The sequence below is a fragment of the Vigna unguiculata genome, chromosome 3 (genome assembly GCF_004118075.2).
Source record: "Vigna unguiculata cultivar IT97K-499-35 chromosome 3, ASM411807v1, whole genome shotgun sequence".
NCBI classification, from domain to species: domain Eukaryota; kingdom Viridiplantae; phylum Streptophyta; class Magnoliopsida; order Fabales; family Fabaceae; genus Vigna; species Vigna unguiculata.
The window spans coordinates 34182825-34313611 of record NC_040281.1 but is presented as its reverse complement, the minus strand read 5'-3'; the positions used below and the strand labels follow the sequence as shown (position 1 = coordinate 34313611).

Sequence of the window (130787 nt, the reverse complement as noted above, 5' to 3'; positions counted from 1 at the left end):
CGATTACGAAAGTTATAAATAGTATTTTACTTGATTAAATTCATAATTAAATAATGGAATAATTGTCGTTTAATTTCATTTTCTCACATTTGAGGGAAAGAAATAAAAAATTTAAATAGAATATAAGGAAACTAGTTCTGTATGGCATCTCATTGTATTTGGTACATGATAAAATTTCACTCCCTTTTATTTATTTTTCGGTATTTAATCTTATAACAGATTCAATTGAAGGTTGATAATGCATTTCTCTTTACATTTTAGGGGTATTTTTGAAATTTTAAAGTATATAAATTGAAAATAAGTTATAGAGTATGACGTCTTAGTGGTAAAAAGAGTATATTTCAGCATATAATATTTATTTCTTTTAAATAATAGATGAAAGTTGTGTTGTATTTTATTTGAATTGCAATCATATTTTAGAGAAATGATTTAAATATTTTCTAAATAATTAAAAATTGTATTTAAAAAATGTATTTATTCTAATATTTAAATAAATAATTAATGTGAGTGTGGATTGAGAAATCCTAGAAAATTATATTTTAGAAGTGATAGATGTTTAAAAATAGTGAGACTCGATTATTTTAATACTAAAAGATTTTAATATAAATAGAATCATTATAAAAAAGTTTTATTATTTTAAAACACATTATCTCTCTATAAACATTTTTTTAGAGTTCTCTAACTTCTCTCTATAAGTTTTGTCTCTCTAGTCATCTAATTGAAGAATCAACGAGACCGTAGGATTGAATATCTCGACAAGCTCTTCAAGTTGGACCGATTAGTTTCTATGACCATGTAAGTTAAGTTTACGCTCTCTTTTTGGTCTTTTTCTGTTTTCTATTACATGTGTGCTCTCTTTCGCTTGCATGTGTCGGTTTAATCATTAGTATGAGTCTATGCTGATCTGTTATCATAACGGTATGTCTTTATCGTTCTTGTGATGTTTCTTTGTGTAGATAGAGCATCTTGTGAAGTTAGAAGCGTTTGACATTTATAGAGTAGCCTAAGCAAGATAACATGTAAGGGAAGCTAATTTTAAGCTTGTGTTGAACTGAGTAATCTCTAATTTGTAAAATTCTCGTTGGATTGTTGGTGTTCTGAATTGATATAATTTTGATTGATTGTTTTAGGTGTGATTCTTGATTTCTATGTTGTTGCTTGAATTGGTAGTAATTGAGAATTTTAGGATCTGAGCCATTGATCAAATTGGTATCAACTCCATGGTTTAAAGACTATTTTAAAACAATATTTAAAGGAGAAGTACCAATTTGAGCTATGAAATGACTTTAGATTGCAAAAAACTTCAAAATTGATGTTGCTAATATCTGATACAACGTTAAGCCTCACGTGGTAGTGTTGAGTGCTCGTTTTTACGAATCGATTGGCAGTGAGCGCTGACAAGGTGACACTGAGTGCTGATTTTTATGAATCGATTAGCGTTGGGCACCACTTTTTGGCGTTGAGCACTACCTAGTTTTTAACACTATGTCTTATTAGTAAAACGAAGATTCCCGCTTCGTTAACCATCAAATTAAGCTGAAATTTTTTGAAAGCTGATCTTAGACACGTGAATCTTTATTTTGACCGGTGGTATCTTTGTTTTGAAGTTTGTGGTTAGAGAAATGGTTTTCACCGTTTGGATTTATTTCATGCATAGTGCCAATTGCTCTATTTTCCTGTTTTTGCTATTTTGGTTACTTTGGATGTTATGTGTATACTTGAATTGGATTCTATAGTCCTTATTGCTATGAATTGAGATAAAAATGTTATTGTGGGTATATAACATGATAATTGGTATGAAATGTTGTGTGAGCATGCAAAGTTATGATATTTAAAGAATTTCAAGGAGAAATTCTATGTGGAGGTTTTAGTGTATGCCTCGGCATAATGATTCCTTATTGGTTGGAATCATGAAACTCTAATAACCATTCACACTCAAATAGAGTGGAATGAGTTATGTCATGAAGAGTAGTAGGAGGTTTTAGTCACTGGACTTGAATAGGTCCTAGGCGCGAAGGGGATTTACCTTGTTGATGGTTGGGTGATAACCCCTTTAGGCCAAATTGGGAACCATTCGTAGGTGCAGGCATCCAGGGGATCTGATGTCAGATGCATGTATCCGGATAATTGAGTTTAGTGTCAACTGCTTGGGTGATTATATATATATATATATATATATATATATATATATATATATATATATATATATATATATATATATATATATATATATATATATATATATATATATATATCAGAGTTATGTTTTATAATATGTTTGTAAGTATTTGGCATGATTTAAATATAAATATGTATGATTATCTCTTTTGTACATTAGCTTATCCTTCTTATTTCTATGTTGTTTGTCTTTCTTTTGCGATGATCACCTGTTGGGTGGGAGTAGATGTGGTTGTAGTGTCAGAGACACCACTAGAGGATGAGGAGTCATATTTTAGGTTGGTGGAAGGTCTTAATGGGAAGCCATTATAAGTTGTTAGTTTGTGTATAGAGCTATAATTGTTGGCTTTTTAGTTGGTTTGTATAATTGATATATTTATATAGTCTTATCTTTTGTAAGACTATATTAATTAGGAGTGAGCAAAATTATTTACCCTGACCGAACCCGTGAAACCCGAAACAAACAAAATGAATTTGGATGGTTGTTTCTAGATTCAGATTGAAATCAAACAATACGGATAAATACGATTCCAAACGGTCGGGTTCAGATACTAGATTAATTTTTCGTGGATATTTGACCCAACCAAATCATTTGCTTTTCTTATAACAAAATTAAAGGTTGAGATGCAATTGTAAATCATTAGATATTTATCATCATAGCTCTTTCATTTTCGCTTCTTCTCGTTTTTGTACAAACCAAACCTTTATCTTAAGGGCAGTTCCCCCATCTTCAATGGAAACCACTATGTTATGTGGAGATCGCATCTTCAAGTTTGGTTCCATGTCTCATGCGATTCTGCACGGTGAATAATTGTGTGAGTGTGAATGGATCAACTCCCACCTATGTCGTAAGCAACAAATATGTTTTGATATATGTTGTAGGCAATAAATCTACTTCGATCTGACATCATCAATGGAAACCGCTCTATTATGTGTGTAACATCTCGACCGAATATTACGTATTTAAATAATAAAATAAAGAAATAAATAATATAACTTCATTTATTATAACTTATGTTCCCAAAACGCGGAAAAATTAAAACCATATAGTAGTAATAAATAATTTCAAAACCTCTACTATAATTGAAATATAAAAATCCATAATAAAATCAAGTTTAATAATATAAAAAATTACAATTGTTCCAAAACATAATAAAAACTCTGATAAAAAAATTTCTCCCAATACTAGCCCAGCTCCGTCTCTAGGCCTCACTAGATCCACCTGCAATATCATTTGCTCCCGTGTACCGCGTACACGATCATTGCCAAACACAAGCAGATAGGGTGAGCTAACAAATTCCACATATATATAAATATTGCACAACTATATATATCACACAAACACACCAAAGGAATCTATTCCTTTGATCCCATACCACATGGCCACTACCATAATAATCGTGTTCTACCTCTTATAGCGATTACCTCAAGATGTCTTGTTGCCATACCTATCGGCCACAACCGATAGAGCACGTGCAGGAAACCATGCTACGGATCATATACCGTAACACCAGGTGGAGTTCCCATATACAAACATAGTTTGTAATGTCCCAAGACTACTAAACTCGTCAGCTAATTACTGAGGAGGGCAATCTTTCTGGACCCATCTATACTAGCCACAACCAACACACTCACACCAACAACACTCACCAACCCGAGCCACAACTCAAGAGTTCCTCGTGTTCATCCGCTATCCCGAGCCACAACTCAAGGGACGTCATTCCGGGCCACAACCCAGAGAATGCCACGTGCTTAACCCCTATCCCGAGCCACAACTAAAGGAATACGTTCTGAGCCACAACTCAAGGAACACCAGCAAACCGACCTTTAAGGCATCACTAAAGCTTTGTAGATCACGCACATCAAGAATAAAAACACCAATACTGCTGCAGTAAAATCACCTAGCGGGGACACGTACCACTGGGCGCTGCGCGCTTCCAGACTGCATGGAGGGTGTGATGGGTCGAACCTGATGGTATCGCGCAGCGGAATGTTTATGCGTTTGAACAAAAACCAAGAGGAGGGTGAATTGGGTTCTTAATAAATTGTTCTTTTAAACTTTTCCCTTTTAATATTAAAGATCAATAAAATAAAGAGAGTAGAGAAGAGAAAATTGCACAAAGTATTTATACTAGTTCAGATCAAAAGATCCTACGTCCAGTTGTTGATCTCTAAAAAACGAGATTAACTCAATCACTAAAATAAACCAAACTTACAATCAATGATAAGAAAGATTAGGGTTTAGAAAACACCTCTCTTGAATCACACAAGAGATGAATCCCTTGAAATCCACAAGGGATAAAAACACCTTCCTTGAATCACACAAGGAATGAAAACCTCATTTGAATCACACAAAGGATGATCGACTTCTCCTAGCAACAGCAGCAACACTCAATCACTCAAGATCTCACTTGATTAAAGTTATCGCTCTACTCACACTAGGTTTTCAAAGCCTTCCCATAGAGAGTTCTCAAGTACTCGAACTTCTCTAACTCTTGTATATTTTTACAATGGAAGCCTACCACTCTATTTATAGAAGCCTATTTAGAAATTAGGTTAAGAATATGAAAGGTTAAGTCACAACTGCCATAGATAATCAATTATCATAAGTGATAATCGATTATTCCAGAGCAGTTTCTGAAAAACATTGTTTCGCATTGATAATCGATTATTCTCTGAAATAATCGATTATTTCAGAGCAGTTTCTGAAAAATTTAAAAGAAAACTTATGATAATCGATTATCATAAGTGATAATCGATTATCACAGTGCGTTTTGTAAAAATAAGACTTTCTCTCAGTGCTCTGTTGTTTGGGTTCTGCCTTTTGACTCTTGACCTACTATTTTAACTATCTTAAATAATGTACACATATTACAAGACTTTAAACAACTAAACTCTTAAGTCTTCAATTAATCTCTTGAATCAAAGCATTCTTTTAAGTCTTCAACATTTTTCCATGCATCATCATCAAGTATTCTATACTTCTTCATAAGTCATCATCATCATCAAAACTCCTTTTTGGAGGAAGATGTTCATCTTCTTCTTTTTGTCAACAAAACCTTTGCGCACATTAAATAATTGAATTTTAGGAATTTAATATTATTTTTGCACTTAAGAAGTGATATTAGTTGCATTATATATGTTTGGATAATCTTAAGTTTAATAATGCAACTAGAATTTAATTTAAGTCCTTAAAAGTGTAAATAATGAATATTTTAATTCATAAATTAAGTCCCAAAATAAGAATTTTGGAGAGATAGTTCAGGTACTAAATACACCCCCAATTCTCATGTTTACACCCCTCTTTTTCAATTGGATTATCTATTTCTGAAAAAGGATGTTTTTGGAGCTAACTGCACCCCCTTGTTTTGAGGTTTACACCCTTTCTGTAAATGGACTTTCAATTTCTGTTCTGAACCCCTAATGTCACTTAAACTCTAGTCCACCAGATTTCGCCACGTGGCAATCCTCCACTTACTAAATTAATCAATGACAGTTTGTCACATCATCAATCCTCAACTAACTCAAATCACCAATCAATGTTTGCCACGTCATCGTCTCCTTCCCAACACAAACCTTAACCCTAGTCTCCTTCTCTCTCTTCCGCACCAACCCACTCCGTAGATGCCACCTCCATTACCGCCACGACCTCGTCCGGCCACCCCTGCACACGTCGGAAAGTAGTCGCCCGTCGCGCCCTCGTCAGAAATTGCAGTCACCGCTGCTGCACCGTTGGAGTTCGCGAGTTCGCATCATCTTCTTTGAGCATCTTGCAGCCACCACCACGCCATGACTACCCCCACAGGGACAACGACCACCGTCTTCTCCGATGCCCCTTGCTGCCACCAACATGCACCATGCTCGAACCTGCGACTCCCACACCATCGTGAACCACCATTGCGTCTTCTTCATCACGAAGCCACCACCAGCGCGCGCACGCCAGAATCGCAGCCCCTCCATCTTCGCATCACGCCGGAATCACCGCACCTGCACCATTCTCGCACACGTCAAGACCAAACACTGTTGCTCCATGTCTGCTCGTGAGATCTGCAGTGACCAACCCAAAGCTCCGTTGCGTTGCCTTCGCCACCATCATCTTCGTTCAGCATATTGTCGGAACCACCATTGCAACGGCACTCTCGGGACCTGCAGCAGCCGCGACCACTCACGGAACCACCACCAAACCTTCGTTGATCTCCTTCACCGTGAGGGAAACCCGATTCTGTGATGCAACGCAAAGGCTCAACCATTCGCAGACCTCTGATCTGCGGCCATAAGCACCACCATTGCAACTAGGATGCATGCCTCGTGCCGTCCGTACCGCAACAATGGCGAAACGCGCCTCCGAACACGTCCTCCATCGGAAAATAGTGGCCAGCCTCGGATCTGCGAAACACACCTTGCGACAACCCTCACGGCAGCCAAACCCTAATTGCGGAAAGGAATTCTGATTTGGGAGAGAGACTATTCTGACACATGACAGCCTCTCGTTGGACAGTCAACGAGTCAGCACTGGTCAACCAGTCAACTCTGGGCAAAGATTTGGTCAACCGTGGTCCAACAGGCTATTTTACACTATATTTGTTTACACTATATCTGGCAGGTGGTTTATAGGAACCCTAAATTGCCTAAAAGAGGAAAGAATCGTCTGGCGACAGTTCATCACCGACTAAACAATTTCTGGAAATTTCCCAGAACCACAACTTTAATTAGAATACAACAATTCATACATACCCTACTTAGCATGCCAATCGAATTTAAAATAAAGGTAACACGTAAGGTTACTCTATTTAGCATGGCAATCAGAATTAAACGTAAAATTAACGTGTAAAGCTCCCCTAGCCTAGATTCCTTTGCTAAAAATGGAGATTATTGGGAGTTCCTCTTTGATCACTCCCCAATTTTTAGTGGCTGTTTTCCAACCTCCCTGCCCATTGTCAACTAGGGTTTCTCTACCCTTTCACCTTCATGCCAAACTAATTTTAACAAAAAGAAATTAAATTTGTATCTATCAAGGATCAAACTCATACCCACATCAATCAAACTTAAAATAATCAACGCATGAAATTACTTTATTTAGCATGCCAATTGAATTTAAAATAAAGGTAACACGTAAGGTTACTCTATTTAGCATGACAATTAAAATTAAACGTACAATTAACGCGTAAAGCTCCCATAACCTGGATTCCTTTGCTAAAAATGGAGATTATTGGGAGTTCCTCTTTGATCACTCTCCAATTTTTAGTGGTTGTTTTCCAACCTCCCTACCCATTGTCAACTAGGGTTTCTCTACCCTTTCGCCTTCATGCCAAACTAATTTTAGCAAAAAGAAATTAAATTTGTATCTATCAAGGTTGATCACTCTCCAATTTTTAGTGGCTGTTTTCCAACCTCCCTGCCCATTGTCAACTAGGGTTTCTCTACCCTTTCACCTTCATGCCAAACTAATTTTAGCAAAAAGAAATTAAATTTGTATCTATCAAGGTTTGAACCCATACCCACACCAATGTTAATTCCCTACACAACCATTCAACCAATTCATGTTTCATAATATTTAATATAATTCTATGATTATATTATCACTCAACATGATCAAGCATATTATTAAAAATAATAATAAATTAAATAACACACAATTGACATACATAAGACTCAAACCAAAGTTCTCTCATATAATTAAGTACTCTCAACCACTTGAGCTAGTAATTTTCCACATTATATAAATAAATAATTAAGTCCTTAAAGGCTCCCACTCCCTGTATTTATTTATTTATTTATTAATTATTTAATTTTCACGGGTCTTACAATGTGGAGTCGTGTCTTCTAGATATGCTCTGATCTGTGTTGTTGGTGACAGATCTACTCTGATCTATGTCATAGGTGACGAATCTGCTCCTATTTGTGTCGCATGTGTCGGATCTTGTAGGCGACGACGCGATAACGGTTTGCACAATGATGGTGAGGAGCAAGGATGATGGAGAAATTGGAAAAAACCCTACTGAAATTTGTTTGTCTCATATTTCTCGGATACACCCGCATCCATTCACATTTATATGAATTCGGAATGACCCGAACCCGCCTTACCCGAAGACATACACGGTCGGGTATGGGTTTTAAAATATTACAATCAGATTATGGTGGATTGTGGTTGATTGACCTTGTTGGACCCGAATCCGGCCTAACTCGATCACCCCTAATATTAATATACTTTATATACTAATTATCTATTTTAAATACTAAAGTAACACATTCTATTTTATTAATTTTAAGATGTTAAAATTGATATGTTACATAAATTTTATAAAAGTTTTATAGTAAAAAATAACAATCAATCTCAAGTACATCAAAAACTTTGTGATTGCATCGCAATGACAATCAATCACCATCACATTAGCTAATCGAGTAAATAAGTTTAACTTATACGAAAAATAAAGTATGAACTAACCTATTAGTTTATTAAAGATTTTTTTTACTCTGCTTTATCGTTTTCAAAAGTTTAATTTGACCGATTAACCTATCTCAAAATATATTTCACCTTTATCTCAAAATATATTATATAGAGGGATTTTTCTTCTTTGTATTCATATATATATATATATATATATATATATATATATATATATATATGTTTATTATTTAAATAAAAGTTGATTTAAATTAAAATATTTATTTTATTAATTTTACCATTTAAATAATTATTTTTGTTTTTTAATTTAACTACTTTTTTATCTAACCATTTTTTTAAATTTACTTATTTCTTTAATTATAAAACTACAATAAAATGAATAAAAACTATTTACAAATAAAATTATAAAAAATATTTATATTAACAATAAAATATAAAAAATATTTTTTATTATCAACAGAAAGTAAACATCTATACATACATATACTTTTATAGTATTACTAACACAAATATACTATGAATAAATAAGATGAAAGAATCACAGCGCCGATCTTTATAAAACATAAATTTAATAAGTTATAATAAAATTTATTTTCTCAGTAATATAATCCTTTATCTTCAACATTTATTTTGCTTATCATATGAGATTTTTAATTTATAAAAATATTACATATCCAATTATAATATGTTAATTTTCATTATATGTCAAAAATACTACATATCTAATTATAGCATGTTAATTTTCATTATATTTAAATAAATAAACAGAAGTATTTTCTTTTATAAACTCAAACGTAATTTATTTAATTAAATATGTTTTAAAAAAAGTCAAAGCCTAACCATGAGCCTTAGAAAATATCTATTCCCTCTTGTACTTCTAACGTGTTAATTCCTGTACTTCTAATTAATTATTTGGTTATGCTGTTAATGAAAATTTAGTATTACTACTATTTGGAGAGTGGAACTTAAATTACAGAGTTGGTGTCATTGCCGTAGAAAGAGGATCTTGGAGGGGTAAACTTTAGTTAGACGCTTGCGAAGCAAACCCTATGCTAGGTAAAAAAAAAAAAAAAGCAAAGGTGGGCTAAATTTTTGGACAATTTGTCATTTGTATGCTCAAACTTCGTATTCTTTCGTCCCTTTTTAGTACGGTATAAGGCTTTGTTTTTAAATTTAAAAATAAAAAATTTAATAATTTTTTTACTTTAATAAATATATATATTTTATTTCTACATTCCAATATATATATATATATATATATTAATTAAAAAATATACAAAAAAAACATTATATAAAAGTCATCTTCACCCGATATTCTTATTGCTATCTTTCTAATATAACCTGTTTGCGTATGAAATATGATAGTAAACAAAATTCAATGACCTTTCTAAATCTAATCAGAGTTATTATTATTAACTTGTTTATATGAAATAGTTCACAACATGTTAGACTATGAGTTGAAAAAAACATATAATAAGTGAAAATTGTTAGATTATGCATAATAAATATTAATTATAAAAGAGCAATAAATCTTAATTTTTTTAGCAATTCTCAATATTTTAAAGAATGGACTTTGGAAGTATACTTGGTTGTTAGAAACATTAGATGAAAGATTGATACTTGATCTTCCAACTGTATAGTAATGTAATTGTATAGTATATGAATGTCCTCGATTGATTTTCTCTTCTAGTGGGAGGAAGAGAAAGAACAAGAATAAAATACATATTGTGTTCACATATGTGGGGACAATGATCCTTTATGTAACTTCTCTCAATTACTTCCTTAATCTCAATATTTCTAATTTGGCCTCTTCATGAATTTAAAATATTGCTTATGGCCCATAGTAAATATTTCATGATATATCTTAGTCATAGATTAATTAATTAGATCATTTTAATACTTTGGCTAATAATATAATGATCCTAACACATTTAATTATTTATTATATATATATATATATGTATGTATGACCCAAATTGCTAACACTATACATATATGTATATATATATATATATATATATATATATATATATATATATATATATATATATATGTATATATATATATATATATGTATATATATATATATATACATATATATATATATATATATATATATATATTATATTCCTATAAATAATTATAAATGTGTTAAATTGACCTCAAAATTGTCATTATGTAAAGTCCACTATTTTATTCTGCCCTAATTTAAAGTGGCTGCCCCAAAAGAGTTGGGCCTAGGGCTGGTCCATAAGGAGTCAAAGACCCTAAACCAGCTAACACATTCTCATTCTCTGCACTTTTCAGAAACCAGTCACCCTTATTCTCTCCTAGAACAGCAGCCGTGCTCTACTAGGGTTTAACCCCAATCTTGGTACAATGAGCTCAATCTCGTTTCTTACTCTGTGTAAGTATTCTACAACTCACAACCTTTCTTTCCAAGTGTATTATCGTATTTTCCAGTTAGGGTTTCGTAGTAAACTCATTTTAAACTCATTTCCGCTATTTTTCCAGCTCCGAATCTGTTCTTAGAGCTACATGTGCTCCACAGTTTGGGTGTCGAAGTTTTTGACTTGCATTTTCCAGGTAAGGGAAGTTAGGGTTCACTTGTTTAGTTCATTTTCTGCTCACTTTGCTGCTATTGTATGATTTTATGGTTTGTATGCTACTGTGAGTTCATGAAAATGCCTTTTGAGCCGTTGGGATTGCGTTTCTGTGACTATTGCACGAGAGAACAATGATGAGAGCTGGTTTTCTCGCCTAAGCGAGCGTGTCTCGCCTAGGCGAGATTAATAGAGGCTTGCCTAGGCCCTTTTACACAAGTTGTCACTCAGGCGACCAACCCTTGTTTTGAGTGAGGGAATGTCTCGCTTAGGCGAGGGGGTCTCACCTAAGCGAGAAAGTGTAGAAGGCCACTGTTTCTATTTATCGAGCTCTCACCTAGGCGAAAGGAGCTCGCCTGAGTGAGAGTCCCTCTCGCCTGAGCGAGACCTTTCTGCCTGAGCGAGGAGTTGGGCGAGAGTGCGTCCTCATTTTAATATCTCTATGTTCTTGGATGTTTGGCATATGTTTGATTGGATTATTATATTAAAGCATGAGATGGGTGAATATGCATGAGTAAAGATGGTTCATGGGTGGCGAATGATGAGTTTGGCATGATCTTATTATGGAATATTGATGAATGGTTAGTTATATATGTGATCATGGATTGGGTATGAGCATGAAAGATATATTGATTAATGGAATATGTTGTTGGTATGGTTAAGACGTAATCCCACAATAGTTTCGTGGTGGTGCCTCAGTTGGTCAGGACGTAATTCCATGACCCTTGTGAGTGGGAGTTCATGGTGGTGCCCCATCTATATAATTTAGTAAGGATTCAAGGTAAGGTTGCATCCTGACACTCTAAAGAGTTAGTTAGTCTCACATAGAGCGTATTGACTCTAGTGGTGAGAGTAGCAGGAGGTCTAAAACTCATTAAGGGCTAACCTTGTGTGTGGGGGATGAAACATTGTATCATTTAGCTTGGTAGAGCAGCTCAGTAGAGCAGGGAAGTCCACCACAAGTGCAAGCATCCGCTGAATCCGACTAATTATATGTATCCGGATCAGTCATGTCTGAGTCTTAGTGTATTGTTTGCAAGTCATAACATGATTGGTTGGCTTATGCATCTTGAACTATAAAATTATATGTAACAGTATGATAAATAATTTTTTGCTCTAGCTTACCCTTTTATTTGTTGTATGTTCTATTTGTGTGGTTTTCTCTTTTTGCGATGATCATCAACTTATTGATGTGAGCAGATGCGAGAAATCCTCGTGGTCAACAGGGAAATGGTAACTCCGCTGCATAGCCTGCTTGGGCTAGATTGCTTTTGCTTTGGGTTTTTCTTTTAGGGCTACGACCCATGTATTGTCTTGCCTCTAGGCTTCATTTCGAATTACTGTTGATTTTTACTATACTTTTCTATTGGCATCGTGGTGTGCCTTAATCCTTTCTTATTCCTTTGGAATAACTGTAGGAGTAACGTTTATACTCCAGGACCGTACTTATTATTTTATCATGTGTGACATTTCCTTTAATTAGTGTTATTAATTAAATGGGGTGTTACACATTATATGCCTTGAGCATACTCAAAAGATTTCGTCCATTGATTATGACTGCATATAAAACTAAAACAATTTTAATTGCATTAACCGCTACTAAACCTGATAATGATCACTAATGCTGACAGAACCAAATGACATGGACTCATCATAAAATCTAGCAAAATCTGAGTCAGAATACCCAATGATCTCTAACTTATCTAACCTCCTATATGTGAGCATATAATCTCTTATTCTCTGTAAATACCACATAAGTCTTTTGGTTGTTTTTCAATGATCCATTCTTGGATTAATATCTGCCTAATACCCTAACTATGTATGCTATATCCAGACACATACATACATGGGCATTTCCTGAATTTCTTGAATTTTCAAATTTCCTTTTAGGCATTGATTGAGACTAAACTTGTCTCCCTAAGAACTTGAAGTATCCCCATATTTGCATTCCTGCAGGCCAAACCTTTTAAGCACCTTTTCAACATAACTCCTTTATGATAATCCTAGAATACCTCAAGATCAATCTCAGTGTATTTGAATTCCTGATACAAAGAAGGCATCACCCAAATTTTTCATTTCAAAATTTCTGGATAGAAATTGATGAAGGATTGACACCAACCAAGGATGGAGGCATATGCTTAAGAAGACTAAGCATGTTTAGAAAGGAAGTTCACTAATCCTTCATCCCTTTCATTTGTGTTTGTTATTTTTGATTCCCTAAGTTGACTTAGTTGAATCAACTTTAGTTGACTTGTTGACCTTTGACTAGGTTTGACTTGTTGACTATAGTTGACTTGACTTAAGCCAACATGCTAATCTATGTTTATTTGCTTTATAGGTTAATTAGGAGTAAGAAAGCAATGCTAGGTGGCGCATGGTGATTGGGGAGCATAAATGATGTGGAAGAGAGAGTAAAGCAAAGGCATAAAGCATAAAGTAAAAGGCATGAAGCAAGTGTACCTATGTACCTTTGGTCTCCTTTGTTTTTAGCACACTTTGGCCACTTTTTGGAGACATATGAGACACATTCTTTGTCTCCTTTTGTGCTAGAACGAAATTAGCCTTGCACACACCATAGTTTGCTCTTTTGTCTCTCATTTTTGTAACCTTATTTGACCTAGTTTCTAGAAGCTAGGGTTAGGTTTTTGTAGAGACATCCTTAGGTATCTTTATTTGCTTAGAGGCCCCTAAACTCTTCTATATAAGGGGTGCTCCTAGACATGTAAAAGGGTTGAAGATTTTGAAGTAAAAACACTCTTGTGTCTCAACCATTTGTGAGAGTTTCCTCCCTTGGGAGTGAATACTTTTAAGCCTTATCTTGCATAGCAAGTGGCGGCACACATCCACTCATCTTCAAGGTTGCCATGGCTTCTAGCCTAGCCTTGTAGTGGCGTGCTTCTCACATTTTTACCATATCTTTCCTTTCCATTTTATGTTTTCTTCTTCCTTTAATTGTTCTTGGTTTTCTATGGTTTATGTGCTTTCCATTTCCTTTTTGTTTTGAATCAATCCATCATCTTCTTCTCTTGAGCTTTGAGAAAGGAACCTTCACATCTAGATAGCTTGCTATCTTAATGTCCAGTGGGGATTTCACTTAGCTTTCTTAATCAACTCACACCATATTCAATAATCTTAAAAGGAAACAACATAATCCTTCATCATTTGGTATCTAGAGCCTAGGTTATCTTGAATATGGTGTTTTTCATGTTCTAACCTTGTCTTGTTGTAGCTATCTTGGTATGGTTCAAATCCACTTCCATGACACACAAAAACAGTGCTGGCAGAAAACTTGACGATTTGAAAACATTAAACTGCACCATCTCAGCGGTCCAAAAATTACGTTTTTGGTGTCAAAAGAAAGCTCTATGAGTCTAGTTTCCAGAAAAAAAAGAACCAATGCATTTGGAGTTCTATGGAGAAAGTTTTGATCAAATTAGTGAGCAAAGGTCAGATCTGCCAAGAATACGTGAATCAGGTTTTGTTGTGGCAGTTTGGCTACGGTTTTTGCACCTTTTTAAGCTCCTAAATGTGGTTGGATAACATGTATTTGGATGCTTAGTCTTTGAGCCTCAAATGCATGAGTTTAAATGCATGATAGCTACATGTTTGTGTCTTTGTGTATGTCATGTTGAGTCTTTAAATGTGTCTAACTTTTTCTTAAGTCTCTTGTCATATGCTTCTTTGAGTTTTCTTGTTCTTGTTTCTAAGTTTTTGAACTATTGCATGAGATCTATGCCTTGTGTTGTTGTATGCTCCTTGAAATTGATTTTGACCTAATTTTAAGGAACTAAGTGTTCAAGACACCCTAAAAACATCCTTCTCATCATTTTAAGTACCTAGTTTTGAAAAGAAAAAGTGTTTTCAAGACCAAAAACAGTTTGGTCGAGAGCTTTTACAATGCTTGGTGAATCCATTTGACCATTTTTACTAGGTGTTATGCTACCAAATTTTATACTTGGATTTTGGGTGATATTGGCAAATTAGTTCCATGTTTTGACTTGGTTATGATCTTTCATGGTGTATGCATGATTTGAGGTATAATCTTGGCTTGTTCAAATGCTTTCCATAGAGTCCTTAAAAATGCTTTTCATTGTTTTAGTCTTGTTAAAAGTTTTGTCTCAAACTTTTCTTCTTTAGAGTTTAGCTTTCCTTGTTTTTGTGCTTTTCTTGCTTGTCACTAGGTGTTCTTTGTTTTGTCTTAGTAGTTTTCTTTTCTTGAAACTCTTGGGATGTTGTGGCCGAATCACTTGTATTGCATTTGAAAGGTTTTGAACAAGTTTTTAAAAGTGTTTGCTTCACTCCTTTGGTGGATTTTGAGTGCTAGCCTTGCCTTGTTACTTTGGGAGAGTGATCTAGACACTTGGGTTACATTTTGGGTTGGATTTGGTCTCGGTTTTCATGTTTTCTAACCTCTAATCCATTTATTTTGTCTCGGATTTGAGTGTTTTTGTTGTAGGAATCATGGCAAGTTCATCAAATGCACCTACACCAAACAAAAACAATACATTAATGAGATTGCTTCGGGATTTGGAGTTGTCTAGGATGGAGGCCTTTGAACAATTGAGAAAAGACAAGGAGCAAAGTGACCTAAGAATCCAAGAGCACATTCAAAGGCTTGAAGCTAGGGAGAAAGAAAGAGATCCTAGAAAAAAAGGGCATTCTAGGCGTAACACATCACAAGAGAAGCAAACTCCAAAGATTCCTAAGTTCTATGGTGGAAGTGATCCCAAAATCTTCCTTGATTGGGAAGCTAAAGTTGATCAAATTTTCAATGAAAATCATGTAAAGGATCAAGCACAAGTTGATCTAGTAGTTTTAGGATTTTTGGAGTATGCCAATACTTGGTGGCATAAAGTTTGTAAGAATTATGACCAAGGGCCACCCGCGGCTTCTTGGATGGACATTAAAACTCTTATGTGCGCTAGATTTGTTCCTCCCTCCTATAGGAAGGAACTTCTTTTGAAGCTCCAAAGGCTTCACCAAGGTTCTATGAGTGTGAGTGAGTACTTTAAAGAATTAGAGTCTCAAATGCGTAGGGTTGAAATAAAAGAAACTAACAAAGAGAAATAAAAAGATTTATGAGTGGTCTTAGGAGAGACATACAAGACCAAGTAGAGTTGTATGAGTACTCCACTCTTGAAAATGTTTTCACACTTGCCCTTGGGATTGAAATTCAATTGAAAAGAAAAAGAAGGGCAAAGAAGAGTTACTCACCCAACCACTACTTTAGTCACTCATGGAAGGGAAAGGATAAAAAGAAACATGATATGTTCCCTTCTAACTCTCATCAAAAACCACCAAGTAAAGGTAAGTCACCAAGTGATCACATTCACCATTTCACTTCTCAAAGATCAAGTTCCATTAAATGTTTTAAATGTTTGGGTTATAATCACATTGCTTTAAATTGCCCAACCAAAAGCACCATGATCTTAAAGAAGAGTAATGATGTTGAAAGTGAACACTCATCTCCCCATTCTCTTTCAAAAGAATCTTCTTCCTCTAGTAAAACTAAAATTTTTGAGAAAGACCCTATGTTATTAAGGCGCATGATAGGTCAAGATCAAAGTGAGCTTGAGCCAACTCAAAGAGAAAACATTTTTCAATCTAGATGCAAAATTAACAAATGGGTTTGCTCTCTAATTATTGATGGAGGAAGTAGTACCAATGTAGCTAGCACAAGGTTGGTGGAAAAGCTTAGCTTAGAGACCATTCCTCATGCTAGGCCCTACAAGCTTGCTTGGATAAGTAAAGAGGGAGAAATAGATGTCAATAAACAAGTCCTAATTAACTTCTCTATAGGAAGCTACAAAGATGAGGTTTTATGTGATGTTGTTCCCATGGAAGTCACACATATCTTACTAGGTAGGTCATGGCAATTTGATAAACAAACTTTACATGATGGTCATACCAACCAATACATTTTCTTTATAAATGGGAAAAAGACCATTTTACAACCTCTATCACCTCAAGAAGTTAATAAGGATAGAAATATAATAAGAAAAGATAAAGAAGAAAAAAAGGGGCAAGCTTTCACTAAGGTGTTACTTGCCCACAAAAATTTTTTTCTAAAGCAAGATGTGCATCACCCTTCCTTCTCTTCCCAAGCCAAAAAGGAAGGCCCAAAGCACAAGCAAGAGAGGAAGAGTACCCTAGAAAGTAAAGATGGCCTAACCAAAGCTAAGGGTAATATCCTTAGAAATGATGGAACAAAAGCTCAAAAAAAGGAGACACAAATCCTCCCCCAAACCAAGTCAAGCTCCATCTACAAAAGCTTAAAGAATTTGTGGTTAAATTCTCTCCAAGGAGGGGAGGATGATGAAGGATTGACACCAACCAAGGATGGAGGCACATGCTTAAGAAGACTAAGCATGTTTAGAAAGAAAGTTCACTAATCCTTCATCCCTTTCATTTGTGTTTGTTATTTTTCATTCCCTAAGTTGACTTAGTTGAATCAACTTTAGTTGACTTGTTGACCTTTGACTAGGTTTGACCTGTTAACTATAGTTGACTTGACTTAAGCCAACATGCTAATCTATGTTTATTTGCTTTGTAGGTTAATTAGGAGTAAGAAAGCAATGCTAGGTGGTGCATGGTGATTGGGGAGCATAAATGATGTGGAGGAGAGAGTAAAGCAAAGGCATAAAGCATAAAGTAAAAGGCATGAAGCAAGTGTACCTATGTACCATTGGTCTCCTTTGTTTTTAGCACTCTTTGGCCACTTTTTGGAGACATATGAGACACATTCTTTGTCTCCTTTTGTGCTAGAACGAAATTAGCCTTGCACACACCATAGCTAGCTCTTTTGTCTCTCATTTTTTGTAACCTTATTTGACCTAGTTTCTAGAAGCTAGGGTTAGGTTTTTGTAGAGACATCCTTAGGTATCTTTTATTTGCTTAGAGGCCCCTAAACTCTTCTATATAAGGGGTGCTCCTAGACATGTAAAAAGGTTGAAGATTTTGAAGTAAAAACACTCTTGTGTCTCAACCATTTGTGAGAGTTTCCTCCCTTGGGAGTGAATACTTTTAAGCCTTATCTTGCATAGCAAGTGGCGGCACACATCCACTCATCTTCAAGGTTGCCATGGCTTCTAGCCTAGCCTTGTAGTGGCGTGCTTCTCACATTTTTACCATATCTTTCCTTTCCATTTTATGTTTTCTTCTTCCTTTAATTGTTCTTGGTTTTCTATGGTTTATGTGCTTTCCATTTCCTTTTTGTTTTGAATCAATCCATCATCTTCTTCTCTTGAGCTTTGAGAAAGGAACCTTCACATCTAGATAGCTTGCTATCTTAATGTCCAGTGGGGATTTCACTTAGCTTTCTTAATCAACTCACACCATATTCAATAATCTTAAAAAGAAACAACATAATCCTTCATCAGAAATCTATTGGTTTCATGCAACATGTCTATACTATTTGTGACAAGCAGTATGCCATCAACATACAAGACCAGGAAAATGTACTTGCTCCACCGAATTTGTGATACACACAATCATAAACAACATTCATCTCAAAGCCAAATGAGAGAATCACTTGATGAAAGTTGTGGTACCATTGACGAGAGATGTGTGTTTTAGTCCATACATGGGTGGCTCAAGAAGCATAGGTTCTTGAGGATCTTGAGTTTTTTGTAGTAGATGTAACATATCGGTCGGATATTAATAATTTTAATAAAATAAAATAGAAAATATAAATAAAACCTCATTTGTTATGTTGTCTTTTCCCAAAACGCGGGAAAATTAAAAGCATACATTAATAGTATAATAATAATAATTGTAGATAAACACCAAAATCGATCATAAAACCAGATGATAAAAACTAAAATGAGCAGAAAGCGTAAAATCCCAAAGCTGCTCCGCTTCGATCTATGCCTCATTAGAACCACCTGCAACATCATTTGCTCTCGTGCAACACATTACACGATCATCGCAAAACACAAGCAGATAGGGTGAGCTAATTATATAAAAAATTATATATACATTACAGATATATAAGCACACACACATAAAAGAAACTCTATTCTTTGATTCCATACCACATGGCCACCACCATGTTATCCATGCTCTCCGTTTTTAGATGAATACCTCAAGATGCCCTTGCTGCCATACCTACAAGCTGTTAGTTTTGAAATGCTTGAAATGCCAAGAAGGTAGGGGGTTGAATTGGCTAGTTAAAAATTTAGACTATCTTTGAAAGCTAAAAATCACCTTTAATTGAATCAATTAGATCACCAAGTTAGGATGCAAAAGCTACTGGACAGTATACTTTCAATCGGTCAAAAACAGAGTTAATCGATTGATTTTACTAAACAGATTTTGTTCTGGTATAATCAACCGATTGAAATAGAAAAACAGTCGACTAAAATACTGGAAAAAATACAGAAATGCAGATTCGAGTTTTAAACCAAGAACAATGTACAAGAATGATCAAGACAGGTTCTAATTGATTATGTAAGCATGCTCAATGCTGCAGATGTCATGAAAACATACTAGAACACGAAAAAGATGATTTAAACTCAAGTTCTTTAAACTTTAAATGATTATGCAAGAGAGAAGGGTTAGAGAAAAGATTGGATCACAAGATTTTTATACTAGTTCACTCAAACCTGAGCTACATCTAGTTTGTCAAGGCAACCTGAGTCTGACTTTGCACTATTTCAAAAGATTAACAAAGTATTCACTCTTAAACTTTCAAAATAAGCAAAAACCACAAACAAGACTCTTAAATCATACAAGAATTACACCAGCATAGCAAGAACCCTCTTGCACACCTAGAAAACCACTAGGCACACACAAGGCTTGAGAAAGATCAAACCTCAGTGGAAACACAACCCAACCTACCACAAACAACCTTCTCCAAGCTTCAAACACAAGCCAAAAGCTCTAAGAATTGATCCAAGATCAATCTTCAACAACTACAATCTGAATGATCACAAAAGAGAGAGTTTTTCCAAGTTTCCAGAACAATTTCACGCTAAAAAATGGTCAAGTAACCTCTCTTTTGAAAATCACAGCTCTTATAGTCAAATTATTACGAAATTCAACAAGTTGATTTGCAAATCAATCGGTTGATTTCACTTGACTTAAGTGTAATCAGTCGATTAAAGAATAAATCAACTGATTGAATAAGTCACATTTTAAGACTACTGCAGCCAACCTTTTAACCTATTGAAAAACCATTCAACAGATTAAAAGAGACATTTTAACCTGTTGAAAAACCATTCAACAGATTAAAAAACACAACAAAGACCAAATACATCAAATTAATGCTACAAGGTCTACAATGTGAATTACAAATATCAAATACACTTTCTTAATGATGTATCCATGTGGAGAGCACACGTTCCAGCCTTGATCAACATGAATACCATACTCCTATTAATTTAATCAGCCACATCAATTTTTATATAGTCATCCCAATTTTATTCTTCCTCATCAAAATAATGCCCCTTGTACCCTTATCATTTGATACCATACCTCTTTCAAATTCAATTCCAAGCTAAGCCTAGTCATAGTATCTCCAATTACAGCAACCTATAACTCTTATCAGAACAAAATTCAAATCTTATTTTCTCACTACTCCAATTACCCCTTCCAATAAACCCCATGCAATCCATCATCACATCAACCCTTAACCATATGATTCACTTATAGCCTTCATGCATGCAACTTTTATAGGTTACTCAATCCTAGGTCCCATTCTATGGTCAATTACCACATGTAATACACAAACAGATCCCACAACGAACCCTATAGACCTAACCCCTTGCTGCCCACACAATGCACAAGAAAGGGCCTTCTGCATTGGTCGAGCGCCTGATGATAGTTTAGGAGTCGTGCCAAGCGGTGCGTAGAATTTTGGAGATTTCCATAAATCTCTTGCACATGCGCAATCCCAAAACTATTGACCTTTCATTTCCATACATACATGAGTCACCTTTGAAGGCTCACTCATCAGTTTTTGGGAATTTTCCAAAAAAGCAGAAATCCTAACGTTTGCAGAAAAAAAGCATACACAAATCACATCATACATCAAGTAGTTTATCAATTTACACAAAGATTATGAGGTTCAACTCCCCTAATTTGGGTTTCCTTGCACAAGTGTGCAAATTTCCTAGAGTCCTTGATCTACTTCTCTCACTTTTCACACACTCATTATGTTTGTAACATCCCGTCAGGATATTACTGATTTAAATATATAAAACAAATAAAAATATAATACCGCCACATTTATGAATAACCTCATTTCCCAAAAATGACAGAAATTTAAAATTTATTAAATGATCGAATAAAGTTTATAACATCCACTACAAAAACCAAAATAACAATGTTATAATTTCACCCATCAGGGTTTACAACAGTTTCCAAAAGCAACTAAAGGAAATGTAAGAAGTTTTCCCAGAAGAACCCCACTCCGCGACTAAGCCTCACCGGCTCCACCTGCATCAACATTCTCTGCTCCCGTGTACCGCGTACACGATCATCGCCAAACACAAGTAGATAGGGTGAGCTTATGAAAACAACATATATCATAACAGATATCAAATAACCAATTAAACAGATGTAAACTCCACAAGTATCAAGGTACCATCTCTTAATCAATTCTCTAACGTCTGGCTACAACCAGACCATTCGGGTTCTACCTCTTCTAGTGATTACCTCAAGGTAATTTGCTGCCAAACCTATCGGCCACAACCGACAGAGCACGTGCGGGAACCAATGCCGCGGATCATACACCGTAACGCCAGGTGGAGTTCCCAATTACGAACATAGTCCGTAATGTCCCAAGACTACCAAACTCGTCAGCCAACAACTGAGGAGGGCAATCTAGCTGGACCCATCCGTATTGGCCACAACCAGCACACTCACACCGGCAACACTCGCCAACCCGAGCTCAACTCAAGGGTTCCTCGTGTCCATCCGCCATCCCGAGTTCAACTCGAGGGATGCCATTCCGAGCTCAACTCTAGGAATGTACGTGTTTAACCCCTATCCCGAGCTCAACTCAAGGGATACGTTCCGAGCTCAACTCAAGAAACCCAACAATCTTACCTTTAAAGCCCCACCAAAAGCCTTGTAGAACACCCTACAAAGTCCAATAACTAGGACTTACAACAGCCAAATCAATCGCCTAGCGGGCGACACGTACCGCTAGGCGCCATCCGCTTCCAAACCGCCTGGCAGGGGACACGTACCGCCAGGCGCCAAGCGCCTAAAAATCCTCATCAGTTGAAAACAACGCCTGGCGGAACAGTTCACACCGCTAGGCGCATCCACGCTCAGTCCTCACAAAATACAACATAACCGCCTGGTGTAACTCCATCCACTGCCAGGCGGACTCGTACCAGACCTCGCGGACATTGTGGCTCTCGCCGGGTGGTCTACCAGTCCCTGCCAGGCGCCATCTCAGTGGTGCTACTGTACTGGTTTTCCTTACAACCCTGCACCAATTGAACTAATAACTAACCCTCACGGATTAAGCTATTTTCTCCAATTTATGGTATTGCCTACTCAATGACTAACTTGCTATCCAATTCCCTACTGTTCATTCATTTCTAACCACACACGGTATGACTTGGTTTCTCTCATATTCTACCTTATTCAGCACTACCACATTACAATGATTTCCACCTTGCTAATTACTTAACTTTAGTTCTAGTCGTTGTAGCCACTCTTGATTCATTCCCATTTCTTCTACTAATCTGAAGTTACATTCCCTCACAACAATTGTTCCAGTCTTTAATACCCTTGTACCTACCTCATTCCAAGCCACATTCCCTATTATGACGTAATAATAGCAAGACCTGTACTTACTAATACTCTTATTCCCCAAGCTACTCTCACCCATCTCTAATTCATGCTCAAGAACCTCCCCATCAATCTTTCCCAAGTCTTGCAACTCCAATCTTCTACTACCAATTAGTTTGAAACTGGACTTAAGCTAGACCATGTCGCCCTAAACACGCAGCAGTACCACCACTGCGCTGGCGCCTGGCGGCAAGCCTCGTGCCGCCAGGCGGTGCTTACTCTTCTGGTAATTTGCCAGAACCACCATACCCACAACTCCATCCATTCCTCATTCTCGCAAATATACACTATTCACCCCAATGAATTTCCAATGTCCACGATTCAGTTTACACACCCATCCATTAGCCAATTCTCCAAAGCCTTTTTACACACCTGTAAGCCTCCCGACAACAAAACTCCATTTATCTAACACTAAACCACCTTGTCACTGTTCCATCGAATTCCACTCTTAATCACACTCAAAATCACAACATTTTCACACCAGATCATCTCCTAAGATCCACCCCTTGCTTTCCCTCCGAACAACTCACGCCAAAACGCACAGGAAAACCCAAAACGAATACCGAACCCGCATCGCCTGGCGGTCACAACCAATCCTGCCAGGCGGTTCATGCAGAAATACCCAGAACTACAGGCTTTGAGTCGCCTGGCGGTACAAGGATTCACCGCCAGGCGCTACACCCAGAAACACAACAATATACACAAAAATAGATGAGCCGCTTGGTGGCTATGTATAGCCTGCCAGGCAGTTTCTGGAAAATTTCCAGAATTCAACAGGATCTTAGAACCATTACAGATCATGCATAATTTACATATGATTTTCACACAATTCATACCAATCAACAAATTTAACGTAGTAAACTCCCCTAACCTGGATCCTTGAGCTTAAACTTGAAAATTGAGAAGTTCTCCTTTGAACGCCAACCCTCCTTGGCTCCTCTCTATTCAGCCAATTTTCGTGCTCTCTCTCACTGGTGTATTTTCAGCTTGCCAAACCTTTGCTCTTTACCCACTTTTTCCCTTTTAAGGTGTGCCTAAACCTAGGTTATTAACCTAAAACGAAAATTGCCACTTTATGATGATTAATTCCCATTCATTGTCTCTTTATGGGCTGTTTCACAGCCACCCTTATTCTGCCATTCCACTAGGATGTTCCTCAACTCTTCATATTCAAGCCAAAGCCAAAAATATCAAAAATTAAAGTTTAATACAAGTTCTCCAAGGCTTGAACCCAATACCATGCAATCTCTAAATCAATATCTAACCACTTAACCAATTCAGATTTCATGCTAACAATCCTAATTCAATTGTCATATTATTTCACAACATGATTATAACATATTTAAAGTAACAACGAATAATAACATAAAATGGCATACATAAGACTCAAACCTAAGTCCTCTCACACAACCCAAAGTACTCTCAATCACATGAGCTAGCACTTTTCCACATCATTCCACTCATAATTAATTCTCCTACCCGCATTTATTAATTAATTATTTATTTATTTAATTAAATTTCACGGGTCTTACAATTTTTACGCATATCATTATTAAAATAATAAACAATTAAAATAACACACAAATGACATACACAAGACTCAAACCCAAGTCCTCTCAACATAATCAAGTAATCTCAACCATTTGAGCTAGTACTATTCCACATCATAAAAGCTAGCATTAATTTCCATAAAGGCTTCCACTTCCTGTATTTATTAATTAATTAATTAAATTTCTCGGGTCTTATAGTAGAGGTTATGAACTTGCTTCATCAAAAACAACTATATGAATCAGATATGGAACTTTCACCCACTCTTCCTCAAAGACAAAGTCTCTAGCCTTATTCTTTCCGCCCTAATTTAATATCCTAAAAAAATGTTGCAACTCTCGTCTCAAAAATTTGTGTTTAATTTGCGATCGTAGAATTTATAGCCATTGATCTCATTATTTGGTCTGTTTACCTCTAATGCATTCAACACAAACATTAAGGTTTGTGAAGTCAATGGAATCCAAGATCCCATTTGACATCATTGCACTATATTCATAAAGGTGTGACCTAGACACTTATGCCATAATACTCCTGAATAAGTTTCATCAACTTTACACTTAGTACCACATGATTTTGTATTTAAGGATTCATTATAGAAAGTCATCGTATCAAGCATATGTAGATTATCCTTAGCCAAAAGTGAACCGATTCCAATAACATTTGATTTTAAAGACAATCTGCATTTCCAAATGAACATAAATAACCTAATTTATCGAAATAGGAAAATGAAACCAAATTTCGTCTAGATGATGATACAACAAAAGTGTCTTTCAAATCCAAATAAAAGCCGATGCACAATAATAATCTAAAATGCCCTATAACTTCGACCTCCATCGATTTGTCATCTCCAACATATATCTATCTTTCATAATCAATTGGCTTTCGGTAGCTTATGCAACCCTTCATTGAAACACTATTGTTAGTAGTTGCACCAAAATCTAACAACCAAGTGTTTTAGTAATTTAATCTAAATTGACCTTAAAACAGACCAAAGAATGACTCATGCGATTTGAGCGATCTCACTTCTCATCATCTTTCCTCTCTTTAGAGGTACTAGAGTTTGTAGTTAGAAATGGATTTCTCAATCCTTAATGCAAGGTCAAAATCCATGCAGCCAAGAACAATTTTCATGTTCTCTTTCAAGTTCTTAAAAAAAAATGTTCAATTAAAAACCAAAAATGGGTTCAAATTGGTAGATATAGAAGCAATTGTAGTCGAATTTAGAACAAGAGAAATATCATTAAGCTCACATCATATAATCAATTAGGGCTATCTTGTTGTAATGATCATACATTGATAATAAAGCATGTCCAACAACAAACCCATCTTTGGATTGATTTATTATTGACAAAGAAAAACCTTACAATTATCACATGATTACCATCACAAGTGTGTATGCACTCCTGCCAAATATTAATCTTCCTTTGGGCCGATTAATACTAGCATGGATATACATAAACACAAATGTTTAACATTTCTCACGAACTATCTACTCAAGAGAGATCACTTTGGCGACTTCTTGATTCAATTTGCTTATAAAAATGCTAAACTACCAAAATTTGAATATTTATTTATTCCAAAACTAAATATATTTATTTATATATAAAAAAACCCAAATATAATTATGTCATAAGTGAGAGAGAAACTCATTAATTAATGATATATAGAATAAATAAATAAAATTTTATTTTATTAGGGCCTTTTGGTTTTCTTCTTCTCCCTTACGAACTCCACACTACAACTAACATATATCCAAAACCAACTAGGAAGGTCCACTTGCGAATGAGCGAATGCGTCACCATTGCAACTCCACCAGTGGGAGAGAAACCACCACACCGCTGCACTATGATAAAGATGCACCGCGAGTGAAGGAGCCACTATTGTTGTAACCCACCCTGACTCGATACCATACATGGCGTCTCATTCGAAGGAAGAGTACTATAACTCATGAATGTGCACAAGCAACCTCACAGGGAAGAAGAAGCCTTTCTTGCAACAAACAACAACACAACAAACCCCCTAGAAGCACCCCCACTGGTAGCAACGAGCGATAAACTTACCCGAAGCCACCGTGTACCAACTAACCACAATAGAGAGAGACCACCATAGTTAACCACGTGACTCTCAAACACACGACGCACCACTACTGCACAACCTTTAAGTGCTCTACAGTTGGAAGATCAAGTACCAATTTTTCATCTACTATTCCCAATGACCAGGTACAATATCGCATTCTGCTCTTTGGAATATTGGGAATTGCTCAAAGAATTCAGGGTTTATTGCTCTTTTATGATTGGTCTTTTTGATGCATAACCTAATAATTGGTATCAGAGCATATTAGATGTATAACTATGTTTTATGTCCCCAATTGCATGAACCCTAATATGTTATTTCCCAATTTTATGAAAAACCCTTATTGTGAAATTTAAGGTTTTTTCTTTTAATTGCTTATGAGAATTCTTGTGTGCAATTTCGTGTGGCATTGTACCAATCCAGTGCATTCTGATTAAAACCCCCAATTAAGGACTCTAATTATAAATAAAATCCCCAATATTTCATGACATATATGCTCTTAGCCATATATATATATATATATATATATATATATATATATATATATATATATATATATATATATATAAACTCTTTTAATAGATAAAAAATAACTTTTATTGGTTTTACCAATTTATTACCAATTAAGATATAGTTTTTGTTGGGTTATATATATATATATATATATATATATATTTATATATGGTTATAGTCATATGTTATAGTCATTGAGAGATTGTGATTCAATATATATAACACATTAGTCTTGCACATATAAGGCCTTTGACACCACTTTAACCCCAAAACTTTAAGGCAATGATGTTATGGGCCTTTATTCTTATATAGTGTTTAACTTTGTCTTTTCTATCCAATGTGAGACTTTTTGACTCACACTTGGACTATTCCCAACAATCTCCCCTCAAGGGTTAGTCCCTTATTTTTTTTTTCCTTTTCATATGGATATATTTCACTTTAGGTGTATGAGTGACTCCTTTTTGGTTTTTGGTTATGGTTATGCGGTCAGTTACTTAGGTGACCCCTTTTTGTTATGGTTATGGTTATGCGATCAGTCACTCTGAACCATTTGGCTCTGATACCACTGTTGGGTTATATATATTTTTTCATATATATGGTTATAGTCATATGTTATAGTCATTGAGAGATTGTGGTTCTATATATATAACACATTAGTCTTGCACATATAAGGCCTTTGATACCACTTTAACCTCAAAACCTTAAGGCAATGGTGTTATGGGCCTTTATTCTTATATAGTGTTTAACTTTGTCTTTTCTATCTAATTTGAGACTTTTTGACTCACACTTGGACTATTCCCAATAGTTTTTTGTAAATTTTTCTTTTGCGTTTGATTTCAAGTGTTATTATTTGGTCTACACTAGTCAATTTGATTTTTGATGTGTGTGAAAACTCTTTCGATAACCATGTTCTTACGAAAGTTACTAGTCGTAGGTTTTTTTTTTTGTATTTTACACCAATTTAACACGATTTTGTAGACTAAAAGTGCATTTTTTTTATCAACAATGAAAAATAGATTAATTATAGAGTTCAAACATGCATTTATTTAATTATGGTTTAAATATTGTTTTAGTATCTATTTTGGTTTTTGTTTTGATCCAGTGTGTTCAGTTTGGTCACTTTTTTTGCACGTTCAATTTGGTTCATGTTTCACTAAATTATGTTGAATTTTATCCTTTTCGTTGATGCAATTTAAATTGATAACAACAGAATGTACAAGCTAACACTGTTCACAATATGTGGACTGTTTTAATTATGAATGTTTGTATTTTGTTCAAATAAATCCCTATTTTAGTTAAATTTGTTCAATTGAGTCTCACTCTCCACTTCATTACCCTCAACCTCCACTTCGTCATGACCCTCACCATCCCCTCCTTCATCACCCTCACCCTCCATTTTATGAACCTTCACCATTGCCACCACCACCACCACTACCAAATTAAAACACCACCACCACCACAACCAAAACCACCACCACACTAAAACCATCGTCACCACCAAACTAAAGCCACAACCATCACCACCACAACCACTCTACAACCACCAACACAACTACCACCACTTCACTAAAATCACCACCACTACTACCACCCCCACTACCACACTAAAATTACATTCATCATGATCACACTAAACCCACCACCAACAACATCACAATGGTAGGGATTTTAGTATGATGATGGTGAATGTGGTTTTAGTGTGGTGGTAGGGGTTGTAGAGGGTGGTTACAGGGTGGATGAGGTGGGGGTTGTAGAGGGTGGTTATAGGGTGGATGTGGTGGTGGTGGGTGTGAGTTTCTTTGTTTGGTGATGGCGGTGGTTTTAAAGTGGTGGTGGTTGTGGTGGTGGTGGTGGTTGTAGGGTGATAATGGTGGTTTTAATTTGGTGGTGATGGCAGCAGTGGTGGTGGTGGTAGTGGTTGAGGATAATGAAGTGGAGGGTGAGACTAAATTGAACAAATTTATTTAAAATAAGGACTTATTTGAACAAAACACAAACAATCATAATTAAAACAATTTACGTAATGTGATATAGTTTTAATTATGTAAACGACATCAACAAAAAGGACGAAATTGGATATAGTTTAACAAAACAAAGACTAAATTGAATGCCCAAAAGAAAAGGAACAAATTGGACCAAAAGAATATTTAAATATTTAATTATTAGAAACTTCTATTTTTTTACACAACTTTTGTTAAAAGTATGTTTCTAATATGTGGATTAAAAATGTTTCTTTTCAAAACCATGATACTCCCCAATTGTTTGTCCTTCCATGTATAACACCAAGTCTATAAATATGTAATGCCTATTGTATTTTACGGTCATCGAAGATAAAATGTATATTTCTATGTCTTCAAGGTATCAACGTATATTTGATAAAAAAAAAAGTGTCAACACTTATATTCATGAAAAATAATCATTTCTAAATTTTACAAGCCATGAAGAAAATATTTGTTTTCAAACTAAACTGATTTAATCACACGCTGAGAACATTATAAAGCATTTGTAGCTAAGAGAAAGGTTGAAACAAAAGTAGTTTGTGGCAGAGAAGAAAGCCGAGAGAAATAAGGTATTATAGGCTGAAGCACCATGCTGCAGTTCTAAGTTAACAGTTCTGACATTAGATAAATCGGTGGCAAACACACATGTGTGTAATTTATTAGGAGTACAATAATAATTAATTTAAGCGGTCCCTCAACCACATTAGACTTTGATCACACGTCCGTTTGTTGTTATCTGAAATTTGTCAGAAACGAAATAGTGGTTAATTAGTATTAAACCTTTTCATCCTGACAAAACCAGTGGAATAGAAGCTCTGGGGAATGGAATAGAAACGGGATTTTCGGACTCTGAGGAGACTTGAAATTAATAGTATAATCGTAGGTGGGTCTGACTGGAATTTTGTGTTGAATTATATATATTTGAGCTGTGTTTTGGAATTTGGTTCTGGTCCACGTTTCCAAATGATATTTCAAAAGTTACAAACACAATGCATAAAATATATCATTTTCTTGGAACTTTGCTTTGTCTTGGCTTCTAGCGGATAAGCGTAATAGGGTTTCATGAGGTTAATATGTTGAAATGGTATTTGACCGTAATCCCTAGATGCTGCTACTTTGGTGGTTTATTGAGATTCCACCTTTTGGGTCATAAACTAATCACAGAAAAAAATGGTTGTCATAGAAGTCACAAAATCTCCATGACTTAGATTTGTTTCTTGGTATTGTACGGTTGTTCTCTTTTTAATAGCCTTGCCTTTTGCTTCTTTCTTATGTACATATGAGCTAAACCAAACCTCGCAAAACACGCACTCCTTTAAACTACACCACAAAAGGTGGCTGAACCTTCGGATGCAGAACCCTCTTCAGGAAGCATATAATGGCTTCTTCACATTGAGTGAATTTCACTCTCTCCTTCCTCTTCTTTGCTCTTTTGCTCTTGCTCTTCTCAAACAGCAACTCAAATTAATACACTTCTTCTAGGGTTAATTTGTTCAAACCCTTAAACCGCATCTCTCTCTTTTTCACAAGTTTTGGTTAAATCTTATAGCAGCCACAACAAGGGTGAACAAAAGATTAGCTAGGCTTAATTTGCTGGTAGAATAGAATAGTTTTAAGACATGGAAGAGAGAAATGATAACGGTGAGAAACTGGATGAGGTTGTGCTACCGGGTTTCAGGTTCCATCCAACAGACGAGGAGCTTGTTGGATTTTACCTAAAGAGAAAGATTCAGCAGAGGCCACTTTCCATTGAGCTCATCAAGCAGCTTGATATCTATAAGTATGATCCTTGGGATCTTCCAAGTAAGAGAACACACACTGGCTTCAAACTGTTGTACCCTTTTTATTTTATGCAAGTATCTAACAAGGTTTTCATTTTTTATATGGTTGTGATGTGTAGAGTTGGCGACCACTGGGGAGAAAGAGTGGTATTTCTACTGCCCCAGAGACAGAAAGTACAGGAACAGTGCAAGGCCTAATAGGGTAACTGGAGCTGGGTTCTGGAAGGCTACAGGGACGGATCGCCCTATATATTCCTCTGAGGGTTCCAAGTGTATTGGTCTGAAGAAATCCCTAGTGTTCTACAAAGGTAGAGCTGCCAAAGGGATTAAAACTGATTGGATGATGCATGAGTTTAGACTACCTTCTCTCACTAACCCTTCTTCATCCCCTAAGAAGTTCATGGACAAGACCATTCCTGCTAACGTGAGTAAAACTTCTAAAACCACTAGTTCAAAAAACCACCTCTTTTCCAGGTTGCTGATAACTTGTTTTTGAACTTGCAGGAATCCTGGGCAATCTGCAGAATCTTCAAGAAAACTAATGCTACAGCACAAAGAGCTCTCTCTCACTCTTGGGTCTCACCCGTACCTGAAACCACCACATCAGATCATATGTTTTCCACTGATAGATATGGCAACCAATTTTCTTCACCAAACATGCCATTGCCAAAGAAAACTAGCTTAACCAGCCAGTTTTGTACTTTTAATCACAGTGACACACAACAACACTCAACCACCACTAGTAGCAGCACCCCTTGTCCTATAGATATTCTAGCTTCTTATAACAAACCAATTATTAATCCATTAATGCTTTACAAGCCCTTAGATCTGTTACCCATTTCAAATGGAGACCTTAGCACTGGCTTAATATTCTCATCTCCTGTTGAAACTTCAACAAACTGTGCTAAATCTTCGATGGATGTTTCTTCATTGCTAATGAGTACCTCAACTTCTGAGGGAATGTGCACAAACTTTGGTGGGTTACATGAGCATAGTAACGGCTACCAAATACCACTACTACGTGAGATGCAAGGGAGCTTTGGCAACCACGATGACAATGTGTTGGTAAAGATTCCTAACGTGAATGTGCCTCGTGTTGCTGACCAACAATCGGAGACAGTGCGATCCATTGGGTTTCCATTCAGTATTGGCGATGCATGGAAGTCAAATGCGCTTTGGGATACTTCATCTTTGTCCTTGTGATACACCTCCTAGTTATTCTGCAACCGAGGACTATACGTGGTTTAATTTACATAAATTAGAAGCCATTTCTAACCAGCAGGGATTAGCTATAGTGTATGAATTGGATTTCTATTTAGTTTTCATGCATGTAGTGTAGATTTTTTGTTAGGCTTCGAACCTTTTTAATTTGTAACGGACAAGATATGTGAACTCTAATGTTTGTAGAAAGAATTTTGGAAGTAATTTGGAAGTTTCAAAACGTAATGACCTGAGAGAAATTGAAATTTTTATATTCAAATTTTGTTAGTTATTTACTTATATTTCTTATTAGATTCAAAATTAAAATCTTATAATGAAATAATTTTTAGCATTCTATCAAGTTATGGGGAAAATTTCACATGGTTAGTGTTGTAAGTTTAAATATAAGAGTTTTATTAAAGAAATTACAATTTTGATGAAACAAATATTAATATGTTTTGATGTGTGGAATTAGATGAAGTCAAATGCAAAAAACATTAGGCAGAGATACATAAATAGTAGACATATTAAGAAGTATTGGAAATTACAAGAAGACTTAAGATAAAGTTGGAAGAAACTACAAATGCAAGTGCTAGCTGACTCAAGTTTTCTAAAGATAATTTTAACACAAACATATTTATATTCTTTGAGTTTATAAATATATGATATGAAGAAAATTATTTCTTTCATCATAAATGTTGAGTGTAATATTGTAAGCAAAAAATCAAACACATTTTGAAAAACATTACCTTGTGTTTAAACGAGAGATTTCAATAATTCCAAGAAATTAAAATACTTAGTAATTGAATTACTTGCAATTGAATTATATTTGTTTCTTAAATAGTTAGTTTGGATAAAGTAATTGAAATATTTTAAATTTCAATTTTCTTTGTTGGATAAAACAATTTAATTTCTATTTTACGGTGAAATCAACTCTACATTTGAGTCTAACTTAACCTAACTCAACCTTTAATTCAATATGACTTGTTTTGATTTTTGGTTCAAAACGATCTTTGATCGGCTCAACCTTCTACCCGAACTGGCTCGACAACCTTCTATCTAACTCAATTTGACATTTTGAACTTGTAGGATTTTTTTTTGTCCTAACCAATGAACAATTCCACAACTTGGATATCAATTTCCTTTCTTTTTGGAGTAAATTTCAAATTCTACTTTTTTAGTTATGTGAAATACCTTTTTAAAATTCATCAACTTCAATTTCCTTTTAATTTTCTCATCCAAACATATCATTTTCCTTGAAAGTATTTTAATTTTTTCATATAAATGAATTACTCTCTTAAATTGCCTCATCCAAACACATCATTAATGTAAAGGGTAGAAAAACACAAGTCACAACAATATTTTAAAGATTTCTACAAAAAGATGGAGAACAACTAATGAAATATACAAAATGTATTCCATACTTGTATGCAAATAAGTTTATTATAAAATATCTTTTTAAATGAGTGATAACTTTATTTTATAAATCATTAGGAATGGCAACACGAACCGATCCGTCTCATTTTGGCCCGCTCCACATAAGAAATGCAGGGTAATTTCTCTAATTTGTCCTACATAATGTTTGCTCTGCGACTTTGTGGGACACATAAGAATTTTAATAACTTTTATATTTATTTAATTAAATTAGTAAAAATAACAATTTATATAGGTCCATTTCTTAAAATAAGTAATATTCATAATTTTATAATTTATTATTTTAAGTACAAGCCTATTGAAAATAAAAAATGCACTAGTGCATATTTGGCTTTTTAAATGGGCCATTGTTAAGACTTTGGCAAGTGTACCAAATCGCGCAAGTAGTAACCGGTATGACCAGGATATCATTTTCCAAGAGACTCATGTATACTAAATAATTGCGTAATTAGTGATAATTTAAGCTAAAGAATAAATCTATAATTTGGGTTTTTGCGTGCAAGAAACTAAATATTTCATAAACAAGTAAAAGGTGAACTTGGATATTTGAAGACTCTAGAAAATGGTAAAGACTAGAAATGCAATGGATTGATATTGTTGGGGTTAGACTTCACCTATTTCACTTTCATGTATATAAAACAATAAAACTCTTCTCCATTAATTACTAATGTCAACCACAAGTCTACTCAAACCCTAATCCCTTAGTTGAATGAGCCTAGGTTTTCTTATTTAGAGCCAATTCCTTGAATTCCTAAATAAACAAACCCGCTTTAAAAATTAGGGTTTTAGACAACTAATGGGTCAAGTTCCATTAGGTATATTATTCGAATTCTAGGTTTCAAGAGATATTTTCCAATACCTAATGACCCAAATATCATGCAATGAATGGTTAAAACAAAGCAAGCTTTAAGTACATAAACAAGAATACTAGCAATGAATGGAAGAAGCATATATATATATATATATATATATATATATATATATATATATATATATATATATATATATATATATATATATATATATATATATATATTCAAATCATCCAAAATTACATGACATTTCAATGGCTAAATCTAACCCTAACAAAAATGGGTTTAGCTCTCCATTGTCATGGAGAGCCCAAGCTTACAAAATGGAAGTGGAAGAGGGAAGAGATACAAAGAGGAAGAATGGGTAGTTCCCACTAGCCCTAGCACACCTCCAAGCGCTCCAAAACGCGTTGCTCGAGCTCCAAACTGTCCAAGATGAGTTCCCCCTTGCAAAAATAGAAGAAAAAGGGCCAACTTGACACATCAACGAAAATTGGCGCCTGGCGGAAGCCGTTCACCGCCAGGCAATGAGCGACTGTGGCGCTTGGCTGGCACCTGCGCTTGGTTGGCACCTGGCGGTGACGGCCTCTTGCGCCTGGCGCTGGCTTTGTGTCGCCAGGCGCTTCCTGTTGACATTTTTGCTCTTCTCCTTGCTATTCCGGGTCACTCATTTGTCTGGATTTTTGGACAAAGCTTCCAATCTATAAATAGACACAAAAATGAGGATTAGTGGTATATTTAGATCAATGTAACCCAAAATGTATTTATTTATAAAAGTAAGGTAAAATTGAGGATTAAGTAGGTTAAAAGCTTTGGAAGAGATAATTTTGCTAATAAAATGTAGCTTGGATAATGGTAAAAATTAACATTATCAACTCCCCTAAACTTAAAACCTTGCTTGTCCTTAAACAAAAAGGTAACTTGGCCTAGATGAACAACATAATTGCAATGATCTAGCAACTCAAGAGAACAAAGTTAAACAACCAAAACAGGTGTCAATTGTGCTTGCTCTTATTTGAAAGATTGTTTAGCACATGTGTTTCATTAGCAAGGCAAGCTAAAGCTATGATGCTCACAAAACAAAAGCTTCACAAGTGCATGCAAGAGTTTATAAGGGATCAACAATCATGGCAAAATGTTTCCTTGATCAATGGGAACCACTTCTCAGAAGAACAAGTGTTTCACTCAAGCCCACTGGTGTATGGATATAAACAACATTCTTTCCACCATCACAATGTCACACAATTCAACTTTGCTTTTTGTTCAAAATGGCTAAAACTTTCACAAGCATGCTATCATCACAAGGGCTTTTATGGCTTGTATCGTGGCTAGGCTAAGAAGGAAATTTGGTTTTTTAGGATAAAAAAAGTACCTTGAGCTAAGAGAGCAACTAATCAAATCATGAAATTATTTTTCTCCCTTCTCCATTGAACAGATGAAACCAATTCCCAACTTGCTTGCACCAATTTTTATTCTTTGCAGTAGTTTCTCTTTTTTGTTTTTGGAATTGAACCAAAGACTTTACAAATTTTTTTCATGCTCCCTTATTTCAGCAATAATTCCCCCAAACTTGAACCATACTCATAACTAACAATCATTTGCTCTCTCAAGCTCAAAGTAAGGTAGTCAAAATCTTCACTATGCTCAAGGTTCAAGGAATGACACATTTTGTCTTTAAGGCTCAAAGAAGACTCAAAGGGTTTGCACAAGAAATCAACTTGAAAAGGATTGGCTCAATTATATAACAGGAAAAAGAAAGATAGCCTTGATCATCTGTAGCATGCAAGTAAATGATTAGCAAATGAACTCAAGCAAAGTCAATTATGAGTCCACAATGATAGCATTCACACAAATCAACTCTAGGGCACAACCTCTCACATGGTACTTTGGGTTCTACAATTGTCAACATATTCCAAAATCGTTGATCACAATTAAAATCAAGCATCACTATATCAAAATGAGAACAACCACAAGCTCATGCTCATAAGCAAATTCAACATCATTTCATAACAAGCCCAAAAGATGATCATGAAAAGTACCAATTCAATGCAAAAGATTAGTTCATCAACCAAGCTACAAAGTTCAACACTATCAAAAGAAAGTTAAAATTGAAATTTAAAATAAAATATAAAAGCATAAATTAAATCAGGACTACCAGCAAAACAAGTCCTGCAAAATTGATTCACTCTCTCCAAGCTTAGGCGTCATCCTCGCCCTCTCCATCTAGCTCCTCCTCATCATCATCTCCGGCAGATGAGGCTCCACCTCCCCAATAGAAGTGGCCTGGGCCCCAGGCCAAGCAACAATGGCTGCAAACTCCTCAGCTGATGGAGTGCTAAGCTTTGGAATCGTTAGGGAGATGCCCCTAAGCATATATGCATTGGCCATCCCCAACCGATATAAGGCTTGCATCTGGGGTTTCAGGAGCTGAAGATGATCTAGCTTGGGCTCCAAAGCTTGCCACCGCATATCAATCGTGGGAGTTGCATCGGGCTTGGGCTCTGGCCCAGGCTTTGCCTATGGTTGGTGGCGCCTCTGGGGTCTGGGAGCAACTGAGCAGAACCTCTGAAAATAGGAAAAGTCTAGGTCCTGCGTTGCTTTCTTCGGGGTACAGAAATGTCCACCCTGCTAGGCTGCAAAGATGGGTGATGAGAGAGGGATGGCCAAGAGTGGCCTTGCCAGCAGCTTTGGCACACTGGTGGATCTCATTGGCAGTATACTGCCCCACATCCATCATTTGACCTGTCAGGATGGTGTACAAGATGGTGACGTGTCCCTCCGTGAGATCAGACACATGAGAGCATGGAGATATGTTAGCGTGCATAAAAGCTGATCAGAATCGGGCCAAGGGGTGAAGGGAACCTCGCTGAATCGCGCCTTTATGAAATCCTTCACCCGGTAAGCAGAGTGCTCAGAGCAGCTCTTTGGCACCATTCCTTCATCATCCAACGCTGAGAATTGGCATTCCACATCATCAGCCAGCTGGGTGCCCAAGAATTCGTTGATCGTTTCGGCATCAAAGGGCACCTTTTCCCCCTTCACATAACTAAGGAAGGTGGGAGCAGCAGAGGTGATAACCTTGGCAATGACATAGAATTCTTTAACCAAGGTTACGCTGAAGATGCCAGGGTAGCTACCCAACCTTTCCCAACCATGTCTGATCAACTCCAATTGGAATTCATTGACTTCCCCTAGTTTCAAGATGACTTTCCTCTTTGTCACAAATTTTCTCTGCATGACCACTTGGAAGCGGTCTTCATTGTCTTTAGTGAGGAAGTAGTGAGAGTAAATTCTCTCCTTGCATTTTTGCCCTTTTACATGGTTGCCAATGGTGGTCATGATCCTCTTGGGGGTTGGAGGAGGATGCCATCAAAGAGGCAAAGAGGCAATTTAAAGTTAGCTTTGGAATGAAAGATTCAATCAAAAATAGTTAATTGCATATAAAGACTAAGCTATAACAACAAAATATAAAGTCATTCAGGTGCAAAAAACCATTGCAGCACTAAGGCCTGCCAACCCAAAAAGCAACCAGATGACATTGAGAAAAAGAAGCAAAAACAGGGGCCACCGCTTGGCCCCTTCAAAAGTGCCGCCAAGCACCAACTGTCTGGAACCAGTTGCGAGGTGCCACCTCCTAGCGGAAAAACAGGCCAAAATGGCCACTGCCAAGCGGAACAACAAGGCAGCGAAATTTTCTGGAAAAAGTGGAGGCACAAAACAACAGAGAAAACATCCAATGGCAGCACAGAAACATAGCGAAAGTCATACAAAACACAACAACCCAAAGATAGAGGTATTAAGCAATAATAACAAAGAGGTGTTAACATTGTAGTTCTACCAAATCCAAAGCATGAAGGTACTAAAATGAAATGAACAAGACAACATTACTTGAGTGGAATGTAAGAGGTGTGGGTTAGTGAAGAGTGACGCATGGCGAGAGCAAGGTTGCATGGTGGGAGCAGCTACGCCTGGCGAAAATGGGGTTGTTGTGAGTGAGAGTGAGAAGAGCACGAGATGGGAAGAAATTGAGGGTTAGGGTTTGTGAGTTTAGGAGAGGATTGGGAATTGAAGTCAGGGATTTGAGATTGGGGAAGGAATTGGGAATTAGAGAGTGAGAAAGGGTTCTGATTTGGGGAAAAATTAGGGTAGGGGTTGAGGAGATGGAAAGAGTGGACCAGCAAAAAATAGATTTAAAATGGCCCAATTAGTGTTGCATAGCATTGCCACCTAGCGTTAGGTCACGAGCCGCCATGCGACGTATCAACAAAGTGAGACTGGGACAGTTTTTCTGGTGTGGTGCCAAGCGGGTGCGAAGGAGCCGCCAAGCGGCTGGACTGTGGATTGCTCCCAAGGGCTGAATTCACTGTTGGCGCCAGGCGGGAGTGAGGACGCCGCCAGGCGATTAAGCTGCAGTGGTGGAAATTTTGTGGTTTTAGGTTATGGTTGGGTTGGTTTTGACTCTAATATGCTCCCACCAACCTTTCACTCTTGCAAACATCTTTTTCAAGCTTTTTCAACTTCAAACCAAGCATTCACACTCAAGCAAAACATTCAACTCACATATCACATGCACAACTTAACTTAAGACATGGATTCACTACACAAGTTATGCTATTACTATTCTCACAAACAACCAATTTTACACTACCACATTCTATGATGCACAAAGGCTGAACTCAATTCAAAATACTACAACTAGCACATGCTAACACCATCCTAAAACTAAACATGCTTAACAACACTCAAAGTTATGCTACCACAGGTTCACAGATGCAAATTTAACACAAAGTTCAACATCTCAACAAACACAACAATCTACACTAACACACTTCACACATGCATAAAAACACAAAGCTATATTAAAAAAATGAAGAGTAGAAACAAAATGAGTTTAGAGCGCTGGGTTGCCTCTTAGGAAGCGCTTTTTTAATGTCACGAGCCTGACGGGTAAGGTGCTAGGCTTCACTGAGGTGCCTGACAGTGGTCATCCTCAAAACTTCACCACCCAAATAAGGCTTGAGCCTTTGGCTATTCACTACCCAACTCCTTTGTAAGGATGGGTCTTCAATTTCAATTGCCCTATAAGCTTTGACCTCTTTGATGGTAAATGGGCCTGATTACTTGGATTTCAACTTCCCTGGAAATAATTTAAATCTTGAGTTAAACAAAAGCACTTGTTGACCAGGTTTGAAATCTCTTTTCACCAACTTCTTATCATGATAGGCCTTCACTTTCCCTTTGTAGCTCTTGGAGGACTCATAGGCATTGAGTCGCATCTCCCCCAACTCATGAAGTTGTAACTTTCTCTTCTCCCTTGACAAGGATGGATCAAAATTTGAGAACTTCATGGCCTAATAGGCCTTGCGCTCCAACTCCATTGGAAGATGAGAAGCCTTCCCATATACTAATTGGAATGGAGTCAACCCAACTAGAGTCTTGAATGCAGTCCAGTAGGCCCACAGAGCATCGTCTAACTTGATAGACCAATCCTTTCTTCAGAAAGAAGTTGTCTTCTCAATGATCCTCTTAATTTCTCTATTTGACACCTCTGCTTGTCCATTTGATTGAGGATGGTAGGGAGAGACAACTTTGTGTCTGACATTGTAATGCTCCAAGACTTTTTTCAACTGAGCGTTGCAGAAGTGAGAACCTCCATCACTTATCAAGACTCTTGGGACACCGAATCTAGAGAATATGTTCTTCTAACGAAACTTGATGACTGTCTTAGCATCATTTGTGGGCGTGGCAACAACTTCCACCCATTTGCTGACATAGTCCACAACCAACAAGATATACTTCTTAGAAAATAAGGAAGGCAAGGGGCAAATGAAGTCAATACCCCAACATTCGAACACTTCAACCACCAGTATGTTTTGCAAAGGCATTTCATTCCTTCTGGAGATACTCCCTGTTCTTTGGCACTTGTCACAGTGTTTCACATATATGCATGAGAATCCTTGAAAATGCTCGGCCAATAGAACCCAGATTGTAGAACCTTTACAGTTGTTCTTTCTCCACTGTAGTGTCCTCCATAGGGTGAATTATGGCAGTGCCACAAGATACTTCTTGCCTCCTCTTCTGACACACATCTCCTCAACAGATTGTCTGCCTCAATCTTGAAAAGGTGAGGATCATCCCACACATAGTATTTTGCTTCCCTGAACAGCTTCTGCTACTGATGCCAACTCATATCCTCAGGAACAACTTGAGCAACCTTAAAGTTTGTCATTTCTACAAACCACAGTCTATTACATACTAGGAGCAAATTTTCATCAGGGAATGTTTCTAACACTTCCTTCTCCAGTGTGATCACTTCTTCATTCACCAGTCTTGACAGATGGTCTGCCACTTGATTTTCACAACTCTTATTGTCTTTAATCTCAAGATTAAATTCCTGCAACAACAAAATCCACCTAATGAGTGTAGGTTTAGAATCAGGTTTAATGAGCAAGTATTTGATTCCAGCATGGTCAGTGTAAACTACAACTTTAGAACCGATAAGATAAGAACAAAACTTTTCTAAGGCATACACTATTGCTAGTAACTCCTTTTCAAAAGTTGCATAATTCACTTGGTGTTCATTAAGGACTTTACTAGCATAGTGTATGGAATGAAAAATCTTATTCTTTCTTTGCCCTAAAATGGCCCCAACCGCATAATCACTTGCATCACACATAAGTTCAAAATCAAGTTCCCAATTAGGTGCAGCGATTATGGGTGTGGAGACTAGGTTGGTTTTCAAAAGATTGAAAGCATTTAAACATTCAGCATCAAAATTAAAGGAAGTATCCTTATTGAGCAAGTTGCTCAATGACTTGGCTATCCTGGAGAAATCCTTGATGAAGCGTCGATAGAAACCCGTATGTCCAAGAAAGCTTCGGATTCCCTTCATATTTGTTGGTGGTGGGAGTTTCTCAATGACATCCACCTTTGCTTTGTCCACTTCAATGCCCTTGGAAGATATTTTGTGGCCTAAGATAATCCCTTCAGTCACCATGAATTGACATTTCTCCCAATTGAGAATGAGATTGGTTTCAACACATCTCTTGAGCACAACTTCCAGATTTGCTAAACAGAGATCAAATGAGCTTCCAAACACCGAGAAGTCATCCATGAAGACCTCTATGCACTTCTCCACAAGGTCGGAGAAAATAGCCAACATGCATAATTGAAACGTGGTTGATGCATTGCAAAGCCCAAATGACATCTTTTTGTAGGCATAGATACCAAAAGGGCAAATGAAGGTTGTCTTCTCTTGGTCTTTAGGGTCCACCACAATCTGGTTATAACCAGAATAGCCATCCAAAAAGCAATAGAAAGCTTGACCCGCCAATCTCTCTAACATTTGATCCATGAAAGGAAGAGGGAAGTGATCATTCCTTGTGGCCTTGTTTAGCTTCCTGTAGTCTATGCACATCCTTCAGCCGATCACGATTCGTGTGGGTATCAACTCATTCTTGTCATTACGAACCACCGTCATGTCGCCTTTATTGGGAACCACTTGCACTGGACTCACCCATGCACTATCCGAAATTGGGTAGATAATTCCAACATCAAGGAGTTTCAATACCTCCTTTCTCACCTCCTCCTTCATCACAAAATTCAACCTTCTATGAGGTTGTGCCACTGGCTTGAAATCCTCCTCCATGAAGATTATATGCATGCAGTAGGAGGGACTGATTCCCTTCATATCAGATATAAACCAACCAATGGCTCTTGAGTTGACTTTTAACACCTCAATCAACTTTTCTTCTTCTGAGGGTGATAAGGAGATACTGATGATCACAGGTTTGTTGCTACCCTCTTCAAGAAAGACATACTTCAAATGTGGGGCCAACATCTTCAACTCCACTTTTGGCTTTGTGACTTCATTTTCACCCTTCAAATCTTCAATCTTTGCCTCATGAGGAGGGATTTCGTTCAAAGCATCAAGATTGGCCAAACACTCATCTATCTCTTTCTCCTCCTCATCATTGAGAGTCTCAAATGCATCAATTAGAGCTTTCTCTAGAGGCGATGAGGCGTGTAGATCTTTCTTGGAGCTCATGAACACTTCATCAAGCATATCAACTCTGAAGCATCCTCCAACATCCTTTGGGTGAGACATGGCTTCAAAGACATTGAAGTGCATTTCTTCATCTTGAACTCTCATAGTGAGTTTGCCATCATCAACATCAATTAACACTCTTGCAGTCTTCATAAATGGCCTCCCCAATATGAGAGGAACTTCAACATCCTCCTCCATCTCCATTATAACAAAGTCCACTAGGATAGGAATTTGTCTACTTTAACAAGCACGCCCTCCATTACTCCGTGAGGGTATTTGATTGACCTATCCACCAGTTCCAATGTCATTCGGGTGGGTTTGATCTCTAACTCCCCAATCTTCTTGAGCATAGAGAGAGACATCAAGTTTATGCTAGCCCCCAAATCAAGTAAGGCCTTCCCTATAGCTAGGCTCCCAATTGTGACTAGAACTGTAAAACTGCCAAGATCCTTAAATTTTGGAGGCAACATCTTCTGAATGATAGCACTACATCTAGCCTCTAGCTCTATGGTTTCCTCTTCAATAAATCTTCTCTTCTTCGTGAGGATTTCCTTCATAAACTTTGCATAGGTCGGCATTTGCTCCAAGGCTTCTGAGAAGGGAATATTGATTTACAGCCTTTTGAAAATGTCTAGAAACCTTGCAAATTGCCTTTCTTTGTCTTTTCTTTGAAGGCTTGAGAGGATATGGGAGAGTTTTCAATAGTGGTGGTTTTATTGGTACATCTTTCTTTTTCTTATTTTCTCTATTTTCACTTTTATTCTCTTCCTCTTCTACAACAATTTCTTCATCTATCTCTTCCTCATCTTTGTCTTTTCCTCTATCACTGGCTTGGCTTTGGCTTTGGCTTTGGCTTCATCACTTCCTTTAGCATTCAACCCCACTTCCTTACCACTCCTTGTGACCACCGCTTTGCATTGCTCATTGGGGTTGGCTTCGGTATTGGCGGAAAATGAACTGCTTTGTTGATTCGCCACTTGCTTGGCCAATTGCCCCACTTGCACTTCCAAGTTTTTAATTGAAGCATCGGTGTTCTTCTGATTCTGAATTGACATTTGCATGAATTGTTGCATCATGTCTTCAAGCTTGGATGTTCTATCAGACAAAGAGGGATGTTGGTAAGTTTGTTGATGTGGGGGCCTATTGGAAGGTTCTGCTTGGCCCATGTTTTGGTGAGGTCTCCATCCTTGATTATAGTTCCCTGGTCGATCTTGATTGCCCATATAACTAACTTCCTTTTGAGATGTGTTTTGTATAGCACATTGACCATTGGTATGGTTTCCTCCACATAACTCACAACTTTGCACTTGTTGGAGTTGAGCTATAGAGGCATCTTAAAGCTCTTGAGGAAGTTGTGACAATTTCTTCATGAGGGTCTCCAGCTACTGAGTCATAATCTTGTTTTGAGCTAATATAGCATCTTGAGATTGAAGCTCTAGAATACCCTTCTTTTGAGAATGGGCTCTCTCAGTATAAGCTTCATTATCATTGGCTGCCATATTCGCTATTAACTCATACGTTTCCTCTGGCGTCTTCCACTTGATACTCCCACCGACAAAGACATCCAACATCAGCTTTGACTGGGATTTAAGGCCTGCTAAGAAAAGAGTAAGCTGTGTAGGTTGATCAAACCCATGAATGGAAGTTTTTCTCAGCAGTCCTTTGAATCTATCCCAAGTTTGGCCTAAGGACTCGTTCATATCTTGTTGAAATGCCAAGATTTCCTGTTTTCCCTTATTAACCTTGGATTGGAGAAAATATTTGCTCAAGAACTTTGCAACCACATCATCCCAGTTAGTGAGGCTATTTTCAAGAAAGGAATTCAGCCAGGCTTTCGCGGGTCCTGCTAGTGAGAACGGAAAGAGACTCAGGCATATGGCTTCATCAGGAACTTGATGGATCTTCACAGTATTGCATATCTCTAAGAATGTGGTTAGATGAGTGTAAGGATTCTCATGAGACAGGTCGTTCAACTAATTACTCTACACCAGATGAATAAGATTTGGCTTCATCTCCATGTTGGTGGCATTGACGGTTGGCCTAGCAATACTGTTGAAGCTAATATGGCCAGTGAACGTTGCATAATCTTCCAAAGTGCGTCTTTCACGACCTTTACCATCATCATTAGGATTTTAAGCCAGCTTTACAAACCTGCTTTACAAATTAGGGTTTAAGACAGCTAATGTGTCAAGTTCCATTCCTAGATACAAGTTCCATTAGGTATCTTGTTCCAATTCTAGGTTTCAAGAAATATTTTCCAATAGCTAATGACCCAAATATCATGCAATGAATGGTTAAAACAAAGCAAGTTTTAAGTACATAAACAAGGATACTAGCAATGAATGGAAGAAGCATATATATATATATATATATATATATATATATATATATATATATATATATATATATATATATATATATATATATATATATATTCAAATCATCCAAAATTACATGAAAGTTCAGTGGCTATACCTAACCCCAACAAAAATGGGTTTAGCTCTCCATTGTAATAGAGAGCCCAAGCTTACAAAATGGAAGTGGAAGAGGGAAGAGATACAAAGAGGAAGAAGGGGTAGTTCCCACTAGCCCTAGCAAACCTCCAAGCGCTCCAAAACGTGTTGCTCGAGCTCCAAACTGTCTAAGATGAGTTTCCCCTCGCGAAAACAGAAGAAAAAGGGCCAACTTGACACATCAGCGAAAACTAGCGTATTCCCATTACTCGAGCAAGAGGTCAATTCCTAGCACATAATTAAGGGAGCCATGGAAAGGTGACTGAAACACCAGAAACGGCGACTACCCGAGCTAATGATAGAGGCAAGAACACTTTCCGGCCAAGTCCCATTAATTGATCATAACGATATCGTGGAAATGCTGCGCGGACCCATATATATAGAAACAGAAACCGCTAGACGCTAGCTATCAAACAGTGCATAAACTCTGCCTCTGCCGCCCGGCGGTGTTCAGGTTCTGTCAGGCGGTGAGCGACTGTGGCGCTTGGATGGCACCTAGCGGTGACGGCCTCTTGCGCCTGGCGCTGGCTTGGTGTCGCCAAGCACTTCCTGTTCACATTTTTGCTCTTCTCCTTGCTATTCTAGGTCACTCATTTGTTTTTATTTTTGGAACAAAGCTTCCAATCTATAAATAAACACAAAAATGGGGATTAATGGTATATTTAGATCAATGTAATCCAAAATGTATTTATTTACAAAAGTAAGGTAAAATTGAGGATTAAGTAGGTTAAAAGTTTTGGAAAAGATGATTTTGTTAATAAAATGTAGCTTGGATAATGGTAAAAATTAACATTATCAGCCATTAGGCCTCAGTTTTTGAAAAAATGAGGCATATCAAAACGCAATGGTATTTCTGAAATTTAAGCAAACTTTTGTACTTCGGTTGTTCTAATAACCAATGCAGAAAAGGTTTTAGGCCTCAATTCTAGAGAACCTGAAGCCTAATGCCTGTCAAAAGTTTCAAAATTCCCGCTACTTTGAATTTTCCAATTTGAACGATGAAGATTCTGCTTCGGTTCACAAAAGGACCAAAGCAAAAAGGTATGTACCCGAGGTAGGTAAGTTGATTTAATTCAAAATATTAAAACTTCTTTAATTATTTTTTTAGTACTATATGGCCTTTGTTGGGTATATACCCAAGATAAAACGTGTGTTATGCCTCGATGTTTAATTAAACTGAGGCAGAATGAGGTTTCAAGCCCTGGTTGTTCATTAAATCGAGGCAGAATGAGGTTTTATGTCCTGGTTGTTCATTAAATCGAAGTAGAATATGGGTTTATGCCCCGATTTTCAATTGATTAGAAGTAGAATGTTCATTCTAGGGATAAAAATTGGGGGAAATTTGACAGATCTTCTTCGCATCTTCTTCTCCCTTGAGCCAACTCTGGTCTTCACGTCTTCTGCATCACATTTGTCACTTCAACATCATGTCCACTATTGTTGTCGCTGCTGCATCATGCGTCCACAGCTGTTGTCGTTGCTACATCATGCATCAATTGTTGTCGCCGTTGTTGCTTTTTTGGGAGGGGGGAGGTTGTTGTTGTGGGAGGAGGTCGTTGCTGCCACTAGACTTGTGCTTGGGAGGAGATGATTTCTATTATTCTTCAAAAACCACCGTTGTTGCGTCGGCGCTGGTGAGAGGGATGGAGGCTACTATAGTTGCGCCATCGCCGCGCTTGCCACAGGCATAATTGCTCATTCTTCAAAAACCACCACTGGTTAGTGTTTTTTTTTCTTGCAGTTTTTTATTTTTGCATGAGTTTCTAATGTTCCCTTGTTGTTAAGATTTGAGTTAGTGTAAGATTTTTTTTTTTTGGGATTTTGATTGAGTTTGTGTCTTTGTTCGTATTGTTGGTAAAATTTGGGTATTTTTGTTGCCAATGATATAGGTACTATTGCATTAATATTCAAGTATTATTGCATTGGTTGAGATTGTGCATCTTTTCAAAGTGCTTAGGATTCCATTCTCTGTTGTTGTTTGTGTTTCACGCTCTCAGGTTCCTATTTTCATCTTCAAAATTTATTTTGAATGAGTCTATAATTATTTTTTGTATGTTTGATAAATGAATAATTATATTGATTTATGGAAAAGTTTATATTACTGATTAAATATATTGATTTATTTTGTTTCATTTGAAATTATTGTTGCATTGAGTTAGCCTTAGTTTCCCATTTAAGATTCAATATAAAAATTATTTACTGTCTCCAAGATATTTGAATTATATACATATTTTTTAAATTTATATAAGAGGAGACAATAATAATTTATAAGTATTGAATCTTGAATTGTCCAGTTGGACAATTTAAGAAGATTAATCAATTTTACATAGTGTAGTGCATATATATTTTAATACACATGTCTTAAATCTCATGAATATTTGTCAATTGAATTTTCTATTGATCTTTGGATACCTATTTGATTGTGATTGATATTCACTTTCATTTCGTGTAACCTGAATATCAAGAAAAATTATTGTCTTGTGTGTAGAAATTTGACACTACTACACCAATTTCTCATAAGTCCATTAAATATTTAAGGTTAGCTTGTGCAAAGTACATTTTACAAATGTACAATAGTATGTACAACATTTATTTATTGTAAGGATATGATCTTGTAATGAATAACACATTAAGTATTTTGTCTTTTTTTGGTTTAAGCAGTATAATGTTTTATTTCTTATTGGTTTCTGGTATTCTGTTTACAAGTTTAATGTGTAGGATATATTAGAAATAAGAATTGTATTTAAAAAACATGACCACTTTCTGCCTCGGTTCATACTAAGACTGAATCATAAAAGGGGAATTTACTGAGACCTAATATCATTTCAAATTTAATATATATATTTTTTAATTTTTATCACTTTTATGCCTCAATTATGGTTAAAAAGAGGCATAATGTCCAATTCAGGTTTAATATTTTTTTATTTTTTTACTATTTTGCCTCGATTCTCCTAACAATCAAGCCAATAAGTCCTTTAGTTTTTATTTTTTAAATTTTAAATGGTATTTTGCCTCAATTCTACTCACAACCGAAGCAGAATGTGGACCTTTCTGTCTTGGTTGGGAACCTAGGTAGAAATACTATTCTTTTTTACCTCTCTTTCATATACCTTGGGTGTAGAACCGATGCCAAATAACCAAAATAACCGTGACCAAAACCCTTTACTACACTAGTGATGACTTTGAAGTGAACCGAAACAAAAGAAGAAATGTGAATGATGAAGCTACTTTTGGATATAGATTGGATACAAACGAGTGAGCTACTTTTGGATGGACCGTAGAAGAAAGCAAATGAGCAAGTTACTTAGTAGAAACACACACGATATATTGTACTAGAGCGGCTAGATTTTAGGATTTTAAGTAATGTAGGCCAAATTGGGGCTAACATGTGGTTGGACGACGCAAGTTGCTAGTTATGTAGGATAGAAGGTAAGCTTGCGTTAGCCCAGTCGAAGGTTGACATTAGTCGAATTCAGCCAACTTAGTCAAGGTCGAAGGTCGGCCAAGTTGACCATGATTGAAGATCAGCCTAAGTTATCCACAATCAAAGTTTGACTCGAATCATCCCATGTCGATGATCAACCCGAGGCATCCCCAACCGAACGTAACTGAAGGTCGACTAATTCATTCCTAGTCAAAATTCAACTATGTAGTTCCAGCCAAAGATCGTTCAAGTCGACTTGACCAAGGATCGACCAAGTCAACCCAATCAAAGATCAACAGAGTCAATTCGACCAAAAATTGGTTCAGTTGATTGATGGTCGACCCCGTCTACTTGTTTAAGGTCGACCAAAAATATATATAAAATTAAGATTTAAGCAACTCCCCATTGATAACTTAATTTTAAAAAAATATTTGAATATTAACCATTATTGACAATTAACTTGAACTTGTATAATTAAGTAAACCGATAAATCATTAAAATACTTGTATTTATTATCCACAATTGCAAACATATATTTAGTATTAATAATGAATTTTACCTATAAATATTAGTAGTTATAAATATTTTTATCATACCTTATTATCATATCTTATTAGATGATCGGTGATTAGTGTGCTCCGATATGATAGATGCACTTTTCATATATGTCTTCCTAAGGTTAATCTCTTTTGGTACACTTATCTACTATTTATTTATTTTCTCCTAATGTACTTTTCAAAATAAATTAAGTGGTAGTTCACCCTAAATTTAGTCTTATAAACAGTTAACAATTTTTCGGAGATTAGGAACCTAGCTAAAACAATCAGTATTATTCATTATCCTCTTTCTGCTAAAAAAATGAATTAATAAAAGTTACAAAAATAAATTAATAAAATTTTTCGATTTAGTACTTTATTTTTGTAACTTTTATAAAAAACTAAAAAGTTATCCTATTTATTAATTTTGTCAATTTTATCACCGAAGTTTTTTTCAAAAAATCATTTTTGTTTAGACCAATATTATTGTTAAGTATATTTTTTAAGAGAACACTCATCCCTCACCTAACACCTTCATAACTACAATAAATTAATCAGATTTGTCAAAGTTGACCCACAATATGCTTTTGTATCGTTTTTTCTACGTAGTGTGATTTCAAAATGCAATGGAGTGATATTTCCATGTACCGGCACACAGAGTTTACACAGTCCATGCCCACAGAGATAAGTTTCTTTGATTGCGACATCGACCTCACCCTCATTATTTATCAGCAGAAGAATCGAATTCACATCTTCATATAATACGATAACATTTCTGACCAATTGGTTGCAGCATAATTGTTCTGCATTAAGAATGTGTGGAGGTGCTATCATTGCTGATTTCTTTCCTAGAACAGGTGACAAATTAATCAGTGCCTTCTTGTGGCCGGAGCTTGACTTGTTCGATTTGAGCAACAGAGAATGTTCATGTATCCTTGAAAACGACGAGACGTTGCTTCGTTTCGTTAAGCGCACTCGGATAACATCGCAATCTCACTGTTCTAGCCGCTCCCCCGTGAACCCACACTCCTCCCTCTCCTCCGTCAACAAACTTCACCCTCACCAACACACTGGGTACCTTTTCTTCTTTACTTTTCTATTTTTTAAATTTTAATTTCAATACGGATTTCAATTCTATCTTGTTTAACGTAAACATCAAAACTCTCTTACATACTATTAAAATTAACTAAAATTATTTTATGATACAAGAATTGATAATTTAAGACTATTTTAATTGGGGTAATGGTGTGTGAGTTTTTAAGTCAAAGACTATATATATATTAAATGATAATTTTTCAAGATCTGTTAAGCAAAAATTATCTTTCTACCATACACTACAAGGTTGTAAGATCAGCATTTTCTTTCTCATTGTACATAATCTATAATACGGTGATAGGTGGTCTCTGAATGCTGAAATATCAAACAAACGGAGGGAGAACAATTGCAACAATTCAGGGAAAAGGAAGCTGTGTGATCTCAACGTGAATCTTGCAGATAATTTAGAATATTGGTTGCCCACACTGACAAAAGGTTCGGATGAAGAAGATAGCGATGAGACCTCAGATACAAGTTCAGATTCAAGTTTAGATTCAAGTTCAGATTCTGAAACGTACTCAGGCCCATCATGATCTCAGTTTTTAGTGTTTCTAAATAGTGAAATAGTGTCCTATTTCCACTTTGCTATGCTGTAATGAGCGTGTTTCAAAGTTTAATATGTGCATAGTACGTAGTCATGCTTGTAGCCCTACTGAGCCACTTCAGAACGATGGAAACGGTTCTTCATGTATGCTCCGCTACTTTTTTTAATCGAACAAAGAAAGGTCAAAGCTAAGTTTAATGCATAGAGAATAATTGAGTGTCTTTCTGGTTTTTGTATTGGTTAAATTCATTGTTGGAATATCACTTATCCTTTAACGTAATTGTGTAGGTAAGCAAATGGAAGCTGTTGGTATCAACTATGGATTTTCTTATATCTCAAAAGAAAATGTATAAAGGTTCGCTTGATATATGCTTAGCAAAATTTTGTTCAAAGATCGATAATATGAAGATGTTAAAAGTAATGTCAAAATCCTCCTATAGTTAGTTATTTGCCAATGACTAGGTTTCTTATAGTTATCTACATCAAACACATGGTGAAGTATATGTCAAAATCTTGTTTTGTTTGTTAGGTCAATTTTATACATGTCTATATTATGTTTTTCTTCTCCTCTTGGAAATATTTCTATAACACATCAAACATGAGAATATAGTTCACCTTTTTCAGAAATCTTTCTTGATACCTTAAAACAAGTACTGCAGATGGTACTAGTGAGAGAGTGAAAGGAAAGTGAAACTAGTATAGCCACAATGCAGGGCGAGGGAAACGTTGGCCAGAGTGTACGTTTGCGCTAGAGTGGTGAGAGCAATGTGAGCATTAATGGAAACAGGGCAGTCCCTTGTTATGATCATGATTTTTCGTGGCATGTGTGAAAATTATTCTCATCATTTACACAGGATGGTAGAGATACATAATACATGCAGATCTCCTTTAAAATGTGAAAATTATTCTCATCATTTACACAGAGGCCCTACCTTAAAATCAAAGGATTGACAGGTTTGCCTTCAAGAACAAATTCATTCCTTCCTTTCCAGATAGACCAACAAATGCTTCCTACTTGAGCAGATATTTGGTTGGCATTTTCTGGATATACCCTTTGAATCTCCATCAGTTTGTGCCAGAGCCAAAGTTGAAAGCTTTGAACTTCTTTAGCATCAACGCACCACTGGAAATCACTTCCAAACCAAAGGGGTCGTGTCCATGGACAAAACAGGAACACATGTTCAACAGTTTCAGGCTCCTTTCCACAGATGGGGCAGAGTGGACTCAGTACAAGCTTTCTCCTGAAAAGATATTCAAAAGTTGGCAAATTATCTTGGCAAATATTCCACATCAGTACTTTAACATTTAGAGGAGCCGCAATGCTACAAATTGCCAACCATAGCCTCTGTGATACACCATGATAACCACTGTTAGCTTCATGCTGCTTCGACTGTGGTGCCTCACAAATTTCCTTGCGATGTGATACACGGATTCTTTTGGGCAATGACTGAAAACTTTCTTGCAGATCAGGCTTGGAAACTTCACTGTGTGTTCTTTTTGGAGACCAAGGATTTATGAATCGGATATCGTGCATGTTTGTTTTTTGCTTGTGAACATGAACCCCCATCCATTTAATGATTCCTTTCTTGGTTCTGCATGAATGTGGAAAGACTCTTGGTCCTACGCATGAAACCTCAACATGGTTCCACCCATCCTCCCCATACACACTTTCCAATCCACCATCGTAGGACTTGAGCAGCACATCGGACAAGAATATATGATATGTGATTAATTTTGATTGCACAGTGAAATGGCAATGCAGCTTTTGAATGCCATTGATGAGCAGGTGAAATCTTGACATGGGAAAACTGCCTTGCTTGTCTAAAACTCCAACAACACCTAGAGTCATCCTAGGAAATTTGTTACGAAACCAGAAAGACAGGGATGGCCCCCTAGTACAATGATCGAACCATTCTGGTAACCTTGTTCCTGGAAGGGAAAAATCTGTTCCTCCACCCTCATGTAATCTCTGTTGGCCACAATATGTAGAAAAAGCATCATGAGTTTTAACAGTTCACAACATGCATTTGACAACTGCGCTTGTGAGATTATAAAGAGAGTAAGAAACCTTACCTGATTCAACAACATGTTTTGAGACTCATGAGACAATAATGTGCAGTTTATTGCCGACAGATATTTTATCTTCGGAGGAACCCCTCTGATTTCTTGAAGCTCCTTGCAGTTGTCCAAAACTAGATTCCTTAGAAATCGACATTGGCTGATGCATTCAGGAAGGACTTTGAAAGCACAGCCAGTTAGGTCTAAGAACTCTACATTGGGGAAGCTGGTGGGTGTCAAATCATTGTAGTTTAATCTAAAATCTCTCAAAGACTCAGATGAAGCCAATCTTACTTGTCCCTCACTTTTACCAAGGATCAAGTTTACATATCGTCCACATTTTACAGCTGTCAATCTCTCAAGTTTTGGTAACATCAAAATATTTATTGGGATCTGATTAAGCCTCTTGCACTTGTCTAGTACTAAATATTTAAGCCCAGTGAGTTTCCTAAACGAATATGGCAATTGTTCAATAGCAGTTCCACAAAGGTCAAGATTTTTCATATGTTTCATTTCTTCTAATATGTTTGGCAAACGCTGGAGGCTTGAGCATTTTCTGAGAGACAGATATTCAAGTGATGTTAACTTGAAGCTTTGGGGAAGAGTCCTTAGACTGGTGCATCCAATAGCAGTGAACCATGTTAGTTTGTCAAGAACTCCAATGGAATTATGAACCTCTACCAAATTCTTGCAGTTATCAAGACACAGCTTTCTTAAATTTTTGGCTCCAGACATGTCAGGTGCCTGTTTTATGAATCTGCAACCTCTTAAAATCATTTCACTCAAAGACTCGAACTTCTGGTAAGCCAAACTAAAAATAATTAGTTTTGGAAATTTCCAAAATGCAGTTTATGAATATAAATATATAAAACAAACAAAATATTTCAAGAAAGATATCCATTGTGCATACCATGAGGTGGAGTTGTTTGCCCAATATATTGCGACTCATAGACAAGTCTAACATAACAAGTTTCCTTGGATCATATTCAGGTGGCAGAGACTGTGTAGGATATCCCCGCCACTTTAGTACTCTCAAACTACTTGGGAGATGTTCAGGGCCTCTAGAAAAGTCAGCATTTTCAATAGTAAGCATTTTCAAGTTTGTCATCTTCTTGAGCTCACTTCCACTCCATAGAACTTCCCTATTCTTTGGCAAGTGTAGCATGATTATTTCAATTGAATCTGTTCCCTTTTCGGTCAAAAGAATATTAACAAGTTATTAGTTGTCGAGAATATCATGTACAAATTTAGACAAGTTTCCAAGTCGTAAAACAAATTGTCCAATTATTAACCAATTTTAGGAATACATCTTCAAAAAAGAAGTTAAGAATCATGACCCTATGGTATACTTGTCAAAACAGTTTTGTCTAAGTGCAAAAAGAAAATGTTGATTGAATGACTATTGGAAATTAACAACCTGAAAATCAGATTTTATGCTATTCTTTAGGAAAATAAAAGTCATATTGACTGACAGGATAAAATTGTTTTATCTGCTGTTGTTTAGGAACCAGTTTGGTAGTTATTATGCTATCATCTTTCTTTCAGTTATTTGCTGTATAAAAACCTGCAATGTTGCTCAATAAAATACGTAGACTACAGTCTATATGTTATAGTTCCACTCATTCCAAGATTCTATATTTTCAAATAAGCAACAGAAAAACATAACAGTACACGTACCTTGTCATTTTCTAAAACATCAACAATATCCTCATAAAGCCATAATCTACTCCGTTTTCCAGGCTCTGATGGTGATTCTTGCCTGACAATTTCTCTGCCCATGTCCTCTACCAAGTTATGCATTAGCACAAAACCATATTGATCGATCTTTATGAGAGATTTATCTACCAGCATCCGAATAGCATACTCTGGCGAGAAACCACGACCTTGTAGCAATAAACTTATGACATCTTTCAAATGGTAGCCTCTAAAGAAACAAGCCATGTCAAGGAAAACTTCCTTCTCATCTCCTTTCAAACCATCATAGCTTACTTTTAGTTTTTCCTGAATATCTTCATCTGGAATCCTTTCAATGGTATCTAATGCTGCTTCCCATTCAGACATTGTTATACCATTCAAGTTAGAACCTATTATTTCCAAAGCCAATGGAAGGCCATTGGAATAAAATACTGCACGCTTAGAGATATCCAAGTAACCTGGACCAACTTCATTGCTTTTAAAAGCATGCCAACTAAACAACTCAAGAGCCTCTTTATCATCTAATGCTTTTGCTTCGTATGTTCTTTCAAAACCATGTACACGTAAAAAATGTCTGTTCCTTGTCGTGACAATGATTTTGCTGCCATCACCAAACCAGGAAGGATCACCAGCAAGTGCCTTTAATTGCTCCAATTTATCAACATCATCAAGAATCAGAAGAACTTTCTTTCTTTGAAGCTTGCTTTTCATAACTGCCATTCCCCTATTAATACTCCCCAACTTAATACTTTTCTCCCCAACCATTTCAGAAAGTACTGTCTCCTGAAGTTGTACTAAATCATACTTCAATGATTTTTGTCTAATATCGCCAAGGAAACACTGAACTTCAAATTGATCGGCAATGGCATTGTACACTGCACATGCAATTGCAGTCTTACCTATTCCCCCGATTCCATAAATCCCAACCATGCTTACTCCCCGATTAGATCCAACATCCAAAAGGGACTTCACGTCTTGCACTCTAGACTCCAATCCAATTGGATAATTAGCCACGTGTAAAGGGCTACGATTTATCTTTTTGGAAACCTCTTCAACAATTGTCCGAATAAGTTCATGCTCATACCTACCCAAATACAAAATACATATAAAATTACCCAAATGCATCAAATCCATGCCCAGTTTCATTTACAAATTCAAATCTCGGTATATCTTTGTGAAGGAGTATATTATGACTTATGAACTTCTTTTCCTGAATTTTTGTTACTCGAATATATTGAAATATATCAGAAAACTAAAAGAAAGAAAAAAACAACAGAATCAACATTGTAAGAATCAAAGACAGATGAGTACCCTTGTTTGAGTTTGAAATGCGAACCAAACAAATCAGCAGCTTCTTGAAGAGCTAGCTTCCATTTTTGGAGCTTCTCCTGGTCATTCTTGAATCTTTCTCCATGCTTGGCCAATGCTTTCCCATAAGAACCCTTCTGAAACCGCACATAAGATGGAGTAACCCCGTAAAACACTGGCCAAACCAGTCGACCCTTTTTCATTATGCAGTCAAGGATCACGACAAGTTCTTCAAGACAGTAAGTTGAGTCAGCATAATTTTCAGACAAAACAACAATGGCAATTCTAGACTGCTCAATAGCCTTGAAAAGAGCAGGTCCAATCTTTTCCCCTTTTCTAAGCCCCTCATCATCCATGAAGGTGTGAATTCCCCTGTCACAAAGAGACTTGTATAGGTTGCCAGTGAAGCCACTTCGAGTGTCATCGCCTCTGAAACTGAGGAACACATCATGGCTCCCTTCACAAGTGGAAGAAGAAGAAGATGATGATGAAGATGGTAGCTGTGTCATGATGGTAATTATGTAACAAAGACTTTACTTTCAGAAGTAAAAAATGGAACTTGTTGAGAAGATTGTGAAGGAATCGGTAGGTGCTGTAATGGGTCAAACAATAAGAGAAGATTACATAATTGATCGAAGAAGCGTGCAATATCCACGAAGCTGCCTTGAACTAAGTGTGAACATCTTATTGACTTTCTGGCATTATTCATTACCAAATATTTTAATAAATTGCTTTTGTAAAAAAAAATCACTTACGTTAGATGTCACCATTTTTCAAACATGTCTAAGTGATTAGTAACTTTTAATTAAAATATTATTCGTAATTATAAATATAATTATAAAGATATTTATAATTATAAAAAAGCATTAAATATGTTTTTGGTATCTTGACTCTCAAGTGAAAATTGAAATTAGTCCATGTTTGAAATGTGTGAAATTAGTCTCTCAACTTTATAAAATGTGTGAATTTAGTTCTTTTAATCAAATTTTGTTATATTTATTTAACGTATCAAACACGTTCCTTATCTAACATTGAAACATAAATGTGTCAAAACGGTGATTCATATGCTATCATGAAACACAATTGAAACATCAAATAAACTTAACAAAATTTGGTTAAAAGTACTAAATTCACGTATTTGTAGAGTTGAGAGACTAGATTGGGCAAAGTTCGAAGATGAACTAATTCCAATTTTCAATGAAAGTCAAAGACCAAAAATATATTTAACCCTATAAAGAATTACTATTAAAATAAAATCTTGATTGTATGTTTCATCTTATATTTTATGTTCTTGTGCCTTTTTCTCACAATTTTAATCTTTTGATTTTTAATTATCCATTTTTTTGTCTTGAATTTCTTTACTTATCTCTTAATTTGTATTATTCATCTCTTTCATTTTAGAATTTTTCATATTTCATGGAGATTTTCTTGCAGATTTCTTAGAAACATTTATAGAAAAAGTGTTTCTTGTCATTTTTCTACAAAATTTGATTGGTAGGTAATACTTTTATGGATAATTAGTTACCGTAGAATTTAAAAGTTCATAGAAAATTTTTTACAAAATTGTTTATGAAAAATATTCGCAGCGAAAAATATTCGAAAATTTTTCCTATAAAAAATTCATTTTAAAAAACAACATCTACTTTTTCCTGCAAATTTAAATTTTAGGGTTAAATATGTTTTTGGTCCATGTAAGGCCCAATATTTTCTGCTCTTATGTTTAAGGGTTGCCCCAAATCTAATGAGCCTAAGAGCTAACTCAAAGGAGAAACTAAACTCTAAGTCTGCCCTAACACACTCATTCTACTCACTTTCAGAAACAACTCCTTTCCCTTAGAGCTGCAGCCGTCTCTCCCTCTCTGCTAGGGTTTGGTACCACCTTGGTCAAGCAAGTTCGAACCAGTTCATTTCTTTTCCACGTAAGTTGTTTCCTTATCCCGTGCTTGCATTTTCTACTACTGTTACTCTGGGTAACTTATGTCCTTACTATTCCTTTAATTTTTCCAGCTCCTTAAGTTGTTCCTTGAGCTGTCGTGCCCCACTATTTAGAGTCGAGGTCCTGTTCTAGCCATTTCCAGGTAAGGGAAGCTAGAACCTTTTTGTCTGATGCGGTAGCGATTTATTCTATTTTTGATTTCATGATTCTTGATGAGATTTTGTGCTGTTACGGATGCCTGGGATGCTTGGTTATTTTGTTTAGTATATGTGTATGGCTGATGCAGGTGCGAACAATGGCGAGAACTGGTAATCTCACCCAAGCGAGCTTCTCTCGCCTAGGCGAGATAAGTAGAGGCTCGCCCAGGCCCCTTTCATGCGAGTTATCGCTCAGGCGACCACACCTTATTTTGAGCGAGTGAATGCCTCGCTCAAGTGAAGGGGGTCTCGCCTAAGCGAGACTGTGCTGAAGGCCATTGTTCCTATTTTCAAGCTCTCGCCTAGGCGAAAGGAGCTCGCCTGAGCGAGAGTCTCTCTCGCTTGAGCGAGACTTTTCTGCCTGAGCGACGAGTTGGGCGAGAGTGTGTCCTGGTTTGATGTTCTCCCTATTCTTGGATGTTGGGCATGTATTTGATTGGATTATTATATAATATCATGAAGTGAATGAATATGCATGAATGATATGGTGCATAGGTTGTAAATGATAGGTGTGGTATGATCTTGGCATGTGATTTTATATGGGATGGTTGGTTATCAAAGTGACATGGTATTGGTATGAGAGGAAATTCTATATTCATGGATTTGGGAAGAATGAGTTGGTATGGATTCCACATGTGACATGAATGAGGATTGGTTACAAAGGTTGACATGGGATTTATATGCATGATGAGTATTCCTTTATTGTTTGATTATGATTGGTATGTAGTCAATACGTAAATCCATGAGCCTCTAGGTGAGACCTCCTGGTGGTGCTTCAGGGGTCGGGATGTAATTCCATGACCCCTGTTAGTGGGAGTTCATGGTGGTGCCTCATCTATATAATTTGGTAAGGATTCAAGGTAAGGTTGTATCCTGACGCTCTAAGGAGTCAGTTAGTCTCACATAGAGCGGATTGACTCTTGTGGTGAGAGTAGCAGGAGGCCTGAAACTCATTAAGGGCTAACCTTGTGTGTAGGGGATTGAGACATTGTAACACTTGTAACACTTAGCTCGGGGGTGAGCAGGAAAATCCACCACAAGTGCAAATATCCGCTGAATTCGACTAGATTATATGTATACGGATGAGTCGAGTCTGAGTCAAGTGTATTGCTTGGGGAGTCATAACATGTTTGGATGACATATACTGCTTGGACTGTGAAATAGCATGTGATTGTATGATCAACTGTTTTCTACTCTAGCTTACCCTTTATTTGTTTGTTGTATGTTCTGTATGTGTGATTTTCTCTTTTTGCGATAATCATCAATTTATTGATGTGAGCATATGCGAGAAACACCCGTAGTCCACAAAGAGGTGATGGTTTCACTGCGTAGCCCACCTGGGCTGGATTCTACTGTTTGGGGCCTTATTTTAGGGCTATGGCCCATGTATTGGTTGTCCTTTAAATTTTCATTTTATTACTGTTAAATATTTGTATGTGGTTTAGTTTGGCATCGTTGTGTGCCTTGGATAAATGTAAGGAGTTATGTTTAAACTCCACGACTGCGCTACTATATTATTTTGGTGTGACACTTCCTTTAATTACGTTTATTAATTAAATGGGGTGTTACAGTCCCTTAACTTTTAGTGAATTTTGGAATTAGTCCATTTCAAAACTTTAGACCAATTTAGTCCTTCATCTTTCAAAATACGTGGATTTAGTCCTTTTAATCAAATTTTGTTAAGTTTATTTGACATTTAAAGCATGTATCATAATAATATTTGACTTAACATTAAAAGAAAAATGTGTCAAACAGTATAAACAACTTAAATACAATCCTATAATGTGTACGAAACATCAAATAAACCTAACAAAATTTGATTAAAATGACTAAATCCACGTATTTCGAGAGATGAAGGACTAAATAGGTCCAAAATTTCGAAACGGACTAATTCTAAAATTCACTAGAAGTTAAGGAAAAAAAACTTATTTAACCCTAAATTTTACAAGTAATTTTCTTGCGTATTTTAAATTCGCAAGTAATTTCTTGCAAAACCAAATTCACAAATAATTTTTCTGCGGAAATGACTATGTAAGTATATTTTTACTACTAACATTTTCACAAGAAATTCCGAAAAAATATATAATAAGTTTTAAAATATATAATTTTTACTTTTATAATACTTTTAAATGACAAAACAAATTACAAATGACTCATGTTTAATTGTTTTTATAAATGACTCGGAAAAAAAATATATATAATTTTTACTTTTATAGTACTTTTAAATGACAAAACAACTTACAAATGACTCATGTTTAATTGTTTTTATAAATGACTCATGTTTAATTATTTTTATATTCTAACTCAAAATTAAATCATTCTTAATTTTAACATTATTATTTCTGAAAATCAAACAGATTAAACAAGTTATACATTTCTATTATTCCAAATATAGTTATTTGTATAAATTTTTGTCTAACTTTTTTCTATAGATGTTTATAAAGGAATATAACTCACCGTAGAACAGTTTCAGTATCATCAACAAATTATCATATATAATAAATTTTTTAATAATAATTTCATACTATTAACACTGTGAACTTTTTTATATTAAGAGTAAATAAATCTAACTTCTACCTCATATACTTGATATATGTACGATTGCACCATGAAATTGTTTTAGGTATATGCAAATGAAGATGATTATATTTGGCTTTAATCGAGAGATAGGTTCCTGTACTATACTGTGCAGCTAGGATCAGCAAAAATTAAATATTCGGTCCCAACCGTCAATTAATATTTCTATTCAAACTAACTCATTAATTAACTATATATAAAGATCATGCGTACGTAACGGTTAAGGCTACATACCGATAAGAGCCGCCTACTTTAAACTTAAGAATAATAGATATATTTGTATAATCAACTCATAAGCCTGATATACGTGGGCCATGATCAGACCCATGTAAGCCCAAAATAAACCCATCAAGCCTAATAGAAGTTCAACCCATGAGCCAGGTAAATTATGATTAATATTCTATAAATACAAGTGAACCCCATCAATTAAAGATATGCAATTCATTAATACAAAAACTGAGATTTGACTTTTGAGGGATCTCACTGACTTGATCATTGGAGTCTTTTCTACATGTAACCTCTCTCCAATGTTCTACTCGGCTAAAGCACGCGAAGACAACCCACATATAGTTAAAGAATGTTTGTCTAAGGGATTCCCAGGTTGGGGTAAGATAAGATTCAAGCCTCACAATATCATATTATTGTCCTTACAGGAATAGTTCCAACTATTTTAATAAACATCCTAAAGGAATACTAATCTGAATATGTCTGTTTGGATGCTCATTTTGGTCACTCTAACTTTTGGCCATTAGAAACACAAAGTTGACAAGATAAATCTCAGCAGTATACATAATTTTAATTTATTACCTGCACAACCTCATCTTTGGGAAGCCTCTTCCTTGGGAACTTGTGATAAGTGTTCAAATTTAGTTAATTTTGAGATGAATTTGGCATTTATTTTGTCTTGATTCTATTTTATTTATATGAAATTCATCCCAATATAGCTTTTTTTCATATTCCAATGCAATCAAAGAGTTAAAGTGGAAAAATAAAGAAAATGACTAAGGAGTAGATCTAAGGTTCCAAATTGTGGTCCAACTAACTCTCCTCCTACTTTTAGATGCTAGGAATAGATCTAAGGTTCTAACTGGTTATAGAGTCCTAACCTTAATGTAGGTGATTCATTCAAGCAGTCACTGAGGAATCATACTGAAGTTTGATGATCCTAGGCTCTAAGTGCCAAGAATGGACTTAGAGTTACACTTAAAGAGAACTCCTAGGACATGGATGATTTTTGTAATTGAACTAATACAAGAGAGGGAAAAGGTCATGAAATCAAGCTTCAACACGTCTTCATTATCTTGAAAAAATATTTTATTGAATATGTGTTAATCTAGCTTTTGATATTATTATATCAACGCTATTTTCTTACCATAAATTTAGTCTCATACTTTTCATGCAACTCAATCACTATTTTATTGAACCCAAACTAGTTAGACTTTGTGTATTCTAGCAAATCCCTATGTATATGAACCTTGTTGTACTACAAACTATCCAATATACTTGTTGTTAAAGAATTGATTGCATTGGAGCATCAACAACTTGGTTGGGAATTGATCACCTACAATTTGTGCAAAGTGTATCCTAATCTACAATTCATGTACATACATGGATCATGTTTCTAGGAATTGAGGTTATTGGCATGAAAACCATCACAATGTTTATTAGAAGAATCAATGGCAAAGGTATTTGTCTGTTGTAGAAGATAGGTAAGGGACCAAAACATGCTTATCATTATCACGTGTCTGTTTGCCTGATGCACAAAGTAAAACAATGTTAATTTTTTTCATAAAAGCTTAAAAATGAGAAAGAAATATCAAAAAGTGAGACTTATAACAGGCTTGTTTTGGATGTTGTGAGCACAATTTGCATACTTTAAAGTGTTAAGGGTTTCCTGAGCATTAATATCAATAGGACTTATGCAAGCTGGGGCAAAAATATTTTTCAAGTAAAAAAAATTATAAAGTTAAGATATGGGAAAAAGAAATACTTCTTTAGTAAGAAGAAAAGTGATAAATTTAACAACTTCTCTAATATGTACCTTGAAACAAAATGAGAAAAGTGCATCATCCACTAGTGAAGAAATGTGATGTAACAACAAGCTATCACACCAGTTATATAAAAACCGTTGTAATATATTGCGTGGTGGTAATTTTGAAAATCTTGCGAACTTTATTACATTGGTTATAATAGTAACTAATGTAATATCGATTATTTTGTAAAAAAATAATCAAAAAGATATTATTTTTGAATAAATGCAAATACTACATCGGTTAGTAGGCGGAACTGATGTGGTATTTGTTTTAATTCAGGGCGCGCCAGGTTCTCCTCATTTCATCTTCCTCAAGTTTGCACTTTTCTTTGTTTCTTCTTCGAGCTTGATTGCGTTTTGGGGCTCTGGTTCGAAGCCTATCATCATTCCACCGTTCGTTGAAGTCACCGTCATCTCATAAGGTCATCCCACTGTTGCTAATTTGAAACCCTCACGTATACCTCCTTCGTGCAGCCCACACTCGCGTTGCTAAAGGTCGTGTTGTCGTTCTCCTTTTGCCCCACCATTGCATAGTTGAGGAGTCTTTGTCACATCGTTGCTCTCCTCACGAACTAGTTGCACCTATTTGCTGCTCGGAGGAGGTGGTTTCGCAAAAACCCCATTTCTTGTTGTTGTCGTTGTAAGACCCGAGAAATTTAAATAATTAAATAATTAGTTATTTAATAAATGCGGGTAGTAGAATCCTTTATGGCATTTAATGTTAATTGTTGTGATGTGGAAAAGTACTAGCTTAAGTGGTTGAGAGTACTTAATTGTGTGCGAGAACTTGGGTTTGAGTCTTATGTAGGCCAATTGTGTGATATTTTATTTTGTGCTTTACTTTTAATGATATGATTGAATGTGAGTAGTGATAATGTAATCTTAAAATTATAGAAATTATCACGAAACATGATTGGTTGAATTGGTTGTGTACTTGTTTTGTAATTGAATGGTTGTGGGTTCAAACCTTGCTAAGATCAAAATTAACTTCTTTCTTTTTATGCTAAACTTAACTTTGGCATGAATGTGAAAGAGTAGAGAAACCCTAGTGGCAATGGGCAGCCAAGGGAGGCTGGGAAAAACAGCCATAATAGTCTTTGAAGGGCAATTGTATTCATTAAAAGACCATTTTCATTTTTGGCCATTATCCATAATTAAGAACCCTAACAAAAAGGCAATTAGAAGGGTTTTGGAGACTGGAAAACCTAGAGTGCTGGAAGGAGGACAAATTTCAGAGGAGAAAATTGAGTCTGGGTTGAGAGAAGAGTTGAACCTTTTGGAAAAAGCGAAGGAGGGTTCTTGGGTATCACAAAGCTAAGGTTAGAAAACCAATAGGGGCAAGGATTTCCCAGTAAGGGGAGCTATTTCGTATTTTAGGTTATGTGTATGATTAAGAACCATGCCCTCATGATTTTATGCTTGCGTGCCATGAATTTTCATGCTCTATGTGATGGGATTAGAGATTTGATTGTTTTTTAGGTTTTGTGAAAAGTCTCTTATGCTATTGTATGAATATGATGGGGGTTTTCTGTACTATATGTTGTTTATGGTTCAATCTCGAATTTTGGTGGTCAATTTGGGTTTAAGTCATGTTCATAAGACTTGTGCACTGTTGTAGATTGTTGGTAATGATTGAGATGTGGTTTTGGCATTGTTTGCTGGTGTTTGCATGCGTGAAGAGGGAAGACATCTGCTATTCTCGCTTAAGCGAGCAAGGCTCGCCTAGGCGAAAGTAGCAACGACTCGACCCTGATTCTGCTCGAGCCTCTCGCTCAAGCGGAGAACCTGTGTTTTGGGCGATAGAGCATCTCGCTCAAGTGAGAGTTCCTTGCCTAAGCGAGAAATTGTGGGGTTGTGTGGTTCTGCTAGAGCATCTCGCTCAGGCGGAGAGCCCTATTTTGGGCGACAGAGCATCTCGCTCAGGCGAAAGTTCCTCGCCTCAGCGAGAAATCATGGAAATTCGTGTGTTCTACTTAACTCGCCGCCCAAGCGAGGGACTGTGGTTCTGGGCGAAGGGTGATCTCGCCCAAACGAGAAGGACACGCCCTAGCGAGAATTCGTAGAGTGCCATTATATTGAGCTCGCTCAGGCAAGAGAGCCTAGCTTAAGCGAGACATGCCTGGTCGCTTGGGCGAAGGCTTCTAGCATAAGTGAGATTAATGCAATTTTGGATGTGTTGTTTGTACGCATTGATGCGGAATTGGACCAGGAGATGTTGTGCAATGAACGGGTAGGTTCATGGATGGTGGTGAACACGTGATGATATAAGCGGGAAGGTTCATATCTAGTTTCTCTCGTTTGGGGATACGAGTGAGATAAGTTTGTATGTTCCGTGCTCACACTTGAGAGATGTTGCGTGCGAGGAGGTACGTAGTTGATGGATCACGTGTGTTGGACTACGGGCGGGTAGATCCGTTGAGTAGGACTACAAGTGGGGAGGTTCGTAGAGCAAGACTATGAGCAGGGAGGTTCGTAGAGGCAGGACCACGAGCTGGCAGGTTCGTGTGAGCATCATAAATCCTGAGTCCAGGGCTAACTATACGTGTGTGAAGGTTGGAAAGCCTTGGGGGATTAAGGTTTTGAGCCAAGAACTAACTAGGATGAAATAGATGGGTGTATTTTTTTTATCTTGTTATATTATATGTTATTTTTATTTATAAGCTCACCCTTTCTGTTTGTGATGTACACTCCTCTAAGTGTTGCTTTACTTGCATTGGTGTTCTACACCAGTTCAAACACACTAGGAAAGTTTTCCATCTCCTAACGGTTAGTTTTTTTAAATTTTATATAATTTTAATTTTTTGGATTATTAGAATAAAATTTTAATTAAGATTATATTTGTAACATCTTGACTGAATATTACTAATTTTAAAAAATAATACAAATAATGAACCGCATTTATTATCAATACTCTTTCCCAAAGCGCGAAAAATATCACATTATTAAAAGTGCTAAATGTAAGACCCGTAGAATTAAATTAATTAAATAAATAATTAATTAATAAATGCGGGAGGGGAAATAATTATGACATTAAATTATGGTTGGTATGACGTGGAAAAGTACTAGCTCAAGTGGTTGAGAGTACTTTAATTGTGTGAGAGGACTTGGGTTCGAGTCTTATGTATGCTAACTTTTGTGTTATTGTTTTATTATTTAAATCTGTGAAATCATGTTCTGGTATGATATGATGTCTGAATTATGATTGTTAGCATGAAACATGATTGGTTGAATTGGTTATGCACTTGAATGATGATTAAGTGGTCATGGGTTCAAACCTGGGCAAGTCTAAATGAAACTTATCTTTCTTTTGCTAATGTTAACTTTGGATGGAATTGGAAAGGTTAACAGAAACCTACTGGAATCAGCCCCGGGATGATGAGATATGAATGGCTCTGTTTAAATTTTGCGTTTTCTGATTTCTGGGAGTTTTCCAGAAACTGCTTGGCGGACTACACATAGCCGCCAGGCGGCTCATGTTAAAAATTGGGTGTTTCTGGGTTGCCACGAGGGACCGCCTGGCGGTGAAGCCCTATACCGCCAGGCGACGCAAACTGATAACTATTTCTGGGTTTTTTTTGATGAACTGCCTGACGGTGATGAATACCCGCCAGGCGACGCGAGTGGAATTGGCTTGGTTTTGGTGTTCTGTGTGTTCTAGAGTGATTCTGATCGGGAACAAAATGTAGTTCCACCGAATGATTGATGAATTGAGTCATTATATTGTAGAAATCCATAGGGTAGAGTGCCAATATGATAAAGTGCTATGAATCTCTGTTTGATTGAACGTTGTGGTATCCTGTGGTATGATTGAACGCGAAGTGTTATGGATTACAGTAGAAACTGATGATTAATGTGACTAGGTTTTGGATTACTCTGAATGTGAATGGAGAGTGAAGGGAATTAGCAAAGTAGGATAAGTGGTAGGGGCACGGGTTCTGGAAAAGAATCTGGAGTTGGCAGATGGAGTGTACCGCCTGGCGGCACGCACCTTACCGCTAGCCGCCGACACGGAAGTTACCACGCTGCGTTGACGAGATGAATGTTGAGGGGTTGGACAGTTGGTCTGGAAAGAATTAGTTCATTGGGAGGAAATTGGGGTCGTGAAACTAAGAGGTCATGAGATGTTCTATTTATATTGCGGTCCAGTATGTTGGGATAGGTCATATGAATATCTGAATACAAGAATTGTCAATAACCAGAAGGAAGCTTAAGTCCAGTTTAATCAGATGGTATGAGTGTGATGGGTGAGTTGATTGTTATAGCAAGTATAAGAATTTAATATGTTAAGGGCATGGGAGGACGCGTTGGTTTAGCATATATGCAAGCCTTGAAAAGAGAACCTGTGAGCAAGCTATTAAGTAGTGAACTGTTAGTGCTTAGAGTGATGAACAAAATACTTAAATTGGCATTAGCAACTCTGTTAAGCTTGGGGTTTCAAGTATGGCTCATAACAAAGTTTTAGAATAGGGATTGTTGGGATTGAGGACATAGATGGTTAGAGTACATTGTTGTTGGCTGAATTATTGAGAAACAATATGGTAGGATAATATGGTAAGCTTTATATTTAGTTCCAGAAACTCATTGGTATTGAGATAAATCTGAGACAGAGAACATAAACCAGAGGTGATCACTATATTGATACAGCGCCTGGCGGGAGGGAACGACTCTGCCAGGCGGTAGAGGAGAAATCAGAGAGAGTATGATAGTGCAGCACCTGGCGGTCGGGTCTGTGGCGCCAGGCGATGACTGTGCAAATAGTGAGCCCATGTTACGTAGGCGCCTAGCGGTGAGAATAATACCGCCAGGCGGTACCTGCAGCGAGGAGAGTTTTGTGGCGCTGTGCGCCTGGCGGTACGCGGCACCCGCCAGGCGGTCTGGGAATAAGCAGTGCCTGGCGGCACGTGTCCCCGCCAAGCGATTTATACTGCTGCAGCTTTGAGTTTTGATTGTGTATCTATGATCTACAATGCGTCTAGTGGTGCTTTAAAGGTGGGGTTGCTGGTGTTCCTTGAGTTGTGGCTCGGAACGTATCCCTTAAGTTGTGGCTCGGGATAGGGGTTAAGCACGTGGTATTCCTTGAGTTGTGGCTCGAAATAGCATCTCTTGAGTTGTGGCTCGGGATGGCGAGTGTTGCCGGTGTGAGTGTGCTGGTTGTGGCCAGTACGGATGGGTCCAGATAGATTGCCCTCCTCAGTTGTTGGCTGACAAGTTTGGTAGTCTTGGGACGATACGGACTATGTTTGTATATGGGAACTATACCTAGCGTTGCGGTGTATGATCCGTAGCATGTTTTCCCGCACGTGCTCTATCGGTTGTGGCCTATGGCAGCAAGTCACCTTGAAGAAATCCTTAGATGATGTAGAACACGAATAATCTGATTGGGGGTCAGATGCTAGGAATTAAAGAATAGAATAATGTGGAAAATTCAAGTTATGTATGGTAATATGTGTGTATATGAACATGTACATATCTGTAATATATATATATATATATATATATATATATATATGATTTATCTGTTAAGCTCACCCTATCTACGTGTGTTTGGCGATGATCGTGTAGACGGTACACGAGAGCAGATGTTGTTGATGCAGGTGGCTCGGGTGGAGCTTAGTCGCGGAGAGGGGTTCGACTTGGGGAATTTTATGTTTCTTCATTTCTTTTGAAACAGTTGTAAACCCTGAGGGGTGATTTTATAACATTGTTCTTTAATTTTGGAACAGATAGATTATGAACTTATTATGCTTATTTAATAAATTTTAAATTTTTCCACATTTTGGGAAAATGAGGTATTATTAGATGCGCTGTTATTTTTTTTTCTTCTTTTATTTATTTATAAAACCGTAATATCCTAACGGGATGTTACATTAAAAACCAAAATTTCATATTTTATCTTAATGTTTACATATTCAAAAAGTAATAGTAAAACTTGTTTACAAAATTGTAGATTTAATCCATAATATAAAACTCCCATGCTGCCCCTCTATGGCACTATACCTCACCAGCTCAACCTCCAATATCATTTGCTCTCGTGTAACGAATTACATAATCATCACCAAACACAAGCAGATAGGGTGAGCTAACATAATAAAGTAAACACACTCTCATCGAAGAACCTAAATTCTCTTATTCCAGAAAACATGGCCACAACCATGTTCATACATATTCTAAATCTCCAAATGATGACCTTAAGATATCATTTGCTGCCACAAGTCATAACTCATGGTTCCACCATCTACAAGCCACAACTTGTAGATACATGCGCGTGACTATCTTGTTACGAATCACCATTCGTAGCGCCAGGTGGAGTTCCCAATACAAACCATAATTCTTACTCTCGACACAAGATTAACAATATCACTAGCCACAACCTACGATTACCCAATCAAGTGGAGACCATCCGTACGAGCCACAACTCGCACACTCACACCGGTTTCCAATATCACCAGGCCACAACCCGGGATCACCACGTGTTTACCCTCAATTCCGAGCCACATTGCAAGGAATGTCATTCTAAGGCACAGCTGAAGGAATCCTTCAGCAAGTCACCACCCTAAAGCCATCATCCAAAGCATTTAAAATTAACTCAACCCCTTATAAGGGCCTCCACCCTCATGCACCCATTTAAAATTGTTGTTTCACTGTTTTGTATTGAACGTGTTGGTTGAGTCAGAGGGTGATTGACCCTCGGCAATGTTTTTAGAACTTATTAATTGAAGTGTTTTTTAATGAATGATTTAAAGATGTTTTGTGCCTTAATTTCACATTTAAGATTCAATGTATAAATTGAATCCTACTTTTATCTTTAATGATTTGAAAATTAAAGAAAATCATAAAGAAAATCGTTACTTATAAACCTCAACTGTTCATTTGGACAGTTGGAGAATATTGAATGCAAGCATAAACAAAGTTTTTATGTTGTGTAGTAATGGATCGAAGTTGGTGCATGATAGTCAAATCATTGATATGTATGAGAATGACATTCAAGAGTTTCTTGAATTCGTTCAACGAAATGCAACACCCGTTAATGGAAAATATAATTGTCCTTGTGTTAATTGTTTGAATGGGAAACCACTACCAATTGAGTTGATTCGATAACACCTTCTTTGTGACTGTTTCTTAAAGAGTTATAGAACGTGGACATGACATGGTGAAGTTGTAAACCTCTCAACCATACCTCAATATGAAAAGTCAAATGTATATTTTGAAGATCGCATAGAGGATGTGATCGATGATATTGGAGAAAAAAATTTTAAACGCACACACGTGTATGATTCATGTTTGTCAAAAAAAAATCTTTATATCCCAATTGTACAAGATTCACACGTTTGTTAGCAATATTAAGATTATTTAACGTCAATGCAAGAAATGGGTGGACCGATAGAAGTTTCACTAAAGTGCTTGAATTGTTGCATGAAATGCTCCCAGATGGTAATACATTATCAACTCGTCACTGTGAGACGAAGAAGATATTATGTCTGATGGGTATGGAGTACTAGAAAATACATGCATGTCCAAATGATTTTATATTGTATAGAAAAGAGTTTGAAAACATTGACTAAATGTCCAAGATGCAAGGTGTCACGATTCAAAGTGAAGGATGATGACATCGATGAAGATAACATGAAGAAGGGTCATCAACAAAAGAGTTATGGTATACCACGATTTAAACGTTTATTTGCCAATGTTCATGATGCAAAAGACCTTATTTTGGCATGCAAATGGAAGAAAGAGTGATGAATTGTTACGACATGCAGTTGATTCACCTTAATGGAAGAAAATTGATACTCTCTATCCATAGTTTGGGAGTGATCCAAGAAATTTGAGGCTTGGTCTTGCAACTGATGGCATGAATCCTTACGGTAACTTAAGTAGCAAACATAGTTCATGGTAGGGATGGCAATATGGGCCTGGCCTGGCAGACCCATCAAAAAAACGTAGCAGCAAGCTAGGACATTGAGCCCATTGGCCCGTAAGAGTTTGACCCCTAGAAGCCTAAAGCCCACAACCCGCATAAAAAAAAAAACTTGCACTTGTGTATATCATTTACTTTCCTTCTGGACTTTTGCATGAATGTTCCAAATTCTTGTATGACTAGAAACGACAAGTATTATGTATTTTTGAATGTACTAAAATTTGAATAATACATCATGTATGTCAAAGTACAAATATGAAAATGACAAAAATGTTGAATTATCAATTTATCAACAACTTCCCAAAGTATTTGCTTAATTTTGTGACCTTGTTAAAGTTTCCCAAATTGTTGAACATTGAAAGCTTTATCATAAGATTTTTTTTTAAGAAAAAGGCGAGCTGGCCTGCGGGTTTGCGGGCTCGCACTTATACAAGGTGCGCAAGCCTACATTTTGCGGGCCAGGCCAGCCTACATTTTGCGAGCCAATAGTGGGTCGAGTCGGCCCGTATTACCATCCCTAGTTCGTGGCATGTTTTGTTGATCATTTACAACTTGCCTTATTTGTTATCTATGAAGAGAAAATACAAGATGTTATCAATGATGATATTAGGACCAAGGCAATCAGGAAATGATATTGATGTTTATCTAGCTCCATTGATAGAAGATTTGAGATTGTTGTGGGATGAAGGAGTGGAGGTGTTTGATGCATATTGAAATGTCAATTTTAATTTGCAAGCTTTGTTATTTTGCTCTATTAACGACTTTCCAACGTATGAAAACTTGAGCGGTTATAGTGTGAAGGGACATTATGCTTGTCTGATATGTGAAGAAAATACAAGTTATCATCAACTAAAACATGGGAGGAAGACATGTTACATTGGTCATCGAAAATTTCTAAGACGTAATCACCTATATCGTAGGTTGAAAAAGGCTTTCAATGGATGTCAAGAGGACAAAACCGCACCGCCACCCGTAACTAGAGATGAAGTTTATGAAAGAGTGTGTCAAGTCAATGTCACATTTTGAAAAACACTGAAGAAACCTATCATGAAAAACATATGGAAGAAGAACTCAATATTCTTTCAACTTCCATATTGGACCAAATTAGATGTCAAACGTTGTATTGATGTAATGCACGTGGAAAAGAATGTTTGTGATAGTATAATTGGGATATTGCTAAACATTAAAGGGAAAACAAAGGATGATGTAAATTCTCATAAAGATCTAGTTGAGATGGTCTTCGTTTGGAGTTACAACCAAAAGCTTATGGTAAACGGACTTATTTGCCTCCAGCATGTCATACTTTCTCAAAAGCTGGGAAGAAAAGTTTTTGTGTGTGCCTCCGAGAAATGAAAGTACCACAAGGATACTCTTCAAATATTAAGAGTCTTAAGTTAATAGAAGATTTGAAACTTGTTTGCTTGAAATGTCATGATTGTCATGATTGACATGTTCTCATGCAACAACTTCTCCCAGTGGCTATTCATGGCATCTTATCTTAGAATGTAAGACAAGGGATCACTCGTCTTTGCATATTTTTTAATAGTATTTGTCAGAACGTAATTGAGCTAAACACATTAAATGACTTGGAAATGAAGTTGTCATTATCTTATGTAAACTAGAAATTTATTTTCCTCCTTCATTTTTTGACATCATGGTCCACTTAATAGTCCATATAGTAAAGGAAATTAAAATATGTGGTATGTGTTTTTAAGATGGATGTACCTAATTGAGCGATACATGAAGATATTGAAGGGGTATGTGAAGAATCCTTATCGACCAAAAACATATATTATTGAGAGATATATTGTTGAAGAAGAAATTGAGTTTTGTATACAATATTTATCAAATGCAGAAGTCATTGGTATCCCAAACTCAACACATGAAGGAAGAAATAAAGGTAGAGGCACACCAGGTGTAAGGATTGTTCAAAAAGATCAACATGAATACACTTTAATCTTAGTGAGCAATTTTAGAATACTTTTCATTGACTATATTTATAGGCCAAAAAATATTATTTAACTTTTTGAACTAAAGAGTTTTTGAAAATTTATTAAAAAAATACTAAAATATTGTATGACCTTAAAATTTTCTTTAACTCTAAAATCACCATGAATTTGGATTTTCTACTGACTTTTTTGTGTTGTTCCTCTACTATATCTTTAAAATAAATTGATGGACACTTGTTTTGACGTTTTGAAATATATTAAAAATATTTTTAATGTACTAACATCATTGTATTTCAAATGTTTAGCAAAGAACAATACTAAAAAACCCAACAGAAAATCTAGCTCAGTCATATAATTTTTACAACTCAATTGTTTCACTTAAGATCATTTTCACTTGAGAATCTTATTTTCTAATTGGAGGCAGATTATAGTATCAATGTTTAGTAGAGAAGAACACCAAAAAAATCCAACAGAGAATATAGCTTAGTCATATAATTTTTACAACTCAATTGTTTCACTTAAGATCATTTTCACTTGAGAATCTTATTTTCTATTTGTAGGCAGATTATAGTATCAATTTAAGTAATTGTCTTATGAGCAGAAAATGTGAAAAGGGATCGAAAAACATACTCAATATAAGCAATTAAGTTCATAGTTTATTAGGAAATTATAATGTTTCTAATCTACATTTATTCAAATCTATTATTTATAAAAATAATTTTAATTATACAAAAATATTTATTTTAAATTATCTTACTTTTATAATATAAATTTTTTATGACTGTTAATTATAAAAAAAATATTTTATTTCAAATTTTCTTTCAAATTTTAAAATTTTATAATATAATTGTTGCTAACCACCTTTTTAAGAATAACCCCGTTATTTTAAAATTTTCTGAATAAAACTATTTCTTTTTTTTTTTTGGTTCATCATGTTTGATATGTTTAACTTTGTTAACAAATAAAAATTTACTCTTCATATTAATTTAATTTAGTGGCAGATCTTGACCATAAATGTTGGAGGGACCAAAATAATATACTAAAAATTTAGATATCTTTGAAAGAGGAAATATAAAGCCCTCACCTGCATATGCATATGTAATTATTCAACAATTGAAATTTTAGTATCATCCTTCAAAATAGGTGAAGAATTCAAAATATGAAAACGAGTAGAATATGTCTTGTTTTTATCTTCACAAGTATCTTCCCTTATATCTTTTTTACAAGATGAATATATTCTTTTATTCTTTATCTATATATATATATATATATATATATATATATATATATATATATATATATATATATATATATATATATATATATTTAGTTTAATTTTTTATCAAAATCTGATAAGAAATTGAGAGACTTAATTATTAAAAGAAAAATTTATGATAATCAAATCACAATTAAAAGAGTCAAACAAAAACATATAGGACATAATTTTTCTTTATATATTCATACAAAATAAATCTACACAAAAAACTCATGAAATGAAAAATACTATTTATTAAACTAATATTTCACTATTAAGTGAAACAAATAAAGAGTTATCTCTTTTATCTTCAAAAATGGAATAAAACATATGAGAAACAATAATAGAAAGAATGAGTTTGTGTCTAAGTTTACATATTTTGCTTCATAAACAAAAGATAATAAATTTGTGAGAGTGAAAATATGTAAGAAACTCAAAGATAATGAAAGAGAATATAAAAAACATCTTAATAAATTTGTTTATTTTGTATTATATTTAATTTTATGTATTATTATTTATTAACATTAAATGTTATCTATAACTATATATAAATATATATAAAGATATTCTCTCTTGTGTCAATAATTACTTATTTCTAATCTACTATTTACAATATAATTATTTATTTATTTATTTTAAAGAGTAACAGTTTTTTTTACATAATTTCTATAAAACTATTCTAACAACTATTTTTACCTATAAATACAATATCATATTTATTTATCACCTACTAATATAATGTCATATATATTTAGAAAATACATAATTTCTACATTTATATTAGTATTTTATAAAAGAAATAAAATTTTACCTAATTTAATTTATATTAACATAATATATAGTATATAATTAAATAAATAAATAATTAGGGGAGTCATGACCCCGTATATTAACACTAAGGTCCGCCACTGACTTAATCAATTTAAAAATATTAACTATAATACAAATATTTAAGAAACTTAATTTACAAATACTAATTACTATAACTATAATAAGTGAAACGGTTCAGTTGACAAATTATACAAATGACCAGTTTAGAGTTAGAGAAATTTTTTATGTTTACAATGTTTTAGTTTATTTTTTATTCATTTTAAAAATCTTGTGTCAACAATAACTATAATAAGTGAAACCGTTCAGTTGACAAATTATACGAATGACCAGTTTAGAGTTAGAGAAATTTTTTATGTTTACAATGTTTTAGTTTTTTTTATTCATTTTAAAAATCTTGTCGTTCAAAAAGTTAAATAATTTTTTGGCCTAAAAATATGATCAACGAAAAATATTATAAAATTAACCACCAATGTTAAAGTGTATTTGTGGGATGTCATTTACGTCAACCATGATTTAAAATCTTTATAATGACTAAAATTGTAGTCTAATTTGAAGATTATAAAAATTTGGTAACTATGTTAAACACTAGTTTACAAACTAATTAAAATTTTATATACATAATAACACATTAGACTTTTTTAGAAAGTTCTAAATACCATCAACATCGTTCTTAGTAATATTTAATAAATAATGTGTTAATCTTTGCTTAAATGTGTATATAATGAGCTAGACATTTTTGTTATGTTATCTAAAATGGCTTATTCAACCATGAAAGTGCTCTCTATGATTCTTTTCCTTGTTCTTGTTTCTGAAGGTATCGTGTGTTCTCAAGCCAGGAGTTATATTAAAATTTTATGAATAACTGTTCTTAACTTTTGCATGCATGATGATGATGACAGGTTATGGTAAATGTCTTCCGAGCAATATCTCTTTAAGTCAAAGTCGATCAGGAGTTACAGTGAAGGGAAAACCAGAATGGAGTGTTACTGTGACCAACAAGTGTCCATGTGCTCAAACAAATGTGGTTTTGAATTGTGCTGGATTTCAATCAGTTGAATCTGTAGATCCTTCAGTTTTGACGCTCTCAAAGGGTGGTAACTTTTGTCTTCTCACACCAGGTCAACCTCTCAATAAAAATGGCGTTGTTAGATTTAAGTATGCTTGGGACCATCAATTTTCATTCCACCCCACTTCCACACAAAGTTCTTGTCCTTAAATGTACAACCAAGAATTTAGCTTTATACTATGTTACCATTTATATTAGAAACATTATAATTTCATAATAAATTATGATCTTAAGTACTTATATTGAGTATGGTTTTCAATCTCTTTTCCCTTTTTTTTTTTTTTCTCATAAGACAATTATTTACATTGATACTATAATTTGTCTCCAAATAGAAAATAAAATTCTCAATTGAAAATTATCTTAATGGAAATAATTGACTTGTAAAAATTATATGACTGAGCCAGATTTTTTATTGGATTTTTGGAATTGTCCTCTATTAAACATTTAAAATACACCGAGGTTGATACTTTAAAAGTCTTTTTGATATATTTCAAAACATTAAAATAAGTATTCATCAGTTTTAATGATACAGTAGAACAACAATACTGAGAAGTCAATACAAAATCCAAATTTATGACATTTTAAGGATACAAAAAATTTTAAGTCAAAGAACATTTTAGTATTTTTTTATTTAATTTCCTAAAATTGCTTCGTTCAAAAAGTTAAATAATATTTTTGGCATATAAATTAGTTGATGAAAAGTATTATAAAATAGACCACTAAAAATAAAGTGTATTTGTGGGATGTAATTTATGTTAATCATTATTTGAAAAATGTACAATGACTAATTATTTAAAATTTGAGACTAATTCAAAGATTAATTCTCTAGTAGTTATAACTTTTGTAACAAATTAGAGACATATTTAAACTTTAATTCATAAACTAATTATAGTTTTGTATTTTTAAAGACTTTTTTATATGATAATATTTTTTAATTTATAAATTAGTATTTAAATTAGTTAGTATAATAATTAATTAATTTTTATTTCTAAAATTAATTATTATTTAATAATTTTCTTATAATAGGTATGAATATTTCAAATCAAGGTTTTCTATTAAAACCAGTCTAAAAAAATATAAGAAAATATGTAAAACCCTCTTCTTTTCTGTCGTAATTTGAAAGGGATGCCCCTAATCTAATGGGCCTAAGGGCTGGCCCATAGGGTGACAAGGCATCTAAAGCAGTCAAGGCCCCTCATTCTGCACTTACTTGCCAAAACCAGTGCTATCGCTCTTCCATTTTCTCTCCACAGAAGCTCTTGTAGGGTTTGGATCTTACCCTTCTTTGCGTTAACTCAACCCATTCTTCAATCCATGTAAGTTGATTCTCCACCGTACCTTTTTCATTCCCAGCTCTGTCATCATGATTCTAACTAGGGTTCACCATGGTAACCCATTTTGAAACTATTCCACTATTTTACAGATCGTAAATCTACTCCGTGGTCGGTAGTACTCACTTGCTTGGATGTTGGGATATTCTGCTAGCTTTTTCCAAGTAAGGGAAGCTAGGGTTTATGTATTTAAAGTTATTTTGCTGATTTTTGGTCTGTTTGTATGGCTGTGATACTTGAATGAGGTTGTTGGTCGAATAAAGATGTATGGTGTGCGATTATGTTTGATTGATGTGGCTCTACTCTTTTTTCTACATTACACACTTTTAGTAAAATGAAGTATCTACAACGTTAACCGTTGGATCGAGCTGAAATTTTAACTGCTGATCCTTAACACATAATTCTTGACTTTGACCGGTCGGATCTTTAATCGGAGCTCTGTAGTGAGAGCAGTTTTTATTGCAAGGTCACGGAATTTGTGTTGTTGACAGCACTGCACACTTTTCGTAAAATGAAAGTTACTACTTCGTTAACCGTTGGATCGACCTGGTATTTTAACAGCTGATCCTTAACACATAGCTTTTTACTTTGACCGGTCCGAGCTCTGTAGTGAGAGAAGTGTTTATCGCAAGATCGTTGTAGTTTGGTTGTTTCACTAATCTTGAATGGTTATTACTGGCTTGAATCTAATTGTTATATTAAAAGTATGTGATAAATGATTATGCATGAGTGATGTGATTCATGGATTGTGGATGATGGGTTTGGTATGAACTTGGCATGTGATTTAAATGAAATGGTTGGTACCAAGGAGACATGGTATTGATATGAAATACAAATATATATTCACTGTTTGGGAAGGATGAGTTGGTATGGATTCAACATTTGGTTATGAATGAGAATGGGTTGTAAAGGTTGGCATGAGATATTGTGTATGGTAAACATTACTTGATTGATTGAACATGATTGGTCTGTGGTCAGTGCGTAATTCCTTGAAATCTCTAGGTGGGATTTCAGGGTCATGCTTCAGTAGTCAGGACGTAATTCCATGGCCCCTGTTAGTGGGTGTCCATGGTGGTGCCCCATCTATATAATTTGGTAAGGATTCAAGGTAAGGATTGCATCTTGACACTCTAAGGAGTCAGTTAGTCTCACTTAGAGCGGACTGACTCCTGTGGTGAGAGTAGTAGGAGGCCTGAAATTCATTAAGGGTTAACCTTGTGTGTGAGGGAATTGATTCATTGTAACACTTGTAACACATAACCGGGTGATTGATTGCAGAGACGCCCATAAGCTCTCATTCATATCTTGTTGTGCCTTTGTGCTTTGTGTCTAGTGTCTACGGAGATAGGGGAATGTAGATTGAATGTCAACTTGGTCTGCTCACCTTTACAAGTGTTGGATGGGGTCTCTGAGACAACGTCTTGCCTCAGAGATAGGAAGTTGATGTATGATGTATATAATTGAGCAAGAAAAGCTAAGTTTTGGGTTAATAAACCGAAGGAGATGCTAGAGTTCACAAAATAACGTTTGGCCAGAGGAAACTTTAAGGATAGACTCTCGGAAACAAATACTACAAGTTTTCTAAAAGAAGTTGAATTCAAAGATAAAGAGCACTGAAAGGTATCAGTGCATTCAAGTGCCACATCGTTTGAGGAAAGCCAACCTGATTCTACATCCCGACAATGTTGAAGTTCAGAGTCATGCAAATGCATACAATGTTAGGAGAAGTGTCATTGAATATAGTCATATGGTCACACCTAATGCTTCTTGGAGTAGTGGAAGAGGAACAATTGGCAAATTTTAGATTGCAAAGAGTGGAGAGATTGCATGGCAACCAAAAAGCTAAGGTAGGGGGAGACCATGAAGTGAGAAAAGATGGCAAACTTCTAGTGAGAGGCTAAGATGGATAAGAGTTCACTGATCAGTCAGGAATGATGACGTTCCTAAGTGGGGAAAAGAACAATTTATGGTTAGGGAAGAAGTGGCATAAGGGATTCATACTAGGATTAATAGTCAGCAGGTGAGGATGGGTCTTTTCAAACTAATAGTGGGATGTTTCAAGGAAAAGTAGTTCCCGTGAGTAGGACATTTGACCTTGGGTATAAAGTGGAAGATTTCACGTACTATAAGAAGGGGCACACCTTTAAAGGTTATTCTCGTAAGGAAGGGCAACCCAACTGATGTCGAACCACAATTATGGAGGGAGTGGAAAGAAAAGTTTTGAGTGGTTGACATGGTGTCTACGATGGTTAATGCTAAAGTGGTTAGCACGAATAATCTCCTCTAGAGATGCACCTTACAAAGTGATGCTTGGACTAAGAGCTGGATTATAGACGTGTTCTGAAACAAATACTAGAGTTTTGACCTTGGTGTGGTGGAGTTCACTTCTGCGTTGGTGTCTGAGGAAGAACCTGTGACAATAGTTACTAATGGAATGGTTACTATTGTGAATTTGAAGTAAATACGAAAGTGGAGGAGATGTTGGAGAAGTAGTGGCTTATACTATGTATAACCACAAGGATGAATGCAAGTTTGGTGAACCTTAGAGGAGAGGTAGTGGTAGGATAGACTGTTCAAGGGTAAACTTTGGATAATGGAAGATTGGCTTTTCGGCCCTATGGTTGTAAAGAGTGGAAACATGATGAAGGTATGGAATTTCAAACAGGGTAGCGGCATGATCAAGGCTTAGCGGCGAGCTTCCGAGTGCGAACAGAGTCTTTAGAATGTGCAAGGAGGGTATTGACAAAGGTTATAGTGAGTAGGACATATGGTTTAAAAAGGGTGGATACGATGTTGAGAATATGGGACGTTAAGACTATAAAAAGGTGAGTCCAAAGGGTTTTGCAAGTTCCATAGAGGTTTTGGAGGAAGGATTCTCAGCGATGATTGCGTCCTTGTCACAGAAAATATGAAAGGAGCATCATTTTGAGTGAACGAATTAGTGACTTGTGTGTTGATCATAGTGGCGCAGCGGGATGGTGGGAAGTGATACCTGTGAAGGGTAAGAGGTACGTGGAAAGAACTATCTTACTCATGACCTAGTGATTTCTATGACAACCAGTTCTTCATAAACAGTGAAAGTGTCGTTCTTATGAGTATTAAGTAAGGATGTTCAGTGATCATTTAAAGTTTGAGTTTATGGAGTTACTCAGAGAACGATGGGCAAGAGAAGTAGGAGATGGTTTGAGTTATGATTTCAAGTTAGCGTACCAACCTAAAAGTAAGGGAGAAGGGGTAGGTGCTTAGCCAAAGAAGGGAACTCAAGATCGGGGTTTAACGAGGTGAGAGTAAGGAGTTGGTGGAGAAGTAAGTGTTTGAGTTAGAAGGAGAAGATGTGAAGAGATTCATCGATCTAGTCATCTGACTAGAACTAGTGAGTCTCTCAACAAGGTTGAGGAAAAAGCAATTCAAAAAAAAATCTTAGTTTGAGAAGTATCTTAGAGTTGATATGCATAAATCACACTAGAAATTTCAAGTCGAGGAAAGACATGGTTCTAAAGCTTTTGGGGAAGGATGGTTACAAGTTAGTAGATCAGAAATGAAGGTGAGATGCCGAAATGAATTTGGTAATTGTAACAGGGGAAAGTTTAATTTGGAAATGGAATGACTTGGTTGTGGACCTTCTTACCATTGGTGGAAGTCAGTAAAGGAGGCAAGATGTTATGAGTGTCGTTATGCATAAAAGTGGTCAAGAGTGTTGATGGTGAGGCAGTAGGCTAGAACTCAATCATGATCAAGTCAGTGGAGTGATGCATAAAGGAATGAACAAGGTGACGAGAACTAATAACGAACATGCTTTAGTTTGAGACTTATAGTGATCTGAGAGGTAGTGGAAAGCATATGGTGGGTGAGTCAGTATATTAGATAAAAGTTAGTTGGGCAGGTATGAAGGAGCATTCCAGTGTTAAGGTTGCAAATTGTAAGTTAGTTCGAGTGTAGTGACTAAACCAATCTACATTGTTGAACACCTATCGCATAGCACAAAGGCAAAGTTTCTCGTGGCTATAGGTGTTGGAGTCATCAAACCTGTCATGTCTAGGCGGTGGTTGTCGAATGGCGTGAGGAAAACGTATTTTTCTTCCTATCCCATCGGTGAATTTTCGAGGACGAAAATTTTTGTTGTTGGGAAGAATGTAAAACCCTCTTTTTTTCTGCCATAATTTTAAAGGGATGCCCCTAATCTAATGGGCCTAAGGGTTGGCCCATAGGGTGACAAGGCCCCTAAAGCAGCCAAGGCCCCTCATTCTGCACTCACTTGCCAAAATCAGTGCTATCGCTCTTCCCTTTTCTCTCCACAAAAGCTCTTGTAGGGTTTGGTTCTTACCCTTCTTTGCGTTAACTCAACCCCATTCTTCAATCCATGTAAGTTGATTCTCCACCGTACCTTTTTCATTCCCAGCTTTGTCATCATGATTCTAACCAGGGTTCACCATGGTAACCCATTTTGAAACTATTCCACTATTTTACAGATCGTAAATCTACTCCGTGGTCGGTAGTACTCACTTGCTTGGGTGTTGGGATATTCTGCTAGCTTTTTCCAAGTAAGGGAAGCTAGGGTTTATGTATTTAAAGTTATTTTATTGATTTTTGGTCTGTTTGTATGGCTGTAATACTTGAATGAGGTTGTTGGTCGAATAAAGATGTATGGTGTGCGATTATGTTTGATTGATGTGGCGCTACTCTTTTTTCTACATTACACACTTTTAGTAAAATGAAGTATCTACTACGTTAACCGTTGGATCGAGCTGAAATTTTAACTGCTGATCCTTAACACATAATTCTTGACTTTGACCGATCAGATCTTTAATCGGAGCTCTGTAGTGAGAGCAGCTTTTATCACAAGGTCATTGAATTTGTGTTGTTGACAGCACTGCACACTTTTCGTAAAATGAAAGTTACTACTTCGTTAACCGTTGGATCGACCTGGTATTTTAACAGCTGATCCTTAACACATAGCTTTTTACTTTGACCGGTCCGAGCTCTGTAGTGAGAGAAGTGTTTATCGCAAGATCGTTGTAGTTTGGTTGTTTCTCTTATCTTGAATGGTTATTACTGGCTTGAATCTAATTGTTATATTAAAAGCATGTGATAAATGATTATGCATGAGTGATGTGATTCATGGATTGTGGATGATAGGTTTGGTATGAACTTGACATGTGATTTAAATGAGATGGTTGGTATCAAGGAGACATGGTATTGATATGAAATACAAATATATATTCACTGTTTGGGAAGGATGAGTTGGTATGGATTCAACATTTGGTTATGAATGAGAATGTGTTGTAAAGGTTGGCATGAGATATTGTGTATGGTAAACATTACTTGATTGATTGAACATGATTGGTCTGTGGTCAGTGCGTAATTCCTTCAAATCTCTAGGTGGGATTTCAGGGTCGTGCTTCAGTGATCGGGACGTAATTCCATGGCCCCTGTTAGTGGATGTTCATGGTGGTGCCCCATCTATATAATTTGGTAAGGATTCAAGGTAAGGTTACATCCTGACACTCTAAGGAGTCAATTAGTCTCACTTAGAGTGGACTGACTCCTGTGGTGAGAGTAGTAGGAGGCATGAAATTCATTAAGGGTTAATCTTGTGTGCGAGGGAATTGATTCATTGTAACACTTGTAACACATAGCTCGGGGGTGAGCAGAGGTATCCACCACAAGTGCAAGGATCCGTTGAATCTGACCAGATTATATGTATCCGGATGAGACGAGTCGAGTCTTAGTGTATTGATTGGAAGGTCATAACATGCTTGGATGATGTATGTATATTGGATTGTGAAAGTATATTTGATTGCACGATAAAACTAATTTTGGCTCTAGCTTACCCTTCTGTTGTTTGTTGTATGTTCTGTGGTGTGGTCTTTTCTTTTGCAATGATCATCAACTTGTTGATGTGAGCAGAGGTGAGAACTCCCCGTAATCATCAAGGTGATGGAGGTTCCGCTGCATAGTCTGCTTGGACTGGATCTAAGTTTACTTAGACTTTCCTTTAGGGCTATGGCCCGTGTACTGCTCGTCTTTAGGCTTAAAATTCTAAATGTTGTTGATTTATATTTTATACTTTGTTATGGCATCGTAGTGTGCCCTTTTCTTATTCGAGTTTTCTCTTGGATAATCGTGAGGAGTAGTGTCTACACTCCAGGACTTTATTTCTAATACTATTGCGCGTGACATTCCTTTAATTAACGTTATTAATTAAATGGGGTGTTACATTTATAGTACAATTGTTTTTAGACAGATTACAATTGTTAATTAATTAATTTATTCATTCATTCGAATCTATTATTTGTAAGAATAATTTTAATTATAGAAAAAAAATTATTTCAAATTTTATTTCAAATTTTCAAATTTTATAATATAACTAGTTTCCGTCCCGTGCATACGCACGAGTATTTTTTTTTTAAATAGTTTAATATATATTTGAGTCAGTAATTAATATATGGTTAGATATTTACAGGTATACAGTTTTATATTCATTTTGATATATATATAAAAACAATACCTTTCGTTTTCAGTCTTAGCTTCAGTGTCACTATTTGAACCCTTCTTTGGTACGCTGGTGTTAGTGTGGAAGAAAATAACGTCCTCTTGCAGATACAGCTTCAAGAACTTGTTCCAAAACTCCATCTGTTTGCTAAGTCTGGGTGATGTAAGTAATTTTAAGTTTTGTAGTTGATTTGCGTTACTAATGGTTATTTATGTTTTTCATTACCTACGATTCTTTTCATCAATCGTTTCGTTGTCTTTCCATTGGTTTTCATAATGCCATTGATGCATTGTTTCGTTAATTTTCGTGACATGCATGTGCTATATCAATGTGTTCTTGCATATATGGTGGTTGCAGGGATTTGGGGATTTCGAAGATGGTTTTATGGTTGAATGAGGAAACAAACTGGCTATGGGAACCAACTATTTCACAGATCCAATGGGAAATGTTTTGAACTTAGAGTTTGAGGAGGATTTGATTAAGTATGGAATTTTTCGCATACCATATCATTTTGAAGAATTCTATCAACTGGAAGATTTGCACTATATCTATACTTTGTTCTGTGGTGATAGATATTTTCGAATCGGAATTTTTGACACAAAGTGGACTGAGATCGAATACCCAGGGTCAAGAAATAGTTACATAGCAAAGGAAGATTTAGTGTGGTCCAGGTTCTTGTCTTCATTTCGAGTGAAGTTATGTCCCATAGAGGTTAAGTTCTAAGCCATATTAATTTGTTATGTTTTAGTAATCATTTGTTATTTCAATCGAATATTGACTGCTTCTCTGAATGCAGTCTATCATTACCTTGGATGCATATTTTCATCTATTCTGGGAGAAGAAAGTAAATTATGGTCAAGAGATGCAGTTCATAGATCCCCGTTTTAAAACTTTTAAGTTTAAGTTTGATGTCAAACCAAATGGTACAATGGTTTCTCGTGGTGTTATTTGAAAGATGTTTAAGTACTATGATATGAAGGATGAAGTGTACTTGCATCTGAATTACGTGTCGAAGAATGTTTTCTTGTATAAGCTTTTTTCGTTAGAAGGAATGGAGATTGATTATAGTACAAAATGAGTGTCTTCTTCTGGTACTGCCAATATTGGTGCAGAAATAACTCAGCCAGCTTGTGATTTTACGTTGGTTAAATGTTTGAGTGATTATGATGTTGGTGCATTCTCCCTGGTATTGTTACTATTTTTTTTAATAACAGTATTGTTACTTGAATATGTACTTTATTGTGTAGTTATTTTGATAACAGTTTTAACACTTGTTTTCAGTATCTTAATGCTTCTTTCCTTGCAACTGCATTGTCGAGATCTAAGAAGGAGTATATTCTATCAAATGACAATGGAATGTTTTGGGAATGCTCAATTAGATGGGTTGCAAGATCTGGGTCTGAATGTTATCTAGGATGCGAATGAAAGAGATTTGTCACTGAAAATAAGTTATGCGTTGGCGATTGTATCAAGTTGGAGGTTCAAAAAGATGAAGATAGTATAATCATAATTAAGAAAATTTAGGGTGTTTTTTGACTTAGATTGCTAACATTAAATATGTACCGATGTGGTAATATTTTGTTGCAAGTACCACACAAGAACATTTTATTTTGTTTGCAGTTTTATTTTGGTATGTATGAATACGTTTATTTAGTGTATCAAGTAATGTGTTTCTAAAATTTGAATTTTATTTATTTTATAGTAATCATTTATACTCCTTTTTAAATAAACGTAAGTCTTGCATTTTATTTTATGAGATAATGAAATAAAGTTGATTTTTAAAAATGAAAAGGTTAATTTTATTATTATAATAATTAAACAATACAGTAATTGATTACAAACGTTATCATAAGCATGAAAATGAATATGATATTTAAACATTCTAATTATTCGTTACATAAAATCCATATAACAGTACTGAAAATGTTTATTTTACAGAGACATTATTAGCAACATTCATAGTTGAATATAAATGAATTAATTCATTGTAAGAACAAACGGGATATAGTTGAACAAATGATTTTGTAATGATTTCCTTTGCCAAACATGTGAATTATTATGTTTTTTATATGACTATGTTATTTGACAGTGGCTTTTGCAAAATACCATTTTTAAGAGTGGGTTTTCGAAGTAGAACATGTTTTGAATACTTATATGTGTACAGTATACTGGCAACGACATTAATGGTATTATTGTTAGTATGCAAATTGTTGTGGTGTATATAGAAATTTATTAGGTGTCATTAGGGTCAAAAGTGTAATCTTCATTGCTTCAGTGTTGGTTGTTGTTTTTTTAAATGATAGAGGATTTTTTTTGGGTAACTTTATTTATATCATGTATCAGATAAAGATGGAGAACACGAAAGGGGGAAAGGAAGAACAAAGCAACTTTACTGGTAAGCACCAAAAACATGACAATTTGTTTCTTTCAATTTCGTTTACATTTTGAATTATTAATAAGTAATGATTTGTCTATGTTTTGTTTTTATTAAAAAAAACCAATAATGTTATATAATTCTTGACATTTCTTTGTTTTGAGATTCATTCAGATGTAAAATTTTGGATATTGTAGATCTGTAATAGATATAGAAAGGTGTATATAGTAAATAATCTTGAAACAGAATACATTCATATAGATCTAAGTTGTTTGCTGTTATACATTCTGGAAGACTTCTTTGAACACAACATTTGTTGTATATGCCAAAGGTCTTTTATCTCTGTTGTGAATTAATATCTTTAATCCCGATTTACTCTGAACCCTAGAAACTGCAACATACAGTTGTCCATGGCTAAAAACTAGTATGGGCAGGTATAATCCTACAGAACCTAATGATTGTCCTTGTGATTTGTTTATTGTCATGACATAGGATAACATAATTGGAAATTGCCTTTTAATTAGCTTGAATGGACATGGAGACTGAGATAGGGACATAGACATTCTTGGTATATATACCTCATTTGTGTTGTTGTTTGTTGTAATAAGCCTTACACTAATGACATGATTTGCCAATCTTGTAATAATTAACCTGGTTCCGTTGCACAAACCCTTGGATTGATCCAAGTTTCTTAATAACATTATGGGTGATCCAACTTTGAGTTTGATGTTATGGCTTGGCAATCCTGAAATAGTCAATGAGTTTAGAAACTCTGGAGTAATGACATCCATGTCATCATTGGTAAAATTATCAAATTTATTAATGCAATCTGCACTAAGATATTCTTTTGCTTCTCCTACAAAACAATGTTAGTGTTGGTTATTTTTTTTGTTGAATGTATTAATACATATAAGGTAGGTAGGTAAATAAGAAAACATTTACATGGGATCAATGATAATATGTACTCATTGATTTCATCAACTGTCTCAATTCTATTGGCTAATATCGCTCTACTCTTGAGACAGTTTTCGTTGTTGTAATTTTCAATTAGTTCTGGATACGTAGAATCAACAATTGCTTGAAGAGGGTCATTGAATTCAGTTATCAAGAATTCATGTGGTATTTCGATATCAACTACTCCATCATTTGCTTCACACAACTTTTCATCTCCAAGTTTAACAATCCAATCAAAGAACTATTTCCAATCAAAGAACTATTGAATTTCTATTGTTGTAGATTTTTGGAGTTCTGATTGCAAAAGTCTCATGTTCTTGGTCAATGTCAATACTTGATAGTGATTCCATAGGTATGATGCATTAATGGTTGCATGGACAATGTTTGATCGAGTTCCTCTAGGAATGACAGGTAGAATCTGCCTAAAGTCACCTCCAAATACCACCACCTTTCCTCCAAAAACTAAATTACATGTTATGTGGTCTTTCATAATGTCTTTCAATGTTCTGTCTAGGGCTTCAAAACTTGTGTGTCATTGGTGCTTCATCCAATATTATAAGACGAGCTAGTCTTAATAGTTGTGTAGCATCAGAACCTTGTTCGATGTTGCAAATCGAATTTTCAAGTATAGAAATCAGAATTCTAAATTTTGAATGTGTTGTTCGTCCACCAGGTAATAAAAGTGATGTTATTCCGCTTGATGTCACTGTCAGAACGATTTTTCCCTTTGATCGTAGTGCTAAAGACAATGTTGACCACATAAAAGTTTTTCCTGTGCTACCATATCCATACAAAAAAAACATTCCACCATTGTTCTTCATAACAGCCTAATTTACCTTTTCAAATATGTTCTTTTGTTCAACTGCACAATGAAAAAAGTCAATTGTCGATATGATTAGTATAGGACAAGTCATGTTAAATATTTCGTTAAAGCATTTACATGAAATTATATTTTAACTATTCACCTGTTAAATGACAATGTTACTTTTTGTGAATATATTTAATTTACCTAGATTTGCAGCAGTTATTCTTTCCTTGTATAGTATATCATCGGACAACTAATGCCATGTCTTTTCTCATACCTGATCTGGTGTATTAAGACTATCAGAAACTAACATAGTTACAAATAGTTTCCTTAGGAAGTGAGCACTTCCCCAATCTTTTGCCTCTATTATGGCTTGTATGTATTCATTATCATCTGCTAAGAATCCAGAAGCTTCATAGGCATCTCTAAACGTTGGATACACTATATTGTTAATTGTCCTAATGTCTTCGTAACACAATGGGCCTTTGACTACTGTTAGCATTCTCCTAAGATATAAAAGTTCTCCTGCTGTTGGTGGAACCTAAATGAGTCTTGCAATTGTGTTGCCCATTTTCCTTGGTTTTCAACATCTATCCTTTTTTACATATACAAACTTTGAAAAAAAATGTGGATATGTCAACCTTCTTGCAGCTTCATGAATTTTATTGCATTCCATCCAACTTGTAAACATGGATTCTGCAACTGTAGGTTTTCGTAGTATATCGTCAATATAGTCGTCATCCTTGAAGTACATTGACTGCTCACCAGGAAGATGAAAAAATAGTCTCTCTACAGCTGGATTTCTTCCATGAATGTGAAATGAGAATATTCTCCAACATGCTTCATTCGGAGATATATATCTACAATCAACATATTGCTTGATTTCATCTACAGCTTCCTATGAAGCAGAACATTGATTGTTGTTATCCACTATAGTTGTTGTTATTATGTCATAACCCTTGTTAATGTATTTGAATAAGTACTTGATCGAGGTACTTCTATTACACAATTCCACATTGATATGAGCTTGATATTTAAGCAACAACTTGGAGTTGTATGGAACTACTGAACGGTTGTCTAAACAAATATCATTCTTCACAATAGATATTGAATTATTCCTTCTACGGTAGTGTGGAAATCCATCTTCAAAAATAGTAGTTGTCTCTTGAAACATCTTTGGATAAAACCTTGAGCATTTACCATTTTTCATGCAAGGTAGAGATTTGTTTGCTAATCCACATGACACATGAATCATATGGTCCTTCACACATTCGTATAGTTGTGGCTCTTGTTTAGGACATGGTATTTCAGCTGATATCACCCTATCAATATCATCTATAGTTGGATATTTGCAATCGGAATGCAAAAAGAGTAGTAGATGTGTATATGGCAGACCGCGTTTTTGGAATTCAATAGTGTACATATCTGCATTCAAAACATATAAAAGTTATAAAATCACAGAATGATATATTAATACGTATTGGTTATAAAAATTGTTTGTAATTCTTACATGCAATAACATTTCCAAGTAAATGATTTTTGGTTAAGTCTGTTAGAAGTTGATCAAAATTAATTTGAAAGGCCCTTGAGATCAAGTCTGGCCTATCAGAATGTGTCAAGTTTAGATTACATAGTATCATGCGTATCTCAGGCCATTTGGGATTGCATGTGAAAGTTACAAACAGATCTGGAAAACCAATATAACTACAAATCGTCATTCCATCAAATTATAATTGATTCATAAATCTTGTGCCTCCAACAAAAGTCGATGGTAGCACAACTCTTTTTCCCTTGTTTGATCCGTCTTCTTGCATATTTGAACTTGTTTGACAAAAATTGTTGTACTTATCCACTATAAGCTTTGATTGGTTATTCCTAATAAAAGACAACCGTTCAGACTCTATCATAGTATAACCGTCAACGACAAATTGTTGAAACAATCTCTTTGATCTTAGTAGTGTTTGGGCTTCATTTTGTCTTGTCTGAATTCTAAAACAGAACCATTCTCTGATTGTTAGCCGGTTTCTCTTTGTATTGTTCCCAATCACGATATCTCGATGGCTAGCATCATGTCTATATCCATCTTCACCATATGGAAATAGTAAAAGATATTGAAATCCTAGATAACTGGTGTGCAAGTCATTAATTCTTTGGAGCCTTCCCACTTCTATTTTCCATTATAATGTCCCTTGGAGAAGTAGTGTCAACGTCACCAACTATTAGGGCTGCTACTTATGAAACAGTAGGAGTATTGTATATCCTCCCATCCTTAGTCCTATCAGCAATAAGTCTTAATTTCATATTCGTAAATTCTTTTTCCCTGTAGCGATCTCTTGCCATCCTAAATGATTTTGCATGAACATTGTGTTCATCTAACATGTTGCTTAACTTCTTCACAATTTCGATATCTACCTTATTGTCATACCTGAAACAAAAACTATAATTTTAAATTCTGTTTAATTGAATAAGTCTTTAATTGAAGAAGATTTGTTAAATACACTTACCTTAATGATTACATTCTATTGTGAATTTCATTTTCAGTGTCGTAGATGTAGAGTTGGGCAAATTTTGGTACTTCTCCTATAGGTGGTAAAAGACTTCCAATTTTATGACAAGCTTGGCCTTGTATTCGTAAGTTAGGAGGACCATGGCCATTGTTGTAGCTGTTATCAATTTTGGCACTAGGTGATGTAAATGCAAACATCATATTATATGTTCTAATATGCTGTTGAAAATTTCTTGACTCTATTGAATTGGATTCAAATAGTAATTGTTACATCACAATAGGCGGATCATTCAAAAAGGGTAACTGAATTTTTCCATTACCACAACACAATTGAAACTTTGGATTAGCAGAGTGTGCATGTTTGTCTATTCTTTCTTCGTACCACATTTGTGCTTTATAGTGTCTACATATGAAAACTGGATCACCTATATTTGCATAAATAGTGAAACATTAAGTATTTCATCAGCAAAATGATTTAAGCATTGAAAGAAATAGCATGTTGACAAAGGATTAGATATCATATATGTGTGGTAAACTACTAGGATTTTCAGTTGCCATAGCAGTACCAAAGTGTGATTAATTTTGGAAGAAATGACTAATGAAAAAAATAAAACCTGTACACATCTTCTAAATGAGTTCGTGATTCATAGCAGCTTTGAACTTCTTCTATTCAATAGCTCCTATCTATTACATTGCCATTAATGTTATGTTTCCAGGTACTTGGATTTATTTTTATCGATGAATTATTTCATTGTGTATGTAGGAATAATGGCGCCAAATGAAAGACCATTAATTTTATTTCTAAAGATTTTCAATGATATGTCTTGTCTAATTAATAAAAAGTGGTTTATGCAATGAGTATAGTAGCATGATTATAGAGTAAAAGTACATGGTAATATAATATAATATATATTAGGTCATTTATCGTTGTCGTGTTAATTTATTCCTGCCCTATTAACTGTCGTCGATTCAAAAGGTTAATATATATATATATATATATATATATATATATATATATATATATATATATATATATATATATATATATATATATATATATATATATATATATATATATATATATATATATATATATATTAATGTATGGATACAAAAAAATATGTTGGCCGTTCAGATTCAGAGTTGAATTACAATAATGATAAGAATATACATATGAGGTCAATTTTTTTATTATATATATCTCTGCCGTTTAGTTTTGAACTGAAACTACCAAAATCAAAGTCTAAAAGTTCTGAAGTATCGAATTGCAATGGCTTCATCTTCTGCTCTCAGCGTTAGCAACTTCCATCCCTGTTGGCTTTTGATACTTAATTCTATAAAGGTAAGTCGATTTGCAATATTTTTAGTCATTCCATCTCAAATTTTAATTATCCGTTCAGTTTATAGGGTTTTTAACCATGATCTTCGATTTATGATGTTAGATTAAAGGTTAATCTGCTATTTTTTTCTCATCCCTTATTGTTTGATGGATTTTAACAAAAGCCACTAATATATTTTTAGTTTTAATATTAATACATTCTTCCATTTTGTGTGTACTTTTATAGAATCCCAGTATATATTTTCATCTTCTTTAGTTCTGAAAACTACTCAAAAGAAATTTGTTTGAATAAGTTAGATTCAGTTAAATGTTTGATTGAAAAAATAAATAATGTTGTGAGTTTAATATTCTGAATATGGTTTAAGTTATAGAGGATCCATTTAGTCTATAGAACCAAATGAATTTGCAATAGAATGTTGATACATTTGCTTTGCTGAACTTCATACTTGGCAGGAATATGTTGCTTTTGAAAAACCATTTTTTGTATATTGGGAAAAGGAAATTGGTGTGCAACAGTGCAGCTTTATAGATCCAGAAGGAAATGTATTGGAGATACATATGGATGAAGCATTATTGGCTGAAAGGAAATTCCATGCAGGTTTTCTGTTATAAAAAATGTATAACTTAAGGCTTCTATATTTTCTAACTATCCGCTATATAGGAGGTAACTTGTTTCACTTAAGGATTTTCGATTGGGATTGGACTGAAATTAATTACCCTAATCCAAAGAAAGAAAGTCAGTTTACTAAACCTGTGAGATCAGTGAAGTTCTTCACTTGTTTCTGCGTGGATTTTCCACTCAACACGGTAAAGATTTAGATATTGTTGTTTTTGAACAATTTCTATTTTACCAAATTTTGGTACTTAAATTTATTTGATCATAATCCTTATTCCATTTATGAAACAACTTACTATACTATTTGATGATGCGTTTTCCCATTTTTGGGGACCAATATTTGACTCCTCAAATGTTGACATGTATCAGAAAGTTGAGATGATAGACCCTATGGGAAAAAAAATTATGAAGTGTTCATTGAGGGATTTTACACAGGAAGGATATTTGCTAGACATGGATTACCATAAATGGTAACTTATTATGATCTACGTGAGGATCAGGTAATGCGTCTAAATTTTATCGGGGATCACAAATTCTTGTTTAGGATATTCTCTTTGATAGGAAATGAAATAAATTATTGCAAACCATTGATCGAAAATGAACCTACCATAAATGAGGACGATGATTTACAAATCCAATTTTACTACACAACGATCAAAACTTTAACTGACTATGATGTTCAGTTCTCTTCACTGGTATGGTTTATTAATTAACTTATATTTTGCTTTATGTGATTTATTCCGATTTTTTAACACATTTCAAATTAATTTTTCAGTATTTGGATTCTCAATTTGCTGCAAGGGCCTTGGTAAAGAACAAGGAAAATCATGAACTTCGCAATAGCAATGGTTGTTCGTGGTCATGCACCGTAAGATGGGCCAAAAAAAGGACATATGAATGTTTTTTAAGTTGCGGATGTAAGTCATTATGTGCTGAAAATGGATTCAAAGCTGGAGATGTCATAACTTTCGGGGTGGATAAAATGCGATCACCTACTATTAATGTTAGGAAGACTTAAGTTGAAAATGTTATGTAATAGTATTTTGAGGATTACATATGTTTTGGAAGTACTTCTTGATGGATGCTTTTGGAATTTAGCACGAATGGATAACTTATAACTTATTTTGTTTCCAATCAAGCTTATTGTTTATAGTAGATTTCTGCTATCATCATTAAACCCATTTAAATAAGTATTTGTCATGTAAATTGTATTATGTGCACAGTGATTACATCACAATTCATCAAAACAAAAGTTATCATTACTCTTACTAAATAAATGACGATGATGAAATAATAATATAACTTAAACATAATAACATTATGTTGCAAATGAAACTAAATACAACAAAAGTTTTGACACGTGATATGTTTGATAAAAACTAAAGCAGTTTATCAGTCGTTACGATAATTAAGATACATTTATCAAAAGTGATGAAATTAGTAATTCATCATAATTCCAAAAACAAAACAATATAGTGTAGTCAATCGATCTCCTTCTTGATAGTCTTCAGCGACTTGGTAGCTGATAATTCGCCAGAATCTATGTTCTGAGAGGATTCTACATAAACACCACTATTTGGCAAAATTCTCTTAGATGGAGTACCGAAAGAAGAATTACCAGGATCATTGTCAGTTTTTCCACTCAAACTCATCTGCATCAATTTATAAATTACATGTATATTAATTATAACTTAAAAATAAATTCGAAATACATAATTCAATAAATAGAGAAAGAATTACAAAGTCATTATTAGTGTCTGCTGCTAAATTACAAACACCTTTGGAACGAAATTTAGCAATCTAACCAAATAACATGACGAAAGAATAATATTAAAATGTAGTTTATATGGCTGGAAAATTAGAAAATCAATCAATAGATGTAACAAATTGAAGGTAGATTTAAAAGGACTTACCATGCCACTGGAACTATCAGCTCCTAAATCAATTATGTTCTTATGACTGGACTCGGCAAGCTATCTAATACAAAAAAATTAGAATAAAATGATATTCAATAAATTGTGTATTTTAAAAGCAGATATGAAGTCTACTAAAGTAATATTAATCAAATAATTACTTGTACGGGTTGTATAAGTTTTTTAATGTAATTGATTATTTCAGGTACGTCAGACACTTTAATGACAGAGGCACATCTGTTCCTTGGTTGGGTTCAAACTTTGAAGGCAAGAGTACAACCTAACATTACATCCAAGTCATCGAGAAAGCACTTCGGATCATCTTCACCCACCTAATTTACAAATGAAAACAAACAAAATTTAATATGCAATGACAAAGGAAATAAAGGGAGTGATGTTGAGAATATTAACCTTTATCATTTTCTTTTGCAAATCTTCAGCGGAGATACCAATAATGTTTCTACATTCTTGATCCCACACGACAAAGTTAGCATAATTACACGCATCATCACAAACTTGTAATTGAAGTCTATACCTATAAAAATTTCGAATATTATAACAAATCAAATACAAAAAGGTGATCATACTAACTTGAATATAAATAAAATAACATACTAACTTGAACATGGGAATGTTATTTTCCTGATCACAATAGGTGCATTTGAAAGGACCAATTTCATTAGTTGCAATGATTACAAACCAAGTAGTACCACCCATCGTTATCAAGACTAAACCTAATAGTTGTGGCCACAATTACACATATGATTTCCTAAATGAAACAAAATGAGTCAAATACCAAACAATCTACTATATAATCAAAACAAAACAATATCTTTGTTTATAAACATACCTTTTTTATTAATGGAATTTCAGAAATGCTCTTCACTAAACATTTATAAACAAACCTTTCAACAATACTATATTGGGAGCACTGAGTCAGTTGACTACCAGATTGACTCATAATTGTTAATTCATCAGCAGAAATTCTAAAATATAAGTAATCATAAAACATTTGTTTAGAATTCTATTATTATATGACTCATACATAATCATGTACATATTTTACAAAAAATTGAAACAAATTTACGAAAATTACCGATTTAATTGTTGTTTGAATTGGTTTATTTCAGGAATATCATCATCCATAATTATTTGGTGCCATTCCATGTATTTGACACAGACACTGGCCATTCCCCTATTGAAACAAAAAATGACCAGGAATATAATTAAGATCTTTTGACAAAAAATTAAATAAAAACATAACTACCTGTAGCTGCTTTAACCTTGGCTTGAGTAAGAATCATAACCAACTTGTTTGAATTCGGATTGTCATTATACCTTTCTAAAAATTTCTTGCAATATTCATCCCATAACGTACAAGAAACTACACCACCACTGCATATGAAGAATTTTTTTAAAATAAATAATATGTGGTGTAAAAAAAATAATTATGACAAAATTACCTCAGGTCCATCAAACTAAAAACAACATTTTTAGACTACGCCTTAGTTTTCACGTTATCTACCCAACCGATCAAATCTGAAATCATAAAGATTATAAATTGAATGCATGAATAATTACAACATCATACTTGGCTTAATAAATGAAATAAAATTATTCTAATTGTACATACCAATCAACAAATCCGGAGAGAAATTACCAGCCACTACCTCTTTTATACTTCGAAATTGGTAAACTTTCTTAGGTACATTTGCAGTAGGTTGGGGACGGACGAAAGTGGCTCCGATGAACAATAATTTAAATGAATGTTCACACACTCTATATTGGCCATCATTTTTCCCAATTTTGAAAGTGTGCATGATATATGTATCACCTTCCTTCAACTTCCCATCCCAGATATCAAATTCGTCCTTCTTAACTATGCAATGTATCTTGTCCCCCTAATAAAGGATAATGGAATCCAACAACTAATAAATACAACATTCTAATAAACGATAAAGGATAAAACAAAAATTACACAATTCTTACCTTTTGATCAATCAAAATCATTTCCAAATGCACATTGGAATCGCGGTTATGAATATACCACAAATCAAGTACTCTCACACCAAGTTTCAGGGTCTCCTTCCTGCCATCAATATCTTTAACCTTATCGAACTTCTTTGCCATCAAAACCTTCGAAAAATGAAAATATCAGAAACAACAAAACACATCGTCAATACAAATACCATCCACTATGACAGAAAACATATACAGCAAAAGCAAAACACAAAAAATACTTTAAGGAAAAAATGATAACAAAAGGAGGTTCCAAGTACCAAAAAAGGTAAAAGGGAAATGAAAACGTAAACTTCGACAAAAACCTACATGGTAGTCATAAAAATGAAAACTTTAACAGAGATAAAATAATAATGGTGAAGAAAAAACAAAACAATCATAACTAAACTGGACTTATAACAAAACAAAACGACAAAAACGACCAACGAAAAAAAAAAAAAAAAATTAGATCATGAAGCACACAAAACAAAAACAGTAAACGTAAACTTGAACAAAGATCAACAATATGAAGAAAGAAGACAACTTTAAAAACAAAACCAAAAATAAATAAACTAAAGTTGGACTTACAATAAACCAAAGGAAAACCTAGGGCAACAAAAATTAAAACACAAAAAACACCTGATGAAGCAGAGAAAACCCAAAGGGATAGATAACAATGAAAAATTTGAGTCCTAGACTTTGACGAACCAGCATGGACAAAGATTATCAAACAATGTTGAAGAAAAAACAGAACTTTAACATGATGAAGCAAAAAAAAAGTTGTACTTACGATGAACCAAACCATACATAAAGCAAGGAAAAATAAAACAAAGATATCACCTGATCAACCAAAGACAACCCAAGCAGCAAGTTCACAACTAAAATATGCAGTCATAGACTTTGACGAACATAACCAAAGTGAGAGAGATAAGTCGCTGAAAGAATGCAATGAAAATACGAACTGAATAAATTAGTAGAGTGTAATGGAAGCTGGCGCAAAAGATTATCTGACTTGAAATGAAAGATTTCAAATCAGCTGCAGTATTAGGCGACACTGCATTTGCACGTAAAAAAATTTTTAAAGATGAATCTGTAAAATGTCAATAAAACCAACGTAATGGACTCTGTCGAGAAATTAAATAAGAGTAGAAGATCCCTACCAATTTGGGTTCTTATATTTATAGTAAATTGTTGCTAACCACCTTTTAGGAAGAACCCCGCTATTTTAAAATTTGCTGAATAAAACTTGTTCCTGCAAAGAACAATTAAGAGGTTAGACACAAGCGTCACCTTACCATGTAGTCCGCTATCCCTTCAGTTGGCCTCTTCCCGGTCGATACATGTCAGCTTGAACCCAGGAGGGGTTACCTGCAGAAGAATCTCCGAAGCTCAAGTAAGTCAAAGCTCTCAGAGAGTCAAATCAGTGGTTAATGAATGCGTACCTTTAAATGATGGGGTCCACGTGTATTTATAGAACATTAATGGCGTTTGACCATTTCATGGGCTGGGTCTTGACCTGGGCCCTAGCTTGGGCCATGAGTGGGCCTGGGCCCCAACCCAGGCCCTTGAGGCCTATTGAATGCGGGAGTCCCCTTAGCTTTTTGGAAAACTTAGCAGGTGTGTTCGGGTAGTCGGTCTTGACCGACTATTTGGCTAGGTGGCTTATATTGGTGATGTCCGAATATTAGGTGATCTCGATATACACTACTTTTACTTGGTTGGTTTCGGCTAGATACGGTACAAAACTATTTCTTTTTTTGTTTTTTCATCATGTTTGATATGTTTGAATAATCGATTTACAAATATTAACTATAATAGAAATATTTAAGAAACTTAATTTACAAATACTAATTACTTAAAACTAGTAAATTGTAATGAATTAGTTAAAACACTAGTAAAAATAACATTACATGTTTTAAATTAATTAAACTAATAAATTCACTTAGCTTAGACTTATTTTATAGTTTTATAATATATAGTAATTCTAAGAGTATGAAATTTATTAATAATTATGAGAAAAAAATAAAATTATGAATAAAATCATCATTATAAATAAAAAATTGTAATTAGTCTAAAAATAATTGTACTAAAAAAATCATAATTATTTTTTAAAGTGGTTGATTATTTTACAACAAAAATATTAATAATTATAAGATTGTATATTAAATTAAAATCAAACTATCCTATATTTATTTAGACTGGTTTTTAATAAAAACCCTTAATTTAAAAATATCCATATCCATTACAAAAAAATAATTAAATAATAATTCATTTTAGAGATAAAAGCTAATTAGTTATTATAATGACTAATTTAAATAATAATTTGTAAACTAAAAAATATAATCATATAAAAGGGTCTTTAAAATCTTTAAGAATACTAAATTATAATTAGTTTATAAATTAAAGTTTAAATAGGTCTCTTATTTTTTACAAAAGTTATAACTACTAGAGAATTAATTTTTGAATTAGTCTCAATATAAGCACTTAAGATCATACTCAATATAAGCACTTAAGATCATAATTTATTATGAAATTATAATGTTTCGTAACATATAGTATAAAGCTAAATTCTTGGTTGTACATTTAAGGACAAGAACTCTGTGTTGAAGTGGGGTTGAGTGAAAATTGATGGTCCCAAGCATACTTGAATCTAACAACACCATCTTTATTGAGAGGTTGACCTGGTGTGAGAAGACAAAAGTCACCACTCGTTGAGACCGTCAAAACTAAAGGATCTACATATTCAACTGATTGAAATCCAGTACAATTCAGAATCACATTTGTTTGAGCACATGCACACTTGCTGGTCACACTAACACTCCATTCTGGTTTTCCCTTCATTGTAACTCCTGATCGACTTTGACTTATAGAGATATCGCTCGGAAGACATTTACCATAACCTGTCATCATCATCATGCATGCAAAAGTTAAGAACAGTTATTCACAAAATTTTAATATAACTCCTGCTTTGAGAACACACAATACCTTCAGAAACAAGAACAAGGAAAAGAATTATAGAGAGAACTTTCATGGTTGAATAAGCCATTTTAGATAACACAACAAAAATGTCTAGCTCATTATATACACATTTAAGCAAAGACTAACACTTATTATTTATTAAATATTACTAAGAACAATGTTGATAGTATTTAGTACTTTCTAAAAAAGTCTAATGAGTTATTATGTATATAAAATTTTAATTAGTTTGTAAATTAGTGTTTAACATAGTTACCAAATTTTTAGCTACGCAAAAATTAATTTCAAATTAGACTGCAATTTTAGTGATTATAAAGATTTTAAATCATGGCTAACGTAATTACATCCCATAAATACACTTTAACCTTAGTAGTTAATTTTATAATATTTTTCGTTGATCATATTTTTAGACAAAAAAATTATTTAACTTTTTCAACAACAAGATTTTTAAAATGAATAAAAAATAAACTAAAACATTGTAAACATAAAAAATTTCTCTATCTCTAAACTAGTCATTCGTATAATTTGTTAATTGAACTGTTTCACTTACTACCTTAGATCATTTTCACTTTGAGAATTTTATTTTCTATTTGGAGGAACATTATAGTATTTATGTAAGTAATTGTCTTATTATTACAAAAAATCTTGGAATTATAAATGAATATTTACAGACAATTTTACTTTTGTCGTTAAGTTTGATTTAGTATCAGATTTTATCAACGAATTTTAGAATTTTAATTACAAATAAATCTATCGGTAATATATATATTTCGATTACTGATAAAGATTCTTGTTGATAAAATTGGTCAATAATTACATATCTTAAAATTTGTCTATAACTATGTCAATAATTAATCCCATAAATATTTTATTATATCTTTTAATTTGATTAATTAATTAATTTATTTAAATTTTATTTGTAGAGATAATTTTAATTATAAAAAAGTAGTTATTTTAAATTTGTTTCTTTTATAATACAAATATTTTATCACTATTGATTTTTGATATTTTGTTATTCTACTCATTTGTATCTTAATTAACTAGTTCATTCGTTTAAATCTTTTATTTATAAAAATAAGGTCAATTATGGAAAAACATTTGTTGTACTTTTTTTCTTCTTCTTTACAATATAAGACTTTTATCCATCTTAATTACTGATATTTAATTATTCTACTATTTTTTATGTTAATTATTTAATTTATTTATTCAAATCTATTATTTATAAAAATAATATTAATTATAAAAAATATTTATTTTAAATTTTTTACTTTTATAATATAAATTATGTATTAGTATTAATTAGTAATATTTAATTATTTTTCTAATTTTTATGTTCATTAATAAATTCATTCACTTAAATTTTACTGATAAAAATATATTTAATTATGGAAAAGAAATTATCCCAAAAAAGAATATTTTATAATATAAATATTTTATCACTTTTAATTATTACTATTTTATTACTTTTTTAACTTTTATGTTAACTAACTAATTCATTAAATCAAATCTATATTCATAAAAATAATTGAATTATAGAAAAATATTTATCTCAACTTTTTTACAATATAAGAATTTTATCACTATTAATTATAGATATTTAATTATTCTTCTATTTTTTGTTAATTAATTAATTTATTCATTCATTTAAATCTATTATCTATAAAAATAATTTTAATTATAGAAAAACTTTTATTTCAAATTTTCAAATTGTATAATATAATTGTTGCTAACCATCTTTTTAAGAATAACCCCGCTATTTTAAATTTTGTAGAATAAAACAATTTCTTTTTTTATTTTTTCATCATGTTTGATATGTTTAACTTTGTTAAGAAATAAAAAATTATTTTACATCTTAGCTTAATCAATTTACAAATATTAACTATAATAGAAATATTTAAGAAACTCAATTTACAAATACTAATTATTATAATACGAATATATGAGAGATGAAGTGTGATAAGTGCGATAACGCATGTTTTAAATTAATTACAACTAACAAATTTAATTTGCTTAGACTTATTTGATAGTTTGATTATATATAATAATTCTAAGATTATGTAATTTATTAATAAATATGAAAAAAAAATTGAATAAGATAAAAATTATTATTGTTCCGAAAACAATTATGCTATAAAATATTTCATAATTATTTTTAAAGCGGTTGATTATTTTATAATAAAAATATTAATAAATATAAAATAGTATATTAAATTTAAACCATACTATACTGTATTTATTTTCTCATATTTGTTTAGACCGGTTTATAATATAAAAGCTTGAGTTGAAATTATTAAGAGATATTTAGAGACGAATTTATTTTCGTGATTAAGTTTAATTTATTGACAAATTTTATTAACTAATTTTCAAATTTTAATTATAAATAAATTTGTTAGTACTATATATTTTAATTATTGACAACTACAGTAATTACATATTGTAAAATTCGTTTATAAATTTGTCAATAATCAATCTGATAAATATTTTATTATATCTTTCAATTTGATGTGAATTATTTAATTCGTTTAAATTTTCTTTTTAGAGATAATTTTAATTATAGAAAAAATATTTATTTTAAATTTTTTTCTTTCATAGTATAAATATTTTTATCACTGTTGATTTTTGATATTTTGATATTCTAATCATTCGTATATTGATTAACTAATTCATTCATTTAAACCTATTATTTATAAAAATAAGGTCAATTATAGAAAAACATTTGTTGTACTTTTTTTTCTTCTTTACAATATAAGACTTTTATCCATCTTAATTATTGATATTTAATTATTTTTCTATTTTTTATGTTAATTATTTAATTTATTTATTCTAATCTATTATTTATAAGAATAATTTTATTTATAGAAAAATTTTACTTTATATTTTCTTTTTTTCATAATATTATTTTTTATGACTATTAAATATTAATATTTTATTATTTTTCTGAGTTTTATGATAATGAATAAATTCATTCATATAAATTTACCGATAAAAATAAATTTAATTATAGAAAAGTGTTCTTTCCAAAAAACATTTCTTTTATAATTGAAATAATTTATCATTATTAATTATTACTATTTTATTATTCCTTTAAATTTTTTTGTTAATTAATTAATTAATTCAAATCTATTATTTATAAAAATAATTTAATTATAGAAACACAGTTATTTCAATTTTTTTACAATATAAGACTTTCATCACAATTAATTACTGATATTTGATTATTTTTCTAATTTTCGTTTAATTAATTTATTTATTCATTCACTCAAATCTATTATTTAAAAAAAATTAATTATAGAAAAATATTTATTTAAATTTTCTTTATTTTATAATATAAATTTTTTATCATTATTAATTATTAATATTTTAATATATTTTTTTTAATTTTTTATTAATTAATTAATTCATTCATTTAAATTTTATTAATAAAAATAGTTTTAATTATATAATAATATTTATTCCATCTTTCTTTCTTGTATAATATAAGTTTTTATCGGTATTCATTGTTGATAGTTCATTATATTTTCTAATTTTTGTGTCAATTAATTCATTCATTCAAATATATAATTTATAAAATTATTTTTCTTTATAATATAATATTTTATTGTAATTTTTGTGTTACTAAAATAATTTATTTATTCAAATCTATTATTTTTATTGCACACTTATTTTTATTTTTATCTCTCCATAATTACGTTGTAATAAAACCTGATGGTATTATAATTAGTTTTAAATGATATAATAAAAATTTTAATTTATAATTAGTTTGAAAACCTGTTAAAAACCGTAATTAAAATGTTGGCCCAAATCATATGCTAGCCCAATTCATCATTTGTGATCATGGAAAACCCTAACAGCTCCTCATTTTCCAAACGCTTTGTGTTGCTGTTGCTTCTTAGGACATGGATTTGTGTTTATTATGCATGTGAATGGTGTTGGGTGGCTTTATTTGGGGGAACTGCAATGGTTGCATATGGACGGCGACAAGGTGCAGGTGGGTTGTGTTGTGCGATGGAGGTATGCACTCGCGTGGTGCTGTGTTTTCTCTAGCGACCCTTGCGTCGTGATTCTAAGTGTGGAATTATTTTTCCGTTGGTAAAGTTCACTGATGATAATTTTATCGATGAATTTTTGTCGTTGATAATTTTATTTATCAATGGACTTTAAACATTAACAATTAATAATCCATTATTTCTATAAAGCACTACTTCTTTTTTTGAATTATTAAATCCCGAAAAAAGTCTCTTTCATGCTTCAATCGAGAATGCTTACTGTCAGGCTTTCGTACCAAAACAGCTGACTTGCTTGCATCCCTTTGATTGTTTAGTCTCTCCTCCTTGCTGTACTATTATGGTACATCGGTCTAATCCTCTGATCTCGTGACTTGCCTTTCATTTACTTGTCTTTCTCTTTCATCTTTCTATCCTATGCAATAAAAAAAAAATAGGAAGATTCTATGAATATCCCCATCCATAGTTGGTAATATTAATTTTTCTTGTAATGTATGAAAAGAAAATGAGAAAAAGATAGAAAAACATACTCGAAATAAGCACTTAAGATAATAGTTTATTATGAAATTATAATGTTTGTAACATAAATGCTAAATGTAGTATAAGACTAAATCCTTGGTTGTACATTTAAGGACAAGAACTTTGTGAGAAAATGGGGTTCTGTAACATCCCTAAGGAATATTACTTAAAATAAATAATAAAAGAAAATATTGAATATCAAAAGTCGCATTATTATTACTCCCAAACGCGGGAAAAAATTTAAATTATGCAAATACGTGCCAAAACTTATAACATAAATAATAAACGTGTTACAAGTTCCAAAATTCTTATTCATAAATGAAAACATAATAAAATACATATGAAAATCTCCTAGCTCTAATCCCAAAGCTAGCCCTCACTCCGTCGCCTGAGCGTCCTCAGCATCACTGTATCAACATCTACTCCTGTGTAGCGAATCACACAATCATCGCCAAACACACACAAAAAGGGTGAGCTGAGAAAATAAAATCACATATATAGCCTTCAATCACACAAATGGTTAGCCTCAGACTCGGGAATACGATGCTCACACGAACCTGCCCGCTCGTGGTCCTGCCTCTACGAACCTCCCCGCTCGTAGTCCTGCTCTACGAACCTCCCGCTCGTAGTCCTGCTCTACGGACCTACCCGCTCGTAGTCCAACACATGTGATCCACCAGCCCCGTACCTCTCCGCACGTGGCATCTCTCAAACGTGAGCACGGAACATACGAACCTACCTCACTCGTATCCCCACGTGAGAGTAACTGGATATGAACCTCCCCGCTCATATCATCACATGTTAACCACCATCCATGAACCTACCCGCTCATGGCACAACATCTCTTGATCCAAGCATAGTATCGTCGTGTTAAAACATCACACAAACAAACCATAGTTTGCGAGATTACCGCCTGGCGCAGCTCCAAGCGCCGCTTGGCGAAACAGGTTCAGACCGCCTGCGGTTCACGTCATGCCGCCAGGCGCCAGGTCCTCGAACAGAAAGCTCACTGCTTCGCGTCCGCCTGGCGGATCCCACCTTACCGCCAAGCACTAATCTCTACAGACCCCCTTCTAGGGCCTTCTACCGCCTGGCGCACCCGTTCCAACTGCCAGGCACTGTGACAGTACCATACCAGTTACTGATTTCACATCTCTTTTCAGATTATCCCACACTTCCCTAACCTCTCCAAGGTCGCAAAGCAATCTTGATTAACCCCGATCTCATTCTGGATTCCTAGGCAGCCTCTTAATTGATCGCAATACCTATAACTCACATTCCAAATTCCCTTTCAACACCTATGATTCACCAATTTCTTTCGACATTATACCATAATTCATGCTATTTTCCTAATGAAACCACACAATACATTTCCTCATAGCACATTCCCTACTCTAATTGCATTATCACAGTACCACACTTCCTATTCATTTAATTTACAATTCATTTTACACAAATCATAGGTAATACCTTGAATCTTAACCCAAACTATCTCTTATCCTAGTGATGCGACCCCAACAAGTATGTTCTATCAAACCTGAGACTTGACATTAAAACTCTTGTTCTTACTATCTTGAATTAACCTTTTTACCACATTACCATATCATGATCATACCTTCACACTTATTCCAATTTACATAATTCCATACTACAGATTATGTTGTCCCTTACAGTTTTATCAATAATTGTCTAAAACCATGACTCATCCAAGTTCTACTCCCTTCCATTCTTTTCTCCCTCTGTTAAACACGCAAAACTCGGACCTGCATCCAAACATCGCCTGGCGGCAAGCAGCACGTCGCCAGGCGGTACACCAGTATCCAGCAGAATCGCAGGCTTTTCCATTCCTATGACAGACTCAGTCCATTTTCTAGTATCCATTCCTACCAATTTCAGTCACCAAGACGCAACAATACCTGTATAACGGGCTAACTTTCTACTCTTAATTTGATTCAAAAAAGTATCTCTATTTTCATCCTCATGAGTAAACCCAAATCAATTCATACTCTAGCATCTCTCAAACCTTGCCATACCCCAATTTGTAATCAATTTCGGACCAGCAAAGTATCCAATAGAAACCACTCACATCAATTACAGAAACCATATGCACACTTGTACGAATAGCATCAAAACATAAAAAAGAACGCGAACAATGTCGCGCCGCTTGGCAGGAATTCATCGCCGCCAGGCAGTTCAAGCCAAAACAATAACAGGGATCATCTCTGATGTGCCGCCTAGCGGTAAGGATTGAGCCGCTAAGCAGTTTCTAGGAAAAACCTAGAAACTTCGATAAAACAGTGTGAAAACTAACGGAAAACATGCAATTTTGACCACGCAGGCACAATATAAGTGATACAACTAAAAACCACACAGAACAACTCCCCTTACCTGGGATCCTTGCTCTCAATTCGAATTGGTGTGTGTGCCTCGAACCAAAACCTCCTTGTCTCTTCGTTTGCACCCGTAAAAGCTGTTCTCCCCCTCCAACTCCTCTCTGCAGTACGCCAAACACCAACCCTTCTCTGCCCAACGTTCACACTCCAATTCTAATACCTCTCCTCTTGCTAATTCACTCTCTTTCCCAAGTTACTACCTCTCTGATTACCCTTTTCTCCACCAAACGAAAATTAATAAAAGAAAGGGTTAATGGTTATTAAGTCTCTTAATATAATGTTTCCAGCCCTCTGAATTACCTCTCCATTGGCTGCTAGGGTTCCTAAACCCTTTCATATTCATGTCAACAGAAAATTTGGCAAAAAAAGAAAATTAGTTAGTTCTCAATAAGGTTTGAACTCACACCCCTCCAATCGCAAAGCAAGTACACAACCAATTCAACCAATTTACAATTTTGTTAATTCCTTCAATTCTAAGGTTATGTGATCACATCATGCATTCAAATATATAACATAAAAATTCATAAATTAAAAAACATACAAATGGCATATATAGAACTTGAACCCAAGTCCTCTCACACAACCAAAGTACTCTCAACCACTTGAACTAGTACTTTTTCACGTCATACCTATCCGCATTAAATACCTTAAATGCTTCTATTACCCGCAATTATTAAATAATTATTTAATTAACTATTTAATTTTCTCGGGTCTTACAGGTTCAGTGAAAATTGATGGTCCCAAACATACTTGAATCTAACAACACCGTCTTTATTAAAAGGTTGACCTGATGTGAGAAGACAAAAGGCAACACCCTTTTAGATTGTAAAAATTGAAGGACCTACATATTCAACTTATTGAAATCTAGCACAATACAGAATCACATTTGTTTGAGCAAATGGACACTTGTTGGTTATAGTAATATTTCATTCTTGTTTTCCCTTCACTATAATTCCTGATCAACTTGGTCTTATAGAGATATCACTCAGAAGGCATTTACCATAACTTGTCATCATCTTGCATGCCAAAGTTAACGACAACTATTCAAAAATTTTGATATAACTCCTCGCTTGAGGACATACAATACCTTTAGAAACAAGATCAAGGAAAGAATTATCGAGAGAACTTTAATGGTTGAATAAGCAATTTTGGATAACAAAAAACAAAAGTCTAGCTTATTATACACATTTAAGCAAAGACTATTACTTATTATTTATTAAATATTATTAAGAAAAATTTTGATGATATTTAAGACTTTTTTAAAAAGTATAATGAGTTATTAATACAATGTTGACCAAAAAAAAATTAATAAGACCTTAAATATTTAATAAAATTTTAATCATACATTTTATTATATATTTAATAACTTTATTTGTAACTCGATGGTTGCCTGATTCAGCACAGGCCTAAGGCCGACCCAATTAGATCAAGGTCGAAAGTTAAACAGAGTTAGGCTAAAGGTTATAATGATTCAAACAAGGCCAAAGGTCGACTTGAGACGAAGGTCAAGTCAATTTGGCCAACATGTATAAAAATATTAATTAGCCAGATCATTTATTTGAATAATTACCCATTGGAAAATTCTTCTTCCTTTTTTCTTTCTTCTTTGAATTACCCATTGGAAAATTTGGGGTTGAGTGTGAAGGTCGGTCGTACAAGGGGTATAAGGATGGAACACACGATATATAGAAAGTGGCATTGTCTATGATGGTTGTAGGTATAGCCAACATAGAAAGTCACATTATATGTCGGTTCCATAGTCGATATAGGAAGTGAAAAACTTTCTATGTCAGTTGTACCTATGTCAGTTCTAAAATTGGCATAAAAATCCTCTTTTAACTTGCATAAAAAGTCTTCGTTGCACTAGTGAATCTAAGATATTTCAATTATTTATTTCAAACAAACTATTTAAGAAATGAAGAGAATTTAATTATAACTATTTCAAATACCATGTATATCAATTTCTTGAAATTGTTAAAATTCCTTATCAAACATAAGATTAAGGTTTTGGGTTCAAAATAGTGTCTTGTTTTTTTTTTATATGGAATGCTTATGACTCATTAGTATTGAATCTCCCCTACATTTCCCTCGTAAAATGATTATAAGTAAAACTACATAGTTTTTTTTGTTACAAAGTGAAATGCTTACCTAAAACTCTTATTAGGAATGACTTTCAATATAAGAAATTCTAACAATACACGATTCAATTACTCAAATGTGCAATCCACACTCACCACACCAGTTTGTTGGGTTTTCACTAAGAGAAACATCAGGAAGATTTGGCACCAATGAGCCATAAGCATTCCTAATATAAGAAAGTCAAGACATATAGTATAAGGCTAAATCCTTGGTTATATATTTAAGGACAAGAACTTTGTGAAAATTGGGATTGAGTGAAAACTGATGGTCCCTATAACACTCGAGAAATTTAAATAATTAAATAATTAATTATTTAATAAATGCGGGTAGTGGAAACCTTTATTGTAATTAATATTGGCTTTTATGATGCGAAGTAGTAGTAGCTCACATGGTTGAGAGTACTTGGTTGTTATGAGAGACTTTGGGTTTGAGTCTTGTGTATGCCAAATTGTGTGTTATTTTAATTGTTTATTATTTTGGTAATATGCTTGATCATGATGAGTGATAATATAATCCTAGATGTATAGAAATTATCACGAAACATGAATTGGTTTATTGGTTGTGCATTGATTTGACAATTGTGTGGTTATGTTTTCAAACATTGTTAATCACGAATTAAACTTTCTTTTTGTTAAAATTCTTTTTGGCATGAATGTGAAGAGTTAGACCAACCCTAGCCATCTTGAGGAGTAGATGGATGGGCTGCAAAACCATCAAGTAATGGCCTTGAATGGCAATTACCAAAATAAAAAAAAAAATCCATTTTTTTTTGTCATTAAGCTTAATTAAGGTAGAGTTAAGAAACTAATTAAGGAAGAAAAAGAGGGTTTTTGAGACTACCAATAGTGAGTGTTGGGAGGAAAAGATTTTGAACACGTAAACGTGAATTCGTGAGACGTTGCAACAAGGGTTGAGACTAGTAACAAAGGAGGCTACAGTTGATCAAAAGGAGACTCCAAATTATCAAGTTTGAGCAATGAATCCAGGTAAGAGGAGCTGCAATTATGTGTATTTCATAAAGTATATGTTTTTGTGGTGCTTTGCATGTATGATAGCTTTTTCCACTCTCGTGAGCGCAATAAAATCGAGTTTCTGGGTTACTACCCAAAGACCACCTAGCGGTGTTCTTGAGCCACCCGGCGACACATGCTACTTTGAACTAGTTTTTGGGTTTTTCTAGAAATCGCCTGGCGGTATTGGAGGCCCACCAGGCAGTGCGAGCAGTGTTGGTAATTTTGCAATTGTGGTTGGTTTTTGTGACATGTCTTGGGTTTTGAGGAGTTATAAAATCTCTTTATACGTATGCTTTATAAATTGTATGAGTAGATAATGTATTTGGATGATTGAGGTCTATGAAATAAGTATTTGTTCATGAAAAATGTTATTTTTCGTACTTTTCACGCTGCAGGAACCGCTAGGCGCTGGTTTTATACCGGCGCCAGGCTCTTGACTTCTAGGTGTAACATCCCGTCAAGATATTACAGATTTATAAATAAAATAAAGAAGTAAATTAATAACACAACCTTTAATAATACCTCATTTTCCCAAAACGCGGGAAAATTTAAAATTTATTAAATAATTAAACAACGTTCATAACCATCAGTCACCAAAACAAAAAAATATCAAATGTTATAATAGCACCCATCCGGGCTTACAACTGATCTCAAAACCAAAGAAAATAAAACATAAGATTTCCCCGAATCTATCCCCTCTCCGTGACTAAGCTTCACCTAAGCCACCTGCATCAACAACATCTGCTCTCGTGTACCGCGTACACGATCATCGCCAAACACATGCAAATAGGGTGAGCTTAACAGATAAAACATATATAATTTTACAGATATATATATACATATACACACATCACTATGAATAACATAAACATCCCACATTGTTCCATCTTTTAATTCATGCTACCTGATCCCAATCAGATTATTCGTGTTCTACATCTTCTAGTGAATACTTCAAGATGACTTACTGCCATACCTATCGGCCACAACCGATAGAGCATGTGCGGGTACCATTGCTACGGATCATACACCGTAACGCCAGGTGGAGTTTCCAAATGCGAACATAATTCACAACATCCCAAGACTACCAAACTCGTCAGCCAACCACTAAGGAGGGCAATCTATCTGGACCCATCCGTACTGGCCACAACCAGCACACTCACACTAGCAACACTCGCTAACCCGAGCCACAACTCAAGGGTTCCTCGTGTTCATCCGCCATCCTGAGCCACAACTCAAGAGATGCTATTTCGAGCCACAACTCAAGGAATACCACGTGCTTAACCCCTATCCCGAGCCACAACTCAAGGGATACGTTCCGAGCCACAACTCAAGGAACACCAGCAATCCCACCTTTAAAGCACCACTAGAGGCCTTGTAGATCACACATATGAAATCAAAATTTCCAAGCTGCAGCAGTACAAACCGCCTGACGAGGGACACGTGCCGTCAGGCGCTGCCAGCTCCCAGACCGCTTGGTGGGTGTCGCGTACCGCCAGGCGCACAACGCCTCAAAAATCCTCCTCGCTGCAGGTACCACTTGGCAGTATTACCCTCACCGCCAGGCACCCACATAACAGTGACTCTCTGTTGGATAGATATCGCCTGGCGTCACAGACCCAACCGTTGGGCGCTACGCTATCAGGCACTCTCTGATTTCCTCTCTATCACCTGGCGGAACCGTTCCCTCCCGTCGGGCGCTATATCAATACAACAATCTCTTCTGGTTTATGTTCTCTATATCAGATTTTTCTCAATACTAATAAGTTTCTGGTACCAAATGTAAAACTTACCATATGATCATACCATATTATTTCTTAAGAATTCAGCCAACAACAATGTACTCTAACCATTTATGTTCCCAATTCCAACAATCCCTATTCTAAAACTTTATTATGAGCAGTACTTGAAATCCCAAGCTTAACAGAATTGCTAATTCCAATTAAAGTATTTTGTTCATCACTCTAAGCACTAACAGTTCTCTGATTAATAGCTTGCTCTTAGGTTCTCTTTTCAAGGCTTACATATATGCTAAACCAACGCATCCTCTCATGCCCCTATTATATTAAATTCTTATACTCACTATGACAATCAACTCACCCTATCAAAACCATACCATCTGATTAAACCAAATTTAAGCTTTTCCCCAAGGTATTGACAATTCTTGTGTTCTAATATTCACATAACCTAACCCAACATACTTGACCACAATTTAAGTAGAACAACTCATGACCTCTTAATTTCACGACCCCAATTTCCTCATAATGAACTAATTCTTTCCAGATCAACTACCCAGCCCCTCAACATTCATCTCGTCAATGCAGCATTGTAACTTTCGCATCGGCGCCTGGCGGCAAGCTGCGTGCCGCCAGGTGGTACACACCATCTGCCAAACTCTAGCTTCTTTTCCAGAACCCGTGCCCCTACCACTTATCCTTCTTTGCTAATTTCCATCATTCTCCATTCAGATTCAAACACATTCAAAGTAACCCAAAACCTAGTCACATTAATCATTAATTTCTATTGTAATTCATAACATTCAGTGTTAAATCATACCACGGGATACCACAACATTCAACCATAACAGGATTTCATAGCACTTTATCACATTGGCACTCGGCCTATGGATTTCTACAATATAACGACTTAAATCATCAACCATTCAATGGGACCACATTTTTCCCCGATCAGAATCACTCTAGAACACCTGGAACACCAAAACTGAATCAATTTGACTTGGGTCGCCTGGCGGGTATTCATCACCGCCAAGCAGTTCATCACAAAACCCAGAAACTGGGTTGCAGGTTTATGGCGCCTGGCGGTACAGGGATTCACCGCCAGGCGGTTCCTCAGGGAACCCAGAAATACACTAAACTGCCATGTGCTGCCTGGCGGCTATGAACATCCCGCCAGGCGGTTTCTGAAAATTTTCCAGAAATGCGCAATTTCACAAAATTTAACAGATATACACCTCCAATGGTTCATGCTTTCATACAGAATAAATAAATACATGCAAAGAAGCGGGTTCAGCTCCCCTAACCTGGTTTCCTTTGCTAAACTTGGAAATTTCAAGCTCTTCCTTTGATCACCAATGGCCACCCTTGATTCTCCTCAACCCAGCCTCAATAATTCACTCACTACACTCCTCTCACTCTTAATTTTCTTCTCTGTTTTGTAGGTATATTTTTCAGCCTTGTAAAACCTTTTCTAAACCCTCACTTTTGCCTTTTAAACTAGTGCTTTAAGCTAGTCCAAAGATCAAAACGAAAATGCACCTAATTATGTGTTAATGACCATTCATTTCCCTTTATGAATTGTGGTTATAGCCACTCTTGGCTGCTGATTCACGTTAGGGTTTCCTATACCCCTTCCAATTCCATCCAAAGTTAACATTAGCAAAAGAAAAAATAAAGTTTAATTTGGGTTTTCCAAGACTTGAACCCCCAACTATGAAATTTCCATATCAATGTCAAACTATCACAACAATTCATGTTTCATGCTAACAATCATAATCCAATTATCATATTATTTCACAGCATGATTAAAATATATTAAAATAATAACGAAAATAACTTAAAATTGACATACATAAGACTTAAACCCAAGTCCTCTCACACAATCAAAATACTCTCAACCACATGAGCTAGTACTTTTCCACATCATACATATCATAATTTAATGTCATAAATGATTTTCCCACCCGCATTTATTAATTAATTAATTATTTAATTAATTAAATTCCACGGGTCTTACACTGGGCATTGGGCACCACCGCTTTTTCTAGTCTGCCTAGTTTTCGTAAAATTGCATTTCCTGGTTTGTTAACCGTCCGATTTAGATGAAATTTTGACAGGTGATTTATAACATCTTGTTCTTTACTTTGAATGGTGGAGATTTGAATTGGAGTTCTGTAGCTAGAAATATATTTTACTCATGATTGTTGGTTTGAATTCCCTAAGAGTATGATTAATAATGAATGCTTAATTATGCTTAAGTGCTGGTATGACCTTGATTGGTGAATGTGTGTGTGTGTGTATCTATATATATATATATATATATATATATATATATATATATATATATGTGTGTGTGTGTGTGTGTGTGTGTGTATGTGTGATTGATGAGTATTTTTTGGTAGTACTTGCTTAGCCATGTGGAATATATAAATCTATATATGTTAGCTCGAATATATGATGTTATAAGTGTGTGAAAAAGGCCATTATTGATGTTACCACTATGATTGAGTGTTGCATGATCATGATAGGTTTTGGGCAAGAACAGGAACATTATAATCGTGCTTTAAATGTAATAGGATTGTGGAGGCATGTGGAATAAGTATATAGCGTTGATTGTGTCATATGTGGTGTATGAGTTGTGTAATTGTGCAATGGTATCAATTCAAATATATGTGAGTTAAATGACTAAGTGTTGATGTTAATCTTAATTTGACATAAGGAATTGGTAAAAAGGGGGTTCTGTAGTTACTGATTGAGGTAAGACTTATGCTTTATATGAATAAATGAGTTATGGGCTTGCTGTCTTATTATTTCATAATTTCATATGAGCATGGTTTACTCTTGGGTTCAAATTGAATGTTGGTATTGATTTAAGATGTGAGTATATATGAATTATAAAAGAGAGGAATGCGTGATTATACGAGCAAGGAGGTTCGTTGTTTCGTGCTTACAATTGAGAGTTGCTGCGAGCGGGGAGGTTCGTAGCTAGATGAATCAGGCGTGTTGGACTACGCGGGGGGGGGGGGGGAGGTTCGTAGAGTTGGACTACGAGCGGGGAGGTTCATAGAGTTGGACCATGAGCGGGCAAGTTCGTGGAAGCATTAGAATCCTTAAGAGCAACTTGAGTATGTACCTTGTATAGTGCAATGTGCTTTTCTTAATTTCTTTTTTATGTGTAGACATGTGGACTTGGACCAGAAGATGTTTGACAATGTCATGAGCAGGTAATGATGAGTCCATCTTCAAGAGTAAGGAAGCCAAGGAGAAGCCATGAGGAATTGATGAAGCTTCCATGGAGAAGGATGAAGGTGTGGAAGTTAGAAGATGAGAGGAGAAGTGGTGCGGCAATGGTGTTTGGAGAAGCTCTCAAGTGAGGTTGGGCCAACACTCGAGGAAGGGGGCTAGAGGAAACCAAGAAGGAGAACTTTAGCCTAAGTTGATTCACAAAAAGAGAGGAGTCTGGAGTCATCTCAACAAGGTTTCTCTACTATATTCATGAATGAAAATACAAGGGTCCTAAGCAAGTGTGACTTGCCACCTAAGCAAGTCACAAGGGACTTGCTTCTAGGCGCATAGGAGAAGCTTGGTGACCAAGCTTGGAGCAAGAAGGATCTAGATCCTCTCACAAATGTGTTCTCTCTCTTGTTGGGCCAATTTCAAGCCCAACTCTTCTTTGGTCTAATTCTCTTCAAAGCCCAAAAACCCTCCAAGGCCCAATACATGACCCAAACAAAAACCCTATTCTACAAAGCCCAAAATACAAGGCCCAAAAAGAAACCCTATTCTAATATTTACAAACAAAGAGTTTTAGGCTAGGTCTTCACATCTTCCTTAGCCCATGTAAAGTTCATCTTGGGCCTTGTATGTGCATTGGAGGCCCATTCCTCTTGTATCCTCTAGCCATTGCTCTTGTTGTGGGTCCCTTGGTTATAGGCATCTCATCATCCCCTCCCTCTTGAGAAGGATTTGTCCTCAAATCTAAAATTTCTGCCTCATCATTTGTACCACCTACAAAAGGTATTAAGTCAGCAACATTAAAGGTAGCATGTACATCATATTCCTCAGGCAACTATAGCCTATATGGATTATCATTGACTCTTTTCAGCACTTTAAAGGGACCAAGACCTCGAGGGCTAAGTTTAGACTTCCTTTTCTTAGGAAATCTATCTTTTCTAAGGTGTAGCCACACCCAATCCCCTTCTTCATAAATCATTTCCCTCTTCCCCTTATTTTTGTACTTAGCATACCTCTCAATTTGTTGTTGGATTTGTCTTTTAATCCTCTCATGCATTTTCTTAACAAAATCAGATTTTGCCACCCCTTCTTTATGAATGAAATCAAAAGATGTAGGAAGTGGTAACAAACCCATAGGAGTAAGAGGATTAAAGCCATAAATAGCTTCAAATGGAGAGATCTTAGTAGTCCTATGAACTACTCTATTGTAGGCAAACTCAATATGGGAAAGGTATTCATCCCAAGATTTGTGGTTTCCTTTCAAAATTTCCCTTAGCATAGTAGACAGAGATCTATTAACAACTTCAATTTGCCCATCAGTTTGTGGGTGACATGAAGTAGAGAAATTAAGTTTAGTTCCTAGCCTTGACCAAAGAGTTTTCCAAAAATGGCTAAGGATATTAGTATCTCTATCAGAAACTATGGTGCGGGGTATACCATGAAGCTTGACCACATCTCTAAAGAAAAGCCGGGCAATGTTGCTAGCATCATCCACTTTGTTGCAGGGTATAAAGTGTGTCATTTTGCTAAAACGATCTACCACCACAAAAATGGAATCAAAACCCCTTTGTGTTCTTGGGAGTTCTAAGACAAAATCCATACTTATATCTTCCCAAGGGGCTGAAGCAACAAGCAAGGGGGTGTATAATCCATGAGGCATTGTTTTAGACTTAGATTGTAAGCATGAGATACATCTATTACAATGCCTTTGGACATCCTTCCTCATATGGGGCCAAAAGAATTTCTCTTTTAAAAGACCTGGGGTTTTTTCTACCCCAAAATGACCCATTAATCCCCCTTCATGTGTTTCTTGAACAAGGAGTTTTCTTTGTGAACCTTGGGGAATACAAATTTTTCCTTCTTTAAACAAATACCCTTCATTCACATAGAAACCTCCTTGAGGTCTTTCCATACACTCAGCATAAGTAGAGGAAAACTCAGAATCTTGATTATACATTTCTGGAATGTGATCAAATCCAAGAATTTAGGCTCTCAATTTTGAAAACAAAGTGTGCCTTCTAGACAAGGCATCAGCCACCACATTACTTTTGCCCTTCTTGTACTTTATCACATAAGGAAATTGTTCCAAGAATTCCATCCACTTAACATGTCTTTTATTCAGCTTGTGTTGGCCCGCGACTCATGGTCACTATGAATGACAAACTCTTTGGACACAAGGTAGTGTTCCCAAGTTTGAAGGGCCCTAACTAAGGCATACAATTCCTTATCATAGGTGGGATAGTTGAGGGAGGCATCATGAAGTTTTTCACTGAAATAAGCAATTGGGTGCCCTCCTTGCAACAACACAGCACCTATTCCTACACCGGATGCATCACACTCTAGCTCAAAGGTTTTTGAAAAGTTTGGTAAAGCTAGAATGGGCGCATTGGTGAGCTTTTCCTTGAGTTGCTGAAAAGCAGACTCTTGTTTTTCACCCCAATTAAAAGATACATCTTTCTTGACAAGTTCATTGAGGGGTGAAGCCAAAGTAGAGTTGTTAGGAACAAACCTCCTATAAAAGCTTGCCAAACCATGGAAACTCCTAACCTCTCCAACATTTTTAGGAGTAGGCCATTCTTGGATGGCCTTTATTTTTGTAGGGTCAACATGGACCCCTTTTTTTATTTACTACAAAGCCTAAGAAAATAACACTATCTACACAAAAAGTGCATTTCTCTTTATTTACAAACAAACTATTTACCCTAAGGATGGTAAGGACAGACCTCAAATGGTCTATGTGCTCATGTAAGCTCTTGCTATAGATCAAAATGTCATCAAAGTAGACAACCACAAACTTTCCTATGCACTCTCTAAGAACGTGATTCATTAGCCTCATGAATGTGTTAGGTGCATTAGTAAGCCCAAAGAGCATCACCAACCACTCATACTCCAAATTTGGTCTTAAAAGCGATTTTCCACTCCTCACCTTCTTTGATTCTTATTTGGTGATAACCACTCTTTAGATCAATTTTAGAAAATATGAGGGACCCATTTAATTCATCAAGCATGTCATCAAGCCTAGGAATGGGATGCCTATATTTAATGGTGATGTTATTTATGGCTCTACAATCATAGCACATTCTTCATTTCCCATCCTTTTTAGGTACTAACAAAATAGGCACAACATAAGGGCTAAGGATCTTTTGAACCCAACCCTTCTCCAACAACTCTTGGACTTGAGACTCTATCTCCTTTGTTTCTTGAAGATTTGTCCTATAGGCTGGTCTATTTGGTAGACTAGCCCCGGGCACTAAATCTATTTGATGTTCAATTCCTCTAAAGGGAGGAAGCCCAATAGGCCCTTCCTTAGGGAATATATCCTCAAACTCTTTCAAAATATTTTCAATTTTAGGAGGTAAATTCTTAAGCTCAAGAGTTGTGGCAGTACATATGAGTGTTCCTTTACACAGCAGGAGGCATGAAGGTTGTTCAACATTGAGAACTTGATTTAAAGATTTCATGGTTAAAATGTTCTCATTTTGAATGACCTTGGGAGAAGGAACACCAATCTCTCCCGCCTCAGATTCATCTTTATTTAGCTTTTGGACTTTTTGAGGACCTTTTTTTTGTCCTCATCTTTCTCTTTTTCTCTTTTGTTCTTCATTTGAAGTTGATCCTCAGCCACTTGTGATGGCAAAAGAGGATGAAGAACAAACTTTTTAGCCTTATGAGTAAAGGTAATCTCGTTGGTGAGACCATTGTGCATGGTTTTCTTATCAAATTGCCAAAGTCTCCCCAATAAGATATGACAAGCTTCCATTGGTACTACATCACATAGCACACTATCTTCATATTTCCCTATGGAAAACTTGACCTTTACTTGATGATTGACTGCCAAATCCCCATCTTCATTAAGCTAATGAAGTTTGTAAGGTTTTGGATGAGGTAAGACAGTCAAAGACAGCTTGTCAACCAACCTAGTACTGCAGCAGTTACAACACGAGCCACTATCCACAATTAGAGAACAAGTGTTTTTCCAAAATTTTACACCTTGTGTGAAATATGTGCTCTCTTTGTGTTAGTGCTTGTGGACTAGGTTGATTGTTAAGGATCCTTCTAACCATTAAAAGGTCCCCATCACAAGGGTGAGCATCTTCTATATTAGACTCATTGGATTCCTCACTTCCACTCTCACTTTCATTTTCATCTTGGCTGCTATATCTATCAACACCCCTAAGAATCATGGTCTTTTTGGTGGGGCATTGAGATGCTATGTGACCTCTACCAAGACATTTGAAACATTTGATTTCACTTGTGCGAGTGTGTGATGATGCACTCCCCTCTTTACCTTTTCCTAGATTCCTAGGTGGCTCCTCCTTTTTCTCTTCTTTCTTAAAATATTTCTTAACATAAGAGTTAGTTTGAGCTTGATTTCTTTTTGAAAAAGATTTTCTCAAATTTTTTTGTTCTACCTTAATGCATATTTGCACCAAATCATTCAAATCTTGGTAAGGTAGAAGCTCAACTCTATCTCTTATATCAAGGTTTAAGCCACTTAAGAATCTAGAAATGGTAATGGACTCTTCCTCATCATAAGTAACTCCATTTTCCGTCTATATTCTTCCACAGACATATTTCTTTGTTGGAGTCTTTGGAGCTTGTTCATGAGCTCCCTATTGTAGTAGGAGGGAATGTGTCTCCTCCTAAGGGCTGACTTAAGATCATTCCAATATTCAATTGAAGGTCCATTACTTCTTAGCCTCTCTTGGACTATAGAAGTCCACCAATACATAGCATACCCTTGAAAGCTTAGGGTAGCAAGAGGCACTTTCCTTTCTTCACTAACTTGATGGCAAGCAAAGAGTTGCTCGACCTTCATCTCCCAATCCAAATAAGCTTCAACATCATCCTTGCCTTGAAAGTGAGGCAAGTCTACTTTAACTTCTCTAGGAGTAGGGTCTTTTCTTTGTCTCCTAATGTGGGAAGGTTGTTGATAATATTCTCCTAATCTTAATCCTTCCTCTTCCCCATATATTGAAGCTCCACTTCTAGACCCTTTGCTAGAATTACTCCTACTTTTTAACTTATTTTGGATTTTCTCATCTCTTTTCTTTAAAGCTTTGATTTGTTCCTCCAAGAGAGCAATTTGGCCATCTCTTTCCAATTGATCTTTCACCTTGTAAATTGCCTCTTGTTGTCTCCATAGTTCAAGTGATTTGAGTTGTTGAGAAACATGTTTTAAACTATGAATTGAATCCTCATAATCACTTGCAGTATGTAGGGAGGGTTGACTAGCCATGATTACTAAAACCTAACTAAGAAATTCTAAAGAAGAAGTAAATAGCAAACTTCTTGAATTATCTTCAAGGAGAGAGAGGTGAATCACTTGGATTGCTTACTTACCAAGTCTTTCCTTGCCAAAGTAATTCAAAGAATATTGCACAAAACTTCTAAAATAGAATTAAACACACACTAACAATTAAGCAACAAAAACAAAAAGATTTGGAGTCTAACTATGCGGCCTACTTTGGTGAGGCTTGATGTTGCAAGACACACTCACTGTCTACAAGCGCTTTTACTATTTAAAAAGGTTCTAATTAAGAGATGAGAGAACACCTAAGGCTCCCCCAAGACACTTAATTAGTCCAAAGAGATACAAGAAAGAAAACTTGAACAAATACAACTCAAATGAATACAATCACAAATTTGCGCAAACTTTAAAAGTCTTCAAGTGTTTCACTCCACTCTTTTCTTTCTTCTTTTGTCTCACTCAAGTGTTTGCTTTGAATTTTCTCCTTTGTGAACTTCACTTGTAGCTTGGAGTTCCACTTTGGTTTCCACCTCCTAGGATGCTACCTTGAGTATTTGGTTACCTCCAAAGAAATCTTCCACCAAGAATGTAACACCAAACCAAAGAAGCCAATAAGGAAAAACAAGAAAAGCTTAAATAAAAGAAGAGCTAAACTCAAGTAGAATATAGATGAAACATACTCAAAGATTTAACAAAGAAAGACAAACTAGATATAAGGCAAAGAAACAAGTTAAGCACTCAAATGAATTACCTAAAGAATGGCACTAGAATGGATAAAAAAACAACCAAAAACAAGCTAGAAATCTGCATAGAATTTGAATTTTCAGCCACTAGCAGTCCAAAAACGTGAAATTCAGCCTCTACTTCAGCAATTTATCATTTTTTCATTTCTCAACATTTTTCAATGATTTTTGTTTTCTTTACTTCGTCTATGTTTTAGCTAAAAGAGACAAAAATCGGATCTCGATTTGCAATAGCCAATTTTTTGTGATAAATCAAATACAGAAAGTGTGCAGACAGACAGAATTGGAACAGTAGTAAAATGCAGCAGAAAGATGCTCTCAAACTCAAGTGATGGTAATGATTCTAGTGTACTTCTTTTGCCACTTTCTTTTGATTATTTTTGGCACTTGCTTGTACTCTTTTTGTGCTCTTTTTCTTTCTTTTTTTTATAGCTCTTACAGCAGCTAGTTTCCACCACAAATTAGAATCACTACCACACTATGCTTGATCATTTGCATTTTAATAGAAACAAAAAGAGAAGGAAACTTAAAGGAATCAAAAGAAGATTATGAAACTCAAGGAAACACAATGGAAATTAACTCTAAAGAACTTGCCAAGAACTAATTAACAAGTATGAACTCAAATGTGAAAATTAAAAGAACACAAAGCACACTAGAAACGAAAATGAAACTTCGGTGATTAAGCAAGCACAAGGAAAATTCCCACTGGACATTAAGATAACAAAGGTTATCTGGATGTAAAGGTTCATTTCCAAGGCTCCAAGGGAGAAGAGAAGGTGTATTTATGAACCAAAAACAGCAGCAAAATAGTAGCAATATAGCAGCAAAACAACAGCAAAATGGAAAGCTAAACAAAGGAATTTAAGACATAATTGAACTACACATTACTCTAGACAAAACATATGGATGAGAAAATTAAAATGACTCAAATAAATGAAATAGAAAATGAACAAGACTCAAACGAAAATGTAAAAGGCACACAAATTCACCATGGTTGAGTTCTTAGACATAATGGCCGAATGGTTCCAAAGGAACAATGATAAGAACCATATAACCAATGAGGTGAAAAGAAGAAAAACAACAAGACAATCAAAGGAAGTAATGAACAACATGGAAATTGAAAGAAAAATCACAAGGAAGATGAACTTATCTCTTGACGTCAAGCTTGATCAACTAAGGCTCTAGATACCACATGATGAGTCCATCTTCAAGAGTAAGGAAGCCAAGGAGAAGCCATGCGGAATTGATGAAGCTTCCATGGAGAAGGATGAAGGTGCAGAAGTTAGAAGATGAGAGGAGAAGTGGTGCGGCAATGGTGTTTGGAGAAGCTCTCAAGTGAGGTTGGGCCAACACCCAAGGAAGGGGGCTAGAGGAAACCAAGAAGGAGAACTCTAGCCTAAGTTGATTCACAAAAAGATAGGAGTCTGGAGTCATCTCAACAAAGTTTCTCTACTATATTCATGAATTAAAATACAAGGGTCCTAAGCTCTCTATTTATAGTAGAAAAGGAGAGTCAAGTGGTCTAGAAAAATGGAGGGGAAAAGGATCTAGAATGTGGTATTTGGAGCCAAAAAGAGAGCATGAGGCAAGTGTGACTTGCCACCTAAGCAACTCACAAGGGACTTGCTTCTAGGCGCATAAGAGAAGCTTGGTGACTAAGCTTGGAGCAAGAAGGATCTAGATCCTCTCACAAATGCGCTCAGGTTGGACTACGAGCGAGGAGGTTCGTAGAGGTTGGACCACAAGCGGACAGGTTCGTGGAAGCATGATATATCTTGGGTCCATGGCCAAGTAATTGTATGGGTAAATGGATTAGTAGTTTCATTTGTATAATGAGACAATGATCTGAAATCCTTGGGTATCGATTCTTAAGATTAATCAATTTAGATGAAATAAAGTAGTTTGTGCTGAATCTCTATTTTTTTAATTGTATATTTGTATTGTTATGAGCTCACCCTTTCTGTGTGTGTTTGGCGATGATCGTGTGACTTGTCACATGGGAGCAAATGATGTTCTAGGTGATGTTGGTAAGGCATAAAGTCAAAGAGGGAGTAGCGTGGGAAAGCTTTTTATGGAAGTTTACTATCATTTTATTTTCATATTTTTGTAAATCGTATGTTTACTTGAATATGAACTAGTATGGATTATTGGAACATTGTGGTTTAATTGGATGAGTTTAATAAATGTTTAAAATTTCCTTTAGTTTTGGAAAAGACAATAATAATAAACATGAGTTTGTATTTATTTCTATTTTATTTTATTTAAATTAGTAATATCCGGTCGGGATGTTATAGTCCCAAGCATACTTAAATCTAACAACACCATCTTTATTGAGAGGTTAACCTAGTGTGAGAAGACAAAAGTCACCACCCTTTGAGAATGTTAAAACTGAAGGATCTATACATTCAACTGATTGAAATCTAGCACAATTTAGAATCACATGTGTTTAAGCACATAGAGACTTGTTAGTCACAGTAACACTCCATTTTGGTTTTCCCTTCACTATAAGTTGATTCAAGCATGGACAAAAGTCGAACGGGTACGACACTGAATGTAGGTCGAACCGATTCAACTCGAGATGAAGGTATCGTGTGTACTTTGTTAGGTACTACATGATTTTATACTTTAGGATTTTGACTTGATTAGGTACTACATGATTTTGAAACCTATGCGTACTTTGTTACTGTCATAGAAACAACGTTGAAGAGTTACTGTTTTTTGTTACATGTTGCCACGATTTTATACTAATACGAATTGATAATAGGAATCACTTATTAGTGTATTTTTATAAACACATTTTCCAATATATATTTTTAAATAGATGATCTTACTTATTAAATATTTTATAATTTGTAATAAATTTTTAACTAATAATAAAGATATGTTAAAAGGAATGTGTTTGCGCAGCGGAAGCGTGGTGGGCCCATAACCCACAGGTCCCAGGATCGGAACCTGGCTCTAATACCACTTGTTAGGTTTTTAAGGAGGGGCTATCACTTGGGAGATACAACACCAATGAGACCTAAGCCCAACCACATAAGGCATTGACACCACTCTCAACCCAAAACCTTAATACGATGGGTTTATGGGCCTTGATCCTTATATGGTGCTCTACATTCTCATTTCTGGTCAATGTGGGACTTAGACTCACACTTGGATTCCTAACAATAAAGGTTAAGACTCGAGATTTTACGTAGACTCGTGAGAGCTTCGTAGACTCGACTCACAGACCCAACTCGTAAACGCGTAAGAGTATACTTCATTTGAAAATTGTATATAGTAACTTAGTTCAACACACATGCCACTGTTATATAAGTTCAAATAACACCAAATACATCAGTTAAAACAAATCACAACATAAATAACTTCAACTTTCTAGCTCCAATCCTCTAATTATATAATTTCCAACATCATTATCTCTTTCATCACCATCTTCTCCATTATCATAATGCTCTTCCTCATATGACAAGTGTGCATCATAAACATTGGCATAAAAAATTATATTATCAAAGATCAAATGCCTCTAAAATAGAATCAATTGAACTTCCCGAAGCATTTTTGGGACATTGTGAATCGATCTCAATCAATTAAAAATGACGTAATTTATTTTTTCAGAAAACCATATACAAAAATTAAATTAAAAATAAAAGACATATATATATATATAAGTAACAACTTAAAATAATTTAAAGGAATACATATGTATGTAATGTGTACGTAACACTGACTTAAAAAATAATCCCAAAATGAAGCACTCAACAAAAAGAGCTACAAGAAGGTGAGATAGTGAGAATGTGAGAATGTGAGAAATTGAACTAGGCTCAACAGGAGAAGTGTGACAACCACTGCATCTGCAATGTTAGAGGAGTCCAACGCGATGGCTACATGATGGCGATGTGACAACGATGCGATTGCGATGTGTTTTCAAGTTTCAATCTTCTCTTGTTTTTTGATTAGGGTTTCTGATTTGAGCTTCGATCTCTCAATTGGTTCAAATTTCCGATTTGGGGTTTTGGGGCTTTTGATTGGGCTAAATATTCGAATATGAACGACAATATTTTGGTCGTTTCCTCCCCTTCAACGAACTCGGTGACTCAGTCTTAAACTTGTGAGTTTGTACGAGTCAACTGAGTCCACTTCGAGTCTAAAAGAAAACGAGTTTATTAACGAGTAGACGGTGAGTAAACTCGCAGACTCGTACGAGTTTACGAGCCAACCCGTGAGTTTGGTAACCTTGTTAGTACTACTAATTCACTCTATTATTTTATGCTTTGTTCACTTGAATGGGTAGTCTCAAATCCCATCTCCTCAATTGTGCAAAAATTTGAAAATATTAATAATAATTTTACTTTTGTAACCTCTTCATTATATACATATTATATATATATATATATATATAAGAAAATAATAATAATAATATATTTATATAATAATATACTTGTATATTATTATTATTATTAATATATGTATATAATAATTAATAATATATATATATATATATATATATATATATAATTTGTACCGCACCTAGCCAAACTCGACCAAATAAGTAAACAATGTGCATATCAAGGCAGCCAAGTATCTAGCCTAGGCGGAGTTAGCCTAACTTGTACCAGTTTTAACCTAAACTAAACATCTAAGGGGACAACCTGCACCTCATATCGCCAACATAAGCCATCAAGGCAAGTAGCCGACCTAGATCGACTACCCCAGCGTATCCGATAAGATTAGAGCCTAGGCCGACCACTTCAATAAACTCAGTATGATAGAAGCCCCCGCGTTCAATAAACCTTAAAGGCCTGGGTTAGGGCCCAGGCCCACTCACAGCCCAAGTTAGAGCCCAAGTCAAGGCCCAGCTCATGGGATGATCATACATCATTAATGCTCCATAAATACACGTGGACCCCAGCAATTAAAGGTACGCATTCATTAATCACTGATTTGACTCTCTGAGAGCTTTGACTTACTTCAGCTTCGGAGACTCTTCTGCAGGTAACCCCTCCTGGGTTCAAGCCGACATGTATCGAATGGGAAGAGGCCAACTGAAGAGATAGCGGACTACATGGTAAGGTGATACTCGTGCCTAACTTATCTTATTTGTTCTCTGCAGGAACAATTGGCGCCCACCGTGGGGCACGAGACGAACACCTTTAGTACCCGCTTTTCTCTGAAGATGGTTTCCACTCGTAGCAGAGCTGGAGCGAACAAGCAAGTGGATGCTGGTCCCTCTGGACCTCCTACCATCACCCCTGATTTGGCCGCCATCTTAGACGGCCAAGCAAAGATACAACAAGAACTTGCAAACTTGAAGAAGCGCAGTGCTGAAGAAATGGAGGCGTTGAGACAAGAGAACTCACGCCTATAGGCGAAGGATCGAGGTTGATCCCAACCTGAAGGGAAAAGCCAAAGAAACCTCTAAAGCTGTGAAGTCTCCGGCTTTCCAGCCTACAGAGGAAGAAAGTGAATACAATCCCACCCCCACACCTTCACCACCACCCAACAGACACCCGTTACCTCTATCCACCCCCACCACTTTCCATCTGGTCAACCGGGGCTTACCGCACCCCCAACCCCCGTCGCCACCCTCCCTACCACCCAAATCCCCTACAACATTTCCACCGCCCTCCACACCACACATATTCCACCCTATAACCCACAATATCTTCCCACAACCCACATTCCCCCTCACAACATCACCTCCACCTTTCCCGCTATGATCAACCACCCTGTTCCACCTCACATGCCCCCTCATCACCAGCCTAGACGCCGCCACCCATTCACGGACTTTATCGCCAACACCCCTCTCCCAGCCCAGTAGGAACCTTTCACCCTCGACCGCTATACTGGTGAAACCGACCCTGACGAGCACCTCAAAGTCTACATCACCCATGTTGCCTTGTACACATCCCAAGATGCCTTCTTTTGCAAAGCTTTCCCCACCACCCTCAAGGGGCTTGCCCTAGAATGGTTCACAACTCTTCCGCCCTACTCAATCGACAGTTTCGACATCCTTTCCCACATGTTTTCCACCCACTTCGCCGGAAGCCGTCCCCATCAAACCACCACCATATCCCTACTGGGTGTCAGACAGGAACCTAACGAACCACTCAGAGCGTTCATCGGTCGCTTTAGTAAAGCCGCCCTTCATACACCGCATCTCAACCAGGAGATGATTCTCCAGTGCATGACACTTACCCTACAACCTGGCCCCTTCGCCAACAACGTCTACCTCCACCCACCTGTCTCCATGCACGAACTCAAGCTGCGTGCAGCCGATTACGTCCGCATGGAGGAAATGCAAACACTTCACACCAAATTCTGCAACGACTACGCCGCCACCACCTCCAACCCCACCCCACAGTCTAACCCACGCCCTGATACCCGCCCACGCGAACCCCGCCAACCTCGCTTCACCAGATACGCCCCCCTCACAGTAGCCCGCTCCCGCATTCTAGACGAAGCCCTCCAAGCTGATCTAATCCCTCCACCACGCAAGACAACCACACCTCCCAACGCCGACATGACCAAATACTGCCGCTACCACCGCAACCATGGTCACACTACGGAAGAATGCAAAGCACTCCAGGATAAAATAGAAGAACTGGTCCGTGCATGCCACTTTCGCCGCTTCATCCGTAGGGATGACCATTCCTCTTCCTCTCGATCCCGCCACCCCCCGCGACCTGACCACAGACGTCAACCAAATGACTCTCATCACAATAGCCACCCCACCCAACCCAATAATCAACAACTAGAACCCGCCCGCACTGACATCACCCCTGCCGACCCCCCTTACGAGGCACCATTAACATCATCTCTGGTGGCTTCGCAAGCGGAGGCTCCACCTCTTCTACCAGAAAGAGACACCTCCACCATATACAATCCATCAACCATATCACCCATTCCCACCACAGACGTCGTATGCCCCCCATTGTATTCACAGATGATGACTTCCACGGCCTCGATCACCAGCAAGATGACCCCATGGTCATCACCGTCGAAATCGAGAATTATGCTGTTAAGAAAGTCCTTGTGGATCAAGGCAGCTCAGTTGACATCCTCTACTGGACCACCTACCAAAAATTACAACTTCCTGACAACGCCATGATCCCATATGATGAGCCCATATATGGCTTTTCTGGCGAACAAGTATCCACCCGGGGCTACATAGACCTCCACACAATCTTTCGGGACGGAACCCAAACCAAAACCATCCCAATCCGCTTTTTTATTGTCGATGCGCCAACATCTTACAACATCCTCCTAGGCCGTCCTTCCCTCAATACACTTGGCACAATCGTCTCCACCTCTCACTTGGCTATGAACTTCCCTGCCCCATCCGGTGACATCCTGACCATACACTATGACCAGCGCTTGGCACGCAAATGCTACATGGCAAGCTTACGACCACAACTCCCAATCCAACAAACCAACCATATCGAACGACCCCCTGGTTCCGACATAGTCCTATCCAGCGAAGACCTTGACCCCAACATAGGCCGGGATGTCCGCCTCGAACCATTCGAGGACACCACTCCTCTGGCGCTTCCCAATGGTCACTCTATTAACTTAGGCACCGGTTTAAACTCTGACGAGCGTGCCACAATCACACGTATCCTAATCAACAACACAGATCTTTTCGCCTGGTCGGCCGCCGACCTCCCTGGAGTAGACCCCCAGGTGGCATCCAACAAGCTATCCATATATAAAGAAGCCCGCTACGTATCCCAGAAAAAACGCAAGCTTGGGGAAGAACACCGACAAGCAGCCAAGGTGGAAGCCGACAAGTTATTGAGCGCAGGATTTATAGAAGAAGCTCAATACACCACTTGGCTTTCTAACGTTGTCTTGGTGAAGAAAGGCAATGGCAAATGGCGGATGTGCGTAGACTACACGAACTTGAACAAGGCTTTCCCTCGCGACGCCTACCCCTTACCCAACATTGATCGACTCGTACACGACGCGGCAGGAAACAAGGTGCTTAGCTTTTTGGATGCATATTCAGGGTATAACCAAATCCCAATGGCCACAGCAGATATGCACAAAACCGCCTTCATCATGGACGATGCCAACTACTTCTATAGGGTCATGCCCTTCGGCCTCAAAAACGCCGGGGTAACTTACCAAAGACTAATGGACAAAGTTTTCAGCCACCTAACAGGACAATGTGTCGAAGTATACGTCGATGACGTGGTTGTCAAGTCCCCAAGCCATCATCAACACGCTGAAGACCTGGCGGTAGTGTTCTCCGCGCTGCGCCAATATAACCTTCGCCTAAATCCCGACAAATGTGTATTCGGCGTTGACCGGGGTAAATTCCTTGGTTTCATGTTAACCCAATGCGGCATAGAGGCTAACCCTGAAAAATGCAAGGCTATCATCGAAATGCGCAGCCCCACTACCGTCAAAGAAGTCCAACGTCTCATTGGCCGTCTCACAGCCATCTCTCGCTTCCTACCCAAACTAGCTGAACAAACCCAACCCATAATCCAACTCCTAAAGAAATCCACCCGGTTCACGTGGTCTGATGATTATGAACAGATCTTCCAAAAACTCAAAACAACCTTAACCTCACCGCCCATCCTCCACAAACCGGACACCAGCCAACCCCTGCTAGTATACATCACGGCCACCGACTATACCGTCAGCTGCGCTTGTTCAAGAAATATAGGGCACACAACATCGTGTGTATTTTGTGAGCAGAACACTGCAAGATCCTGAAACCAGGTATCAGATGGTAGAAAAACTAGCCCTATCCTTAGTCCACGTAGCACGCCGCCTTCGCCCGTATTTCCAAAACCATACCATAACCGTTAAGACCGACTACCCAATCCAGAAAATCTTACAAAAGCCAGATCTAGCCGGACGCATGTCATCATGGGCCGTGGAACTGTCAGAATTCAACATCCGCTATGAACCCCACAGCCTCATCAAAGCCCGGTTTCTTTTAGACTTCGTCAATGACCTACAACAAACACCCATTGAGGACCAGTGGACGCATCATGTAGATGGCTCCTCAAATCCAAGGGGTGTCGGTGCCGGCATCGTCTTAGAAGGCCCCAACGACATCCTCATCGAAAAATCCCTTCACTTTGCTTTCAAAACGTTAAATAACCAAGCCGAATACGAAGCCATCCTCGCCGGCCTTTCCCTAGCCCGTGAAGTCGGCGTCAAGAAGTTAACATGCAAAACCGACTCCAAACTTACTGTAGGTCATCTAAATGACGAATTTCAAATCAAAGACCCCATCCTCCTACAGTATTACCATCTGGTCCGTGCAGTTATTCAATCCGCTTTCGAACAAGTCCGCGTCGAACACATCCCAAGAACTGAGAACGTCAAGGCCGACACCTTTCCAAATTGGCCAGCACCAAGCTCAAAAACCGTAACCGATCCCTACTACAGCAAACACTATCCACACCTTCTATCACACACACTTGCCAAATATTAACCCACACCCCAGCTAACAACGTCACCCCCTCTTAAACCCAAAACTGGACCACCCCCTACATTCAATACCTCAAAACCGACAACCCCCCCTCGACGCAGACAAAACTTGGCTGGCTAAGGCCGCTAGGTACACTATGATAGGCGATGACCTCTACAAACGCGGATACGGCCAACCCCTACTTAAGTGTGTCACGACAGAGCAAGCCCAATATATCATCAAAGAACTACACGAAGGAATTTATGGTTATCATTCCGGTGCACACACCATGGCTACAAGAGTCCTCAAAGCTTGATACTTCTGGCCCACTATAGAAGCAGACTGCCAGGACCATGTTAGGAAGTGCAAGCCATGTCAGAAGCATGGCAACCTTATTCATCAGAAACAGGAACAACTACATCACATACTATCCCCATGGCCATTCGCTAAATGGGGAATGGACATCCTCGGCCCCTTCTCACCCGGCAAGGGGTAAGTAAAATTCCTAATCGTAGCGTTGATTATTTTACCAAATGGATCGAAGCCAAGCCGCTAACCACTATCACGGCCCAGCAAGTCCAGCAGTTCGTGTGGAAGGACATTATATGCAGATATGGTGTACCACATACCATTATAACAGACAATGGCCGACAATTCATCGACAAGGAGTTAGCCAAATTCTACACCGGCCTAGGCATCAAGCACATCACAAGCTCTGTAGAACACCCACAAACCAATGGGCAGGCAGAGGCAGCAAATAAAGTCATCCTCATAGAGCTGCGCAAAAGGTTGGATACCGCCAAAGGCCGATGGCCTGAAGAGTTAATAGAAGTACTATGGGCTTACAGATGCACCCCCCAATCATCAACAAACGAATCTCCGTTCAGCTTAGTCTACGGCGCAAACGCCATGATACCAGTAGAAATTGGCGAACCATCCCTGCGCCGAGAACTATACGACCCAACCCACAACCACCAAAACATGGCCTTACATCTCGACCTCCTACCCGAACTCAGAGAAAAAGCCCAAATACACAACCTAGCTGCCAAACAACGAGCTGCCAGGAAATACAATGCAAACCTACACCCACGATCATTTGTCGTCGGGGACCTAGTATGGAGAATGGCCAGCAGTGCTAGAAAGAAGGATGGCAAGTTCTCCGCCAATTGGGACGGTCCATACCGCATACGAGAAGATGCAAGAGGAGGAGCTTATCGCCTAGAACAATTGTCTGGGGAAGAGATTCCCAACACATGGAATATATCCCATCTAAAGTTCTACTTCAGCTGAACGTGTATTATAATCGAACCAATACTTGTAACCCCGGGTATACACAATAACATACAGAAACTAATCACATTAAGCATAAACGCAAAAAATGTACCAACGCAGCGAACATAATGTACTAGTTATTACAGACATAGGCTAAATAATACTTTTAAATCATTAAAAAATTGATGTCCTATTCTGCTGAATCATGGGCCACCTCCGCAGCATCATCCACCTTCCTCTCCTCCTCTGCCGCCTTCTCTTCCACCTCCTCATCTACACTGCCCTCGTCCTCCTTCACCAACTTTCCGTCAACTACGTCCTTATTCACATCGAACTTTGAATCCGTGACGTCCACATCTTGATGGAAGAAGGCCGCCTGCCGCAACCCCTTCTCAAAACCATTGATGTGCTCCTGAATAATGT

General features: G+C 35.7%; 5 protein-coding genes and 1 pseudogene across 5 annotated transcripts; 3 read left to right on the top strand and 3 right to left on the bottom strand.

Annotated features, from left to right (window-relative positions):
• The first annotated feature begins 30460 nt into the window (after positions 1-30460).
• Positions 30461-32349, top strand: LOC114179488 (protein FEZ-like). Its single transcript, XM_028065842.1, has 3 exons — positions 30461-30929; positions 31027-31331; positions 31412-32349. Exons 1-3 carry the CDS (start codon positions 30746-30748, stop codon positions 32108-32110), a joined length of 1188 nt encoding a protein of 395 aa, XP_027921643.1. The 5' UTR covers positions 30461-30745; the 3' UTR covers positions 32111-32349.
• A 10269-nt stretch (positions 32350-42618) lies between these two features.
• LOC114175358 lies at positions 42619-42978 on the bottom strand. Its single transcript, XM_028060135.1, has one exon. The coding sequence runs from the start codon at positions 42976-42978 to the stop codon at positions 42619-42621; it is 360 nt and encodes a 119-aa protein (XP_027915936.1).
• A 6551-nt stretch (positions 42979-49529) lies between these two features.
• LOC114177921 lies at positions 49530-50792 on the top strand. The gene is made up of 2 exons (XM_028063524.1): positions 49530-49947; positions 50270-50792. Exons 1-2 carry the CDS (start codon positions 49688-49690, stop codon positions 50499-50501), a joined length of 492 nt encoding a protein of 163 aa, XP_027919325.1. The 5' UTR covers positions 49530-49687; the 3' UTR covers positions 50502-50792.
• Positions 50793-51286: 494 nt separating this feature from the next.
• On the bottom strand, positions 51287-56218 carry LOC114177919 (TMV resistance protein N-like). Its single transcript, XM_028063523.1, has 5 exons — positions 55577-56218; positions 54248-55349; positions 53481-53759; positions 52586-53368; positions 51287-52481 (listed from the first exon to the last, which is right to left on the bottom strand). Exons 1-5 carry the CDS (start codon positions 56080-56082, stop codon positions 51441-51443), a joined length of 3711 nt encoding a protein of 1236 aa, XP_027919324.1. The 5' UTR covers positions 56083-56218; the 3' UTR covers positions 51287-51440.
• An 18800-nt stretch (positions 56219-75018) lies between these two features.
• On the top strand, positions 75019-75481 carry LOC114175357. Its single transcript, XM_028060134.1, has 2 exons — positions 75019-75079; positions 75165-75481. The coding sequence occupies exons 1-2, from the start codon at positions 75019-75021 to the stop codon at positions 75479-75481; spliced, it is 378 nt and encodes a 125-aa protein (XP_027915935.1).
• An 11834-nt stretch (positions 75482-87315) lies between these two features.
• On the bottom strand, positions 87316-90232 carry LOC114175356 (annotated as a pseudogene).
• Between the last annotated feature and the right edge of the window lie 40555 nt (positions 90233-130787).

Coding starts and splice junctions, on each gene's coding strand:
- LOC114179488 (XM_028065842.1), top strand. CDS start 30,746: ATGGAAGAGAGAAATGATAACGGTGAGAAACTGGATGAGGTTGTGCTA. Junction 30,930..31,026: donor TGATCCTTGGGATCTTCCAA/GTAAGAGAACAC, acceptor TGTGATGTGTAG/AGTTGGCGACCACTGGGGAG. Junction 31,332..31,411: donor ACAAGACCATTCCTGCTAAC/GTGAGTAAAACT, acceptor TTGAACTTGCAG/GAATCCTGGGCAATCTGCAG.
- LOC114175358 (XM_028060135.1), bottom strand. CDS start 42,978: ATGCCGACCTATGCAAAGTTTATGAAGGAAATCCTCACGAAGAAGAGA.
- LOC114177921 (XM_028063524.1), top strand. CDS start 49,688: ATGTGTGGAGGTGCTATCATTGCTGATTTCTTTCCTAGAACAGGTGAC. Junction 49,948..50,269: donor CACCCTCACCAACACACTGG/GTACCTTTTCTT, acceptor ATACGGTGATAG/GTGGTCTCTGAATGCTGAAA.
- LOC114177919 (XM_028063523.1), bottom strand. CDS start 56,082: ATGACACAGCTACCATCTTCATCATCATCTTCTTCTTCTTCCACTTGT. Junction 55,350..55,576: donor CATTTCAAACTCAAACAAGG/GTACTCATCTGT, acceptor GTATTTGGGTAG/GTATGAGCATGAACTTATTC. Junction 53,760..54,247: donor ATGTTTTAGAAAATGACAAG/GTACGTGTACTG, acceptor TTGACCGAAAAG/GGAACAGATTCAATTGAAAT.
- LOC114175357 (XM_028060134.1), top strand. CDS start 75,019: ATGGCTTATTCAACCATGAAAGTGCTCTCTATGATTCTTTTCCTTGTT. Junction 75,080..75,164: donor CCTTGTTCTTGTTTCTGAAG/GTATCGTGTGTT, acceptor TGATGATGACAG/GTTATGGTAAATGTCTTCCG.